At 44.0% G+C, this 142,884-nt stretch overlaps 2 protein-coding genes across 9 annotated transcripts in view; one reads left to right on the forward strand and one right to left on the reverse strand.

The window, feature by feature from the left end:
- Positions 1 to 4,551, forward strand: part of cd247 (CD247 molecule) — a 75,618-nt gene extending 71,067 nt beyond the window's left edge. The window contains exons 6-8 of the mRNA XM_002936232.4: positions 449 to 502; positions 3,604 to 3,645; positions 3,876 to 4,551. Coding sequence (XP_002936278.1) covers positions 449 to 502; positions 3,604 to 3,645; positions 3,876 to 3,944 — 165 coding nt within the window. The 3' untranslated portion in view covers positions 3,945 to 4,551. The remainder of the gene's footprint in view (positions 1 to 448; positions 503 to 3,603; positions 3,646 to 3,875) is intronic.
- A 10,668-nt stretch (positions 4,552 to 15,219) lies between these two features.
- Positions 15,220 to 100,740, reverse strand: pou2f1 (POU class 2 homeobox 1). Of its 8 annotated transcripts, none has more exons than XM_012956954.3 (18): positions 100,595 to 100,739; positions 55,009 to 55,085; positions 54,770 to 54,872; positions 46,484 to 46,546; positions 45,859 to 45,956; positions 42,058 to 42,111; positions 34,711 to 34,830; positions 31,442 to 31,621; positions 30,739 to 30,865; positions 29,732 to 29,826; positions 27,991 to 28,164; positions 27,006 to 27,147; positions 26,443 to 26,594; positions 23,264 to 23,443; positions 20,733 to 20,841; positions 18,939 to 19,281; positions 18,599 to 18,687; positions 15,220 to 17,920 (listed from the first exon to the last, which is right to left on the reverse strand). In XM_012956954.3, the coding sequence occupies exons 3-18, from the start codon at positions 54,816 to 54,818 to the stop codon at positions 17,616 to 17,618; spliced, it is 2,280 nt and encodes a 759-aa protein (XP_012812408.1). In that variant the 5' UTR covers positions 54,819 to 54,872; positions 55,009 to 55,085; positions 100,595 to 100,739; the 3' UTR covers positions 15,220 to 17,615.
- Positions 100,741 to 142,884: the final 42,144 nt, after the last annotated feature.

Here is a 142,884-nt window from a genome sequence, read left to right on the forward strand (position 1 = left end):
AATCCCTATGTGCCATAGTTTTATGGTATATCTCTGTACAGGCTATGAGCAAACTTAGGGGGCTGTTCCTGCTGAATTGTGCTTAGTACAGGGGAATCCCTATGTGCCATAGTTTTATGGTATCTCTCTGTACAGGCTATGGGCAAACTTAGGGGGCTGTTCCTGCTGAATTGTGCTTAGTACAGGGGAATCCCTATGTGCCATAGTTTTATGGTATCTCTCTGTACAGGCTATGAGCAAACTTAGGGGGCTGTTCCTGCTGAATTGTGCTTAGTACAGGGGAATCGCTATGTGCCATAGTTTTATGGTATATCTCTGTACAGGCTATGAGCAAACTTAGGGGGCTGTTCCTGCTGAATTGTGCTTAGTACAGGGGAATCCCTGTAATAAATACAGATACCCTGTGTCATTGTATGAACTGAGCCTAAAGTCTTTGCCCCTCCCCCAGGGTCTCCAGAGGGATAAGATGAGTGACCCCTACAGCGACATCAGAACAAAGCAGGTAAGTCGTGGGCACCATTTTGAGGCTGTCAGTGGGGTTTCCAGCAATCACAACCCATAGAATACCAATTTGATTGTGATTGGTTGCTGTAAGTTACTACACGGGAGTAATGTGGTGCTCTATAAGTAATATAGTAGGAGTTAAATGCCTGTGCCCCGGGGGTGTTTGTGGGGCAACAAGCTTGTTGGTTTATTGCCTAATGTTCCAACCTCTTCGTAACGTTGTAATCACTGTTTTACAAGGTGAAAACACAAAAAAGTATTGATGAGCATAATATAAACATGGCAGGAGTATCAGAGCATAGATGGAATTGGTACCTGCCCCAAAGAGCTTACAGTCTAAAAGAGCAGGGGTTTTCCAGGTTGAGGCCCAATCACCTGTTGTGTCACCCCGCTATAGTTCCAGGGGTACCCAGGGCACAAATTAGCACTCACCCCAAATCCCCCCCTAACTGGCCTTCAGGCTGGGCCCCCTTAGCCCATAACAAGGTTACAGATATATAGAAACATTGGGGTAACAGTCACCCTGCTATAGTTCCAGGGGTACCCAGGGCACAAATAAGCACTCACCCCAAATCCCCCCCTAACTGGCCTTCAGGCTGGACCCCCTTAGCCCATAACAAGGTTACAGATATATAGAAACATTGGGGTAACAGTCACTCCGCTATAGTTCCAGGGGTACCCAGGGCACAAATAAGCACTCACCCCAAATCCCCCCCTAACTGGCCTTCAGGCTGGGCCCCCTTAGCCCATAACAAGGTTACAGATATATAGAAACATTGGGGTAACAGTCACCCCGCTATAGTTCCAGGGGTACCCAGGGCACAAATAAGCACTCACCCCAAATCCCCACTAACTGGCCTTCAGGCTGGGCCCCCTTAGCCCATAACAAGGTTACAGATATATAGAAATATTGGGGTAACAGTCACCCTGCTATAGTTCCAGGGGTACCCAGGGCACAAATAAGCACTCACCCCAAATCCCCCCCTAACTGGCCTTCAGGCTGGGCCCCCTTAGCCCATAACAAGGTTACAGATATATAGAAACATTGGGGTAACAGTCACCCCGCTATAGTTCCAGGGGTACCATAACATAACGCTGCCTGTACCCCAGAAGGCCTGAGTGTCGGGGAGTCGGTTCGGCTGCTGAGGGAACAAGCCGTAGAGCAGATGATTCTGCCCCAGGGGACGGGGTATTTATTCTGATAGTGTCTGATCCTTCTCTCATCTGAAATAAAAATGGAGCAGGAGAGACTTTCCCGGACGAGTTGTTTATATCGCGGTGACACCGAGACAGAGAGCAAAGACTTTTATTGCAATGTACGACTGTCTGGGGAAGGGACGGAGCCGGGAATAATGGAGGAAAGAAAGTGACAAGTTTAAAAAATAATAATGTTTTTCTCCTCTCCAACCCCTCCCTGGTGAGAAATGGCTCCGAAACCAGACAGTGGGTAGAATGGAGCCGCAGATTAAAGGCAAAATAATGGGAAAGTTTTATTACTCTGTCCAACCATAAACAGCTTTAACCGGAGTTTAACACTTATATGAGAACTGTCTGTGCCGGAGGCAAGGGAACGAGTAGGTATAGTAGGGAGAGATGGTGCCTATAGTAGCAGTGGGGGGATAATAGCCTCTGGGAAGGGACTGGGGCTGTGGGATAGCAGGTATAGTAGGGAGAGATGGTGCCTATAGTAGCAGTGGGGGGATAATAGCCTCTGGGAAGGGACTGGGGCTGTGGGATAGCAGGTATAGTAGGGAGATATGGTGCCTATAGTAGCAGTGGGGGATAATAGCCTCTGGGAAGGACTGGGGCTGTGGGATAGCAGGTATAGTAGGGAGAATGGTGCCTATAGTAGCAGTGGGGGGATAATAGCCTCTGGGAAGGGACTGGGGCTGTGGGATAGCAGGTATAGTAGGGAGAGATGTGCCTATAGTAGCAGTGGGGATAATAGCCTCTGGGAAGGGACTGGGGCTGTGGGATAGCAGGTATAGTAGGGAGAGATGGTGCCTATAGTAGCAGTGGGGGGATAATAGCCTCTGGGAAGGGACTGGGGCTGTGGGATAGCAGGTATAGTAGGGAGAGATGGTGCTATAGTAGCAGTGGGGGGATAATAGCCTCTGGGAAGGGACTGGGGCTGTGGGATAGCAGGTATAGTAGGGAGAGATGGTGCCTATAGTAGCAGTGGGGGGATAATAGCCTCTGGAAGGGACTGGGGCTGGGATAGCAGGTATAGTAGGGAGAGATGGTGCCTATAGTAGCAGTGGGGGATAATAGCCTCTGGGAAGGGACTGGGGCTGTGGGATAGCAGGTATAGTAGGGAGAGATGGTGCCTATAGTAGCAGGGGGGGATAATAGCCTCTGGGAAGGGACTGGGGCTGTGGGATAGCAGGTATAGTAGGGAGAGATGGTGCCTATAGTAGCAGTGGGGGATAATAGCCTCTGGGAAGGGACTGGGGCTGTGGATAGCAGGTATAGTAGGGAGAGATGGTGCCTATAGTAGCAGTGGGGGATAATAGCCTCTGGGAAGGGACTGGGGCTGTGGGATAGCAGGTATAGTAGGGAGAGATGGTGCCTATAGTAGCAGTGGGGGATAATAGCCTCTGGGAAGGGACTGGGGCTGTGGGATAGCAGGTATAGTAGGGAGAGATGGTGCCTATAGTAGCAGTGGGGGGGATAATAGCCTCTGGGAAGGGACTGGGGCTGTGGGATAGCAGGTATAGTAGGGAGAGATGGTGCCTATAGTAGCCTCACACATATTGCACTTGTAACTACAGGGGCCTGTGTCTCCCAACTCACAATATTACGGGTGACCTGTAACACCGCGCTTTGCCAGTACATAGTGGGCACCTCCCTACCCGCCCATATGAGGTTGTGCCATACTCATTAATAATACTGCAGAAGGCGGATCTATTTGAATGGGGGAGTGGCCTGGAAATATTAGGGAGTGGCCAGAGTACAACATATTCTACTGTATAACATTCATTGGCAGAAGTCTATTATAAAGTTCCTTTTTCTCTGTTTATTCTATAATACAAAGCAATGTTTCCCTGGGGGTTTGGGGAGAGAATTGAATGAATCGCTGATATTCTGTTCTTATTTCAGCCCCAGAAGCGACAGGGGAAGAAAAACGACCCCGTGTACCAGGTAAGATGTGACTGAGGCAGCGGAACCCACTGATCCAAATCCTCCCCCGGTGGTTCTGTCCCGGGAGGGGGGAATCTCAGTGCTGAATGCAGATACTTATTACTACTGATACCTGCTGCAGCCTACACTGGTCCTTATGCAGCCATGCAGCCTATTACAGCAGCCGCAGATGATTTGGGGGTCCCCGGGCCCCTCAGAACCACAAACTGATTTCCTTTCTTTCCCCCCAGGGATTGAGCTCGGGCTCTCGGGACACGTATGACGCCCTCCATATGCAGCCGCTCCCCCCCCTGCCCTGAGCAGCACGACCAACCACAAAATGGCCCCCCAGAGGATTCCAGCCAATCCCTGAAATGCACTCACTCAACTGCTTGTTTTTTTTTTTTTTTTTTCCATCTAATTAAAGGGAAAGTGTATCCTCAGCCATTTTCATCTCCCTTAGGGACAAGGCTAGAACTTTTAACCCAATGAGCATTATCACAAGATGATGTATAAATATATAGATATAAATATATATAATATTGCCTAAGCTGTTTCACTATAGAAGGCTGGGGATGAGTGATTCGTTGCACAATCTACTTCCTGTTAAAAATAAAATGGTTTTCCCCAGCCTTCTGTAATGCAGCACTAGCAAATTATATATATATATATATATATATGTCCCAGTGTCAAAATGTACATTGTTATATACTTATTCTCAGGATTGCAGGCTTAGCTTACTGGCACTGGTGCTTTAATAAGGATTTTCAGAAAAGGGGGCTTTTTGTAATTTTGATCTCTTACCCTTAAGTCTACGAAGAAATCATTTAACCATGAAATAAACCCAATAGGGCTGTTCTGCCCCCAATAAGGGGTAATTATATCTTAGTTGGGATCAAGTACAGGTACTGTTTTATTATTACAGAGAAAAGGGAATCATTTAACCATTAAATAAACCCAATAGGGCTGTTCTGCCCCCAATAAGGGGTAATTATATCTTAGTTGGGATCAAGTACAGGTACTGTTTTATTATTACAGAGAAAGGGAATCATTTAACCATGAAATAAACCCAATAGGGCTGTTCTGCCCCAATAAGGGGTAATTATATCTTAGTTGGGATCAAGTACAGGTACTGTTTTATTATTACAGAGAAAAGGGAATCATTTAACCATTAAATAAACCCAATAGGGCTGTTCTGCCCCCAATAAGGGGTAATTATATCTTAGTTGGGATCAAGTACAGGTACTGTTTTATTATTACAGAGAAAAGGGAATCATTTAACCATTAAATAATCCCAATAGGGCTGTTCTGCCCCAATAAGGGGTAATTATATCTTAGTTGGGATCAAGTACAGGTACTGTTTTATTATTACAGAGAAAAGGGAATCATTTAACCATGAAATAAACCCAATAGGGCTGTTCTGCCCCAATAAGGGGTAATTATATCTTAGTTGGGATCAAGTACAGGTACTGTTTTATTATTACAGAGAAAAGGGAATCATTTAACCATGAAATAAACCCAATAGGGCTGTTCTGCCCCCAATAAGGGGTAATTATACCTTAGTTGGGATCAAGTACAGGTACTGTTTTATTATTACAGAAAAAAGGGAATCATTTAACCATGAAATAAACCCAATAGGGCTGTTCTGCCCCAATAAGGGGTAATTATATCTTTCTGGATAATGGATCCCATACCTGTACTTTGCAAATCCTCTGCCTCCCATCTCCTCTGGGAGCACTGCAAGGGGTAATACATAGAACAATTGGATGGAATTCCTGATATCAAACACCCCATTCTAGCATTGCTATTTACGCTGCCACTTGTCCATGCAATGAAATGCTTTCTGCTCTGTAGCGTGCCGGGGGAGGCGGGACACCTGTGCTTCACTTGGATTGGCAGATGCACCCTCCCCTCAAGCTGTCAGTCTGAGCAGCAGCAGCAGAGGAAGCCCCTCCCCCTAGGCACATTACAGAGCAGAAAGCACACTCTGCATGCACAATGGGCACATTTCTGGGAAAGGGGAATGCCAAGACCACATCTCGGTGCTGCCATCAGTTAAACATTTCTTTAAAGACTTCAGAAGTGGGAGAGGGGCTCGCGGGCATGGTTTCCTCTCTTTATAACGTACTGTATATATTTATATATCTGTTTGTAAAGGCTTTCCTGCTTTAGAGCTGAATGCTGCCATTTCTATAGACTTTACTGTGCAGATATCAGGGGAATAAGGGGATCTTTGTTTAATTAAATCCAGGACACGGGAGTCACATTCAATGTAAAAAAAAATAAATAAAAAAATTATATATATATATATTGGGGCACTATATTGACATTCATATCTATAGATAATACATTTCCTAACATGACCAGACAAAGCTACGGATATTAGGAGACCCAACGTTTCAGTCATGCTTGATGGCCTTCCTCAGGAAGATCGTCTGAAGATCATCTGTCTCTAACAAGGCTACTCATTGGGTAATGTTCCTTCTGGCCCAGATCTCTGTACCGGCTGCTCTTGTTCTGGTCAAAACCCTGGCTTTATTAGGAAGAACTGAAAGGAGGGCTTTGGGGGGAAAGGTGGGTAATTATGTAACATTGGTAATTAGAGATGAAGATTCTGCCCCGTAATAGCACCACATGGTAAATCCGGCCAGGGAAGGAGGGGAATGTGCCGGGAAGTGAAATTTCCAAGACTAAACTGGTTTCTGTGTGTAAAGCAATAAAATATTTGACTATAAGTGTGTGAGTCTGTATCAATGATCCCTATGGACAGATGTTACCACAAGAGGTTAATTTAGGTACTTACTGTTATACTAAATAACCTTCCAGCCTGCATAACTGGGTCAGTATAGTCCCTGCCCCAATTCCACCATTGCTCTGCCAGGCCACACCCCCAGCACATGACTTTACAGTAAGCCCTTGTACGCCCATCATAAAAGAAAATCTACTTTCCAATATACAGTAATCCATTGTAATTGGTAGTGTTATGTGCAATTGTATTTAATATCTACATTTATTTATTCCTCCTCTGTTCTCTGGTTCTGACTCCTGAAGCAATGTAACAGAAGTCAGCTGAATGACAGACCCAGAGGAGAATGGACTTCTGCCAAATTGACGTTATCTCCCAGGGCAGCTGGTACGGTGCGGAGAGATTAGCGAATTGCTTATGTGGTTCCAATATTTAAAAAGGGATCCCGCTCTCAGACTAAAAACTATAGGCCTGTTAGTCTGACATCAGTGGTAGAAAAGCCTTTAGGGTGTGTAATAAGGGATAAGATACTGGAATACATTGCGTTATAATACTATGCGTTTGTACCGCCATGGTTTTATGTGCCAGACTAATCTAATTGCCTTCTATGAGAAGGTGAGCAGAAACCTAGACTCTAGGAGAGCAGTGGATGTGGTCTACTTCGACTTTGCTGAAGTGTTTGATACAGTTCCACACAAAGTTCCCAATTAAATTAAGGAATATTGGCCTGGAGCATAAAATTTGTACTTGGACAGAAAACGGGCTGAAGGATAAATTACACAGAGTGGGGGGAAATGGAACATTTTCAAATTGGACCAGTGTGGTTAGTGGGTACCGCAGGGGTCAGTCCTTGGTCCTTTGCTTTTTAACTTGTTTATTAATGACCTTAAAGAAGTAAGCTTTATTATACCTAAGTAAACAGCCCTAGAAGCTCTATTTGTTCGAGATAGCAGCTGCCATTTTAGCTTGGTCTGACTTCACTTCCGTGCCTGCTTCTCTGTGCTCTCAGATCAGATTACAGCAGAAAGGGGAGGGGGGAGGAGGAGAAGGGAGGGGGAGAGAGGAGAAAACTGAGCAGACTTGTGTCATGCCCTGATGGATTTTACAAAGAGAACTAAGTCTGATATAGGTGGTCATGTATACAGAATATAAGGTTAGAAATGTGGTGTTTCTTTTCACCGAGGACTAGGCAGTTCCACTGCCTTCACCCCCCCCCCCCACCATCCCCCACAAGAGCCCCCACCACTTTGACCCCCTCCCCCCTAAATGAAAATCACCTGTGGTTTGTCGGGGGATCACAGGAGCGCCCTGGGGGGTTGGGGTCTGGGCCCAACAGGTTTTTTCCCCATGGCCCAATCAGATGATGATCCCTATTGATAATTCTTTTCTTTTTCCCCAGTAACTGTTGTGTAATTCTGGTGGAACTGGATGAGATTATCTCCCAGGTAGTCACAATGGCAGGGAAAGGAAAGCCCAAGAGATTAAACCACTTTAAAGGAATCCAATGAATCTCATACAAAGTTAAAACACTTGAAAAATGGTTTAATGATGTTTACAACAGAAATGAACTGTACAGTTACAGTAAGTTTAATATATAAAAAAATTACAGCAGACGAATGCATCTACACAAAATCTACCATTGATCCTGATTCACGGCAGTCTACGTATTCCTTCCGTGTTCCTGGCCACGGGGAGGCGACCAATCACGGGCAGGTCTTAAAGCAACAGTCGCCCGGTTTTCCCAAAGAGTAAAAAAAAAAAATATATAATATTTCTTACTTTTTAACACAAAAAATAATCAGAAGTAACTCATCGAATGAATCTCAGGGAACAAAATATTCCGCAAAATATGATTGGAAGCTGCCTAGAACCCTAGAACGTCTCGGATATTTTCCCTATTTATTACGGGGACTTTAAAAAGAAAACTTTTTTTTTTTTTACTCTTGGAAAACATCGATTTCCGTCGCTCCGGAACCCCCGAGACCCTACGATGGATTCTGCGAGAAAGTGACCGGGAACGGATACTCGGATGACTTGTTTCTGAATATTATGTACAGGTTTTTTCGAACTTTTTGTGTTTTATTTTTTTTCGGTTTTATTTTTTTCTCAATATGAACATCTAGGCAGTGAAAACTGTTATGTTAATACATACACAGACACACCCAAAACATACAAAAATACTATTGTTTCAAACTACCAAGAAGTAAGACGGGTCAGTTAATCTCCATGCTATGACTTTAAGAGCATTACACTGAAACAAACATGAATTTCAACAACGATTTTTTTGTTTGTTTTTTGTTTTTGTTTTTTTAATATCCCAGAAATATACCAAAATATACATCTAAGCTTTGGAATTACTGAGGTTAGACTAATGCAAGTGCTGGGTAATAGTACTTCATACACGAGTCTAAAGGTTTCTGCAGGAAAGAAATTCTCTTTGGTATTTTGCATCAGGCTAATATTAAATATTTGGATTTTGCTTTGGGATAGAGCTTGTATGACCAAACACCCCCCCCCCCCCCGCCCCCACGTAAATCAACTGAGGATTAAAAACTTCCGTGTAAAAAGTTCCTTCATTTGCAATCCCCCCCGCCCCACAAAAGTTTTTAAAAAGTCACAGCCGAGCACGACACAAGTTGAAGAGAATGCGATGCATAGTTGCACGTGGTGCCAAGAACTCTGAACGCAAAAGGAAAAGCAGTGAGAATATATATATATATATACTGTATATACACATATGCACTCACACACATATATATTCGTTTATTCCTGTTCAGTTACCCCAACAGGGACGGCTTATTCCATGTAAGTGTAGAAAATGAATTTCTAATCACAGAAACAAAACAAAATGAAGGAAGTGCACCTCGGGGGTGTGTTTATCATCACCCCGCCCCTAGGGGGCAGACCTGACAGGTTGGATAAGCCGTCGATGCAATGACGACGCATTTCAAGCAGGGGGTGTCTTAAGGCCCAGGGTCTGCTTTCGGTTCTTCAGGTTGATGGTGGATTCTCGCTCCTATTTTTTGGTTTTCAGCAATTTACTTATTGTTTAACACCCCCATCCGACACTGTCAGGCCTGAAGAACCCCCATTAGAGCCGGTAATGCACCGTATCTCCGTGTACAGGGCACTCTGCGGAGACAGTATATGGAAAAGCCTCCCCAACGGTGGTTACGTCCAACTTGCATGGTCTTTTCTTGCCCCCCCAAAAGGGAAAAACATTGGAAAAGAGCAAGTTTGGACCAAATATACCCCCACAACCACGTGTCCTTCTCCCACTAGAGCAGATATATTCCCCTGGTGTTCCGAGGATTACCCCTCGAGGAATACCAGGGGGGCAACTGCCGGAGATCCTTGTACTCCATCCTCATTTTTCTCTACTGCCCTTAACACAGATTTGCCCGGGACCGAAGATCTCCTACTCTCCTAAAAAGTTTTTTGGTTGTTTGTTTTGAGTTTTACAATCATAGAGAAATCTTTGGTTTTGGCTGGAAATTTTTTTTTTTTTTTAAAAAGTAACAAAAAACGAGACAAAAGAAACCGACCCCGGCTTTTAGCAGCAGCACTGTGACGCAGCAAAGAGAGAGAACGTGGGGGGGGGGATAAGGGACCGCTACATTCAGAGATACAGTGGTTGGGGGGCGACATTGGACTCCGAGCTGCCGGCTGTTATAAGATTGTCAAATAAAAACTCTTGCATTTTCCGTACCGTTTGGCCGCGCTGCTTGGTCTCTCAGCCGTAGCCAAACGGGGTAGGAATCGAGCCAGCTCCTCGGTTGTTAAGGAAATACTTTGGTTAAGAACAAGGAGTGGAGGTGTTAGTATTACGTACATAAATGCAGAGCTCTTTACTCGTCTTTATGGCAAATGGCGCCCATAGCCAGCACTGACCCCCGCAGCTCGGAGCAGCGGAAGTCTACAATACGTAGAAGCTACAATATATGCAACGTCTACAGGCTTTGGAATCAACCGCGATGAACCCAAGTTACCGGTCACGTCATGCCACTGGCCAAAGAGTACCTGGGGCAGAAATGGCAACGCTGTATGGTTATAGAGAAAGTTAAAGCAAGTTTACTCGGTTAAGAGTTTGAAAATGAGGTATACAACAGCTCCTGTACCTGCGGAGGGATACGACCCCGCGTCTAGTCACTTAGGCTTTGCCATGAAAAGAAGGAAAGAGAAATTCTACAGCATCAGTTTGCCTATATTCCATCAAAATGGAGGATCACAGAAGGCCATTGGAACTATTCCCTTTTTGTACGCAAGGGGGGATGAAGTTTATCTTTTTCATTTATACACTTTCAAAGAGTAGGAAAGAGAATATTGGTGTCAAATCGTTACTATATTGCTCAATAATAGCCCGCGGCTGGTTTCAAATGTCCACCGTCAATGGCGGACAGAGCTCACCCAATAGCGGAGAAGCCACAGACTGGAGAAGCCAAGTCAACGAGTCTTTAGGGGCAGGTAATGAGAATTTTCCTTTTCCTTCTTCTGATTTAAGCTTTATCTGATGCTTACAAGGCTTTGCCGCTCTTTGCACCACAACAATATATGAATTCATACCATTTCCAAAGCTTCTGAGAAGAAAAACCAAGGGAAAGTAACATTCCTACGCCGCCACGAGCCGGATGAGATCTCTTTAGAGTTCCCTCCGCACAAAGTTGACCCAACTGGTCTTCCCAGGAAGGTCGCGCCGCCACCGAGCGTAAAGGCCGTCGGAAGGCAAATCTTATTCACTTCCGCCCAGAACTACTTTGATTCTGCAGCAAACGAACGTCGATTCCCTGTCAAGGTAGCCCTACGTTAAAGATTTGGTCTTAAGCATTTCTACTTTTCAAGAGCTACATACAGCACACTTACAGTAGAACAAACATAAATCGATACAAACAAGAATTATATATCTTTGGAAACGCATTTCCTGAAGGACAGACACGCTGAAGTTACAGAATACCTCCCTTTCGCTGCCGAGACTTATTTTTTTTCAGTGTATTAAAGCAGCCTCTGAAGGCCGGAAACCATTTGAAACCACCTAAAACACCAACCAGTGGTATTTTATCTTTTTTTCCATATATAAAAAGGAGTTTCAAATAATATTTTACCCCCACGCGCCCTATTCGCAAGTCTTCGTTCTCTTGAAACTTGGATATAACTGGCCATAAGTGCATCCAGACATCAGTGATCCAGAGGGGAAACCAAGGCCGTTCCTTGGCACCACTACCTTCAAAAACAACCAACCTTTAGAGAAGCAGAAGCCCAAGAGGGTGGGAAAGTGGCTTCTCACAGTATTTGGATTCTTGGCAGGAGAAAACACAGGTGCAAAAAGGAGCAACTTCCCTTCGCCGTTTGGTTTATACGGACATTTTTGGTCTAGGCAGGCATAGTAGCAGTACGACTTCGTCCCTTGAAGGCTCATCATCCTAAACTGATCTACGAAAGCTACATTCTAAGCGAGCACAACAGGGGGCAGACACAACCTGCTTCCCAGTTTAACCATGGAAGTATTTACAGGCATCGGCAATAGTCATTACACCTCACTAAACATCAACGTTTCCATTTCCAGGCATGGAAGAAAAGGTAGAACGGGCTCTGTATTCTGCTTATTACCCCCTGACCTATCCGACATCAGACTGAAGAAATCACTAATGCTTTCCGTGACAAGATAATAGCGCTTTACTCAGACCCTACGGCCCAGATAAAAATAAATGGTATCAGATCCGATACATTCCATATAAGAAATGGGACGAGACAAGGATGCCCCCTATCTCCCTTATTATATGTACTTTGCATGGAACACAAACTGAAGAAGCTGAAAGGGCACTGAACCTCTATCTGTAACACATAAACATGAACTTTGGCAAGAATTTTCTAGAAGCAAAATCTTCACTCTCTTTCCTCCTCCCCCCCCCCCAAGTGTTTTTTTTTTCTTCCAATTTCCAAAATGACAATTTAGAAACAAAGAGAAAAGAAAAAGATAATACAAAAGCACAAAACATGCCAAAAAACCCAAACACTTTGTACTTCTACATAAAAATTCTGTCCACAATGTTTCAAAAACGAACTTCAACCCGAGGCGAGGTATTTAAACAAGGTGACCAGAAAGTCATCTGGACCATTCGTTATGCTACGGAGCTGCCAGGAACGAGTGGAGTCGGAACGTGTTGGCAAGGAGATCATTATCGTAGGTACTTCCAAGCCAGGTCTTTAGAGTTCATGCTGACAAAGGGATTAGGTTAAAACTCTCCGGAATAAAAAAACATTGACTCGACAGAATTAAGTCAGTGGAGAAATTATATAAATTAAAATTTAAAAATACAGATTTATAAAAAAAAAAAAACGCCTTGTTTGGTGGGTAAAATTTCATTTGATTCATATAATGGCCCAGCAAGCTCGCAATGTACCAAACAGGCCAATCGGGGTGGGGGGGTTCCCATATTGGGCTACAGGAGATCTGGTTTATTGTGGATATGGAGGGGACAGAAGGTCTCCATGAGAGCAAATCATGGCGGGTTTGGGGGCTTCACCTTCAGTTGGAAATGCACACAGAGACTACACCACGTGCACCGTTGGAATAATTATGTTGTGGCCCTTTGATAATGGTTGATAATAGGGTTTATTAGACTGACCCTGTACAAAAAGTCCTCAATGTATTACACCATGAACTATAAAGACTGTTGGAAGTGTAGGGGAAATTAAAGCTAATAAGTTGTGTGAATCTTTACTGGGTTTATAGCCAACTGTAATTATTATAGTGGCTCTTTCTGTAGGAAAACACTGCAGTGTATATTCAGCCAAGCCTCACACCGTGGTTCCACCAATCACCATGTATGGTCAGCCAAGCCTCACACCGTGGTTCCACCAATCACCATGTATGGTCAGCCAAGCCAAGATACTGCGGTACCACCAATCACCATGTATGTTCAGCCAAGCCACACACTGTGATACCACCAATCACCATGTATATTCAGCCAAGCCACACACTGTGGTACCACCAATCACCATGTATATTCAGCCAAGCCACACACTGTGGTACCACCAATCACCATGTATGTTCAGCCAAGCCACACACTGTGATACCACCAATCACCATGTATATTCAGCCAAGCCACACACTGTGGTACCACCAATCACCATGTATGTTCAGCCAAGCCTCACACTGTGATACCACCAATCACCATGTATATTCAGCCAAGCCTCACACCGTGGTTCCACCAATCACCATGTATGTTCAGCCAAGCCTCACACCGTGGTTCCACCAATCACCATGTATGTTCAGCCAAGCCTCACACCGTGGTTCCACCAATCACCATGTATGTTCAGCCAAGCCTCACACCGTGGTTCCACCAATCACCATGTATGTTCAGCCAAGCCACACACTGTGGTACCACCAATCATCATGTATGTTCAGCCAAGCCAAGATACTGCGGTACCACCAATCACCATGTATGTTCAGCCAAACCACACAATGTGGTTCCACCAATCACCATGTATGTTCAGCCAAGCCACACACTGTTGTACCACCAATCACCATGTATGTTCAGCCAAGCCACACACTGTGGTACCACCAATCACCATGTATGTTCAGCCAAGCCTCACACTGTTGTACCACCAATCACCATGTATGTTCAGCCAAGCCACACACTGTGGTACCACCAATCACCATGTATGTTCAGCCAAGCCAATTAGGACCAGCCCAGGATTATGCTAAAACCAAAATGAATATTCCCAGAGGGCCTTTGGCATATTTAAGAGAGATAACCTTTACTATGGCAAGATTCCTTCCTGTGTGCATATGAACACTTTCCTCTTGGGCAGCGGTTCTCAACCTGTGGGTCGGGGCCTCTTTGGGGGTCGAATGACCCTTTCACAGGGGTCGCCTAAGATCATTGGAAAACACATATTTCCGATGGACTTAGGAATAATTTTATGGTTGGGGGTCACCACAACGTGAGCAACTGTATTAAAGGGTTGCGGCATTAGGAAGGTTGAGAACCACTGCTCTAGGGATACACACAATCCACTATTTAGGGATTCGGCTGAACCCGGAACCTTCATGAAAGATGCGGCCAAATACCGAATCCTAATTTGCATATGCAAATAAGGTAGTGGAACGGTTAAAGAGAACCAAGCGCTTCCACTTTTGTGGAAGGGTATGGTTCAGCCAGGAACATTGATTCGGTCGAATTCATACGACAAAGGCTGAATCTGGAACCGAACTCTGGATTTGGTGCCTCCCTACCTCCTTCTCAGCTTGTGGAGTCCAACTCTATATACCTAAGGTAACAAGCACAGCCCTCTCTCTAGATCTTCTCCCTTGCCAACATCTCTCTAAACAAAAAAACAACCTTCCCTACAGTTTATACAAGAACTCCAAATATAAAACATAAAACCACGATCCTCACCAGGTTAAAGAGCTACGTTCTGTCCAGTCTTCTATAGGAGATAAAAGAGGGAAAATTCTAATTCTAGAAGAGATTCCAAATGATTAGTATATTTTGTGGGAGTGTCACCAACAACCTACGCAACTTTAATCCAGCAAACCATCAAAAATGTATCAATATCCTCATCGATGATGTCCACCGTGCAGCCAATAACTGCCCAATATCCGAAGGCCCTAATCTAGGTCCTTACGGTCGATCAACGAAACGGGGGGGGGGGGGGGGGGGGGGGGGGGGTGTATTCCTATGAGTTTGTTTGAAGGGGAAGCAAAAACAAAAATACTAAGTTGGCTGATCTCAGAAATGAAATGACTCCTATACCATCGTATTTACACAAAGGGAGAAGAAAAAACATCAAGTTAGAGTTTGCCCCAAAAAAGTAACACGTTTAAGGAAAAACAAAAAAAAAAAAAGTAAATCAAGCAGCAAGTTTTATATAACATTAATACCCCCAACCAAATGAAAAATAAAAAAATAATAAAGAAATTGTCAGTAGCATCTATTTAGTCACTCACTGCGCCTGAACTGCACACAAACTAGTCCATTAGTACAGCAGCTTGCTAGAAATTGACTTTGGTTCAAGCTTGGTTAACCTTCCTCTGCGCTGGTGGAGGACCAGCATGATGACCGCCCAACTGGTTTTACACCAGCAGCACAGGGGGGGTTCATATATTTATATATATTTATATATATCAAGAAAAAACAAAAAGAAATTTAAAAATGAAACAAAAACAAAACTCCATGTACAAGGTGACCGAGACGGGTTAGTTTTACCGGTTGCAGTTCACTACGATAAGTAGGGTTAGACGACGTCGGAGAGAACGTTGGGTTTAGAAGTCCAGAAACGAGGAGAAGTTTCCGCCATGAGTTTAGGAGAACCCAATTCAGTGCACCGTAATCCTATTGTCCAGCGGGAGTGTCGGAACATCCCCTTCCTTGGATCAACATTCGAGAACAAAGGTCCAAAAAAACAAAGAAAAAAACTCAGCCTCCGTTTAGCCGGCAGAAACGTTCCCCACTGGGAGATGAAGGTGAACTGCATTGCAGTGATCCAGTCTGGGGTTTGCTTTCAACCAATCACTAGGTTATTTTTTGGTTTCGTATAGAAAAGGTGAAGTAGAAGAAATGTTGCAGACCACTTTCAATTCCTTGTACCAGCTCAGAGGGATTTAGCATCCAGACATGGGCCTGGCTCCTCCCGGGTTGCAAACTTATTGCCGTTTCTGCTGACCTATAAAATCATCGTTTTTAATAAATCAGACCGGAAACACAAAACTGTATGATGTGTGCAAAGGAGCTGGTTCGTCCCCATCATGGAGATATAGCAGATGGAGGTTGAAGATCACAAAAACATCACATTTTAGTATAAAGGACTTCCTGGTCAACTACTGAGCCCACTCACTGACCTTGTGATAACACTCAAACTCTACTGATATGAAGTGGTCAATAGGACAATTAGAACACAATCACCTCGACCACTGACCATTAGTTCATCAAGGTGGGCCACCAGCTATCCTAATTTGTGGTTTTGGGTCATTTTGGATTTTAATCCAAGATAAAATCAAAGAAGGGCCAGGCATGGACCAAATGTTGGCTCGTTCATTTCAAAATGAGCCAACTTGGGTGCTTCATGCATGTCCAGGTATTGGAAGTCCCAAAAACTCTTCTGAGACAGAAGAGAATACAGGTAACTTGGGTATGGTGAGCATCTTCCAAACAAATTATTACCCCTTATTACTCAGTGCCAACGTTTATACAGCACTTCATAAAACCCATACATTTTAGTCTACTTGGAGAAGTTAACCCAATGCTTTTTGGAGGATGCTGGGAGATGTAGTTGATATGCAAGCGGTTAAACCTATCAGTGACTCAAGTCCTTGTTTTTCTCTGATGACTTTGCACACATCATTTGCAGCATGGGCCACCCAGTCCAACGACTGCCCACTAACAGTAGAGGTTCCTCTGCTTAACTACAGGTTGGCCAATGCACCAACTGCCCAAGTAGAGACGCCTTTGCCACCTCGTCCTGCCAGTGGGTGTCTGTGCAGTCTCTTGGCTCAACCTTCAGTGTAAGGTGCTAGAAATAATTAAAAAGCTACAAGCAACAACTCCCAGAACCTAAGGAAAAGGCAGAGATCGATGGGGCGGGTTCTCTGGGACAGAAGTCCAGCTCGGCACCATGAAGTCTAAACCTGTGGGAGGGAAACAAATGGGCCCGGGAAGTAGGAAGAGAAAAGAAACCAGTAATAACAGGCCTGCCTTTAGTTGTACCAGTTACCAAGGAACCCCCGACACTTTGATATGACTATAAACACCTTGCAATGACATAAAAAGGTCTGTACAACAGACCCGTACAAAAAACCATAATAATAAAAAAAGGAAAATAAAAAAAGTCGCACAAATCGTATTCCCCTTCTTATGTCTGATTTCCGATAACCAACCTTGCGCGTCCGCGTGACTGCTGGAAATGAGAAGTAGTCCTTTGACTTTTTATTTTTTTTTCCTTTTGTTTTTGTTTTTTTTTTTCCATTTTGATTTTTTTTTTTTACATTTTTGGTTAGAAAGCTCTCCGATCAGTTGTCATCCCGAAAAGAGAAAGTTTATTATAAAATTAGGCAAAGTGTCCGTCCGTTATTTGTTCACGTGTTTACGTTTTCCTTCCCGCCGCCCCAGTTTCGCTTGCAACGCTTCCGAGAGGCGGGCAAATCCGATTGTGTGTTTTTTTTATTATTGTAGTTGATCGCTACCAGTAAGCGACAATGCTACCATGGTCTGGTTTGCATGCCCATGTCCCGCCCCCCCACCAAAACTCATTGTGCCTTGGAGGCTGATGTTGTGGTGGAAGCAGCTCCGCTGGCAGAGGCCACGGTAAATAGTGTGTTCTGGACGGAATCGACCGAAGAGGTGGTGGCATGAAGGCTTGTGATGGGGCCAGTAACCCCAGTGGAGGCTGCAGAGACCAAGCTAACGGGGTTGCTGGTGAGTAGAGAAAGGTTCTGAGGATTGAGGAATAAAGGGGCAGTCACAATGTTAGGGGTCCCTCCAGCGTTGGCAAAGACCAAGTTCCCAGTAGCATCCAGTGATGTTATTGGAAGAGATCCACTAGATGCAAGAGCTAGAGAGAAACAAGCAGAAAACAGGGTCATCCTTTGCAAAACGATGGGGGGGATCAGATAGGATCTGTGCCACTGTGACAGAATGCTCTGTTATACAGATAGCTAGAATCTCAGCCATAAAGCAGGGCAGGACTGCTGCTTACAATGGGGGGGATCAGATAGGATCTGTGCCACTGTGACAGAATGCTCTGTTATACAGATAGCTAGAATCTCAGCCATAAAGCAGGGCAGAACTGCTGCTTACAATGGGGGGATCAGATAGGATCTGTGCCACTGTGACAGAATGCTCTGTTATACAGATAGCTAGAATCTCAGCCATAAAGCAGGGCAGGACTGCTGCTTACAATGGGGGGATCAGATAGGATCTGTGCCACTGTGACAGAATGCTCTGTTATACAGATAGCTAGAATCTCAGCCATAAAGCAGGGCAGGACTGCTGCTTACAATAGGGGGATCAGATAGGATCTGTGCCACTGTGACAGAATGCTCTGTTATACAGATAGCTAGAATCTCAGCCATAAAGCAGGGCAGGACTGCTGCTTACAATGGGGGGGATCAGATAGGATCTGTGCCACTGTGACAGAATGCTCTGTTATACAGATAGCTAGAATCTCAGCCATAAAGCAAACAACTAACATTACACATTCAGACACAGACAGGAGAACTGCACAACCTACCTTGAATTGTTGCCAGTGTACTGTTACTCATGAGAGCAGGGCTAAGGGCACTCCCCAGGGCACCTGGATTGAGGCTAAATAAGGCACCTCTGGGAAATAAAAAGAGAGACCAATAGAGTTAGAATGTTACTGTACACAATACAGCCTATAGCTAGAGATGGAGCAAACTTTATCTTTAGGGGGCCCACTATGCCGCTCTACTTATATTGTTTACACTGTTCCCTTATGGAGGCTGTACTGTGAGATTGCTCCATCTGTAGCTCAGGTATCACCTAAATAGAAAAAGCAACGTTGCCCTAGGCATCATGAGGGCTGTGGTTGCCTTCTGTGGAACACTTACCCAGCGGCAAACTGTGAGGGCGCCATAAGCCCTGGGTTCAGTCCTGCCGCAGCAGCCATGGCAGCAAGACTTGCACTGGTAGGCAACTGTGCTGCGCCCTGTAGTGCTGTAGCCGCCGTGTGGATTCCGGATGCAGTCACCATGACTTGGCCAGTGCTTAATGGAGAGGTCAATGGAGTGGATGTGGTGTGCGTCGTGCTCGTCCCGCTGGCTGTGGACGCTTCCGATGTTGCCGCAGTAGCCGAGGGGGAAGGACTTAGAGATGGAGACGTCAGGACAGAGGATACAGGGGGCGCCGTTGAGATCACAGTTGCTGTGTTGGCCGAGGAAGTTCCTGTTGTGCCTAAATAGATACACAGGGCTTTGATTAAAATGCTCAACCTGTGCTTTATGCTACTCACTCCTACGGTCCCCCCCCCCAGTTACCCATAATGCCAGAACGCTAGGTAACGGTATGAAATGAAATACAGCAATATGTTACTGTACATTGGGATTTGTAAAGGGGTCCCCAACAACCAGATTGTTTGGCTGGGGTGTTTGTTGGCCTTTAGTAAGAACACTTACATACACAACAAGGATACCATGCTGCACTCCATTCCCCAGAGCAGAGTGTTTTTTATTTCAATGAATGAAATAAACATTGAAATTAAAAAAAAAAAGCTTACTGGCTTAAAAGGTAAACTAGGGGCTTTGATTGGCCGCCCCAACTATGCTGCAGCAGTGTGCCGAGTGTGTATGAGGCTGTCTGTAGGGTACAGAGCGGTGCTGGCTGTGCGGGTACGATAGGGAAACAGCTGAGCTAAGGAATACCTGCTCTTTATATGATACACAGCAATCCAGCGGCAGTAAATCCCCCCCGTGCCGCACAGCAAACAACATTCCCTTTGCAGCTGCACAACGTGGGAAAGAAATTGGATGCATTTCAAGTTAAAACCAGGCTTGCCTTGCTATGTGATAAGGATTTCTATAAATTATGGATCAGTGATGAAAAACGCGCACACTATCCCCGCTACGGTGGTCTCTTGGGACAGAGGAGTCTCCAATTACAAACACAATCTACAATACTGATCTATGGGGGGCATTTACACCTCCACTTATTTTATTGTGAATCTAAATTGTCCTTTATTTAGACCATTAGCTCTTTTGCCCAACTAATTATTTTTAGCTGTTTCTGGAATATTAGGAGTTTTAGACTGCTATTATCCTGGCTTCTGCTTTAAACCCAGTGGGTGAGCTGTAGCCTATAGGATAAACCCATGTAAATGGGATTTTTTTTTAAGAGTTTGGAATTCATTCCCAGAATTCCTTTTGTTTGCTTTTGTCTGTATGAGGCAGTCTCCTCAACCTTATTTATTTGTTTGTAGACTGCTAATACCAATCTTTTGGCTCAACACCTATTTCTGAAAGTCAGTAACCATAAGAGACAGCTAGATCTGTGCTAAAACCCTAATGTTAGCAGTTAGTGATGTGCGGGTCGACCATAGCCGCCCCCTCCTAAACCCACGCCCGAACTGGCCTGCAGCTCCCTCTCTATTAATAGGCCTAAGCCAGCCCAGACTATGATGTCACTGAGAGGGCGGGGCCAGGAAGGCAAGTGCCTATAAATAACAGAAGCTGGAAGCAAGGCTCATTTAAGTCCGTGCAGATAGAAGACTTGGTTCTGAAACTCACCTGCACATCACTTTTAGCAGTCTAAAACTGCTAATATCCGCCTATCTGTGCTCCAGTCTTGAGATCTACTAACAAGCCACTGAAGACCTACCTACTGTGCACCTCGGCTCAAAAGGATCTTACCTGGGACAGGAAAGCTGGTTATAGCAGCAGCACTTGTAAGCGGGAGCACTGGGTTTACAGTCAGTGTGGTTGCTGTACTACTGGTCACTAGGCTCGGGGTAGTGGCCACCTTCAAACGAAAGATCAGATGGTCAGCACAAGGGCCAGCAGACACAAAAACATAAATTCAACAAACATACAACACATTGCTGCCCACCTGGTCCATATATGTTGTATTATGGGGGTAATTTATAAACACTGGGCAAATTTGCACCTGGGCAGTTACCCATGGCAATCAAACAGATGTTTGATTTCATAGTTCTACTTGCAGCGGGCTCAAAAAAATCACTGATTGGTTGCTATGGGTTACTGCCCAGGAGCAATTGTGCCCTGTGTTTATAAATAAGCCCCAGTGTACCCAATAAACAACACTGTCCTGAAACTACTTTCCATCTCAAATCATCCATCCATACATACAGTTTGGTTACTTCCCTATGGGACCAAACTGTAAAGGACATCCTTATAAACGGTGCTTAGTGATGTCATCAGTTATAATCGAAGTTTAGTGATGTCATTTCTGTCACATGACTCACTGAAACCTGTATATTATATTTAATAAAGTCCCCTCTGTTGTAAAATATGAGGATATTAGAAGTCACCTCGGACCTGTATATACCCTTTATATGGTCATGGAACTCCTCTGTGTCTTATAATATCCCTATATGTTACAATAGGGGGTACTTTATTCACTATATATTATAAGGAACTCCTCGGGGGCTTATAATATCCCTATATGTTACAATAGGGGCACTTTATTCACTATATATTATAAGGAACTCCTCGGGGGCTTATAATATCCCTATATGTTACAATAGGGGCACTTTATTCACTATATATTATAAGGAACTCCTCGGGGGCTTATAATATCCCTATATGTTACAATAGGGGCACTTTATTCACTATATATTATAAGGAACTCCTCGGGGGCTTATAATATCCCTATATGTTACAATAGGGGGCACTTTATTCACTATATATTATAAGCCCCCGAGGAGTTCCTTATAATATATAGTGAATAAAGTGCCCCCTATTGTAACATATAGGGATATTATAAGCCCCCGAGGAGTTCCTTATAATATATAGTGAATCAAGTGCCCCCTATTGTAACATATAGGGATATTATAAGCCCCCGAGGAGTTCCTTATAATATATAGTGAATAAAGTGCTCCCTATTGTAACATATAGGGATATTATAAGGAACTCCTCAGTGACTTATAATATCCCTATGTTACAATAGGGGGTACTTTATTCCCTATATGAAAAACAGGGAATAACTAGTTCCCAGGGTAATACACTTTGCTGGGTAAATGATCTGGAAAGACAAAATCAGCACCCACCCCACCCACATGTTTCCTTACCAGCGGATTTGCACTGGAGAACAGTGATTTAATGGGAGAACTGCTGGATCCACCGCTGCTCGGGGGGTTTATCCGTTTCTCTTTCAATAGGGGGTACTTTATTCACTATATATTATAAGGAACTCCTCGGGGGCTTATAATATTCCTATATGTTACAATAGGGGGCACTTTATTCACTATATATTATAAGGAACTCCTCGGGGGCTTATAATATCCCTATATGTTACAATAGGGGGTACTTTATTCACTATATATTAAAAGGAACTCCTCGGGGGCTTATAATATCCCTATATGTTACAATAGGGGGCACTTTATTCACTATATATTATAAGGAACTCCTCGGGGGCTTATAATATTCCTATATGTTACAATAGGGGGCACTTTATTCACTATATATTATAAGGAACTCCTCGGGGGCTTATAATATCCCTATATGTTACAATAGGGGGCACTTTATTCACTATATATTATAAGGAACTCCTCGGGGGCTTATAATATTCCTATATGTTACAATAGGGGGCACTTTATTCACTATATATTATAAGGAACTCCTCGGGGGCTTATAATATCCCTATATGTTACAATAGGGGGTACTTTATTCACTATATATTAAAAGGAACTCCTCGGGGGCTTATAATATCCCTATATGTTACAATAGGGGGCACTTTATTCACTATATATTATAAGGAACTCCTCGGGGGCTTATAATATCCCTATATGTTACAATAGGGGGTACTTTATTCACTATATATTAAAAGGAACTCCTCGGGGGCTTATAATATCCCTATATGTTACAATAGGGGGCACTTTATTCACTATATATTATAAGGAACTCCTCGGTGACTTAGAATATCCCTATATGTTACAATAGGGGGCACTTTATTCACTATATATTATAAGGAACTGCTCGGGGGCTTATAATATCCCTATATGTTACAATAGGGGGCACTTTATTCACTATATATTATAAGGAACTCCTCGGGGGCTTATAATATCCCTATATGTTACAATAGGGGGCACTTTATTCCCTATATGAAAAACAGGGAATAACTAGTTCCCAGGGTAATACACTTTGCTGGGTAAATGATCTGGAAAGACAAAACCAGCACCCACCCCACCCACATGTTTCCTTACCAGCGGATTTGCACTGGAGAACAGTGATTTAATGGGAGAACTGCTGGATCCACCGCTGCTCGGGGGGTTTATCCGTTTCTCTTTCTGGCGCCGGTTGCAGAACCAGACACGGATCACTTCTTTCTCCATGTTCAGCTGGTCTGCGATCATGGTGATCTCCTCCGAGGTAGGCTTTTGGTTCTGCCAACAATGGGTCAGTGTGAATATCGCTACTGGTAAGGTCTCCATTACTGCATTTATTATTTTAACAGCTGTAAAAGGATATTATACAGGTATGGGACCCGTTATCCAGAAAGCACTGAATTATGGGAAGGCCATCTCCCATAGATTCCATTTTAATCAAATTCTTTAAAATTTTAAAAATTATTTCCTTTTTCTCTGTAATAATAAAACAGTTGGGATCAAGTACAGGTACTGTTTTATTATTACAGAGAAAAGGGAATCATTTAACCATTAAATAAACCCAATAGGGCTGTTCTGCCCCCAATAAGGGGTAATTATATCTTAGTTGGGATCAAACACAGGTACTAAGATATAATTACCCCTTATTGGGGGCAGAACAGCCCTATTGGGTTTAATGGTTAAATGATTCCCTTTTCTCTGTAATAATAAAACAGTACCTGTACTTGATCCCAACTAAGATATAATTACCCCTTATTGGGGCAGAACAGCCCTATTGGGTTTATTTAATGGTTAAATGATTCCCTTTTCTCTGTAATAATAAAACAGTACCTGTACTTGATCCCAACTAAGATATAATTACCCCTTATTGGGGCAGAACAGCCCTATTGGGTTTATTTAATGGTTAAATGATTCCCTTTTCTCTGTAATAATAAAACAGTACCTGTACTTGATCCCAACTAAGATATAATTACCCCTTATTGGGGCAGAACAGCCCTATTGGGTTTATTTCATGGTTAAATGATTCCCTTTTCTCTGTTATAATAAAACTTTATAACTGGAGGAGGACAATGAATCTAACAGAGAATACTAACAGCAATGTTGACCCACTGTCTTCAAGTTATTTTAGGCAAACTTCCCCTTTAAACACAAAATGGCAGTATTATTAGCGCTGAGCGAGGGCCAGACAATTGGGGAGTCAGTGGCTGCACTAATTTAAGTAAATGAAAGTGAATGGGTTCGGCATTACTTTCATATGGAAATGAGTGACAAATGGATGTTAAACCGGAGACAGATTAATAAGGATTGGATGCGCTCAGCCTGGAACATGGAAAAATAACATTTGCTTTGTGGGAGAGACAGAGGAGAGGAATAATGGAGGGCAGAATTTATAAAATAAATGTATAAAATGAGATATATGAACGGAGTAACACAATAACTGCCCCAGGCTTAATAACCCATAGCAACCAATAAAGTGCTTGCTTTCAAACAGCACAATGGCAAATACCCCATCTGAACAGGGTGAACCCCCATGTGTAGTAAAAAGCACTAAACTTTGCCCGGTAGCAGTAACCCATAGCAACCAATAAGATTTTTTCTTTTAAAAAGGTGACTAGCAAATTCTACCTGCTGATTGGTTGCTATGGGTTATTGCTTTTTATTGCATAACCCCATTTGAGTATGTTACATTTAATCACATTTGGTTGCTGTTGCTAGAAGCTGGTAGTTGGTCCAATTAATGCTGTAATCTTTAGTAGTACTAGCTGCTGTGGCCCTGTTGATGTTCTCATGCTTTGATTGGCTACAGGTTGGTCTAGAACACTGTTCTAATGCACCGATTGGCTACAGCTGAGAACATTCTAGTGATCTGGTTTCAGGCAGCATTCATTGGACAAAATACTTGCTGGGATCTGGGCAATGAAGTGTATTTACTACAGGATTCCCTGCACCAGAAATAATTAAAGAACATTCCCCTCAGCTGTTCAGCCCAGTTACGCCACGGTTGGCAAAAAAAAATGAACAGCTTTACTAGATAGTCTTTATATCACAGATATGTCTAAGCTCTATGTCTTTTTTTTTTTTTATTATATTTTTTTTATTGGTTTGAAAATACAGGTATGAAGCCTGTTATCTACAATGCTCAGGGCCTGGGGATTTCCAGATAAGGGGTCTTTCCGTAATTTGGATCTCCTTACCTTAAGTCAACTGAAAATCATTTAAACGTTAATCAAACCCAATAGGACTGTTTTTACTCCAGTAAGTATAAATTAGATTATTTATAAAAATTAGAATTATTTTGTTATAATGGAATCTATGGGAGATGGCCTTCCCATAATTCCGAACTTTCTGGATAACAGTTTTCCACATAACATGTCCCATACCTGTACAAATCAGTGGTGAAGCAAAACAATGCCATGTCATGCATACAGTCCTGTGTTACAGTATATATAATAATCATAATAAAAATAATAACAGTAATAGTAAAAATGACAATAGCAATACTACTACTAATAATAATAAAAGCAATAAGTATGGGTAATAGCGATAGTAATAGTAAAGGTGGCCATACATGAGCAGATCCGCTCGCTTGGCGATGTCGCCAAGCGAGCGGATCTTCCCCCGATATCCCCACCTACGGGTGGGCGATATCGGGGACCATTTAGGTAAAAAAAATAATAATCCGATCGTTTGGCCCTGGGGCCAGACGATCGGATTATGTGAGCGGCAATGGGGCAGTCGGATCGGGGACCGCATCAACGAGCCGATGCGGTCCCCGATCCGACCAGATTTTCTAACCTGGCCGATCGAGATCTGGCCAATTTCAGGCCAGATATCGGTCGGCCAGGCCGCTCTGCTCTCCCCATACACGGGCCGATTAGCTGCCGAATCGGTCCAAGGGACCGATATCGGCAGCTATAGTCGGCCCGTGTATGGCCACCTTTAGGGTAATAGCGATAGTAATAGTAAGGGTAATAGCGATAGTAAGGATAATAGCAATAGCAATAGGAAGGATAATAGCGATAGCAATAGTAATGGATAATAGTGATAGTAATAGTAAAGGATAATAGCAAGTTACCAGAGTTACCAGAATTCCCAGTGATATAAAAATAAAATGATTATTGCTTAGTGTTGAACCCTTTCCTTCTGTGTTCCTGTTGCACTAAAGTGTAGCTATTATGAGAGCAACCCCTAACAAAGCATTTAGTAACTCAGTGGTTATGGGGAGGGAATCACACAATGCCGGGCTGAATGGAGGATGAAGGGCTAGGAGCACTGACCTCCAGGAAACTCTTCTCTAAGGCCACTCGTATGTTGGTCTCTATGCTGGTGCGTTTCTTCCTCCTGCGATTCAGCCCTTCCATCCCATGTCCTGGCGAGTTCAGAACACTTTGGTTGCTCAGGGAAGAGTCAGACGTTATGTTTTCTAAAACTCACAAAGGAAAAAAAGAAAGGCCAGAGTGTGATCAGGCAGTACATGGTTTAAAGGGGAAGTACAACTGTTAAACTATGGAGCAGATTGTCTTGATTCAGAACCAACTCCATACAGGGGGGGCCCGCACTCCATACGGGGGGGGGGGGGGGGCCTCGCACTCCAGTAGAGGTGCACAAACATGGTCGCACTGGGGGGCAAATTATATAGTTTCTCTGCCATTGTCTGGTTGGGAGATGTGCATTTCCTAGCAACACATACCTAGAAAATGTATCTTGTATGGGGTTTAGTTTTTGGGGTTTGTGCATCCCTGCAGTTTGTAGTTTAAATGGTCATCTGGTTGTTAGGTTCCCTCCTACCCTAGCAACCAGACAGGTCGGAGCATGTGTAACCCTCGGAATTTACACTCACCGGCGTCATTGAGCCACTTTTCCAGAAGAGGCTTTAACTTGCACATATTTTTAAAGCTAAGGTTCAAGGCTTCGAAGCGGGAGATAGTAGTTTGGCTGAAGTCATTGCCATAGAGTTTGCCCATAGCAAGCCCCACATCACCCTAGGGAGAGAAAGAGAGGTAAGTTACACAAAGGTGTATCGAGAATCTTAACACAAACAGATAAACATTGGGGAACAAAGCTCCCTCACATCTAGAGCCTGCCAGTGCTATGATGGCTGTAACATAACAGGAGGGGGCTATGGAACATAAGCCAGACAATGGCAGCTTGGACAAGGCTGAATCTGCAACTGATCCAATAAAAACCTCATAAAAGCATAAAAAGTATCTATTCACATTAGACAAATGGGGAAAAAAGGATAGGGATCCTTTAAACTCATGTATAAATCAAAATGAAATTGGACGCAAACTACAAAAGGCAAATGCATTATAATCGGATTATTATTTCAGCCATAATTAAACATTTTCTGTACCCCGGCAGATGTATGACTATGCAGATCCACACAGGGACATTTGCACGGATGCTTCGTATGTAAAGCAGTTTTACCACTTGGTGGTGCTGAGTTAACGAGGAAAGCGGCCGTTTCCAGCCCCGGCATTAAACCCTTTCCAGGCTGCGAGCGGACGAGACATTTATCTTGAATTCGCACCACTTCCAATCACTGAAATTGCGTAATTAGGACTGGAAAGGTTACATACTGCAGAGCGCCTTTTAAGTGTATTAACCTTTACACCTACAGTGCTGCATCTGGGGGCAGAGAACGCGCTTGGCGCGCTGGTAAGAGCAAAGCCCCTGCTGAGAAAAATACAGAGGCTGTTAAAGTGGGGGGCGCCATATATGCGCCTGAGTTACCCTATGACATTCTGCCAGACGGGGGGGGGGGGGGGGGGGGGTTTGTTCAGCCGGGGGCATTTTCCCCACCGTTGTCCCATTTCGTCAGTCACCTGAGTGAATCCGAGTTTGATGCGTCTTTGTTTAAACGTCTTGGCAAACTGCTCAAGCTCCTCAAGGTCGCTGGGCTCCTCCAGGCTTGGGGTGTCGATTCGCTTTGGTGTTGTCTGGCTCTGTGGAAGTTGCTGTACAGGGGTCGCAGCTATTGTGCGCGTGGGGGTTGCTGGCTGTGAGGGCGAAAATAGTGTATGAGCGATGAGCAGGCAAAAACAGTTCTGATTGCCATGATTATTGACCCTAGCAACCAGGAAGCAGAAGTAAATTGAATACACAAGGTCAGTTTGGCTCAACAGAGGTAATGGTTCTGTCAGCTGTGGGGGGGTATCACAGAAACCTCATACAGGTATAGGACCCGTTATCCAGAATGCTCGTGACCAAGGGTATTCCGGATTTGGGGTCTTTCCGTAATTTGGATCTACTACCCTAAGTCTACTAAAAAAATTTATAAAACATTAATTAAACCTAATAGGATTATTTTGCATCCAGTAATGATTATTTATATCTTAGTTGGGATCAATTACAGGTACTGTTTTATTATTACAGAGAAAAGGGAATCATTTAACCATTAAATAAACCCAATAGGGCTGTTCTGCCCCAATAAGGGGTAATTATATCTTAGTTGGGATCAAGTACAGGTACTGTTTTATTATTACAGAGAAAAGGGAATCATTTAACCATGAAATAAACCCAATAGGGCTGTTCTGCCCCAATAAGGGGTAATTATATATTAGTTGGGATCAAGTACAGGCTTTCTGTAATTCTGAGCTTTCTGGATATCCGGTTTCTGGATAACGAATCCCATACCTGTACATAACAGCTTTTTGTTCAGCAGCTCTCCAGTTTGGTATCTCAGCAACTATATGGTTGCTAGGGCCTTATTTTCCCTAGCAATCAGGCAGTGGTTTCAATAAGAGACTGAGATAAGTGTTGTAGAAAGACTGAATAGGTAGATAAGTAATTAAAAAAAAAAAAAAAACTATAACAATAAAACTGTAGCCTCACAGAGCAATCGTTTTTTTTCTGGCCGGGGTCAGTGACCCCTATTTGAAAGCTGGAAAGTGGCAGAAGAGGAACGCAAATAATTTAAAAACTATAAAGAATAAATAATGAAGACCAACTGCAAAATTGATAGGAATTGGCCATTCTATAACATACTAAAAGTTATAAACACGTAGCCTAGCAACTGATGGTGCATGTGTATACCTAGGGCACACTATTTCTCATAAGAGTCCAGAGACTAATGACCAATAAGCACCGTTCCCTTAGGGGCAGGTCTAATGTGTCTCCTCCATGAAATCAGCATTGTTTGTATTTAGCTTTATATAATAAAGTCAGCTCTGTGGGTTACCGACACGCCACTTATGCCAAGCAACAAATAGGTTTATAGGAGTTAGCCTGCTATAAGCATTCTAAATACAATTAATTTCTATTAATAAGCTTCTCAGGATGTGACTCTCCCCTAAAACCAATATGTAGCCAAGATGGCAGCAGAGACTGAAACTCCGAACTGGAACAGGGGTCATTAAGAAATTCCGCTAGAGGTGGAACCGGCAGGAGGCACTTTCAGTTGGTTACATTAATTGGTAAGATGTTCCATTCTATCATAGCGAGCTGAAGATGCCTTAATGAGCCCTGCACAGCATTCTGGGCCTCCGTCAAACAGAACATCCGCTATGGAGACATAGCACATTACTTCCGATGGAAAGATGAAGGGGCATGGTGAGGGGAGCTGACCTGTGAGGTGAGGGTGATGCTTGGCTGAGACTGCAGGAGGTTGGCTTGGCTTTGCTGAGGTAGTTGAGTTAAGAGATTCTGCGCCTGCAGGAGGCCTAGGAGGGAAAGAGAAACAAAGTGAAAGCCAATTTCTACAACCGATCAGCCCCTCCATTCTGTCTGCACAGCGAAGCTCCGTGGGAAATCCAACTTGCCTTCAGGCACACAAATCATTTGAGAAAGGAGATAACCAAATGGAAACCCAAATACAACTGGTTTGGGTCTGTTTTGTACCAAATGGAAGCCAGTCTAGCTATAGAACTTAAAAAGCAATGACACATACAACTGGTTTGGGTCCGTTTTGTACCATTAATCAGCAGGTTCCTGTTGGTTGGGAAGCAACCAACCAGTCAGTAGTTGGCTTCTTCTGCTCCAGTACAGTTAAAAAAAGTTGTTTCCTGTGGGTTTCAAAACCAACAGAAAGCAAACAACTTTGTTATTCTAACTGTATTGGACCAGAAGAAGCCAACTACTGACTGGTTTGTTGCTTCCCAATCAACAGAAACCAGTGGATTAATGGTACAAAACGGACCCAACGCAGTTGTATTTGGGTCATTGCTTTTGAAGTTTTATAGCTAGACAGGCTTCCATTTGGTTCTCTCCTTTCTCAAATGATTTGTGTGCCTGAAGGCAAGTTGGATTTCCCATGGAGCTTCCTGGTTTCTCTGGGTTCCCAGCCTACAGACAACCGAACACACCAAACAACTTTATCATTCTAACTGTATTGGACCAGAAGATAGCAACCAGTCAGCTTTTGCTGGTCCAGTAGAGTCAGCAACATATTAACCAAACCGCTTTCACTTGTTCTTTATGGTTGTTTATGTCAATACAAGACAAGAAGGTTGCCCATATCTAGTACTGGTACAATGCCCAAAGAGATAGCTCTAGCTCCTCTGGCTCTAGTCCACCACATTTAAAAATAAGAATGTAGTAGTTCTCCTTAGGAAGGTTCCAGGGCTTCCACTTACCTTGCTGCCCCTGCGGCGTCTGTGAGATGATGAATTGCGCTGGCGGCAGGTTGGTGGTTGGATGCACCAACACAAATTGCTGCAAGTTAAGATTTTGTTGCTGAAGCTGCTGCAGCTGCTGTAGATCCTGTGAATACAAAAACAGCCATACATTGACTCAAAGGTGAATTTGGCATGGAAATAAAGGGCAACTGCTGCTGAGCAACTTATACAAACTGTTCAGAAGTTATACTGCCAGGCTCACCAACAGCCTACCAGGAAGCACAAGAATGAAATGTAATATTAAAATGTTAGTTTTAGAAAACTGGAAAGAAAATAAGACAATTTAGACCAAAGGTCCCCAACCTTTTATACCTGTGAGCAACATCCAAAAGAAAAAAGTGTTGGGGAGCAACACAAGCATGAAAAAAAGCTCCAGAGGTGCCAAAATAAGAGCTATGATTGGCCACTTGGTAGGACTGGCAACCTACATGAGGCTCTGTTTGTCAGTACACCTGGTTTTTATGCAACCAAAACTTGTCCAAAATCCACAAATTCAAAAATAAGCACCTGGTTTGAGGCCTCTGGGAGCAACATCCAAGGGGTTGGTCAGCAACCTGTTGTCCCCGAGCCACTGGTTGGGGATCACTGATTTAGACCAATAAAGATTGTGGGGAAGTGCATCATACAAACAAAGGATCCCCACACTTCTCTGGTTCCATACCTGTGCAATCTGTATTGGTTGAGACAGGGGAATCTGTGTCATTGGAGTGGCGGCAGAGGCGGAGATGGTGGCACCGGCGGCGCTGTGTTGCTGGCTGGCAGAATGCTGCACCGCGGCTGCGAGTAGTTGGGCCTGGGCCTGCTGTAGTAGCAGCTGCTGTTGGGCCGGCGTCAGTGTGAGCTGCAATACACAAAGAGCATAAGGATGAGAGGCCGGCGGCCCATGGGGGGTATGAGAGGCAAAGGTTATGTATATAATCAGATTTTATGCACAGCAGGTGTAGGGATAACATTGAGCCAAGTGCTGCATCTGGCACACAACTTTTATTTCTTCATTTAATAAAAGCACCACCAAGAGGTAGCTGTGGCATATCCCAACATGAACAAGTGTCTCACAATGTACAGAACTCACCACACTTATATATTTATTGCAGAAAAGGAAGCTACTCCCGGCTACGTATTGCAAGGCTACTGTGCAGTCCATACAGACCTAGACATTGGCATTCTGAGGCACCTTGCAATTGGTTTTCATTTTTTGAGTATTCATCATTTAGCTTTTTGTTCAGGAACTCTCCAGTTTGGAATTTCAGTAGCTTTCTGGTTGCTAGGGTCCTGTTTACCTTGGCAACAAAGCAGTGCTTTGAATGAGAGACTGGAATATGAATAATAGAGGGACTGAATAAAAAGATGGAGAATAAAATGTAGTTCACACACCAATAGCTTTTCGGCTGCCGGGGTCAATGACCCCCACTTAAAAGCTGCAAAGATGTAGAAGATGAAGGCAAATAATGCAAAAACGAAAACAGTGAAGACCAACTGTAAAGTTGCAAGGAATAGGACATTCTATAACATACTGAAGGTGAACCACCCCTTTAAATCTGCTTGTTTTGCAACCAGTAGGCCTTTAGTCAATCTGACTATCCACATGGGGGCCATATCTGGCTGATGATATTATTATTGTTTGACTCTTTGGCCACATTGGGGGACTCTATTGGATCACATTGGGGAATGGGCATGCAGGGGACATCCAGGGGCCTCATGAAGTCCTAATCCAACAGGATTTGAAATCCAGTCCAGTCACAACTAGATAAGAAGTCGGCCATTGTTTTGGCATCAGTTTGGTCAGCTGGCCCAGATATCAGCCAGTGAACATTCAGCTCAGTACCTAATTTACATTATTGCATAACAAGGGGTAAAAGCACTCCTGGTTTTGCAGAACTACAACTCCCAGCAACCTACTCCTGCACAAGGGGGGGAAGCTGTGCTGCTGTCCATTTCCAGCATACAGAGTCCATTGCATTTCCTTCCGGCTTTCGAGAACGCAGGCGGCTATTAGATACAGAGTCTGCCGTGCAGGAATCTCGCAGCAAGGAAAAGTATATGGATAAATGCAAAGGCGCTCCCAACCCAGTCATTATTCTGAATAAGAAATAGGAACACGCGATGGCGCGACTCACCGGGCTATTCAAGCTCCTTCCTCTGTACGGTCTAAAGAGACAAGTGTGCTGCTCAAGTGCATGGAAAATATGTATAATTCTACATTACTCATAAAAGTCAAAATAGAGAAAATAGCATGGTTGGGCGCTCAGGTTGTTAGCCTCTTGCTGGCGTGCGTGGGGAAGGAAATTCATGGGAGTAGATTATAGGGAATGCCGGCTGTGCCAGTTTCAGAGAATATTAAAAGCGGTGGCCGCCGCCAGGCAGGGAGCACTAACCAATTGGGACATAAAGTACTACCAGTCCTACTAATAAAGCTCTCATTAACTGCTGGTTCTGGACTGACAGATCTGCCATTAGACAGAGAAGCATCGTTCCCAAGGAGTCCTGCAGTGGGTCAGGTACCTGAGGGCTGCGGGTAGGATTTTCAGTATAGATGGGGGTCGGCAGGTCATAGCCGGGTTGTGGGTTTTATCCATATATTTCTTACCCTACGTTATCTATATTAAACTTTTTTGAAACATTTTTTTCTACCCCTGCCCACTTCTGATGTCCTTGCTTCTGGTTAAACGTTGTTCAGCGGGTCACAAGTTGGGTTGCGGATAAGGCAGTTGTGGGTCGGGTCAGGTAGCAGGTCAAAGATGTGGGTTGCAGGCCTGGGTCTCAAAAATTGCTTCCACACAGGACTCTATACAAGGTATTGCAGCAGCAGTATTAATAGCTTTGTCATTTGCAGTACCCATTCTGACCTGTTGTGGGTAGGACAATGTTTTCCATAGACTACAGCAGAACAGTGTCCCAAACTGCATTTTCAGCAGCTCATAGTTTAAAGGAGAAGGAAAGTCATCTTCCAATTGATTCGCCACATTAGTGCCACCTAGAACACTATATTTATTCAGCAGCATACTATATCAGAGTAAAGAGCCCTAAAAACTCCCTCCGTTTGTTTTAAATAGCAGCTGCCATTTTAGCTTGGTCTTGGTTAGAAGCTCAAATCACACATTCCTAAGGGAGGGGGGAGTGAGTTCTTATGCGTTCTTATTGGAGGTGAGAGCAGGAGAAGGGAGAGGGAGAGAACTGAGCAGACTCAAGCCCCAAACCTGAATGAGCCCTAAAAGAGAGTAAATCGGACGTTCACAAAAAAAAAAGGAGACTAGAAATCCTGTGTTTCTTCTGATAGAGGACTCTTATGCTTATGGCTGTATTTACACAGACCTTTCTGATAAAGCTTACTTAGTTTTTACCTTTCCTTCTCCTTTAATGTACCAAGAATCCACTGCCCAAGAGTAGAAATGTTTGACCAGGGCCAACATTTGGAATATAATAGAGGAGAGGAACACATCGACGCTTAACTGTAGTCCTTATGCAACAGAATTTTCTAACCTGCCCAATAGATATCCCTCTAATTTCCAGACAGATAGTGAGTTGGCTGCTGGCGGGGCCCTTTATATGGACCAATAAGCACCTAACTTGGTATGGTTGAGCAAAGTTGGCAGCTTTTATTAACCAATGCGAGGCCGAGCTTTAGATTTGGGGCAAAAAGACCCCAACCCTGAGCCAATAACCATGCCCAGCCTTACAATGGTTAAGCAGCAGCAGCAGCAGAGCTTTCAAATGCCATTTAAAATTTCCCAGCGCCAGATTGGGACCTGGCACATTTCACATATTTGGCACGTTCTCTCCTGAACAGATGAGTTAAAAATCTGGCGGAGTAATGAAGAGACGGCACCCAGAGAATATGTACATTAATATTCCACTTATTCACGGGAAACGCAGCAAAATGCTCCAGTGAGTAGCAGGGGCCCTACTACGCGGGCAACGCGGGACTCTTACCCCAGTGATTGGTCCGCCAGCTACCATGAGCTGAGTCTGGGGGATGGCTGCCTGCAGTGAGGGCTGCTGGGAAGGCTGCACCGCTTGCGTCGGCTCCCCAGGCTCTTCTTTAAATTTAGTCTACAAACAAATACATAGATGTTTTAGTACTGAGGGAAAATGAAAATGGCAACTCAAATATGAAATTGGAAAAAAAAAAAAAAAAAGTCCATACTGCAGTGTCTGAAAAAATAAAATATGGCAGCTCCTACCCATAATGATACAGAGAGGGAACACAATACGCTGTACCATCATACTGTACTGTCTATGGGAAGTGAAATAGCTCTTCCAACGCACAGATATATCCGAGATATATAATAAATGAAAGAATTTTACATTAAATTATCTTTAAAAACTTTTTTCAAAGGCCTATTTTAAATATGGTCAAAAGGATATGTATAGAAACAATGGTGAAAAGGATATAGGACACCCCAAATCTCCCCCTAACTGGCCTTCAGGCTGGGCCCCCTTAGCCCATAACAAGGTTACAGATATATAGAAACATTGGGGTAACAGTCACCCCGCTATAGTTCCAGGGGTACCCAGGGCACAAATAAGCACTCACCCCAAATCCCCCCCTAACTGGCCTTCAGGCTGGGCCCCCTTAGCCCATAACAAGGTTACAGATATATAGAAACATTGGGGTAACAGTCACCCTGCTATAGTTCCAGGGGTACCCAGGGCACAAATAACCACTCACCCCAAATCCCCCCCTAACTGGCCTTCAGGCTGGGCCCCCTTAGCCCATAACAAGGTTACAGATATATAGAAACATTGGGCTAACAGTCACCCCGCTATAGTTCCAGGGGTACCCAGGGCACAAATAAGCACCCACCCCAAATCCCCCCCTAACTGGCCTTCAGGCTGGGCCCCCTTAGCCCATAACAAGGTTACAGATATATAGAAACATTGGGGTAACAGTCACCCCGCTATAGTTCCAGGGGTGCCCAGGGCACAAATAAGCACTCACCCCAAATCCCCCCCTAACTGGCCTTCAGGCTGGGCCCCCTTAGCCCATAACAAGGTTACAGATATATAGAAACATTGGGGTAACAGTCACCCTGCTATAGTTCCAGGGGTACCCAGGGCACAAATAAGCACTCACCCCAAATCCCCCCTAACTGGCCTTCAGGCTGGGCCCCCTTAGCCCATAACAAGGCTACAGATATATAGAAACATTGGGGTAACAGTCACCCCGCTATAGTTCCAGGGGTACCCAGGGCACAAATAAGCACTCACCCCAAATCCCCCCCTAACTGGCCTTCAGGCTGGGCCCCCTTAGCCCATAACAAGGTTACAGATATATAGAAACATTGGGGTAACAGTCACCCCGCTATAGTTCCAGGGGTACCCAGGGCACAAATAAGCACTCACCCCAAATCCCCCCCTAACTGGCCTTCAGGCTGGGCCCCCTTAGCCCATAACAAGGTTACAGATATATAGAAACATTGGGGTAACAGTCACCCTGCTATAGTTCCAGGGGTACCCAGGGCACAAATAAGCACCCACCCCAAATCCCCCCCTAACTGGCCTTCAGGCTGGGCCCCCTTAGCCCATAACAAGGTTACAGATATATAGAAACACTGGGGTAACAGTCACCCCGCTATAGTTCCAGGGGTACCCAGGGCACAAATAAGCACTCACCCCAAATCCCCCCCTAACTGGCCTTCAGGCTGGGCCCCCTTAGCCCATAACAAGGTTACAGATATATAGAAACATTGGGGTAACAGTCACCCCGCTATAGTTCCAGGGGTACCCAGGGCACAAATAAGCACTCACCCCAAATCTCCCCCTAACTGGCCTTCAGGCTGGGCCCCCTTAGCCCATAACAAGGTTACAGATATATAGAAACATTGGGGTAACAGTCACCCTGCTATAGTTCCAGGGGTACCCAGGGCACAAATAAGCATTCACCCCAAATCCCCCCTAACTGGCCTTCAGGCTGGGCCCCCTTAGCCCATAACAAGGCTACAGATATATAGAAACATTGGGGTAACAGTCACCCCGCTATAGTTCTAGGGGTACCCAGGGCACAAATAAGCACTCACGCCAAATCCCCCCCTAACTGGCCTTCAGGCTGGGCCCCCTTAGCCCATAACAAGGTTACAGATATATAGAAACATTGGGGTAACAGTCACCCTGCTATAGTTCCAGGGGTACCCAGGGCACAAATAAGCATTCACCCCAAATCCCCCCTAACTGGCCTTCAGGCTGGGCCCCCTTAGCCCATAACAAGGCTACAGATATATAGAAACATTGGGGTAACAGTCACCCCGCTATAGTTCTAGGGGTACCCAGGGCACAAATAAGCACTCACCCCAAATCCCCCCTAACTGGCCTTCAGGCTGGGCCCCCTTAGCTTGAGGCCAATGTTATTAATAAGGAAAAAAGCAAAAATATAGGAAGGTCACTTTTTCCCCCAGAAACTTCCAACCCTAATTTGGTTCCCATATTGTACTTGGAGCAGTGGCAGCGATCGCCAAACTCACAGGCAGATAGACACACCTCAGTGTAATTATATCTATATATCTATATATAACACCCAAATGGAATTTAGGAATGTTTTTTTGATTGCTGCCTGATTAACCCTGCGATAGCCAAAGCTGGGCATGTGGAATTGCAGAGCCTATAGACCAAGTGAGGGGAGAAAAAATAAATAAATAAAAGGCAAAACCTGCAGTCATTTGGGTAGAGGAGAGAGAGGAGAGAGGAGAGAGAGGAGAGAGGAGAGAGCTAGCTCTTTATGGTAATTAAACCGGTTCGGCAGAGCATTTGAATTCTGCATTAATTTGCATATTTTCCCACCACCTGTTTCAGGGACTGCGGGCTAATTAACATAAAGCGCTGATTAATTCTGCCAGTCACTCGGAGATAATTACAGTGCAGGACTGTAAACACTCGGCTCCGGAGATACAGCCTGTTTGCCAACATCTCTCTTGGGGAGAGGAAAGTTTTGCCATGGCAACGAAAGGCAATTTTCTGGCTTTTCTTAGTCCAAACAGAAGGTCGCTATAGCTGCACAATAACTATTCTGACCCCTTCTAAGCTTTGTACCTATCAGCGGTGATGGCGGAGACGGGGGGGACCCAAGACCCACTGCCGTTTGTGAAAGGCTCCGCTTAAGGTCCGTCAGAAAGTTCCCCTCCACCAATCAAAAGCTTCATCAAGGCATTAAAATGAAGTAACGTGCTTTAAAGGGCAAATAAACCTTTGTCGGCGGATGAAAATATTATAAGGCAAGTGCCTGCTATAACTTTCAGCATAGCCGCAGAAGGCACAATGCCCTCAGTTTGCCATAGGCTGTACCAAGGTACCATGAAACCATGTCGGCCATTTCCTTCTGCCCAGGGGACCGTGTTATTGTCTTGGTCCCTACAGCGAAACAGAGTTTTAGTCAAATAGCAGGGACGATAGATCCTGGAAAAGATTGGGGCAATGAACTATAAAAGTCTGCCAACCAGGAAAAGCAAAACAAGAATTACAGGATTGCCGTGTAAATCTTACAGAACCCTGGAAAGGCTTGGTGACGAAGAGGCAGGTCCAACATATGTAGCCTTTATACCATAGGTAAATATAGCAGAAACCTGCTGATGCTCAAAACAAAGGGGTGAATGAATTTGCCATTGAAATAAGCACGTAGGAGGGGCCCAAATACCCCAAGAAGAGCAAGATGGAGTAGTAAAGATACTGGGTACCCAACCCCTTTTTACCCATGGACCACATTCAAGCTGGGGAGCAACACAAGCATAAAAATTATACCTGGGGGCACAAAATAAGGGCTGTGATTGGTTATGTGGTAGCCCCTTATTGCCTCCAAGCCTTCTCTGAAGCCACTGGGAGCAACATCCAAGGGGTTGGTAAGAAACATGTTGCTCCCGAGCCACTGCTTGGGGATCACTGATCTAAAGCTCGATAAGAAGGCATCTCAATGAGGTACAAAATGGCTGTGATAGTATCACTGAAGAGTATTGTAATGGCAGGCCAAGCCCCATTGGCTGATCCCAAGACCACTTCTTGTGAGAGGTTTATAAAAAAGAATTTTGTTGCCTAATTTGATGGCCGTAAAGTAAAAAGGTGTTTTTATAGAGGTCAAAGACCAGGCAATGTTTCCAGCCTTCTCTTGCCCTTTGTCAAGCCTTGAGAAGGGGCAAGAGAAGGCCCAAAACATTGCCTGGTCTTTGAACACAAAAACTTTTCACTTGGAGAAAACAACAATATGCTGCAGCACTTCCTTTTGCAGAGCCTTTGAGCCGCTTGATCACCCATCCAAAAAGGATATTAAATGGGGGTTGCTGCACTCTTGAAAATTAAAAATATGAGTTAACTGAAAGACTTAGACGAGTCATGTATTCTGACTAGTCTACACTTGACCAGGGGCTACTTAACAAGTCCAATTGTAAAAGAAACAACGTCCATTGCTATTTGAGATGGTATTTTCCAGTACAACAGGTTGCCTTTTGGGCTACATGGGGCCCCAGCTACTTTCCAGCAGATAATAGGCTGATGGATCAGCTGGTATTAGATTTCATTTGTGAGGACTGATTGCTAACCCAAAGAAGTGCTCAGTGGTTTACAAAGAAGTAAATCGGGGTAAAATACTGGAAAACTGTTGATAAAATCCCAAATTACTCAACCATAGTGACCTCATCAATGGTAAACTGTCCATTATGGATAAGTGGAATCCAGTCTCTGTTTCTAAAACCTGACCTATCAACGAAGACTTCAAAAGCTGTAGAATAAAAGCCCTTTTCAAAGTAAACACGCAACCCAAATTCTATTTTTAATTAAAAGATCCATCCATGTAAAAAAGGTGTCCCAAAAATCTGAGCTGTTAATTACATATTGCCTGCCCTGCCCCTGGGCCTCGGGCATAGAAGTAGGGCAGTTACTTTCACTTTCCATTTAGCACTTCCCAAATGCCACTGCCCTCCTTGCCGTCTATAATTGAGTAGCCTGTGCATTTCATCACGTTCCCCATTCGATGATGCCCTGACTTGCATGAACTGCCAAGCGGCTATAAGTGTTAAGGTGGCCATACACGGGCTGATTCTAGCTGCCAATACAGCAGCTTATCTGCCCGTGTATGGGCACCACTGACAGGCCTCCCCCAACTGACATCTGGCCAGAATTTTGGCAGATCTTGATCAGGCAGGTTTGATTTTTCAATTGGGTTGGGGAAAACATCAGCTCATTGATGTGGCCCCTGATCCAATGGCGCTTATGCCTGCCATTTTAATGCGATCGTTTGGCCCTTGAGTAGGTGGGCATATCGGGAGAAGATCCGCTCGCCAAAGGAGTGGATTTTACAGTGTATGGCCACCTTTAAGGTCCCCATACACGGGCCGATAGTAGCTGCCGATATGGGTCCCTTAGACCGTTTCGGCAGCTAATCGGCCCGTGTATGGGCACTTCCGACGGGCCTGCCCGACCAATATCTGGCCTGAAATCGCCCAGATCTCAAACGGCAGGTTAGAAAATCTAGTCGGATCGGGGACCACATCGGATCGTTGATGCGGTCCTCGGATCAACTTTGCCTATGCCCTGGGGCCAAACGATCGAATTACCCTGGATTCTCCCGATATCCCCCACCTACGGGTGGGCGATATCGGGAGAAGATCTGCTCGATTGGTGACATCGCCAAGCGAGCGGATCTTATGGTGTATGGGGACCTTTACACATCTAGGTTAAATCAGAAGAAGGTAGGGGAGATTTGTAAAACAATTTCCATTCCATTAGGCTATTTGGTATGCTCTCTGGCTTCCCCATCTGGGGGGCGGTTGCCATTGGATTTGTACAGTACGCACGTTGTGTAATATGGAAATATTTTGTGGGATACCCCTAAAGCTTGGCTGAAGAGCTAGCCTCGGTTGCTGTACATGAATATTTAATTCATGTATTTAATAATAGGGGAATTCTCCCAGCGAGAGTCTTTGGCCACGGAATAAAGGAAATGATCCCATAAAACAACAATTCATGTAGCCTAAAGCCAAACCGAGGCGCTTTCATTCAGCCCATCTGATAAACTGCCTGCCACTGTCTCTCTGCAGCTGCCGGCTGTGCACGGCCATGTACCCCTGCCTAACTGCCAGTTATTATTTGCATACACATGAACATGCCCAATGAACAACATAGCAGGCACTGATAGAACATGTCTAGAACGTGGGCTAATGGATCTTAAAACAAAAGAGAAATGAGTAAATGTAAGTGGTGATTCCCAGGGCCAGATGGATAGAGCCTTTGTTCCTACCCAGTACCTGAACCTGCTGGAACACGTTACCTGTCACAGGATATAAATGAAAAGGGTGCGGAACAAGCTGAAGCCGAGATTCACCGAACCGTCTAGAAACTGTAACCTATTTCCTGGCTACCAATTCCCTTTCTCATACAAGCACCGGTGAAACAGCACATCTTGCCCGTCATATTATCAAAGGCACATTTATTCACATACAGTTAAGATATATATTTTTTCAACCCTTAAATAATAACAAAAAAAATATCACAGAGTGGCTTAATCTATGGCAATGTGCATAGGAAAGGCTACTGCCTGGCAAGGTCAGATCATTTCAAGAAAAACAGCTTTTCAATAAAAATTACTTTTTAAATGTACATAATTTTGCTCATAACAAGGTTACAGATATATAGAAACATTGGGGTAACAGTCACCCCGCTATAGTTCCAGGGGTACCCAGGGCACAAATAAGCACCCACCCCAAATCCCCCCCTAACTGGCCTTCAGGCTGGGCCCCCTTAGCCCATAACAAGGTTACAGATATATAGAAACATTGGGGTAACAGTCACCCCGCTATAGTTCCAGGGGTACCCAGGGCACAAATAAGCACTCACCCCAAATCTCCCCCTAACTGGCCTTCAGGCTGGGCCCCCTTAGCCTAGAACAAGGTTATAGATTTATAGAAACATTGGGGTAACAGTCACCCTGCTATAGTTCCAGGGGTACCCAGGGCACAAATAAGCACTCACCCCAAATCCCCCCCTAACTGGCCTTCAGGCTGGGCCCCCTTAGCCCATAACAAGGTTACAGATATATAGAAACATTGGGGTAACAGTCACCCCGCTATAGTTCCAGGGGACCCCCCCCCCCCAGACTGACACTGGCATGGCTGCACTCTTGGAAGCAGACAGAGAAGGACCTACAGGCAGCATTAAGGTAGGAGAGGTAGGGGTTGAGGTAGTTATATTTGCATACAGTGTAGGTAGGTAGGCAAGCTCACACAAGGAATATAATATGGAGACATGGTACATATAGATACCACAATACGGTGCTAATAACTAAGCAGAGACAGTTCTTACCTGTACATTTAAGGACTGTGCAGCAGCCTGTAAACTTGTGCCAGCGAGCTGGACCTGTAACATAGCAGAAAACAAAGCCAGTGAGTTACAAACCCATAGAAATGCTCTGTACAAACAGGCATTGCTTCACCAATAATAATGGGTGAGTACATAGCCTGTACAGAGAGATCCCATAAAACTATGGCACATAGGGATTCCCCTGTACTAAGCACAATTCAGCAGGAACAGCCCCCTAAGTTTGCTCATAGCCTGTACAGAGAGATCCCATAAAACTATGGCACATAGGGATTCCCCTGTACTAAGCACAATTCAGCAGGAACAGCCCCCTAAGTTTGCTCATAGCCTGTACAGAGAGATCCCATAAAACTATGGCACATAGGGATTCCCCTGTACTAAGCACAATTCAGCAGGAACAGCCCCCTAAGTCTGCTCATAGCCTGTACAGAGAGATACCATAAAACTTTGGCACATAGGGATTCCCCTGTACTAAGCACAATTCAGCAGGAACAGCCCCCTAAGTTTGCTCATAGCCTATACAGAGAGATCCCATAAAACTATGGCACATAGGGATTCCCCTGTACTAAGCACAATTCAGCAGGAACAGCCCCCTAAGTTTGCTCATAGCCTGTACAGAGAGATACCATAAAACTATGGCACATAGGGATTCCCCTGTACTAAGCACAATTCAGCAGGAACAGCCCCCTAAGTTTGCTCATAGCCTGTACAGAGAGATACCAGTATAGGAATTCCCCCATACCAAGTACAACTGAGCAAAGAAAAGGCTCACGTTGGGGAAAAGCCTTGCACTGTCTCTGCCTTTTCATTGTACGGATGTCAATAATGACAGTTGACCTTAAATTAAGAACCTGACCACTCTGTAGGAAAATAAATGAATTCCCAGAAGCTTATCGGTTATTTGCTGAGCAAAACAAACATCCTCACATGGCTGCCTCTCGCTACCAGCAACTTATTTCAATGAACAGGAATTTCTGAAGCAAAGCTGCAGACAAATACAAATTATATATATATATATAAATATATGTATATGTAATGATTGTTTGAAAGGAATGCCATCATTGCCCTGCCAACCTTGCCATGCAAAGAATGTGCCCAAGGAAAGCAGCCTGGCACAGCCCGGTCACGTGACCATTTATCTAGACTCCTGGATTCACATCTAAGCAACTGGGTTGGCAAACAGATCTAAGGCAAACATTAAAGTCAGGGTCGGCAACCATGGGGGTATAAACAAAGGGGGCTACTGCAAAAATTAAAATATTATACAAGCCTTATCTCACTGAAATAAACTGTAGAATTTCTGAAATAATGAAGTTACTGTTTCCCTCTCTGCATCTGTCTCTCTTCATTCACTCTGCAGACAGGAGTCCGGAGTCTGACTCTGATTCACTGTCTTAATACAGCCTTTATAGAGGGTGTTTCTTTTGCCAAGAAAATGTAATAGGGTGAAGACACACAGAGCTACTTAGTAGCAGCTACTTGTCACGGCTACTAAATGCCAGAAAATCCCCTGCCATAGAAAATACTGAGAATTTCCCCAGCTAAAAAACACGTAGAGACAATTATCAGTAAATGATCAGCATTGTCTCTTTCTGTAGCTGTGACAAGTAGCTGCTACTAGTAGCTCTGTGTGTCTTCACCCTTAGAGCCTACTCTTTCATAATCACCAGAAATCCTGTCTCTCTACATGCTGGATGGGTGCCAGAGTCAGCAACTTTTTTAGATTTGTTTCTGCTGGAATTGGTAAACTCTAATTACAGATGCACCGAATCTAGGATTCGGCCTTTCTCAGCAGGATTCAGATTTGGACAAACCCTTATGTGACTTTTTGTCACAAACACATCCGGCATGTAGAGAGACATTATCGGTTCAGTATCCGTCCGAATCTTTCACAAAGGATTCGGGGTTCGGCCAGATGGTTTTGGTGCATCCCTAACTCTAATACATCTGCTAGGAACAGAAGCCACCCCCCAAAGGCTCTATTGGTCCTGTCAATCAACATCAGACTCTGGAACCTTCAAAAAGGAGCCATTGAGCCAATAGCCTAGTAAAACACTCATAACAGAAACTAAATTTTAATTGCAGAAGCGCTCCGAGGACTATGAGCAAGTTTCCTGTACACAATTCATGTATTGGGTTTGGACTCCCATTATACCCCTTACCCTACTAAAAGTTAACTTTTCATACTAAAAAGGTGAAATACTCTTTAAACAGAGTATGTTGGTTATAGAACATTTCAACTGGTCTTTTCTTTTACTTATTTGCCTTCTGACTCTTTCCAATTTTTACATAAGGGTCACCGACCCCAGCAGCCAAAAAAACTATTGCTCTGTGACCTACAATTTAATTGTTATCTTTGCTTTCTATTACTTATTCTTCTATTCAGGCCCTCTTCTCTCCATACAACAGTCTCTCGTTTAAACCACTCCCTGGTTGCTAAAGTAATTTAGACCCTAGCAACTAGATACCTGCTGAAATTCCAAAGTGGAGAGCTGCTGAACAAAGTTAAATAAATAAAAAAATGAAGACCAATTGAAAACGGTCCCAGAATATTATGCTCTATATCATAATAAAAGTTAATTATAAGGTGAACAACCCCTTTAATTTCCATCCAAGCGATTCCGATGCCAACACCCCCTCTCTCCCTGTTGCCATGGCAGTGCATTACCCTCTCTGCTAGTTACTAATTTAGCCCAAGTTTTTCCCCACGTGCCTTTATGTACCAAACACAGTTTATCTCCAGTTTCCAGGGATATAACCCAGACGGGTGCTGCACAGTTGTTGGTATAAACATTCCAAGAATTTTTAGAGCTCAGCAACCTGCAGGGAAGGTGTCACTAATGTGGCTTAAAAGCATCTGGGCGGCATCTTCCGGGCACAGCGGGCGTTTTTAAAATCAGTAAAGTAACGACAAGAGTGTAAGCCATTACCCCCGCTAAACTTCCTAGCCAATCAACACGCACGGCGCGGGGCTCAGGAACTAATTAGAAGCTAATTAAATACCTCAACAACAATCGGCAAATCTAAAGGAGGCCATACTCAGGAAGATTTAAGCTGCCATCTTGGGCCCTTCAGACCAACTGGCCTCAACCCAACAGATATCTGGTCAAAAATCCTCCAGATGTCGATCGGACAGGCTTAATTATTCTTTCAGACTGGAGATTTGCTCATTTGGTGACCTTGCCAAACAAGTGAGTCTTACCGTGTATGGCCACCCATAGTGGCATCCTACATCTTGCCAACAGATTAGAAATAGTAAGGGCTTAAGGGGCAAATGAAAATCTCACCAAACTCTCCAGCTAAGCACACACAACATTTTAATTGGCTAAATAACCAATGACCAACGTACTTGGCCAATCAGAAAGCCAAGGCTGTTCCCACCATACGAGGAATACTGTAAAAACCCAATAAAACCTTTTCAGTCATCTCGGTTACCAGCGCTATCTGGCCTGATGCCCAGTATAGGAACCTCTACCAGCAGGTTCTGCCCCACTTTGGGCCCCAGAACACTCAGCAATTAAACATGGCTAGTTTGAAGAACAAACGGACCAATAATGTACACACAAGGTGAAGTATCACAGGTACCCCATAACCTACAATACAGCAACTCCCACCGATACTTACAGGTGGGAGTTGCTGTACTGTAGGTTGTATGTAGGTATAAATGTAAATATATAGACAATAACAGCTCTGCACACAATAAGTCATACCCTCATACTATACCATAATGCCCAACTTAGAATGGAAACCCAATCACCCAATACCCAATAAATACCCACATCTTACCTGGTGGAGATGTCCGAGCAAAGCCTGTGCCTGGGCTGATGTGATGGCTCCGATGGGCACCGCTTGTTTCTGAAAGTCCAGGCCATTCGTTTGGGTGCCTTAAAAAGTAGAACCAAACAGATCAATTAGGCGACTTACTCATTCGCTGTAACGATGCCCCCTGCAGCCCACCAGCTATAACTGAATCACAAGTTCAAGCAGGGCCGATAGGAGTCATAGTCACAGACAGCTGGAGGGTGGGAGGCTTGACAGTTTCTATGCCAACCCGTTAGCTTATTCATATTGCTCAGCACTGTACCAACTGATTTACAAAATAAACCAAAATGATGTTGCCTACTGATCTGATATACGTTTGATCCAATTAAAAAAACACCTTGATCACTGCTTTAATCCCCACGTTGCTTCCCATTCAATTGGTTGGGAGAAACTGGCATCACAAGCAACACCTGGGTGCTCGACTATAAACGATCCGATTGGCTCTGGGCAGGTTTTGCACTGTTGATATTCTGATACTTGGCTATAAGTTGATTTGTCCTCTGCCCAATTAACTTACAAATGGCCCCCGGGGGTACAAACGTGAGTAGGGGAAGGTCACCCCTGTGTTAAAGAGCCGGTAGCCTCTCACCTGTGTTTCCATCCCCGCTCTCTGATGATTTACTGGTTTCTGACGGATTGTTCATTCTTGCATCTGCACAAAAGATAAAAACACGAGGAGTGTCCGGTCATTAAATATAGAAATCATTTCAAAGTAAATTAAATCGGTTTAAGAATTTTCCTTTTTTGAAAGACTATACGTTGCTTTACGTTGTACTGAAATGTTGCCAAATAAATACATCCAAAATGGAAATATTGTATCAGAAAACTCTTTAGTCCCTATTTCGTGGCTACAGGGGGAGGTGTTGTCCTGGTCCTTATGTGATTGTTGTTACTTCCTCTTTGGCATAAAACAGCAATGCCATCTTGCTTTATGGCAGGGATTTGGATTTAGACACTTAAGGTGGCCATACTTAAGCTGCAAATTGGGCCCTTCAGACTGCTAACCTGCCCGTGTATGGGGCCCTCCGACATATACCTGGCCAAAAATTGGGCAGATGTCAGACAGGCTTGATTTTTCATTGGATCGGGGACCACGTTGGCTCATTGATGCAGTCCTCTCTGCGACTATCCCCATCGTTGCAATGCGATTGTTTGGCCCTAGTGCCACAGTGGGCATATTGGGGGAAAGATTTGCTTGTATGGTGACCGTGTATGGGCACTTTTACGGTCAGAATGAGTCTCTCATAAGATAAATACAATGGTGTTTCAACTATCTAGGAGGAGACAGGGGCACTTTGGGGCATTTTCCAGGCTGATCTGATCGCTTGGTGGCTAGGTTAATCAATCTAGATATTGTATGAGAATTTCAGGAACAGCCCAATATGCTCCTTGCCAAGCAGGATATCGAATGTGGCTGCTAGATCTAGACCAGCGTTTTTCAACCACTGTTCCGCGGCACACTAGTGTGCCGCGAGATGTTGCCTGGTGTGCCGTAGGCAGGGCACCAATGTACTAGGGGGGCACTGCTCTTGGCACCAATGTACTAGGGGGGCACTGCTGCTGGGCACCAATGTACTAGGGGGGCACTGCTGCTGGGCACCAATGTACTAGGGGGGCACTGCTCTTGGCACCAATGTACTAGGGGGGCACTGCTGCTGGGCACCAATGTACTAGGGGGGCACTGCTGCTGGGCACAGAGTTAAAAAATTTAACTTTTTCTAATGGTGGTGTGCCTCGTCATTTTTTTCATGAAACAAGTGTGCCTTTGCCCAAAAAAGATTGAAAAACACTGATCTAGACAATGAGCCTGGAGTGGCCAAGTCGGCAACTTAAGTCAGACCGTGCATTCCAAGCTCAAGTTTCATGAAGAACACATTAAAGGGGAACTAACTCACGAATAAGCTTTTAACCACTAGCCCCCGCCCCTTTCTAAACCACATCAACCTGTGTAAATGTGAACTGTTCCCCAGTACCCGGCGGGTAAGCGCAGAACTGAGCAATGGGTTTGGTGGCTGCCAATGCTGGCAGTGCCACGTCTGGTCCCTCTGCTTCAATCGCCAATAAGAAGCATGGCTACTAGAAACCCTGGCGATTCCTGCTGTAAAGTCCAGGACTGAAAAATAATGAAAAGGATGTGGGGGTTTAGTTTCCCTTTAACATTGAGTAATAATGTAAAGCGAAAACAGCTGCTTTTCCGGAACTCAGCCAACAGAGAAATCTCAAAATGACTGCAGAAAGTAGCAGGTGTGCGAGGCCCGAGCGCTGGCTCTCAGGGGAATTGTGCCCCCCAGTCAGTGATGGCAGCTCCGTGCCTACAGGAAACCCCGAGCAGTAAGAGAGAAGGCCCCACTTTACACACAAATAATAACGGCATTCACTGCATCTCCTCACACTGATCAAATATTTATAACCCATTAGTAATGCACTCACTGCCTTTGCTCTGTTACATGAGAGCTGCACCCCAAGAACAGCACAGGAATCATAACCAAAAGTTACTATAAGGCTGAACTACAACTCCCACGTATATTCCTGCAGAGTGACGGGATTTGCCCCAATAGTATAGGCAATAATATAAACCAATTTTTATGGTGCTTTCACTCCTTATCCCCTCCCTCGGCAAAATCGTTCCCAATTCTATTAACGTTCTACGAATCGTTCCCACACCTTGCGTCTCAACCCTTTCTCCTTGTAGATTGTAAGCTCTGTTGGGCAGGGCTCTTTACCTCCTGAATCATTTACTGATTGCTTTATATGTTACTCTGTATGTCCAATGTATGAAACCCACTTATTGTGCAGCGCTGCGGGATATGTTGGCGCTTTATAAATAAATGGTAATACACTGGCACAGTTGTATGGTATCTGTACAGGCAATTTTCAGGGGCTGTTCCTGCTGAATTATGTTTATTTTGGGGGATACCTATCCTACCAACATTACTAGTTTAATAGTACCTATTGCTGTTCAGGCTTAAGGTGGCCATACACATTGCGAAACGCTCATTTGACAAAGTCCCCAAACGAGTGGATCGTCTCCTGATATGGGCAATAGGGCTAGCTAATACAATCGTTTGGCCCCAGGGCCCAATGGACTTGGACCGGCAGCTGAAACCTGCCTGAGTATTGGCCACCTTAACTAAGAAGAAACTAAGGATATACCCCATTTAGGACGATTTATAATGCTGTTTTGGCAAGTCATGTTCCTTATTTAACAGGAAAGTTATGGGAGTTGATAAGATACAATGGCTCCGTATGCAAGGCTGAAACTGTAAGCTAAGCCAATAACATTTAGATACAGAGGAGGGGTTGAGTCATAAGAAATGACTGTGCGAGTAAATGCTGGGGGTATGGGACCCCATAGCTTATGTATAATCCAGATTTGTTTCTACAAAAACCACTTACATTACCAGTTCTACATAACCAGTTACAAACTACTACTACTGTTTCTACACCAGTCAACCAGCTGGCTACCATGTTTTCACCTCTGGGCAAAAATATAATTTCCATAATCAGTTTGCACTATTGCCATGGTTACAGCCGTTTATCATTTGACCCGTGGCCACACCCTACTTTTTAGACCCACCCAAAAATAATCTGTATGTTCCATAGATAGATCAGATATATGGGGTTTACAATGCTCAAGCCAAAGCCTGTTGTGAGGTTGTTGGAACCAATGGGAGCTGGGCCCAAATTGCTGCATGCCTATCTCAGCTTATGTCGCCCAGAACCTGTAAGAGCACATACACCTGCCCCTGTGAGCTTGCACTCATTTATGGACTTTCTCCATTAAGGCTGCTCCTTAAGGGTGAAGACACACAGAGCTACTAGTAGCAGCTACTTGTGGTGGCTACTAAAACAGACAATGCTGATCATTTACTGATAATTGTCTCTACGTGTGTTTTAGCAGAGGCAATTCTCAGTATTGTCTATGGCAGGGGATTTTCTGGTGTTTAGTAGCCGTGACAAGTAGCTGCTACTAAGTAGCTCTGTGTGTCCTCCCCCTATCACATATTCTTTACAAAAGAAACACCCCCTATAAAGGCTGTATTAAGACCTAACTGTCAATCAGAGTCAGACTCCGGACTCCTGTCTGCACAGCGAATAAGGCAGGGGATTTTCTGGCTTTGAGTAGTGCTGACAAGTAGCTGCTCCTAAGTAGCTCCGTGTGTCTTCACCCTAAAACCTAAATTTGTCCAACTCCCCCTAATCTCATAACAAGGATATAGATATGAGAAAACATCGCCTTTATAAACCATTTAACCTACTGATGGCAGCCAACAGGTAAACCCCCTCAATTTCACCCTAAATGACCTTCAAGCATTCCACAGAATATAGATATTGTCCCCTATGGGGACCATTATTTGCCCTAATGCTGGGGTCCCTGAGTCACTAACGGGGCCACCCCCACAGGTAGGATTCAATGCAGACAGAAAAAGTTTAATTAAACCATCCATACCGGTTATAAATGTATTTAAAAATCTGAGTTGTCAATCATATATTGCCTGCCCCGCCTCTATGCCGAAGGCATAGAGGCGGGGCTGGCAATATATGATTGACAGCTCAGATTTTTAATAATTATTTTAACTTCCCATTTGGTGCTTCCTATACATCACCTAGATGGCAAATGCTTAAGATTTTGGGGTGATCCAAAGCTTTGCCTTAATAACAGTGCACACAAAATGGCGCCGGCCATTGACTACTGACTACCAATTCCAAGACTGGAGGGGAAATAAATTCACTAACTGAAACAGTGTAAGTAAACTTTATTTTGCTCTACGAACCTGATTTGGAATTACTTTTTAGGGTGACGGGTCCCCTTTAATCAATACAATATACTAATGTCCTGTACACAGGTACAAAGCGGCTAAACTTCAAGCGCGACTATAACGGCACATTAAATAATAACAAAGATAAAAGAGAGAAGTCAAACTATCCTCCTCCATCGAAATCCTAATTAAGTCGCATATCTCCACTGACGATCAAGAGGGGGGGAGACATAATAACCAACACCCCCCCCCCCACACCTGCTAAAAGAATTCATTAGTCGTAACACAGCAGCGCAGGCAGCGTGACAGAATCAAGCAGGGAGCTAAGTGGCGGCGGGATGGAGCTGCACTGCCTGTGACCGACTGCCGCCTCTACATATGCCTATTCGTTTATGCATTAGTCATCCAACCCCCCCCCCCCTATTTCCATATTAAAACGGTTTATAAGAGCCCGGGCGGTACCCACCTAGTGCATAGTCGCTGCAGTCCAACATGATGGCATGCCGAATGAGATATTAAGCATCCGGAGAAAGGGAGGAATAAAAAAAAGAAGGATATCCCTAATGAGACGACAGGAGGCTGGGGGGGGGGGGGGCATTAGAGCGACGGTTCCATAGCGATGGGGAAGAGGAGAGAGAAAAACTTGCTGGAGTTTGTAGTCTCTCCCCGCGAGCGCGATCTGACATTGTCAAGGCAACTGAAGCGTGAAAAAGTTCCCCCCCTTTTTTTTTTTCGCAATAAAATAGAAACAAAGATTGCAGCTGGCAGTTTCCATAATGAAGCTTAATCAGTATGCGGCTGATTAGGGCCTTATGCAAATGTTCCCTCGTTAGTGCGGCAAGCCGGCACTTTGAAGTCCGCGGAGCAATTCATTCGGCGGCTACACTGAAAAGCGCTCCGTGCATAATTTAAAGCGCCGGCATAAATATTTATCAGCTCATTTGCATATTAATTGGTTAGCGCAAACATTCCGAGCCGGAGAGGCGCGTACGAAGGAAAGGGGGGGGGGGGGCATTATACCCAAAAAAAAACCATCTCTCGAGTGCCAGAATAATAATTAAGGGAACAAAATGAAATTGCTTCTACAGAGTTGGCTTCCCTGACCCGACTGGGAGATGGGCCCCGGCACGGCGAGGGAGAGGGCAGGGACGCCGGCGCGGGAGAGACGGGGTTAAAGTGGGAAATAATGATGTCAATTTTACAATTACAATAAATTAAAAATGAACAGTCTGGTGGAGCTAGGCCTGAAACAACAGGCGTTTTGGGTGCAGTTACCTGGTTGCTAGCACTCTGCTTACCCTAACCAGGGCTGCCATCAGAAATCACGGGGCCCCTCACAAGCAAATTTTCTGGGCCCCCCTCCTCCCACGCCTTGCCCCCCAATGCTCCCTCCCGTTAGTACAAAGGACACACAGACATAGGTCGCCAGGGCCTCCTAAAACATTGGTAGCCAGGGCCCCCCTGCATCCTCCAGCTCCCCCCCAGAGTCCTTCCCAGCATCCTCCGGCATCCCAACTCCCACCAGAATCCTCCAGCTCCCCCCCAGCAACTTCCTGTGGCTCCCTGCTGCATCTGCACAGCTCACCCCCATCGTCCTCCAGCGGCTCCCCCAGCATCCTCCAGCTCCCGCCCCCCTCAGCGACTTCCTCCAGTTCCCCCCAGCGACTTCCTCCAGCTCCCCTCAGCTTCCCCCCATCCCAGTGACTACCTCCGACACCCCTGCGGCTTCCTCCGGCATCCTCCAGCTCCCCCACCAGCGACTGCCACCATCTGCATCCTCTAGATATGTGCCTACAGACGCACGGGCGCAACCAATCAAATTTCGCGCTGCCCACCAATGGCAGGGCCCGTAGTTCTTTAAAGGGGGCCCGAGCACGGCCAGGCCCCCTTTAAAGCGACATCGTCCGGGCCAACTGTCCCCCCCTGATGGCGGCCCTGACCCTAACAACCAAGCAAGGGTTAAAATGACAGACTGAAAGAATACAATATAAAGTAGTTTCTATATTCTGAACATTACTGAAGGGAAAGGCCCTCCCGTCTATGGTCAAACCACAACTCCCAGCCTTGCCCGATACTCAAAGGCACGTTAAAGGGAAGTAAAACCAAAAAATGACATTTTGGCTAATTATAGAAAATGCAATAGCAAGCAACTCTTTAAAACCAGTAGAACTGTACATCAAAGTTACTCGTAATAGTAATTTTCATTCAAAGCGGTGTTCATTCCTTTGCACTGCTGGTTCTGCCTCTTGCAACAAAGTAGCAGCATTCACCCTAGAGAAAAGGTTAAATTGGCAACTCAGCGCTACACTGCTGCAAAAGTCAGAGCCACCAGGGCAGAGAAAGGGACATATAGTGATTCCAATAGCAATTTACATTTACACACAACTTTAAATCCACTGACATTTTGCAGTTCATTTATATTTCTTACATAATTTTATTTTTGGGTTTATATCCCCTTTTTTGAAGAGTAAAGGGCAGATATCAGTAATTATGGCACCTAGACCAAATATAATGAGTCAGACTACATTTCCATTATATCCTAATAAACCTCAGGTTTGACATACAAACCACCACCTGGTTGCTAGGGTCAACTGCACCCTAGTAACCAGATAAGATTCAGAACCAATCAATAATTATGTAACAATTCTGTCTATATCATATTACATCTATGTTAACCTGAAGGCTAATAGTACAGGGTTTGGGGCCCCCACTATGGACGTGCTTTAGACCAATAGTAAAAAGGCAGAAGGCAGGGAAGCCGAATAGAAAAGACAATTAGATAAAAATAAGAAAATCAAGGTTGAGTGGTGGCAACGTGGCATATACGGCTAAGGAAATGGATACCGTCTCCCTGCCGTTAAAGGGGAACTCTACCAAAAACAGTTTTTGCATAAAAAAAAAAAAAGGGAAAAGCATTTTCCCATCTACATTATTTTAATATAAATAATAATTCCTTTTTTTCTTTCTGCATTCGCTCCTGGAAACAATGTAGCATTAGTCATTCGGCTTCTGTTACAAGGATTCAGGACTCAGAACCAGCAATTCTACATAAGCATTTTTGATGGGGGGGGGGGGCACAGAAATCCACTAACTGCACAGCTACCTAACTACAGGCAGATTTGGGTGGCCAAGTTTCCAGTTTATATCTATCACACAAAATTAAAATGATAATTCTGAACATAATCATTTTATTGGTCTTGGTTATTCAGAAAAGAACCCTTTTTTTCTTTTAACCTTTTAGCTGACCTGAAGTGGAGACCTGCCCCAATATCTTAATAAACACAATATATCTACAGTTTGGCTTTACATTGTGATCTAAATAAACTGATTGCTTTAGGATTTTATAAATCTGGCAATTTTAAAAGGGAAAGAATAACCTCACATATTCATACAGGGAAGACAATACCCTACCAAACTGAGGGGCTAGTCTACCTGAGGGGGTCCAAACACACTCAAGCTGTTATTGAGCCAAGGGGGCCCAGCCTGAAGGCCAGTTAGGGGGGGATTTGGGGTGAGTGCTTATTTGTGCCCTGGGTACCCCTGGAACTATAGTGGGGTAACTGTTACCCCAATGTTTCTATATATCTGTAACCTTGTTATGGGCTAAGGGGGCCCAGCCTGAAGGCCAGTTAGGGGGGGATTTGGGGTGAGTGCTTATTTGTGCCCTGGGTACCCCTGGAACTATAGCGGGGTGACTGTTACCCCAATGTTTCTATATATCTGTAACCTTGTTATGGGCTAAGGGGGCCCAGCCTGAAGGCCAGTTGGGGGGGGGGGGGGGGGATTTGGGGTGAGTGCTTATTTGTGCCCTGGGTACCCCTGGACCTATAGCAGGGTGACTGTTACCCCAATGTTTCTATATATCTGTAACCTTGTTATGGGCTAAGGGGGTCCACCCTGAAGGCCAGTTAGGGGGGGGATTTGGGGTGAGTGCTTATTTGTGCCCTGGTGTTAAGCTAAGAATAAACAAACATTTTGTACAATAAAAAGCTCATCTTGTTGAAGTGATTAAGAACATTGCAGATCAGAACATATATACCAGGCATAGTAAACATCTACACTTTGGCTTCCCAAGGGCTGATGGAAGTCTATTTGGCTAAATGAAGAGTCCTCACCTGACAGCCAGGCATGGTTTGGAATCTTGGAAGAAGAATGCAATTTCATGGTGTATAAAGACGACTGCTCTTCCCAGAGTGTTCTACTTATTTCAGGCTCTTCCTATAGACAGAGATAACTAAAATCATACACTTACAGGCGGTAATTTGGTTTTATTTGGCAGGAAAGTTTCGTATTCCCCTGGGCTTCACGTAACACCAAGCCTCCCCAACTTTCCCAAATTAAGTGTGGCACCTACCGGTAAAAAATAAACGCTGGATAGACTTAGAAAATGATTTGGTGACACCAAACCTGCTCCTTTTTACATCTGCGTCCCTAAAAAAGACAGAATTAAAATAAAAACACTATAGGCGGGTTCATGAAATGAAATATTTACAAGTCTGGGAGAAAATGTCAAGTACAAATTAACAATTAAAAAAAGAAAAATTGTCTTTATTTTTAGTGTTCATCCCTCCAAAATTTAAAACATTTCCTAAAAACCTTTTTGTAAAATATTTTAAACCCCTAAAAAATCTGATATATTGAGGCATCTCACCAACGAAGATAAGAAATTATACTGAATTATTAAAATTACACTACAAAAGAAATGTATTCTTCCTTGCATCTTTACAAGCTGTTCTAATGCCAAGCCAAAATAGAAAACATAGGTAAGACATGTAGAGGCACAAGATGTACCCCCTACTGTAAATGATAAGGATATTAGCAGTCACTGAGGGTTCTGTGCCCATATAAAGACACAAGGCTGCAGGCTGAGTTATACAGGGAACTCTGAGTATCACTCATGTATTATAAGGGATAATGTACCCCCTACTGTAAATGATAAGGATATTAGCAGTCACTGAGGGGTTCTGTGCCCCCCATATAAAGGCACAAGGCTGCAGGCTGAGTTATACAGGGAACTCTGAGTATCACTCATGTATTATAAGGGATAATGTACCCCCTACTGTAAATGATAAGGATATTCAAAGCTGCTGAGGAGTTCTGTGACCCAGTTAAATATGACATCATCTACTGATCATTATCAGGCTTTACTAATTACCAGGGTGTTGTAAGAGCTGTACTTGGCCATATTTTGGACAGGCCACTAATATAATGTGAACTTGTCCTTTTCTCTAATGCAAGAGTTCCATTGAACCCAAACCAAACAGGTCGGCGTAATTGCACCATCAGTGACTGATGGAGCGAATACGCGGCGCCGGAGCTGGTGTATGAATACGGCACCTGCGGTTTGACAAACATGTACCCGATGTAAGTTATCCTGGTCCCCCGGGGCAGGGTACGGCACAGTATAAAAGGGGCTAATTAGCTCAATATTGAGAAGTTACCATTAAGTCGCTAAAAGGCCAAGTGAAACCAGCAGAAATAATAACGTAATTATGCAATCAAACGCAAGCTTATAATAGGGTTTCGCTCTCGCCACCCGCAGAGCTGAGGCGGAAAATAAAATGCTGCCAGTCCCGCCTTCCACTCTCCCCCCTGACGAGCCGGCCAGGTTATGCAGATCGCTAATCAGCCATGGCTATAATTATATTACATCTTGGTACAATCGTCGGGAACATTTAAAGCCTGGCAGAAGTCGTCCTGTTGTTGGAGGCAATTAAGCGTCACGTTTTGTGGCGAATAACTTATGAAAATGACCTGTAAAATAGGCAGGCATTCCTCTGTACTAAATACAATCCAGTGGGAACAGCCTCCTGAGCCTGCACAGACAGATAGGCATTTGCTGTACTAAGTAGAGTTCTGCGGGATAAAAAGTATATTTGGTTTATTTGAAGCCAGGAGCAATGTTAATCCTAAAACTGCTATAATTCCGTGCCCTAACAGTGTCTGCACTCTCTGATACTCCGGGCGCATTGGGTCCTGCTGTGCTTTCAACCTGACTCCTCAAAGCCTCTCCAGCTGCACCTCAAAAGAACCTGGAGCAATCGGTGCAAAAACCCCATAATCCCCCATATCTAATGGCACAGAGAGCTTACGCTCTATTCCGTGTCTGGGCACAGGGGGAGCTGGGTTTATGTGCGCAGCGCTCTAACCTGCTGGCTTTGATTTCCCCTGCAAGAGAGCAAGCTGTGATCTTGATTGCATTATCCAACTGGGGATATATTTTATAATGTTTCCACCAATTGCTTTAAGCTCTGTGGGCAGCGCGGTATCATAAGAGCTGGGATTCTGAGGATCAACTGAGTGATGTTCCGGAATATATTGTGCTGCTAAAATGCATGATTAGATCAAATAACCCAGCGATCCTGCACCTCCAGCTCATACAGACGCTGTATAGAACATTCACAGAACAGCCCGTGCCTGTACATTTCCATTTATACATAGGGGTGGAAGCTGCCATGCTGTTTGGGGTCACTATGTCTAACAGGGGGCTGCAGGAATAACAATGAAAGCAAACACATGATTGGTTGCCATAGGTTACTGCCCAGAGCTTATAAATGATCCCCAGAGTGTACTGTGGGCAATGCTATACTCCTTTAGGGTACGTGTTCTTATCAGCAACTGGATCGGCAAACACACAGATCTATGGGTGATATCGGGCTAATTAATGGTTTGGCCCTAGGAGTGGTCGGGAGTGAGGACCACATTAATGAGCCGGTGCGGTCCCCAATCTGAAGGGGAAAATCAAACCTGCCTGATTGACACTTAGCTAATTTTTGGCCAGATATCAGTCAGGTAGGCCCATTAGGGGGTCCCATACACAGGCAGATAAGCTGCCAAATCCGTCTAAAGGACTCAAATCGGCAGCTTAAATCTGCCTGTGTATGGCCTCCTTAATGGAGGAGAGGTAAAAATTAAGAAAGCCCTGAGTCCTCTCTAAAAAGAAACACAGGATTTCTTGTCTTCTTTTTTGTAAACATGTTCTTGAGTTTCTGACTTCCTCTCAGAAAAATCCTTCACTCCCAGGGCCAGAGTCTGCACAGCTCTCTCCTGCTCCCCCCTCCCATAAGAACTCATAAAACTTACTCCCCCCACCCTTAGGAATGTGTAATCTTACCTACAACGGCTACAGCTGCAAGAAGGAAGCTACTTAAAATGGCCGCGGCAATCTTAAACAAACAGAGGGAGCTTCTAGGGCTCTTTACTCCAGCTATGGTAAAGCTTTCGGCAAAATAAATATAGCTTTCTAGGTGGCACTAATGTGGCGAATCTGTTGTAAAATGCAAAAATGCCTTTCCTTCTCCTTTGAGAAAGCAAATCAGATGCCACTCCCTATGTAAACTGCAGCGGCCTGACCAATGCAAACTGCCCCTTCTGTGGTTAGAGTGAAGACACACAGAGCTACTATTGCCTATGGCAGGGTATTTTCTGGCATTCAGATGCCATGAGTAGCTGCTACTAAGCAGCTCTGTGTGTCTTTGTACTTACCGTACAGCAGTGCTGTCCAACTGGCGGCCCGCGGGCCGACCCCCCTCCTGTCTGGCTGCTTTGATGGCTTACCTTTGAGTAAGCATTCAATAGTATCAGTACTGAGATTAACTGCCCCCCTGCATGGTTCTCACCTCAGATTCAGGCTGTAATCCCTCTGTATTGTTTAAAAATGTAATGTAAATGTTTTTCACACCTTTTAATACCTGCATTGTTCACCCCCTGCAGTGTTCACACCTCAGGCTCAGACTGTAATCACTCCCATTGTTCACTTCTTCACACCTCAGACTTAGGTACTGTAGGCAGAGTATGGCACATACAGCCAGCATAGGGCAGGTAGAGTATGGCACCCACAGGCAGCATAGGTCAGGGAGGGTATGGCACACACAGGAAGGGTAGGGCAGGCAGAGTATGGCACACACAGGCAGGGTAGGGCAGGCAGAGTATGGCACACAGAGGCAGCATAGGGAAAGCAGAGTATGGCACACACAGGCAGGGTAGGGCAGGCAGAGTATGGCACACAGAGGCAGCATAGGGAAGGCAGAGTATGGCACACAGAGGCAGTGTAGGACAGGCAGAGTATGGCACACACAGACAGCTTAGAACAGGCAGAGTGCTTCCTGTGTGTGCTATACTCTGCTTGCCCTATGCTGCTTGTGGGAGGTGAACCTGGCAGGGGGTTTGTTGTGGGAGTTTGTTAGCAGTTGGAAATAGTACCGTGTGTAATTATGTACCGGGGGTTGCTCTGCTATCCACAGGGGAGGAGGAGGCATATGGAATTTAAGGGTATATCTTAATATGACATAATTCTTTCACATATGAATGATGGTTGATATCCCCACAGTAAGGACCAAGCATTTGGGATTTTGCTGTGCTACCACCATTGTGATAAAATAGGTGTGGTTTGAAGTGGGTGTGGTTTCAAAAAGGGGAGTGGTCAAAACTGGCTTCCATTAGCGGCCCTCCACCATGTATGCTAGAGAAATTCCGGCCCTCGGCACCGTAGAAGTTGGACAGCACTGCCGTACAGCAATGTTTGGAAATGGTCTGTCTCTTTAAATGATTAGGACAAGGAGTGTAGGAATGAGTTACACACAGAGAAGTGCTGGAATGGAATTATTTTGACTTTCCAGTAAAGGCTCCGTTCCACCTGTTGCCTGCTGCCTAAGGCAATCCTACTGCACAAGGCTGGGTCACTTCCATCTCTGATCGTACAAGGTAGGGATGGATATCTACTAGGTTCTGCCTCGGGCTCATCTTATATCCAACATGTAAGCCTCCGGCATCCTCGGTCTGCGCGTCTTCCATGGGAGCAGCAGGGAGGCCCAAGTACAAGTACGACGAGTGTTTTACCTGAACTTTACTATATTTTGGAACAAAAATACAAAGAAATAAAAAGGAGCAGCCTCAGGTGTTCCCAAATCATCTGGGGAGAAACTGCAGAGAGAAACCACTAATCTCCTTTATCTACACAATACTGCGAGCTGGACCCGTGGTATTTACAGACAATGTATTATAATCCTAGCGACTTAAAGCAGATTTCAGCAATGTGTACCCTCCCTCCATATTGTAAGTTTTTTTTCCCCTGACAATTACACCTCGCAAGCTGGTAACGGAGTTACTACTCCCAACAAGGGTTGGTCTGAGAGTTGTAGTTTCCCTATATCGGATATAGGGCTGTCCGGGTCAAAACTGCCCGGTTTTCCAAATTAGCAAGGGGCAGGACTCACTAAGATTGACACACCAATCAGCCAAATGACAACTGCCACGTCATAGGCCGCCTCATGACATCAAATGACCCGCTCCTTCCCTCATAACATCACAGGCCACCGCCCCCTGCCCAGAGAAAAGATGGCGGCAAAGGTGGCAACCCTGAGGCAGAGGCTTCCCTAGAAAGGTCACTCAGGGACTCCACATGTGATAGGAAGCAAAAGCAACCAGACAGTGGTTTGAATGAGAGACTGGTACAGGTATAGGACCAGTTATCCAGAATGCTCGGGACCAAGGGTATTCCGGATAAGGGGTCTTTCCGTAATTTGGATCTCCATACCTTAAGTCTACTAAAAAAATCAATAAAACATTAAACCCAATAGGATTGTTTTGCATCCAATAAGGGGTAATTATATCTTAGTTGGGATCAAGTACAGGTACTGTTTTATTATTACAGAGAAAAGGGAATCATTTAACCATGAAATAAACCCAATAGGGCTGTTCTGCCCCCAATAAGGGGTAATTATATCTTAGTTGGGATCAAGTACAGGTACTGTTTTATTATTACAGAGAAAAGGGAATCATTTAACCATTAAATAAACCCAATAGGGCTGTTCTGCCCCAATAAGGGGTAATTATATCTTAGTTGGGATCAAGTACAGGTACTGTTTTATTATTACAGAGAAAAGGGAATCATTTAACCATTAAATAAACCCAATAGGGCTGTTCTGCCCCCAATAAGCGGTAATTATATCTTAGTTGGGATCAAGTAAAGGTACTGTTTTATTATTACAGAGAAAAGGGAATCATTTAACCATTAAATAAACCCAATAGGACTGTTCTGCCCCAATAAGGGGTAATTATATCTTAGTTGGGATCAAGTACAGGTACTGTTTTATTATTACAGAGAAAAGGGAATCATTTAACCATGAAATAAACCCAATAGGGCTGTTCAGCCCCCAATAAGGGGTAATTATATCTTAGTTGGGATCAAGTACAGGTACTGTTTTATTATTACAGAGAAAAGGGAATCATTTAACCATTAAATAAACCCAATAGGGCTGTTCTGCCCCAATAAGGGGTAATTATATCTTAGTTGGGATCAAGTACAGGTACTGTTTTATTATTACAGAGAAAAGGAAAAGGAAATCAGTTTTAAAATTCTAAATTATTTGATTAAAATGGAGTCTATGGGAGACGGGCTTTCGGTAATTCAGAGCTTTCTGGATAATGGGTTTCCGGATAAGGGATCCCATACCTGAATAATAAGGAATAAAAAGTAATAATCACAATAAAACTGGAGCCTCACAGAGCAATAGCTGTTGGTTGCCGGGGTCAGTGACCCCCATTTCAAAGCTGCAAAGAGTTAAAAAAGGGGGCAAATAATTCAAAAACTATAAAAAATAAATAAATAACGAAGACCAGAACCAGCCCCTTTAAATGCATTGCAGCCTTTCAGCACAAGATGGAACAAGTCTAAGCCTCGCAAATGGCCATTTCACATAATGAGCAATCTAATGGCTTCAGCCAAGTCAGTGTGACAGTGGCCTAAGCCTTTCCTCGGGACGCTAGCCCTTTAATACGGGCGGCTAACCGAGCCCTCATTAGCAGTAGCGACACCTCAGAGCGCTAATGGCAATGGCACGCGGAACTGGTGTGTGTGTGGTCCTAACGAGCCATAATGGGATATGACAAGCACCGTGCCTTCCTGCCCCCTCCTTTGTCCCACAGGCCATTGTTCCCCGCCATCACCCTGCGCTGCTTTTTGTTCCTTATGGAGCCAAACACATTCAGCTGGTAACTTCCTAAAGTAAAGAACATTAACAGGAAAAAGTTTGTGTGGGACGGCGGCAATGCAAATCCTACTGCATATTCCCACCTCTATAGAGAATATGCGGCTGTGCATTCAGTAACAGCTGGAAATCTCTCCGTAATGTGAAACGACCAAGCTACACACGACCAACCTCTTTTCTTAAACTTTACAATTAGTTTTTGAATTATTTGCCACCTTCTTCTGACTCTTTGCAGCTTTCAAATGGGGGTCACTGACCCCGGCAGCCAAAAACCTATTGCTCTGTGAGGCTCCAGTTTTATTGTTATTGTTACTTTTTATTCCTTATCTTTCTATTCAGTCCCTCTCCTATTCATATTCCAGCCTCTCATTCAATCCACTGCCTGGTTGCTAAGGTACTTTGGACTCTAGCAACCAAATAGCTGCTGAAATTCTGGAGAGCTGCTAAAAAGCTAAATAATTGAAAAAAACAAAAACACAAATAAGAAATGAAGACCAATTGCAAATACTCAGAATAGCACTCTCTACATCATACTAAAAGTTAAGTTGAGGTGAACAACCCCTTTAAAGTTGCCATACTGAGGCCAACAACTGCTCTTGGCCAAGGCAAAGAAGAGCAAGAAAGCAAGTTGCAGAATAGCTCCATCCAAATGGACAGAAGCCAAAATTACTTGAAACATCATTTCAAATTAAAAAAAGGTTTAATCTAAAACTGGGCTTGTGTTTTATACAACAAAGCCTGCTCCCTTAAGGTGGCCAACTGGTACAACAGCCCAACTGATTGGTCCAAACAGTGAACGGATGGATCGCATACAAAGGGACACACATGTATTGTCACTTGGGCTGCCCACTTCCAACGACTGATGGAGCTAAGGGTTAAGACACACAGAGCTACTAGTAGCAGCTACTTGTGATGGCTACTAAAATAGCCATGAAAAAGTAGCTGCTACTAGTAGCTGTGTGTGTCCTCACCCTAAGGGCAACTAATCTCCCCGCAATGCCACCCCACCGGCTAGAATGTACATTCTAGCCGGTGGGATGGCATTGCGGGGATATTAGTTGCCCGCGACAAGGGAGATTTGTAGCACGGCGACTAATGTCCCCATCTGTTCCAGCCCTAAAAGAGAAGTGGAGCCGCAGTTATTCTTCCCTTCTATTTGGCCAACTGATGGAAACTTTCCTGAAGAGATAAAGGTGCCCATACACCTTCAGATCTGCTCGCTTGGCGATGTTGCCAAGAAAGCAGATCTTCTGTCGATATCCCCCACCATCGGGAGAATCCGGGCTAATTTGATTGTTTGGCCCTGGGGCCAAACGATCGAATTATAACAATGGGCATAGGCAAAGTCGTTCCGGGGGGCGAATCAACGAGCCGATGCAGTCCCCGATCCGACTAGGTTTTTTAACCTGCCCCATGGTAGTGCCTATACACGGGCCGATTAGCTGCCAAATCAGTCACCAAGGCACCAATATCGGCAGCTAGAATCGGCCCATATATGGGGACCTTAATCCTCAATCTGATCAGTTTACAGAATTATCTGTCAAAGTAGAACCAACCCAGTGATACATAACTAGATATTCAAGCGGTATTGGTTGGAAATGATTTTGCCACATAAATATTTTTAAAAAATCTTCGTTATAGTAAGACCAAGCTTATCCTGAAACAGTTGTTTAAAATTACGTTTTGTCCATCAACACTGATCATTCGGTGCCCACTAACCTTACCATAATTTGATGTATTTGCACTAAAATTGTTAGTTACAGAGAGAAAAATCTTAACCAGTATGGCCATCTTAACTAGTCTCAATGTACACAGTTGGGCTGGACCTGTTGGTGCATTATCCAGTGTAGGATAATAGGCTCAAGCCCTTCTGTGCTGCCTGCGCTCGGGCCAAATTCAATATGCAGAAGGGTATGAGCTTGAAAGGTAGTTTCACAGCGTAACTGCCATTTTTATATAGCTGTAATTGGGTAAAAGGAATCAACAGATTTCCCCACTTGGCCATAGAGAAGAAATTCTTCCATCACATTTCAGGCAGAGGAGGGGGGGTTAAGTGGCCCCATTATCCTTGTATGCAATCTGGCAGCATAAAATTGCTACAATCTACAGGACAAGTCCAGGAGAGGGAAAATGAAGAGTTTGCCAATGAAATGACCGAGAAGTGGATATATTAGCCATGCTACAGAGAGATATATGGGAAGCTTTTATGGCACTCAATCAGGCAAGGGGTGCAGGATGAATTATAGGGTGGGCGACACTGAACAAGAAAGGTGCTATTGGGGATGAATTAGGGCCGGTAATGGCTAGCTGCCCTGCTGACACGTTCTGTTTAAGGTGTCAGTCACCGGGGAAATTGCCACAAGACCACTTGATACCGGTGAGTGAACCGGGGGCACGGGGGTCATGTGCGGAGAGATGGTGGCGGAGGGGCATCTGCATATAGATGGTATTTCAAGCCAGATGGACCTTATGTGAGCTCAGGAAAGAGAGAATAATGCGAGTGTGCAACAGAATAACCGATTCAGCTGTAGTACATAAAGGGGATATAAACCCACAGTTTTGCATAATGAAAGAAGATCGCAAAAAATAGAACAGACAGCAAATGTAATCTGATTAACCACACAAGGAACTGCCCAAGTAATCTGTGTACTAAACACAATTCAGCAGGAACAGCAACAGTTTGCCCATAGCCTGTACAGAGAGATACCATAAAACTATGGCACATAGGGATTCCCCTGTACTAAGCACAATTCAGCAGGAACAGCCCCCTATGTGCCATAGTTTTATGGTATCTCTCTGTACAGGCTATGAGCAAACTTAGGGATTCCCCTGTACTAAGCACAATTCAGCAGGAACAGCCCCCTAAGTTTGCTCATAGCCTGTACAGAGAGATACCATGAAACTATGGCACATAGGGATTCCCCTGTACTAAGCACAATTCAGCAGGAACAGCCCCCTACGTTTGCTCATAGCCTGTACAGTGAGATACCATGGGTGACTGCCAAGATAGGTATAAAGTAAGCACAAATCAGCAGGAACAGCCATGGGTGCTTGCCAACATAGGTATATAGAAAGCACAATTCAGCAGTAATTACTGAGATTTCTGGGAGATAATTTAAAGGTTATTCCTTTTTGAGCATTAATGCTGACCATGGAAGAAATGGAGAGAAATGGCATTAAAGGTGACAAATGTTTTTCAGTTGCAATAACTCAAGGAGGCCGAACACGGGCAGATTTCAGCAGCCTATACGGGCCGTGTATGGGCACCCCCGACAGGGTTACCCGACCGACATCTGTCCAGATCTCGATTGGGCAGTTTTGATTTTTCGTAGTATCAGGGACCACATCGGTGTGAAAGTGCCTGTGCCGGCCACTGGCCTGGGGCCAAACGTTCATTCTAACACAGGGGTCCCCAACCGCCGGGCCGCGGACCAGTTCCGGGCCGTGGACAGCAGGGCAGTGGGCCGCAGCGCACCCCCCCTCCCCAGCGCGTCGCATGTATTGCGCGGCGCGCCCCGCCCCCCTCGGTCCGTGGGAAAAAAAATTTGCCTCCTACCGGGCCGTGCTGCTGAAAAGGTTGGGAAGCCCTGTTCTAATACACAAGATGGATTCATAAATAAGAGCCTGTTAAGGACCGGCAGTGCCTATGCGTTCCCTCCTGTAAATACAGCTCCATCCCAATCTGTTGCTCACATAACTCCATGTAATACATTTGCAGGGAACAATTCCCTTTCCCAGATTAGCCGTCCCACTCAGGGCATTAGGATAATTACAATACATCCAACCTGAAAACAGATTTCATAGCGAAACAGCTCATGTGGCACCAACTCTGAGGCCTCGGGTATATAATAACCAAGGCAACTTTAGCCTGTCCATTTTCCAGGACTATAACTCCCTACATCCCCTCATTTCAAATCCACCTCTCAGGCACTTCCTCTACAGACCCCCCTGCCCTCACTTAATGGGAGGTAAAACCTCCAACTTACCCCTGCCAATAGTGCCAGTATCTGTTTATAACCCTGGAGAAGGGGATACCATTGCTAGTATTGGCTATGGACTATGTACCTGTACTTGATCCCAACTAAGATATAATTACCCCTTATTGGGGCAGAACAGCCCTATTGGGTTTATTTCATGGTTAAATGATTCCCTTATCTCTGTAATAATAAAACAGTACCTGTACTTGATCCCAACTAAGATATAATTACCCCTTATTGGGGGCAGAACAGCCCTATTGGGTTTATTTAATGGTTAAATGATTCCCTTTTCTCTGTAATAATAAAACAGTACCTGTACTTGATCCCAACTAAGATATAATTACCCCTTATTGGGGGCAGAACAGCCCTTTTGGGTTTATTTAATGGTTAAATGATTCCCTTTTCTCTGTAATAATAAAACAGTACCTGTACTTGATCCCAACTAAGATATAATTACCCCTTATTGGGGCAGAACAGCCCTATTGGGTTTATTTAATGGTTAAATGATTCCCTTTTCTCTATAATAATAAAACAGTACCTGTACTTGATCCCAACTAAGATATAATTACCCCTTATTGGGGGCAGAACAGCCCTTTTGGGTTTATTTAATGGTTAAATGATTCCCTTTTCTCTGTAATAATAAAACAGTACCTGTACTTGATCCCAACTAAGATATAATTACCCCTTATTGGGGGCAGAACAGCTCTTTTGGGTTTATTTAATGGTTAAATGATTCCCTTTTCTCTGTAATAATAAAACAGTACCTGTACTTGATCCCAACTAAGATATAATTACCCCTTATTGGAGGCAAAACAATCCTATTGGGTTTATTTAATGTTTCAATTCTTTTTTTTAGTAGACTTAAGGTATGAAGATCCAAATTACAGAAAAAGCCCTTATCCAGAAAACCCCAGGTCCCGAGCATTCTGGATAACAGGTTCCATACCTGTATATGGGGGCCTTCTAGATCAAGCAGTTTTACAGTATGGGCAGACTCCCTGCACAGGAATGCACCATTACCACCTGGGGGTATTATCAGAGTATGAGGGCATAGCTTATTTCCATGTTAGACCAGCCAATCACAATCAGGCCAAGCAGCTCAGTTGAAAAAAAAACAGAAATTACAGGTTTGCCTTCAGAACCTTGACTTGGGCCGGGCACATTGGCCACTAATCTCCATATATTTTATGGAGGGAAGCACCAAATCCAGGACTTTATTTGGGATTTAGCCAATCTTCTGACCTTCTAATTTTGAATAAACCCGAGTGCCCAGACTGAATACCAACACACACTGCCCTGACTGACAGCACAACTTCTTAGAAAATGCAATTTAGTACATTAAAACCCGTATTTAGCATTTTCCCGGAATTGACCACTTTTTTGGCAGCCCGATACAGCAGCATTTTTTACCCTTTGCCGGAATTTACACCGTTTTGCTACTGCCCCTGAGAAACGTGAAATCAGGGCTCTACTGTATAAAAATTGGGGTTCGGCCCTGTATCAGGGAGGTTTGGGCATCTGACAATCTATAAATGATGTCTCTGGCGCATCCCTAGTGACAAGGACATATCCTGCACTTTATGTGGCTATTAAACCTCATTGCTGAAACATAAGGGGTCAGGCAATATTTAGGGGTCACTGCTCGACACATTGGTTTCCTGGGAAAGGCTGTACATGGAACACGTGTTTTACTCAGTTTTACAGGTCTCTGCGCTCTAATCCAGTCTCTGAACTGACAGGTTGAGTAATGTGCAAGGAAGTCCCAGCATATGATACCATGTTCCCATCTGATAAACTGACAGGCTGTGATCATCATTATCATCATCATCATCGTGTGATCAGTGACACTGACAGGCCTTTTAGCATAAAATCCTGATCTCAGCCTACAGTAATGCACTGTGCGTTTATTCACGGGGCCCACTCAGCCCAGCAGTCAGACTCCTGACAGGCAGCTGGATTTGTGTATGGAAACTTGTCAACATTAATATGAGAGGTTCTCAGACATTTTGGGTTCAATCCCAAAATAGATCTACATTTATCCCCCCACCTCTCCGCCCAGATTCCAGGGCACAAATAAGCACTCACCCCAAGTCCCCCCTAACTGGCCTTCAGGCTGGGCCCCCTTAGCCCATAACAAGGTTACAGATATATAGAAACATTGGGGTAACAGTCACCCCGCTATAGTTCCAGGGGTACCCAGGGCACAAATAAGCACTCACCCCAAATCCCCCCCTAACTGGCCTTCAGGCTGGGCCCCCTTAGCCCATAACAAGGTTACAGATATATAGAAACATTGGGGTAACAGTCACCCCGCTATAGTTCCAGGGGTACCCAGGGCACAAATAAGCACTCACCCCAAATCCCCCCCTAACTGGCCTTCAGGCTGGGCCCCCTTAGCCCATAACAAGGTTACAGATATATAGAAACATTGGGGTAACAGTCACCCCGCTATAGTTCCAGGGGTACCCAGGGCACAAATAAGCACCCCAAATCCCCCCCTAACTGGCCTTCAGGCTGGGCCCCCTTAGCCCATAACAAGGTTACAGATATATAGAAACATTGGGGTAACAGTCACCCTGCTATAGTTCCAGGGGTACCCAGGGCACAAATAAGCACTCACCCCAAATCCCCCCCTAACTGGCCTTCAGGCGGGGCCCCCTTAGCCCATAACAAGGTTACAGATATATAGAAACATTGGGGTAACAGTCACCCTGCTATAGTTCCAGGGGTACCCAGGGCACAAATAAGCACTCACCCCAAATCCCCCCCTAACTGGCCTTCAGGCGGGGCCCCCTTAGCCCATAACAAGGTTACAGATATATAGAAACATTGGGGTAACAGTCATGTGAAATCTTGCCTCAGCTAATCACCTTGGACCACATTTAGTCCCACATCTTTTGGAATCTGCTATTTTTCAGATGTTTTTGCTCTCCTTAAAAATAGATGATTTCATCATACAATAAAAACACCAGACATTCCAGATAACAGGTTTCATAGTTATACATGGGGTTTCCGGACACATTCCATGCAGCTAAACGGATAAACTCACAAATTTAACAGAAATGGAAAAATAACCATTACAGATTATTAAAGTTCTTATACTTTTTTTTATAAAACAATTTGTTCCATACTAACAGACACTGCACGGAGGGTTTAAGAGAGAGGGATAGGCAACTCTATCGCGCTTACATCTCTATACTATAAACAAAGACAGACGTTCCCGTCCCTACACGCTCTAATTAGAGAAATAGATCAGCCCGGCTCTCTCCCTACCAAGGAAACATGCAAAACACTAACAATCCTCTGGCAAAACGAGGGGGAGAAGGAACGGCAGGGCACATAGGGGGAATTAATACAAACGTTAAAGTTTGTCCTGCTAATTGGAAGTCAGTAGCGCCATTGGCTTCCTGCAGGCATTCACCATAGGAAACTGCAACTAAATAAAGAGCCCCCCCAGAAATGAGAGCAAAGGAGTGATTTGGGGGCCACAGCTGGAATGGCCCGGGGACCGGCAGTGTACAAACCTACACAGGGTAATGACAAAATGCTGCAAATTAAAAACGAATGCATTTCCCAACACAGCGATGAGCAATCTCCATAGGGTTTATAAACATTCAGGCAAAAATAATGGATTTCTTTGCCCCGATTTCCCTGCCGGGTTTGAAGAGTAAATGAAAGTTTCCCACTTTGTATTTAATGGTACAGTCCAGCGTATCGCCCCGATTTCCACGCATTTGAAACAGAATAATTACATAGGGTAACTGAGACAATAATGCAATTTCATTATTATTGTTACTTTTTATTCCTATCTTTCTATAAAGACACCATCCTATTCTTATTCCAGTCTCTCGTTTAAACCACACCCTGGTTGCTAAGGTTAACAAGACCCTAGCAACCAGCAAGCTGCTGAAATCCCAAACAGGAAACCTGCTGAACAACTGAAAAAGCACAATAAAATAAATTAAATCAATTGCAAATTGTCTCGGTTAATTTACAGGTAAATAAGCCCTTTAAACAATCTACAGATCTATCCCTCCCTAAGGGGTACACATGCTGAAGAAAGCTGTGGGCGGGATGTGTGGACCAATGTGCCCCCCTCTATTGACTGGGATTTTGGGGGGGGCTCACACAGCCATATGGACTATAAGGGTATGGCTGCACTGCAATAGGATACAAACTTGCAGCTATAAAGTAACTCTTTGCCGATTCTGAAAGTCAAACATAACCCGTTTTTTTTTTTTTTGACAATCCCATGGAAAACAATTCCGAGCACTTCAAACCGACCCTCAAAAGCCGTTTGTGCTACAGAGAACAAAACCGGTCGCAGCACCGACAGCGCCTGGCTCCAAAGAGCACTTTGAAGTGAGAGCCGCGAGTGCCAACGGCAGCCCAGAGGGACCACATCACAAAGAATCCTGCCATTTGCCTTCACTCAGAGGACAAGATGTGAAATGATTCTAAACCTCCGCTCATCTGAATGTCAGCATCAATACGGTGCCCAGACGCCCGGCTACGGCCTGTACAGCGAGCTATGGCACATAATACCCTGCTCACGTACACGAGCGTAAGCACACGCGCCAAAATCATACCGACATTAATCATTCCTATCAGCCCCTGCCCCAATCTAACGTCCCTATCACACACTATATATCATTACAAACATACAGAGAAGGAATGTTCTGGGCACACAATAAGCTGTACCCCCATACTGTACTGTCTAAGGGAAACACTATGGCACCCCCTACCCATATGTATAAATACAAATATACAGAGAAGGAATGTTCTGGGCACACAATAAGCTGTACCCCCATACTGTACTGTCTAAGGGAAACACTATGGCACCTCCCTCCCATATGTATAAATACAAATATACAGAGAAGGAATGTTCTGGGCACACAGTAAGCTGTACCCCCATACTGTACTGTCTAAGGGAAACACTATGGCACCCCCTACCCATATGTATAAATACAAACATACAGAGAAGGAATGTTCTGGGCACACAATAAGCTGTACCCCCATACTGTACTGTCTAAGGGAAACACTATGGCACCTCCCTCCCATATGTATAAATACAAATATACAGAGAAGGAATGTTCTGGGCACACAGTAAGCTGTACCCCCATACTGTACTGTCTAAGGGAAACACTATGGCACCCCCTACCCATATGTATAAATACAAACATACAGAGAAGGAATGTTCTGGGCACACAATAAGCTGTACCCCCATACTGTACTGTCTAAGGGAAACACTATGGCACCCCCTACCCATATGTATAAATACAAATATACAGAGAAGGAATGTTCTGGGCACACAATAAGCTGTACCCCATACTGTACTGTCTAAGGGAAACACTATGGCACCTCCCTCCCATATGTATAAATACAAATATACAGAGAAGGAATGTTCTGGGCACACAATAAGCTGTACCCCATACTGTACTGTCTAAGGGAAACACTATGGCACCTCCTACCCATATGTATAAATACAAATATACAGAGAAGGAATGTTCTGGGCACACAATAAGCTGTACCCCCATACTGTACTGTCTAAGGGAAACACTATGGCACCCCCTACCCATAAGTATAAATACAAATATACAGAGAAGGAATGTTCTGGGCACACAATAAGCTGTACCCCCATACTGTACTGTCTAAGGGAAACACTATGCACCCAAGATGAAATATTCAAATGCGAGAAAAATATTAAGACTAAAAGAAAATGAGATGCTCTGTATTTTCAGTTACAAGTTGACCCCATTTCCCCATGTTACATAGGACAATGTTATAGGACAAGGACATATTGCTTTACATTTACAGCCTGCAGTAACATGAACAGATAAGTTTGTGAAGGATATATCTATATCTATAGAGAATATATATATATATATATATATATATATATATAGTATACAGGGAGGAGCACACCCTATACAAGTCCAAATGCCCTTGGTGCAGGTCAAAAAACAAAAATATAGTAGAAAGAGTGCCGCACACACAGGGACTTGATACAAAAGAAAAAGTGGTTTTATTGAAAAAATTCCAACGTTTCGAGCACAATCTGTGCTCTTCCTCAGGGACATATATATATATTTGAATATTTGTTCATATTTCAAGCAACCGGGGGGAAACCATATGCAATTGTCCAGGTGGAATGTATATGCCCAGGCTAAACTGCTATTCCCCATAAAGCTAAAAATTCCATATATGCTGTAACCGCACAAGGGAACACAAACTGCTGGGGCCTGGTACCAAGAGACTTTAAAGGAGAAGTAAAGTCTATTTTACCCCCCCCCCCGTGCACGGATACTACTCTCTTCCCATCAGGCCCACAAGTATCCCAGCGACTTCCTACTACAAATCAGAGCAATGAATGTACTCTGCCATTGCCATGGCCACCCAGCAAATTGACCAGTGATTTGCCGACATGCCCCGGTGACCTGCTCATATAAAAGAATGGGCTCATTTAAATTCACGGGGTCCAATTACAGGCTGCACACACTGCGGTCATAGTGACATCGGCAGCACATTCCACTGACGGGAAGTTAGAGGGGTGCCGGCTTTGGGTAGGACTGTGCCAATGCACCAAGAGGCCCTGAAGAAGTTACGTGAGGGCAGAATTATATTTTAATTACTTAGGTAATTAGCTGAACACTGATCTGACGTACATTTCGAGCTTAGCTTTCTTCTGAGTACAAGGCAATGGCCTGGAATAATTGCTATAATTTTACATCATGGGTTCACAATGGCATTTGACGTTGGTATCAGTGTAGAGCAGTGATCCCCAACCAGTGGCTCGGGGGCAAAATGTTGCTCCCCAACCCCTTGGGTGTTGCTCCCAGCGGCCTCACAGTAGGTGCCATTTTTATATTTCTGGCTTGGAGACAAGTTTTGGAAGCCCAGAGACACAGTTTTACCCCAAGCAGAGCCTCCTGCAGGCCAGCAGTCACATGGGGCTACCAAATAGCCAATCACAGCCCTTATTTGGCACCCCCAAAGAATTGTTCTCATGCTTGTGCGGCTCCCAAACTGCCCAGGCTGAGACACAAAAGTTTATTTTATTAACGCAAGAAGCATAAACTCTTCCTTTTTCAGTTCTATTTAACAGGAGCAAAACAACCGAGCAGCACAACATCAAAAGAAGCTTGCTGCTTAAGTCATTTAGGCTTTTGCCATTTTGCTCAGACAGCTGCAGGGGCGCTTAGGTTACACCAGTGATCCCCAACCAGTGGTTAGTGAGCAACATGTTGCTCTCCAACCCCATGGATGTTGCTCCCAGGGGCCTCAAAGTAGGTGCCCATTTTTGAATTTCTGGCTTTGGGGCAAGTTTTGGTTGCATAAAACCTAGTGTAAAGCCAAACAGAGCCTTTTATAGGCTACCAGTCCACATAGGGGCTAGAAAATAGCCAATTATAGTTCTTATTTGCATCCCCAGGAACATTTTCCATACCTGTGTTGCTCCCCAAAACTTTTTCCATTTGAATGTGGCTCAGGGGTATAAAAGGTTGGGGATCCCTGGGTTACACCTTCATGGTTTTCTCAGTGTGTGAGAGGAAATTACAAAGAGTACCCAATAGAAAATGTACTAACTGTAGCAATTCTACACTGTTAGATGTAAGAATTCAGGTCCCCATGTCTTTCCTCGGGGAAGTCAAGTTTCATGGCCCAAAAGAATTAAATTTATAATCAATTATGCACTTCATTTGTTATGGACTATTGTAACATCACACTTTACTGAAGACGGCCATACACGCTAAGATCCGCTCGCTTGGCGAGGTCACCAAATCGGCAGATCTTCTCCTGATACTGCATCCTGAAAACGATATCAGGCTAATTCGGCCGATTTGCCCTGGGGTCAAACGATCGAATTAGAATGACGGGTATAGGCGTCCGTCATTTCGGGGACCACATCAACAAGTCTATGCGCTCCCCAATCCGACTGATTTTTAAACCTGCCCAATTTGAGGCCAGATGTCAGTCGGGCAGGCCCATCTATAGTGCCCATACACAGCTGATAAGCTGCCGAATTGGTCTAAAGGTCCCCATACAAGTCGAGATCGCCAAGCGAGCGGATCTTCACCCGATATCCCCACCTACGGGTGGGCGATATCGGGGAGCGTGTAGGTAAAAAACGATCTAATTATATTGGCAGCAATGGGGCAGTCGGTTAGGGGATCGCATCAATGAGCCGATGCGGTACCCGATCCGACTGAATTTGCTAACCTGCCCAATCGATATCTGGCCAGAGATTGGTCAGGCGGACCCTTGTTTCTGCCCCTTCAGGGGCCGATAAGCTGCCGAATCGGCAGCTACTATCAGCCCGTGTATGGGACCAATATCGGCAGCTATATTTAATTATATCTTTAAGGGGAGACGCACCATAAACACCAAAAGGACTCAAATTTGGGTCCCGACCCATAGATTAAGAATCACTGTCCTATACTGTATCCTTGAACGTAATTTAAAAATGTGCCAAAAGCAACCAATGTGCAAAACAACTGTCTGGTTAATTTTCAAACCAACCGCACTGGGCATAACCCCACCAAACTAGAGATTAGCCATCATTTTAGACCAAAAAATGTTCCCGGTGTAACTTGCTTCCCTGCATATGTGGTTAAATTGTATAATTATTGGCCATACTGACCAGATATTTAAAAAAGTCAGCCTGTGCTCTCCCAATACACGTATAGGACCCGTTATCCAGAATGCTTGGGACCAAGGTTAATCCGGATAAGGGGTCTTTCCGTAACTTGGATCTTCATACCTTAAGTCTACTAAAAAAATCATTAAAACATTAATTAAACCAAATAGGATTATTTTGCATCCAGTAAGGATTAATTATATCTTAGTTGGGATCAAATACAGGTACTGTTTTATTATTACAGAGAAAAGGGAATCATTTAACCATTAAATAAACCCAATAGGGCTGTTCTGCCCCCAATAAGGGGTAATTATATCTTAGTTGGGATCAAGTACAGGTACTGTTTTATTATTACAGAGAAAAGGGAATCATTTAACCATTAAATAAACCCAATAGGACTGTTCTGCCCCAATAAGGGGTAATTATATCTTAGTTGGGATCAAGTACAGGTACTGTTTTATTATTACAGAGAAAAGGGAATCATTTAACCATTAAATAAACACAATAGGGCTGTTCTGCCCCCAATAAGGATTAACTATATATTAGTTGGGATCAAGTACAAAGCACTGCTTTATTTTTACAGAGAAAAAGGAAATCAATTTTAAAAATCTGAATTATTTGATTAAAATGAAGTCTATGGGAGACGACCTTTCCGTAATTCGGAGCTTTCTGGATATCGGGTTTCCGGATAAGGCATCCCATACCTGTATATAAATATCTATTGAAGTACAGCATGGCAGAAAATATATTATATATCCATGGCAACATTCAGCAAATTGTGCCCCGTAGAAACTTTTTCTGGGGAGATTTTTGGAGTTTCCAAACCAAGAGTTGTAAGAACTCTAATCCCTAGAGCTTCATTTTGCCCCACCATCTGCAGGGGATGAAGGGGCTTCTAAAAAAAAAAGTAATTTCTTTCAGCAGCGACTTCAGCTTGTGGCCCCGGTCCCTTGCACGGGCTAAGAAGTAAGCACAAAGGAAGGAGCTTGCAGTGATCTCTGCACAAATGGCTCTATGCATGAAAAGGCCTGGACATTCTGCTGGGGGGGGTGTAACGAGGGGCTACTGTATTTACCATATGTGCGGGGTACGGGCATAACAATGGGAGCCATGTAGGCAGTGCCGATGGTCAGAGGAGAACAAGGCAGCCTAATAGGAAGTCTTTGTTCTTCAAAAGGGTCTCCTCTCCTCTTTTGTGCTTCACTTAATTCGTGGCATCTGAGCTGCCCTTGAACTTGACAGGCACGGAGAAAAAGAATGGGGGATGGTAGCGAAGGCGAATAAAAAGAAAAAAAAAAAAGACCTTCAAACGAATTTCATTAGTAAAAAGAAGAAGAAAAAAAATTGGAAAGGGGAAAAAAAAAAAGTGAAAGGAGAGCAAAAAAAAAAAAATCTCTTTGAAAGCCTGGGGAAATGCGTTGGGTTTGCCTCGGAGCCAAACGAAGCTGAAGAATTTTTGAGAAACGCGGGGTGGCAAATTGTTTCGGGATTTTGTGCTGGAAATGTTGGATTCTGTATGGGGCATTTAAACTAATATTATTGTTCCAAAGTTCTTTGCACAAACGTGGTAATGTGAGAATGTAAATTCCATTCAAGCTGCAGAATCGGAATAATAACCCATAAATAAAAAAAATTACAAAAATCACTTCTATCAAGTTGATCAAAAGGCACTATGAAGTTACAAGCCCACTTGGGTAGCCAAACTTGTCCCATTTGGCAACAAGTAGAGCTTCCATTATATGGCTACCTGGCCCTACACCGAGAATCAACTAGCCAATCTGTCCGTCCTCAGCATGTCAGCCATGTCTGCAGCTCCAGGGAATTACTCACACCTATCAAATGCGGAGAGGAATAAATCAGAGCTGAACAAGTGTCTTCTTTCAGCCTCAGCTGCTATATTGCTAGAAATATTGGAGTGCTAAAAGCAAAACACCACGTTCAGTTTATGTTCTGCACTGGTACAGCTGGGGTGTTTGCTACAGAAACCCTACTATAGTTTATATAAATACCCCGCTGTGTAGCCCCGGGGGCAGCCATTCCTGCACCGGTACAGCTGGGGTGTTTGCTACAGAAACCCTACTATAGTTTATATAAATACCCCGCTGTGTAGCCCCGGGGGCAGCCATTCCTGCACCGGTACAGCTGGGGTGTTTGCTACAGAAACCCTACTATAGTTTATATAAATACCCCGCTGTGTAGCCCCGGGGGCAGCCATTCCTGCACCGGTACAGCTGGGGTGTTTGCTACAGAAACCCTACTATAGTTTATATAAATACCCCGCTGTGTAGCCCCGGGGGCAGCCATTCCTGCACCGGTACAGCTGGGGTGTTTGCTACAGAAACCCTACTATAGTTTATATAAATACCCTGCTCCTTAGCGTATCAGAGAGCAGGGGAGCGCACCCTGCAACTCCCATTTACCATTCTGAAGTTACAATGTGTCCTGGAGGGACAAAGTCTGTAAGGAAGGAAAATAAAAGGGCCTTTGTTAGGTCGGTTCCATTAAAGAGTTTGTTTGCCTTTGAGTTAACTTTTAGTATGATGTAAAGAGTAAAATTCTGAAACAATTTACAATTGGTCTTTATTTTGTATTTATAGTCTTAATTATTTCATGTTTTTTTTCAGCGGCTCTCCAGTTTGAATTTCAGCGGCAATCTGGTTGCTAGGGTACACATTATCTTAGCAACCAGGAAGTCATTTGAATGAAAGACTGATATATGGATAGAAGAGGACATGAATAGAAAATTTAGTAATAAAAAGTAACAAAAACAAAATTGGAGCCTCACAAAGCAACAGTTTTTTGTGGGTGTTGGAGTCGGTGACCCCCATTTGAAAGCATGAAAGCCACCACCCATCAATCTCATCCCAATTAGCGCCACTGACCATTTCCATATAAACCCAATTAGCTCTATGAATAAACAAGTTTGATGGAGAGCAAATCTCACATCTGCAGAGGCTCTTAAATAGGCCGAATGCCCCGAGGCATATATATCGTTATGGTTTGTTTGTAGTAGTTGTAATGAATTAGGGATCAATCAACTGATATGGGCTCAGTCATCTGATATGGGCTCAGTCAGGGGCCTGCCTGCTGGTGGGTTGTGTGCGCTCATCCAGATACATTTGGGAGAACTGATCTTGATGGACTTGAGGATGTTTGTCAGCCTATTATAATCAGACTATCCGTCCTTTGGGCCGGTGATCACATTAGAAGCTTCCGCAGACCATCCACAGCATGATCCCCAGATCATTGGTTTTAGCTTGGATAGATACCGACTGGGCTGGTTGGAAAGTCCTATCCGGTAAGGCAGTATGAGGCAGGCTAGCTGGAGTTTGGACTATCTAGCCAAGCCATAAGCAGATATTGGTTGGGCCCCATACATGTCCATTGGCAGGGAGTACAGGTATGGGATCCCTTATCCAAAAACCCGTTATCCAGAAAGTTTCGAAATTACGGAAAGGCCATCTCCCATAGACTCCATTATAAGAAAATAATTTATTAAAACAGTACCTGTACTTGATCCCAACTAAGATATAATTACCCCTTATTGGGGCAGAACAGCCCTATTGGGTTTATTTCATGGTTAAATGATTCCCTTTTCTCTGTAATAATAAAACAGTACCTGTACTTGATCCCAACTAAGATATAATTACCCCTTATTGGGGGCAGAACAGCCCTATTGGGTTTATTTCATGGTTAAATGATTCCCTTTTCTCTGTAATAATAAAACAGTACCTGTACTTGATCCCAACTAAGATATAATTACCCCTTATTGGGGCAGAACAGTCCTATTGGGTTTATTTAATGGTTAAATGATTCCCTTTTCTCTGTAATAATAAAACAGTACCTGTACTTGATCCCAACTAAGATATAATTACCCCTTATTGGGGCAGAACAGCCCTATTGGGTTTATTTCATGGTTAAATGATTCCCTTTTCTCTGTAATAATAAAACAGTACCTGTACTTGATCCCAACTAAGATATAATTACCCCTTATTGGGGGCAGAACAGCCCTATTGGGTTTATTTCATGGTTAAATGATTCCCTTTTCTCTGTAATAATAAAACAGTACCTGTACTTGATCCCAACTAAGATATAATTACCCCTTATTGGGGCAGAACAGTCCTATTGGGTTTATTTAATGGTTAAATGATTCCCTTTTCTCTGTAATAATAAAACAGTACCTGTACTTGATCCCAACTAAGATATAATTACCCCTTATTGGGGCAGAACAGCCCTATTGGGTTTATTTAATGGTTAAATGATTCCCTTTTCTCTGTAATAATAAAACAGTACCTGTACTTGATCCCAACTAAGATATAATTACCCCTTATTGGGGCAGAACAGCCCTATTGGGTTTATTTAATGGTTAAATGATTCCCTTTTCTCTGTAATAATAAAACAGTACCTGTACTTGATCCCAACTAAGATATAATTACCCCTTATTGGGGCAGAACAGCCCTATTGGGTTTATTTCATGGTTAAATGATTCCCTTTTCTCTGTAATAATAAAACAGTACCTGTACTTGATCCCAACTAAGATATAATTACCCCTTATTGGGGCAGAACAGTCCTATTGGGTTTATTTAATGGTTAAATGATTCCCTTTTCTCTGTAATAATAAAACAGTACCTGTACTTGATCCCAACTAAGATATAATTACCCCTTATTGGGGGCAGAACAGCCCTATTGGGTTTATTTAATGGTTAAATGATTCCCTTTTCTCTGTAATAATAAAACAGTACCTGTACTTGATCCCAAAAATTGCAAAAATAATATTCTGCGTTTCTAGGTGAGTAAAATAAAGATCCTATTGATTATCGCTTGATTATTAGGTAAAGCCCTGCATGCATTCTACTTTTGGCCACTGGAGGCACTGTGTTAATTGAATTATATGGACGAGATGTTTAATACGTTGAGTCAAAATCCTTGTCATAAAACTAAATACAAAAATAGTTGACAAGATATAATCCTTTCCAGACTGTTTACTAAATATTTTACAGAGAAATAAAAAGGAAATGCCACTTAATAGGGAGTTATGTTCCCTTGTAAATATCCCTGCTGTCTCATTAACCAATTCCTTAACAGCAATTAACAGGCAAAACAAAAATTATCATTGTCTCCCAAAAATCCAATTAAAGGGGTACTGCGTGCTTGTTTTGGATGCCGGTTTACAATGGAAACTGATCAGCCAAACAAACAACAAGAAAGGATAATAAGTAGTGGCTAAACGCCTGCTCGGCCGCGATTCCCCAGTACAAAGCGGGTGCCGCGGCGGGGAGGAGAGGCTCGGATGCCTTAGCAGGTTGTGGGGATGTGATCAAAAGGCGGATTTAATGGCCACTGACAATCTGCATCCCTTCATTAGAAAAGCTTTCTGTCCCCTGAGCCGATGAATTGTGAAGGCAAAGAGAAGGCTGAGCCCCCCCCCCCCCCCTTATTAAGGCACGTTAGCTCACTGGGCCATTATTCCAAGGCTCCCAAAGTTTTTCACCCACTTCCAGAAAAATAAAATACAGTATCTGTCAGAAACAGTGCCTGGGCATCAAGACCCGGGGGCCCTGTACTAATCAGTAGGTGGTTTACCCAAAACCCTGACTAATGATGTCTCTAGGGATGCACCGAACCCCGGGTTCAATTCGGGCCAAATCTAGCTTTTTTATGAAGGATTAAGTTTCGGCAGAATCCACGGTCCCAGCCTAACTGAATTAGCATACATTTGCATATGCTAATTAGCATTTGGAAAGGGTTAAATGGTGGGGGGGGGGGGATTTTCTAACCCTTCCCGATCCTAATTACTATATGCTAATTAGGATTCGGTAGAATCCATCAGGGTGTGTTCGGCTGAACCCAAAAAAGACATCCCTAGAGGTCTCATTGTAGGAAATGGCACCAGTAGTGGTGGGTTTTACTCTATTCTCTAGTTAGAGACCTGCATGGGTCCGGTTGGGCAGACCCGTACCCGACCTGCACCCTGCTATACCCGCTTCCCAGATCCACAGCCTGACCCTACCCGCTATGGGTTAACTTGCCTTCCAACACTATGACCCGTAAAAACCAGAAATGATGTCACCGTGGGTTTCAGTGACGTCACTCCAGAGGAGGATCAACCAACACTGGTCAGGGAATCAGGGACTTCCCCCCCAAAACCCAACTTTGCAGGTATTCCGCTGGTACCCGACCCGATGCAGGATGCTATCACTAGTTAAAAAGTACCAGTGGGGGTGTCTCACTCTGATGCCATAAAACCCAGTGCTGGGGCGGTAGGTTCAATTCCAGACAGGACACAATCTGCAAGGACTGTGTATGTTTTCCCAGTGTCTTTATGGGTTTCCTCTGGATACTTCAAGTTCTGCCCACACTCCACAAACACTCCCTTTTGGAGCACTCGCCCAGCACCTGATCTGGAAACTGGCACTTATATTGTAGTGTCACCCACTGTGACCTACAGCACTTATATTTGCCTATTTGAGTCTGTAAGTTACCCTCCCATATAGATTGTAAGCTCTACGGGGCAGGGACCTCCATCATCTTGTGTTTTTGACTCTTATTGCAACTGTATCTTGTATTTATTGTTATACTTTGAATTTATCTATTATCTTAATAACCCCGTTTGTATTAATGTATTCTACTGTACAGCGCTGCGTACATAAGTAGCACTTTATAAATAAAGATATACATACATAGGCTCCTAATAAAACTACCCCAGTGTTTGTGACAGAGAGGGGCCCTGGGATTGGAAGCCCCACTGGGGCAGCTCTGTAAAGCTCATAATATATCAGCACTAAATAAAGGACAACAATAAAAAAATAAAGTGTATTGCTGAATTTGATAACATTGGGGGCAATGAGGGGTTGGGGGGGGGTGATGTACAGTGGAATAAAACTTGCCCCATTTATGCCCTCACCTTTGTTGCACAGTCAGGGCCCACCCTATGGTATGACTGCCGTTGAACAAATGAAATGGAGCACAGGAGTGGGTGCTGGTTGTACAGCCGGAGCCATAAAAGTAAGTAAATAAGCGCAGGGAGAGCAAACATTCCTTATGGTACAAGAGCAGCGGCTGGGCCCGAGCAGGAAGCTCTCTGCGGAACAATGCGCTATTATGTACCGAGTGGGACCCCGGGAAAAGCAAACAAGGGCACTTTGCATGTTTTACTGATGAATGTTAACGAGCCACCATGGAAGGCGTCATTTGCATAGGAACGAAGGGCCCCCTCTCTGTAGAAACCAATGCTCGGGAACAAAAGGGCATTAATACTGAGGACAGCTGCAAATATACATCTGAAATTAAAACACTTTTCTTTTTAATAACCAGGTAGTCGGGTAACTTTCTATTGGCCAAAATCCAGTCACTAGAGCTGGGCAGGTGGGATTAACAACAAGCATGGAGGGGCTCTATGTGAACAGGGCACCTAATGTGAATTGCAAATATCAAACCTATATTTTCCACATTCCTGCAGGCAAGGAAATGACAATACAGCGGAACTAATAAGTCCTGCATGGAAGCAAGGAATCCAAGGCACAAGGTGGGTGAGTTCAAGAAAATGAGATTCATATACAGGTATGGGATCCGTTATCCAGACAGCTCCAAATTATGGAAAGCCCATCTCCCATAGAATCCATTTTATTCAAATGGTTCAAAATTTTAAAACCAATTTGCTAATAAAACTGTACCTTGTAATTGATCCTAACTAAGATATAATGAATCCTTTGTGGATGCAAAACAATCCTATTGGAGTTTAATGTTTTCTTTAGCAGACTTAAGGTAAGGAGATCCAAATTACAGAAAGACCCCTTTATCCGGAATAGCTTTGGTCCCAAGCATTCTGGATAATGGGTCCTATACCTGTATAATTATTAGCAATAATCTGGGAACTGATAATGAATTGAGAGCCAGTTACTGAGCCCAGTGCCAGCACAGGCGGCCATACCCAGCTGGGGGGCCCAAGATATATATAACGCACACTAATTGCGCGCCAGTTATGTGTTCCCAGATTGTTTTAAAGGAAATGCACTGCTTTACTGCAGACTTTCTAATTATACACCATAAAAGGGGCATTTTACTGACCAGTTCTGTATTTTGGACACAATAGGGGTTTTGTACTAATGTGGGTGAGAGCAAAGTGAGGGCGCTTCCATGTCTGCGAGATGCTCAGATTAAAATATAATCGCTGGGAAAGCAAAAAAGCCAATCAGGAAGGTTATGCTTTTTATATATTTAATACATTGAGTTATTGGGTCACTTTCATCTACTAAAAAAGAAGTATGGCAGCCCCCTCTATATTCTCAGTACAAATACCCCTGCAAATAGCCTTGTTAAGCTGTACTGGGATTGTTCTGGTTAAACTGGGCAAATCTGCACCTAGGTCATTTTGTGCAAGAAACCCCTTTAAGTATCCTGCAGCCCCATACATTATATAACCCCAGACCTGCAAGGGAATCCTAATACCCTAACACAGTAACATATAAACATTCATATAAATCCCAACAGCAACAATGGACAAATAACATTTCCTGCACAAAGGAAAGAACGGTTTGGCCCTATTTTAGCCAGAATTACCATTCCCAGACCTGGGGACAAATCAGCAGACAATATGTGTGACCTGATTTAGAGATATTGCCTTTAATCATTCCGCAGCCACAGGGGCCCTGCCGGCAGCATCACAGTCAACTCCCCTGGCACCGATCCACACAGCATCCAACAGGTCTGCCTACATGCACAGCCCACCCCCACACTGGCACTCACACTATTATTATTATTAGGGAGAGAGTGGTGGGCAATAGGGACAGAAAATTCTTATTCTTCCCCTTAGCTCATAACAAGGTTACAGATATATAGAAACATTGGGGAAACAGTCACCCTGCTATAGTTCCAGGGGTACCCAGGGCACAAATAAGCACTCACCCCAAATCCCCCCCTAACTGGCCTTCAGGCTGCGCCCCCTTAGCCCATAACAAGGTTACAGATATATAGAAACATTGGGGTAACAGTCACCCTGCTATAGTTCCAGGGGTACCCAGGGCACAAATAAGCACTCACCCCAAATCCCCCCCTAACTGGCCTTCAGGCTGGGCCCCCTTAGCCCATAACAAGGTTACAGATATATAGAAACATTGGGGAAACAGTCACCCTGCTATAGTTCCAGGGGTACCCAGGGCACAAATAAGCACTCACCCCAAATCCCCCCCTAACTGGCCTTCAGGCTGGGCCCCCTTAGCCCATAACAAGGTTACAGATATATAGAAACATTGGGGTAACAGTCACCCCGCTATAGTTCCAGGGGTACCCAGGGCACAAATAAGCACTCAACCCCAAATCCCCCCTAACTGGCCTTCAGGCTGGGCCCCCTCACCCCAATGTTTCTATATATCTGTAACCTTGTTATGGGCTAAGGGAGCCCAGCCTGAAGGCCAGTTAGGGGGGGATTTGGGGTGAGTGCTTATTTGTACCCTGGGTACCCCTGGAACTATAGCAGGGTGACTGTTACCCCAATGTTTCTATATATCTGTAACCTTGTTATGGGCTAACAGTCACCCTGCTATAGTTCCAGGGGTACCCAGGACACAAATAAGCACTCACCCCAAATCCCCCCCTAACTGGCCTTCAGGCTGGGCCCCCTTAGCCCATAACAAGGTTACAGATATATAGAAACATTGGGGTAACAGTCACCCCGCTATAGTTCCAGGGGTGCCCAGGGCATAACACATAAGAAATGCATTACAAGAGCAGGGATTTAGCAAGTCCCTTATCAAGTAACACCATGTGGTCAGCTGCTTTATGTACCTCGATGCAGACTTACAAGCCAAGCAGATAAACACATTCCTCACATTCTTGATTTCCATTCTAACGTGTTCTCATTGTCTTTAAACTGTACCATCATGGGGCTACAGAGCAACGCCGGGCTCTGCCCACGCCAGAATGCATTTGCATATTTACATGTATTACAATGGCCTGTGTTTATCATGGGCAGGACAGCTGCGAGCTGAATGGCGGGATTACAGGAGAGAATAACTACAGGGCCTGGCCCCCATGCACCCACACCCCAGTATGTGAAATTCTTACAGGTTAAAAAAATATAATAGGAAGAGATGGTGCCTATAGTAGCAGTGGGGGGATAATAGCCTCTGGGAAGGGACTGGGGCTGTGGGATAGCAGGTATAGTAGGGAGAGATGGTGCCTATAGTAGCAGTGGGGGGATAATAGCCTCTGGGAAGGGACTGGGGCTGTGGGATAGCAGGTATAGTAGGGAGAGATGGTGCCTATAGTAGCAGTGGGATAATAGCCTCTGGGAAGGGACTGGGGCTGTGGGATAGCAGGTATAGTAGGGAGAGATGGTGCCTATAGTAGCAGTGGGGGGATAATAGCCTCTGGGAAGGGACTGGGGCTGTGGGATAGGAGGTATAGTAGGGAGAGATGGTGCCTATAGTAGCAGTGGGGGGATAATAGCCTCTGGGAAGGGACTGGGGCTGTGGGATAGCAGGTATAGTAGGGAGAGATGGTGCCTATAGTAGCAGTGGGGGGATAATAGCCTCTGGGAAGGGACTGGGGCTGTGGGATAGCAGGTATAGTAGGGAGAGATGGTGCCTATAGTAGCAGTGGGATAATAGCCTCTGGGAAGGGATTGGGGCTGTGGGATAGCAGGTATAGTAGAGAGAGATGGTGCCTATAGTAGCAGTGGGGGATAATAGCCTCTGGGAAGGGACTGGGGCTGTGGGATAGCAGGTATAGTAGGGAGAGATGGTGCCTATAGTAGCAGTGGGGGGATAATAGCCTCTGGGAAGGGACTGGGGCTGTGGGATAGCAGGTATAGTAGGGAGAGATGGTGCCTATAGTAGCAGTGGGGGGATAATAGCCTCTGGGAAGGGACTGGGGCTGTGGGATAGCAGGTATAGTAGGGAGAGATGGTGCCTATAGTAGCAGTGGGGGGATAATAGCCTCTGGGAAGGGACTGGGGCTGTGGGATAGCAGGTATAGTAGGGAGAGATGGTGCCTATAGTAGCAGTGGGAGGATAATAGCCTCTAGGAAGGGACTGGGGCTGTGGGATAGCAGGTATAGTAGGGAGAGATGGTGCCTATAGTAGCAGTGGGGGGATAATAGCCTCTGGGAAGGGACTGGGGCTGTGGGATAGCAGGTATAGTAGGGAAAGATGGTGCCTATAGTAGCAGTGGGGGGATAATAGCCTCTGGGAAGGGACTGGGGCTGTGGGATAGCAGGTATAGTAGGGAGAAATGGTGCCTATAGTAGCAGTGGGGGGATAATAGCCTCTGGGAAGGGACTGGGGCTGTGGGATAGCAGGTATTGTAGGGAGAGATGGTGCCTATAGTAGCAGTGGGGGGATAATAGCCTCTGGGAAGGGACTGGGGCTGTGGGATAGCAAGTATAGTAGGGAGAGATGGTGCCTATAGTAGCAGTGGGGGGGATAATAGCCTCTGGGAAGGGACTGGGGCTGTGGGATAGCAGGTATAGTAGGGAGAGATGGTGCCTATAGTAGCAGTGGGAGGATAATAGCCTCTAGGAAGGGACTGGGGCTGTGGGATAGCAGGTATAGTAGGGAGAGATGGTGCCTATAGTAGCAGTGGGGGGATAATAGCCTCTGGGAAGGGACTGGGGCTGTGGGATAGCAGGTATAGTAGGGAGAGATGATGCCTATAGTAGCAGTGGGGGGATAACCTCTGGGAAGGGACTGGGGCTGTGGGATAGCAGGTATAGTAGAGAGAGATGGTGCCTATAGTAGCAGTGGGATAATAGCCTCTGGGAAGGGACTGGGGCTGTGGGATAGCAGGTATAGTAGGGAGAGATGGTGCCTATAGTAGCAGTGGGGGGATAATAGCCTCTGGGAAGGGACTGGGGCTGTGGGATAGCAGGTATAGTAGGGAAAGATGGTGCCTATAGTAGCAGTGGGGGGATAATAGCCTCTGGGAAGGGACTGGGGCTGTGGGATAGCAGGTATAGTAGGGAGAAATGGTGCCTATAGTAGCAGTGGGGGGATAATAGCCTCTGGGAAGGGACTGGGGCTGTGGGATAGCAGGTATTGTAGGGAGAGATGGTGCCTATAGTAGCAGTGGGGGGATAATAGCCTCTGGGAAGGGACTGGGGCTGTGGGATAGCAAGTATAGTAGGGAGAGATGGTGCCTATAGTAGCAGTGGGGGGATAATAGCCTCTGGGAAGGGACTGGGGCTGTGGGATAGCAGGTATAGTAGGGAGAGATGGTGCCTATAGTAGCAGTGGGGGGATAATAGCCTCTGGGAAGGGACTGGGGCTGTGGGATAGCAGGTATAGTAGGGAGAGATGGTGCCTATAGTAGCAGTGGGGGGCTCTTAGGGTTAAATGGCCAGGTTAGCAGGGCAAGATGGCCATGGTAACACTATATTACTACTGTACAGTCAGAGGCCTTTTTAGTTGAATTTACATTTATAGGAGATACAGTTCCCATACAGTCCCCCACAGAGTGTTTGGCCCCGGGCCCTACAACCATAAGACGTTCCCCCGATCACACAAACCAACTACCCACGCAGCACGATCCCAGCTCTGCGCTGAGCCTAAAGGTACCATAGGCACAAACGACAGCAGTTACGGTTAAAAAAAAGTGCTGTTTGCGATGTTGGCAGAAGACGTTTATTCCTTGCAAATCGATTGGTTTAACACTAAGAGCAGCAAATGAAGCAGCCTATGGGGGAATATAAAGTATAAAGTCCAATCGCAGCAGGTGTGAGTGAATGTTGCGGGCTCCTCTGAGTGCGCCCAAGCGGTCCCAGCAGTGATCCGATAAGGACCCAGGGATTAAAAGCTGCATGTCTGATCTCTCTACAAGCTTCATTTTGCCTCGTTATGGACCATCTGAGAGCAGAAAATTGCTGGAAAGGGTTCTGAGCAGAGAGATTCAGCGGCGGCACGCTCACTTATGGATGAGCTTAGAGAAATCAGTAGCAAGTGGGAACACGCTGAGTATAAAGCCGGGTCAGCAAATGCATTATATACACAATCTCAACTATCCACCACCTGAGAATTCCTGACAAAATATTTATAAATAATCTTATTATTCTGATTTAGCCTTAATAGGATACGGTCATTGCACGATAATGCAGTTATTTTTGTATTTTGTATTCAGATTTATGTATTTAAGTAGCTCAGTCCAAGCTCTCGTCTCTTCCACGTTAAACAAAAACCTCCCCAGGCTACGGTGTAATAATATTCATACATAATATAATAATATATGTAAACATGCCCTTTTCAGATAAAGGGTACGTGATCTTGCTTCATCTTGTGAGACGACTGCACTAATCAGGAATCGCTGCCATAAAGCAAGGAAGTGCTGCTGCTTGTTGTCAGCAAGAAAACATAACCAAGAGAGGGGGGGGGGGTTATTAAACCTTTCCCTGCCAACATAATAGAATGTTTCCTTGGGTTTGCCTACCTGTTCTAAATATGTCCCCCATTTTGTACCTAAGATTTGAAACATCCCATAATACCTTCTATTCACCGTGATGAGCTACAATTACAGAATGGGTGCTAGGTAAAGGTGGCCATATACAGGCAGATTTCAGCTGCCAATTCGGGTTCTCCAGACCTATTTGGCAGCTATGGGGCCCCTTAATAGGCCTACCCAACCAAGATCTGGATTAATTTTTTTGTTAGCTGTAATATTGGTCTGTATTGCTGCATTGTGCCCAAGTCTGGGGATATCACTCCAACTTGCAGCGCAGCAGTAAAGTGTGCCTGAGTCTGAGCTTTCAGCCAGCGCTACACATTGGAACTGCTTTCAACTAACCTATTGTTTCTCCTACTCCCATGTAACTGGAGGAGTCCCAAGCCGGACTTGGATTTCTGACTATTGAGTGCTATTCTGATACCTACTGGGAGCTGCTATCTTGCTCCCTTCCCATTGTTCTGCAGATTGACTGCTGGGGGGAAGGGGGGGGGGGGGATATCACTCCAACTTGCAGCGCAGCAGTAAAGTGTGAGTGAAGTTTATCAGAGCACAGGTCACATGGCTGTGGCACCCTGGGAAATGAAGAATATGGCTAGCCCCATGGGGGCTAGGATTTTGCTGGAGAAGCTCTATTAATGTAACATGTTTTCCCATGACAGTATTCCTATAATTTCTGCCTTTAGCCCAATGCCTTTCACAAAATCCCACTCCTAATTGTGCACAGTTGTGTTAAATGTCCCCAACACTAGTGCGAAACCAAAACACAAGGAACCTGCACAAACCTCACAGGAAACTATAAGTACATGTATTTCCCTGCTGTGGGACTATTAAGGGAAATCAAATCAGTTTTACTTCTTCTCCAATAAAATAAATAAAGTCACAGAGCAGCATTTGGGTGCTGGGCGCTACCATACATATTCAGTAAGTGCATATCCTCGGCCTTCCCACTGCACTCCGGCATCCCTTCTCATGGGGGGATATGAAATATTCATCACAGTACCGGTTACTAGTGACTTATTCCTCTCAAATTCAATTTTAACTTTAACCTTTGTGCCCTTAACAATGTCGGCCCTACGTGCACCCCTGCCGAGTGTAGGCGCCCAGAGCTCTGTCACTTCCCATCAGGCTCCATCTGACCCCGCTGGCCTCTAGTTCATGGGATACAATCTGGTTACAATATGGGATACATTAATACTTACTGAAATACATAAATGTATAAATGGTGAATAATGGTCCCCTCTGCTGTACAATAAGGATATTATAAACTCCCTCAGGCTTTCCATGACCATATAACGGCACAAGGCCGCAACCCAAGTGTTTGTCTACAGGTCATGGAACGCCATGGTGACTTCTAATATCTTCAGATTTTACAACAGGTATGGGACCCGTTATCCAGAATGCTCGGGACCTGGGGTTTTCTGGATAAGGGGTCTTTCCATAATTTGGATCTCCTACCTTAAGTTTGCTAAAAAAAAAAAAATTTATTTAAACCAACTAGGATTGGTTTGGCTCCAATAAGAGGTAATTATATCTTAGTTGGGATCATGTACAGGTACTGTTTTATTATTACAGAGAAAAGGGAATCATTTAACCATGAAATAAACCCAATAGGGCTGTTCTGCCCCAATAAGGGGTAATTATATCTTAGTTGGGATCAAGTACAGGTACTGTTTTATTATTACAGAGAAAAGGGAATCATTTAACCATTAAATAAACCCAATAGGGCTGTTCTGCCCCCAATAAGGGGTAATTATATCTTAGTTGGGATCAAGTACAGGTACTGTTTTATTATTACAGACAAAAAGTAAAGAATTTTTAAAAATTTGAATTATTTGATTAAAATGGAGTCTATGGGAGATGGCCTTTCTGTATTTCAGAACTTTCTGGATAATGGCTTTCCTGATAAGGGGTCCAATACCTGTAAATTTTCAGTGATATAATTCACATCACTGAGCACTAATTATAACCAACGACCAAGCACTGTTTATAAAACTAGAACCCTTTCTGCTCCACACTAATTTACTCTGCCCCCTACATTATTGCCCAAGGGTTAACAAAATAAATATAAAAACATGGCAGCTCTGACCTATCTGTACAAAGAGAAGAGAATTTTAGGACATACAATTAGCTATACACTCTATATAGTGCCCCAAGCCAAACTGAATATATAGTTCACTAAATGAATACACTAAGTATGAGCCAAATACATCAGCAGGGTTTATTTCCCCTTTAATGCCACATTACTAGCAATTACAGATAAAGTCAAGTCCAAAATGCCACACGTACATTATGACATTTCGGAACTGACATTTGCTAAGGCTAGGCAGAGATACAGAGAACTCAAAATTTCAGACGAAACCGGCAAACCCAGAACCTAATTGGCTGAATGACAAACATCAGAACATTGTGACCCGGAGAAAGGTCTTGTTTCCATGTAACACGCATATGTAAATGGCTGCATGTTCTAATGTTACACGGGGCCTGGCAGTCTCACCGCGCCATCTGTGGCCTCTCTGTCACTATCGCATCCCACTGGGGGCCACGCAGAGAGTTCTCCACTAACACAGACAGCTTTTTCTGGTATCTGGTATTGTAGATTGTAAGCTCTTTTGGGCAGGGCTCCCTTCACCTCTTGTATCGGTTATTGGTTGCTTTATATGTTACTCTGTATGTCCAATGTATGAAACCCACTTATTGTACAGCGCTGCGGGAAATGTTGGCGCTTTATAAATAAATGTTAATAATAATAATCTCTCTCCCCTGCAGGAATACTGGGGCGCCCCTAATCATTCACACTACAGTGTGCCCCCCCTTATGGCACAAAAAAGCACTGGCACTCAAAGCTGCAAAAATGGGACAAGCCCTATAGAAATCTTTATTGCGGAGGTGCAACGTTTCGGGGCACAATAACCCCTTTATCAAGCTTGATAAAGGGTTTATTGTGCCCCGAAACGTTGCACCTCCGCAATAAAGATTTCTATAGGGCTTGTCCCATTTTTGCAGCTCTGAGTGCCAGTGCTTTTTTGTGGCTATTGGAATTTGGGAGGGTGCCGATCCCTCCAAGCAGTGTGCACCGAGCGTCAATTTTTTTGGAGAGCTAAGGGTGTGCGGGTAGGATCTCCTGTTCTTCCCCCCCTTATGGCAGCCACAACAGAATACAGACTGTGGAACACCCACCTAATGGGCAAAGATGGGCTCATCCAAAACCTTTAATGGACAAGGGTAACCAATAAAAGCACAGCAGCTCCGGCCCATATGTAAAATACAAGGAAACGGAGGATAAATGTTCAGTGTAAACAATAAGCTTTACCTTCATACTGTGCTAAGGGAAAATGTTTATAGTTGCTTATTATTTGCACAGAACATCAGTTCTAAGTGAGCGACAGCTGCCATATTGCTTGCCTCAAAGCAGGGAAACCAGAACTCTGCCTGGCTGAAATAGCAATAGACCCATTAGTGCTCATAAATATGAAAAACAGGCACAAACAACTGCTTAAATAACAGCGCTGCGTGTCAGTCAATAGCTATTGAATGGAGCATCAATCATGAAAGACTGGACATTTGTTCTAAACAAAACGCACAGTAAGGATTTATTGGCTGCAGGTTATATTTACAGTATGGCAGCTGGCATCTCATAGGGCACCAAGCTGGGCAGTTTGCCTATTTCTGGTCAATTAGGTGGGGTGCAGGACCCCCACATAAGATCATTTTGACCTATCAAATTCCTACAGTCACTTACAAGTGAAAACCTGATTGATTGATTGATTGATGGCCCCAAAGGCTTAAGCGTTATCCTGAATATAATTCCAACATATTATAGAGCGGTTAATGATGATCTAACGACGCTAATAAAATGCACACAAAACACACAACAAATTTCACAAGATGACAGTGCAAGTTTTTGGGCTTTAGAGGGGCCCCATATGGGGAGAGCATACAAACGACACAGACAGGGTCCTAGTGGGAATCAAACCAAAGATCCAGGCACCAGGAGCCAGCAATATTAACCCTTGTGCTACCAAGTACGGGACTAGGGGTCAATGAAAGAGATCTAGTGATCAGAATATCAGTACAATCTGCCCATCTGGCTCATTATGATTGGCCAACACACAAACAGGGGAGAAATCAGCTGCTGATTCTGGTACCTAGGAGCGACTCTGCAGCTTATGGGGCTCTCCGACAGGCCTCCCTGATCGATACCTGGCCAAAAATTGTCGGACAGGCTTGATTTTTCTGTGAATAAGGGACCGCATTGGCTCATTGATGTGGCCCTCGCTCCGACTTTTCCTATTCCCACCCGAGGTGGGCATATCGGCAATAAGGTTTGGCGACTTGGCCAAAGAAATAAATCTTACGGTGTATGGCCATTTTAACAGTTTACTTGCCGGCTGCCTGCACTGCTGGCCAATGGCTAACCAAACAGATGTCTCTACAGTTCACACAGCAACAAAAGGATTTCTGTAAGGGTAACAAATCCCCCCCTTTTCACAAACAAGGGCAAACAATAGGTAACTGGCATCTGTATTACTTACTGGGATATAAATAAACACACACATACTCTTACTATGAACACCGAGTCTGACTCTTGCTCATTAGAGATTGAACAAAACTGTATTTTTAGCCAGTAGCCTCAACATTGTTCCATTAAAATATGAAGCTCTTGCCCAGTAGCACAGAGTGTTTTCATTGCCCCAGACCTCTCCAAGACCGGAGTGCTGTTATTCTCTTTAGAACTTGCCTGAAGTGCTGCTGGAAATCTCTATTCTGGTTTGACAAAGGGGCAAAAACCAATCCCATAAAATCTCGTGCCCAGTCAAGTTAAGCAACTAGTTAGAACTCATTCATACTGAGAGCTTCTGTGCATTTGAACCATCAATTAGCCGTCATTATTCTCTGCTGCTGTTTACATTACTGGGTGAAGCAATCACAGGCAGCTGCTGCGCGCTGCAACTTCCTTGCTGCTTCCCACCCCCTTGATCCCAGCAGGGCGACAATAAAACCCTGCTTTGGCTTTTTCATTGGAAAAAGATTAATTAAATCTTGCCGTCACCATGTTTGCCTGCCATACCCCAGTTTTGTCCCTACAAACTTCTGCCTATAAGAACCCATTGCAAATCAGTCCAAGAGGCACCCCACTAACAGCCGACTAACACTGATCCCCGCTCAAGCAAGGAAACCTACCTTCCTGGTCCTGCAAACAACTGGACAATGGGCAAATTTTCAAACCTGCCCGATCAATTTTTTGACCAAAGTCTGATGAAAAATCGCTAGATGTACGATCGTTCGGTGCCCGCTAACCTTGCGATAATTTGACAGATTTGTCAGATATAGATTGTAAGCTCTACGGGGCAGGGACCTCCATTCTCTTGTGTCTTTGACTCAACTTATTGCAACTGTACCATGTATAATATGTATTTATCTATTATTATTATCTTAATAACCCCGTTTGTATCAATGTATTCTACTGTACAGCGCTGCATACGTAAGTAGAGCTTTATAAATAAAGATATACATACATCTTACTAAAATTGGTCATTAGAAAGAAAAATCTTAACTGTATGGCCAGCTTAAATCAAGTCTGCCCTGTGTTTAGCCAGACACTGGTCTAAACCGTATCCACGCAGGTTTACCAATCCCTGCTCCCCCCCCCCCCCAACAACATATCCATCAGAATGTTTGTTGTAGAGAGTTGTAATTCTGCAGTGTGTAACTGGGAAACAGTGACTCTTGGTTTGACCCAATGAAACCTCCTTGGGTCTCTCAGCAAGTCCCAGTCACCAAAATGGAGATTGTAAGCTCTTTGGCTCAGGGAATAATTCCTATATTTTATATGTTTTAGCCAAACTGGTGCAGAGTGTAGTTTGTGATTAGTTATTAGATAGCGGGGGAATACTGGGCTGGCTGTATAATATATATATATATATAAAACACAACTGTATCCATCAGAATGTTTCTGAGAGTTGTAGTTCTGCAGTGTTACTGGGAAAGAGTGGCTCTTGGGTTGACCCAATGAAACCTACTTGGGTCTCTCAGCAAGTCCCAGTCACCAAAACTGATTGTAAGCTCTTTGGCTCAGGGAATAATTCCTATATTTTACACTGATGCAGAGTGTGTAGTTTGTGATTATTAGTTTATTAGATAGGGGGCTGAATATAATATATATAACCCCCCTGGATGTGCGAGTTGCTGCAAGGATCAGGCAGGACACTGCAGGGGGTGGGGCCCGAAGGCGCAACGTTGTTACAAATGGATACATTGTGGCGCCGCACTGACTCTCCGTATCCGCTCCGAGTCGCTGACAATGGCAGAAGCAGCGGCAGCTGTGAGTGCGACAGAAGCACATGGGGCCCGGGCAGGGCTGGGAGCAGGAGGCTGCGCCCAATTACTAAACATGAGAGGGGGGGGAGGCGCAGCGCTATTTCAATAATCTTCCCCTCCCCTCCCGCTCCTCCTGCTTATTCTAATGAGGCCGAATGGGAGATGGAAACTGCAGCGACAGGCAGCGACTACCTGCTACTGATCGGCTCTTGTTCAACTACAATGTCGGTTTAAGGTTAGGGCAGAAAGGGCCCCTGTCTTGGGCCCTCAGCACTACAAGGGCCACAGGTACAAGTACTGGGGAAATATACCTCTTTTTTTAGTAAACGAATAAGGGTGTCCGTTCTGCTGCCCTCCCAGCACATACTAAGGGGGTATGAGAGTTGCAGTCCTACAGCAGCACCACTACACCCCCAAATAGCGACTCCAGCCTTAGTGCATTGCCATCTCCCCCTCCTTACAGCCCCCCCCCCCCCCTCCTCTGATAGTGGGTTTAGGGAATGGCAGTTCAGCTACAGTCTGCAACCAGGTAGATCAAACTGAATCAGTTTTGTTGCAAAAATAATAAACCCCTATACTCTTCCAACTACTGCACCCAAACCCTACCCACAGGTGTATATATACCCGCTTCTGTGCCAGGGGCACCCAGACTAAGGCGGCCCTTCCCTATGACAGAGAATAAAATGTGCTGTAATAGTGTTGTCCCCTGTTGACTGTGAAATCAGGGTATGACATTGCTGGTTCTATTGCCAGCTTAGGGTGCAGACACACTGAGCTACTTAGTAGCAGCTACTATACTCCAGAAAATCCCCTGCCATAGACAATACTGAGAATTGCCTCTGCTAAAACTCAGGTAGAGACAATTATCAGTAAATGATCAGCATTGTCTGTTTTAGTAGCCATGACAAGTAGCGGCTACTTGTCTTCACCCTTAGGGTGAAGACACACAGCACTACTAGTAGCAGCTACCTTTCCACGGCTACTAAACACCAGAAAATCCCCTGCCATAGACAATACTGAGAATTGCCTCTGCTAAAACACATGTAGAGACTTATCAGTAAACAAATCGGCCACGACAAGTAGCTGCTAATAGTAGGGTGAAGACACACAGAGCTACTAGTAGCAGCTACTTTTTAATAGCTACTAAACTCCAGAAAATCCCCATAGACAAGACTGAGAATTGACTGCTAAAACCCACCGAGACAATTATCAGCAAATAACCAGCATTGTCTATATTTGAAGCCACAACAAGTAGCTGCTCCGTGTGTCTTCACCCTCCAGTAAGTATTAATTTGGAAGCGAGTTTAAACATTGTATTAAGGTCAACACAAAAATCAATGGCTGTGACATTATTAATATCAAGAAATCATCCCACAATGCAGAAACAACACAAAGAGAATACAGAAGATTATGAATAATAAGGGGCACCAGTAGGTGAATTTGTAGCCAACGTTCGTGCCCATAGCTGGGCCAGTTCTCTTGCTTCCCTATCAGTCGTATGAGGGCTAGAGAGCTTGGGCAGACACAAACCATTGCTAATACACAGATATAACCATACCAAGCAATGACATTCGGAAACCTCCTAAACCCAAAGCGTTTCACTTCATTTTGGAATTCAGAGCATGCCCCAATGTACAATGTCATTTTTATTTCTGAAATATGAAATTAATTGAATTTCTCCGATTCTAGGGGACTTCAGATAAATGAAATTAATCATTTTCCATGTCTTGCAAGTCCCAGAAACCTCAGAGGATGCCACTTAATACCTGCCCTCCTCTTGTGCCAATTCCTGGCTGTTTTTTTATGTGGATAAGTGCCACCTCTGTGGCTAGTAATAATCAAATCCTCCTAGTCTTTTTGTGACTTTCCATTAATTACATCTTGCAATAGTTCTGCCACTTTATGTCCTCAAAACTAGATACGCTGCCTAATTAGCAATTACATGAGATACGCTGCAGGCTGCACTAGTACTCAGTGCAGCCATGCAGAATGCCTATCAGTTACTAATCGGCCATTCATCGCAGGGACTTGGTGCAAGCCCATTTACGGTGAAGCCACACAAAGCTACTTAGTAGCACGGCTACTGAACACCCTGTCATAGATGATACTGAGAATTCTGCTAAAACACACACTGACAATTATCATTAAATGATATTGTCTATGGAAGGATTTTCTGGCGTTTAGTAGCCACAACAAGTAGCTGCTACTAGCAGCTGCATGTGTCTTCACCCTTAGGGCGAAGACACACTGAGCTTCTAGTAGCAGCTACATTGTCATGGCTACTAAACGCCAGAAAATCCTTCCATAGACAATACTGAGAATTGCCTCTGCTAAACACACATGTAGAGACAATTATCAGTACATAATCAGCATTGTCTATCTTAGTAGCTGTGACAAGTAGCTGCTACTAGTAGCTCGGTGTGTCTTCACCCTTACTAGTTGCAGCTACTTTTCACGGCTACTAAAACAGACACTGCTGATCATTTACGGATAATTGTCTCTACATGTGTTTAGCAGAGGCAATTCTCATTGTCTACGGCAGGGGATTTTCTGGCGTTTAGGGTAAAGACACACGGAGTTACTTAGTAGCAGCTACTTGTCACGGCTACTAAACACCAGAAAATCCCCTGCCACAGACAATTCTGAGAATTGCCCCTGCTAAACACATGTAGAGACAGTTATCAGTAAATGATCAGCATTGTCTATGTTAGTAGCTGTAACAAGTAGCTGCTACTTACTAGTAGCTCTGTGTGTCTTCACCCTTAGTAGCCGTGACAGGTAGCTGCTACTAAGTAGCTCCATGTGTCTTCACTCTTAAAAGGTGAATATGGCAATTATGCATTACACAAAATAAATCCAGACTCCCATTAATACAACAAGTAATACTTCTTATACACACACATTCCCAGGGATACTGACTCTAGTATCAAGTTTTCCGCATAACATTTCTGCAGATTAGTGGGAACCCACGGTGACTTTAATTACTGTCCGTTGGACCTTCCCCCCCAACCAAAGCAAAAAAGGCAACCTATTATTTTCTTAATAAGATACGTCATCTGAGGTTCCTGCAAGTGACCTGGGTGACATTTATTATCGTTAGACATAGGCAAGTGACAGGGCGATTTCGGGTGGCTTTGATATATAGCGATTACTAATGCCCATGGTGATTATGCTACGGCCTGCAGCCTATTGTGAGCCTCCCTAGCAGGCAAATTAAATCCTTACTCTGTGGGGGTTCAGGTGGGCTCCGCTGGCCATTTATAAATATATACAGGCAGAAATAAATGATGCGCTGCTCTGCAGAGCCGGCCCGGATTAGTCACCAGAAACCCTTTGAACGCGCAATCCAGTAACAAGTCAGCATATATAATCTTGTGTATATAACCAGCAGCATCTCGAGAGGATCAATAGAATGGCAACTTCAGATAATAAGAGGCAGGATACAGAATGGCAAAGATGTCCTGCGCCTCGTTAGAGCTGTCACTTCCCAGGGGCGCAAGGCATGCTGGGAATTGGATTGTTAGCTTCAGCACTAAGCTTATGCAGCACATTTACACCAACCTCTACCCAGAATGTTTGCAAAATATACAACATATTTCTATACAATTATGTCCCATTAAAAGCATTAAAAATAAATGTAAACTGTACAACAAGTACAGGTATGGAATCCCTTATCCGGAAACCCCTTATCCAGAAATTTCTGAATTACGGAAAGGCCATCTTCCATAGACTCCATTCTAAGCAAATAATTCTGAAAATCTATCTAAAAATGATTTACTTTCTCTCTGTAATAATAAAACAGTACCTGTACTTGATCCCAACTAATATATAATTACCCCTTATTGGGGGCAGAACAGCCCTATTGGGTTTATTTCATGGTTAAATGATTCCCTTTTCTCTGTAATAATAAAACAGTACCTGTACTTGATCCCAACTAAGATATAATTACCCCTTATTGGGGGCATAACAGCCCTATTGGGTTTATTTAATGGTTAAATGATTCCCTTTTCTCTGTAATAATAAAACAGTACCTGTACTTGATCCCAACTAAGATATAATTACCCCTTATTGGGGGCAGAACAGCCCTATTGGGTTTATTTAATGGTTAAATGATTCCCTTTTCTCTGTAATAATAAAACAGTACCTGTACTTGATCCCAACTAAGATATAATTACCCCTTATTGGGGCAGAACAGCCCTATTGGGTTTATTTAATGGTTAAATGATTCCCTTTTCTCTGTAATAATAAAACAGTACCTGTACTTGATCCCAACTAAGATATAATTACCCCTTATTGGGGGCAGAACAGCCCTATTGGGTTTATTTCATGTTTAAATGATTCCCTTTTCACTGTAACAATAAACAAAACCCCAGGTTCCAAGCATTCTGGATAACAGGTCCCATACCTGTATCGATAACACAAGGTTGAACCATAATTCCCAGCACCGGGCTTTGTGCTGCCGTTTGGTAAGGCTGTAGTTCAGCAAGGGCAATTGGGCAAATCAGCAAAGTTTGCCGAGTCTGAAGGGTCAATTACCTACACCCCTGCTTATTTATATTTATAATAACGCTACATAATGGTAACATGTAAGAACCAAGGCAAGAGCTTACAATGCAGGGAGTATAAGTCAGTCAAACTATTCCCCTTCCAACTGCAGAATTGCAGTTCTGCAGTAAATGTTGCTTATTCCTTATCTAGAGGGGACAGAATCACAAGACCCCCTGATATTAAACAGCCACCATCACTTTGCCCCCCACCCCTCTTCAGCATTTATACAGCACTATTAGCAATAATCTGCCTTCCCAGCACTTTCCTTCACAAAAGCCTCTACGAAGGAACCCAGTTCTTTTGTATTCATATAAAAAATAAATGAATAACATCCAAGAAAGTGGTATAAGTTGGCCTTTGACCCTATCACGCTTCCTGCAGAAATACATCTCTTTGTCCGTGTGTTTCCAAACGACAATGAGTATCTATTAAAGACGTCGCGTTTGCGGAGCCGGGAGAAGCTTGGGAGCACCTAGGCCCTGGCATATTTTTCTTACTGCTTTTTTTTTTTCCTTTTTTTTTTTTTTTTTGCGCCCTTACAGGTTCCTACATGTTCTCTCTCCCGAATGTCATCCATGCGGCTCAGCTTTGTTGTAGTCAACTGCCTGCTGGAAGTGGGAACGCCCCACAGGAGTGGGAAGGATTAAATAAAAACACACACACACACAGGGACACTTTAGGTGATTTCACAATTAAAACTAGTGAAATCTATCAACTCTCCTTCCCCAGCGCCGAGGCCCTTACACCCCCTTAAATCAACCCCCTCCAGGGGGGGGGGTTCGAGCAATCCCATCAAACACAAGCGAATCCCAGAAGCTTTGGGGTTTTCCAGGAGGCTCCTGGTCCCTTTAAAATGTATGCTAAACCCGGAGCGTGGAAATGAATATGTAAAATAAGAAAATACCAGGGGGAGGAAATCAGGTCTCGGGGAAAAAAAACCAAACTGATTCAGATTCAGATTTGTATGGCTCTCCGGTGAGCCATTGTACCTGCACTTTATGCTGAAAGCATTATAATAAATATATACATTTCATACCCATTTCCGAGTCCCCTACTCATAAGCGAAGTTAAGCACTTATACACCTTAGTAAGCAGGGGCCGGCCCCCTATTAACTCTTTCAGAAACCTGCTTAGTCTGTTTAACCCCTTGTCTTACGGCAGAAATAGATCAAACTCCAAGAAATCATTCTAATAAGAGTCTCCCTGATACTTTATAACTAACGAGCGGACCAAAACAATTTGGTTCCTAGGTTACGTAAGATATTGGCGCCCAATAAAAAAAAAAAAAAATAGATACAGCAACGGCACACAAAGGGTTAAAAATGCAGCCTCTCTTCTATTAATGATATTAATACTTACTAAAAAACCCTATAGCAGAGTGCGTTACATTTAAAGTCCCCTACCTGGGGTTGCCCCAACCTGCGGCCTCTGCGTGTCAATCAACTACAACTCCCAGCATCCCCTAACAACCGTTAGCTGTAGTGCAAAATAGTAGGTGGCGGGGCACAGGTTGGCAATGCTTTCTGACCTCAGTTGATGTTGTAAATAGTTACAAAATCCCAGGTGGAATATTTAGGAGGAATATTTAGAAATGTCCCCCTATTTATAAAAAAAAAAAAAAATAAATGACATAAGATGAAAAAAAATGTGCTGCTGTGGTTGTACTGCACTCTGGCATAGGTTGGTGCCTTGATGAGAGGAATAATAAGGATATATAATGGCAGCAAACAATAAGAGGAGGGGTATTTACCCATATATATATATGAATATGTAGCATTGCTCTCAGTGTGCAGGGCTGTGTGTGTGGGTAAGGGGGGGGGGGGGCAGGAAATCTATTTGCCCTGATCCTCCCCCTGTATGTGAGGGTTATTGTGTGAGTGCCTTATTCCTGCTTTCTCCCCCAATTCCAGGCTTATTCCCTGCACCCCGTCTTCCCCCCCCCCCCCCCCGGTAATTAGAATAATCCGGAGTACTAATACATTATGCTAAAGCCGGCGGCGTGTGTATGAATATGAATATGTAAAGCGCGGTAATGATTACCTGCTGCCGCCGCCGCCGCCGCTGCTGAACTCTCATCTTGACTCGCTGCTCCTCCGTCCGCCATCTTGAATATTTTAACCAAAATCGCCCGGCCGATAAGCCCTCCTCCTCCCCTTAGGTCAAACCCACCTCATCACTTCGGATTTTTTTTTTTTTTTTTTCTTTTCAACGTGCTTTATTCAGAGGCGAAACAAAGAAGCACTAACCCCTCCCAGCTGCTTGCGTTTGATTGGTGGATAAGTGGCGGACAAGACGGCGACGTTCTCAATAGCAAAAAAGCACCTGTAGATGCCTGGGTTAAAGAATAAAAAAAAAAAGTAGGCGGGATTTGTGACTGGAACTGAAGTTCTCTGGAAGGCGTGTTTACGTCAGCGCCAACGGTTTTTTTCAGGCGGGGCCAGGTTGACAAATTGGGCTACTAATGTAATGCCCAGGCGGGTTTCCAAAGTACAAACCCACCAAGGTACAGATTTGGGCTGTTTTTTGGAGCCTTGGCGGGTTTGTAGTTTGGAAACTAGCCAAAGTTTTTCCCCCTAGTGTGCCTGTCCCATTGCATGCTGGGTAATGTAGTTTGTATCTAACAATTAGCCTACAGCTAGGGTTACTATAAAACTACAATACCCAGCATGCAATTAGACAGTATAGACAGAGGCTCCCATTTCTATTCTATTCAGGCTCAACCTGTCTGTTCATCAACCTGCTCCCTGCTCTATAGGGTATGAAATTGTACCATTACTTTCTACTGGGATGGGGGCTGTTATTTGTTACTTTCTGCAGTTGATCCTTAAGGTATAATTCTCTGGATCTCTTGGGACTGCTGAGAGTTGTAGTACAACGCACCCATATGTATATCACGTCTGGGGTTAATGCAACATTCTGAATCCATTTCTGTAGTGACTTCCCAGCTGGACTGGGCACAGAGGGAATAATCAGCCATCCCAGTCTCTGGAAGGCGTGTTTATGCCAACGGTTTTTTTCAGGTGGGATCAGGGTTGCCAGGTTGGCAGGTTTTCCACCAAATTCAGCTACTAATTTAAAGCCCAGGCCGGTTTCCAAAGTACAAACCCACCAAGGTACAGATTTGGGCTGTTTTTTGGAGCCTTGGCGGGTTTGTAGTTTGGAAACTAGCCAAAGTTTTTCCCCTAGTGTGCCTGTCCCATTGCATGCTGGGTAATGTAGTTTGTATCTAACAAGTAGCCTACAGCTAGGATTAATATAAAACTACAATACCCAGCATGCAATTAGACAGTATAGACAGAGGCTCCCATTTCTATTCTATTCAGGCTCAACCTGTCTGTTATACACCCTGCTCCCTGCTCTATAGGTTATGAAATTGTACCATTACTTTCTACTGGGATGTGGGGCAGTTCTACCAGCTGCTCCCTGCTCTATAGGGTATGTGATTGTACTGTTACTTTCTACTGGGATGTGGGGCAGTTCTACCCCCTGCTCTATAGGGTATGTGATTGTACCGTTACTTTCTACTGGGATGTGGGGCAGTTCTACCCCCTGCTCCCTGCTCTATAGGGTATGTGATTGTACTGTTACTTTCTACTGGGATGTGGGGCAGTTCTACCCCCTGCTCCCTGCTCTATAGGGTATGTGATTGTACTGTTACTTTCTACTGGGATGTGGGGCAGTTCTACCCCCTGCTCCCTGCTCTATAGGGTATGTGATTGTACTGTTACTTTCTACTGGGATGTGGGGGCAGTTCTACACCCTGCTCCCTGCTCTATAGGGTATGTGATTGTACTGTTACTTTCTACTGGGATGTGGGGCAGTTCTACCCCCTGCTCCCTGCTCTATAGGGAATGTGATTGTACCGTTACTTTCTACTGGGATGTGGGGCAGTTCTACCCCCTGCTCCCTGCTCTATAGGGTATGTGATTGTACCGTTACTTTCTACTGGGATGTGGGGCAGTTCTACCCCCTGCTCTATAGGGTATGTGATTGTACCGTTACTTTCTACTGGGATGTGGGGCAGTTCTACCCCCTGCTCCCTGCTCTATAGGGTATGTGATTGTACCGTTACTTTCTACTGGGATGTGTGGCAATTCTACCCCCTGCTCTATAGGGTATGTGATTGTACTGTTACTTTCTACTGGGATGTGGGGCAGTTCTACCCCCTGCTCCCTGCTCTATAGGGTATGTGATTGTACTGTTACTTTCTACTGGGATGTGGGGCAGTTCTACCCCCTGCTCCCTGCTCTATAGGGTATGTGATTGTACTGTTACTTTCTACTGGGATGTGGGGCAGTTCTACCCCCTGCTCCCTGCTCTATAGGGTATGTGATTGTACTGTTACTTTCTACTGGGATGTGGGGCAGTTCTACCCCCTGCTCCCTGCTCTATAGGGTATGTGATTGTACCGTTACTTTCTACTGGGATGTGGGGCAGTTCTACCCCCTGCTCCCTGCTCTATAGGGTATGTGATTGTACTGTTACTTTCTACTGGGATGTGGGGCAGTTCTACCCCCTGCTCCCTGCTCTATAGGGTATGTGATTGTACTGTTACTTTCTACTGGGATGTGGGGCAGTTCTGCTCCCTGCTCTATAGGGTATGAGATGGGGGCTGCCATTTGTTACTTTCTGCAGTTGATCCTTAAGCTATAACTCTCAGGATTTCTTGGGGCTGCTGAGAGTTGTAGTTCAACGCACCCATATGTATATCATATCTGGGGTTAATGCAACATTCTGAATCCATTTCTGTAGTGACTTCCCAGCTGGACTGGGCACAGAGGGAATTATCAGCCATCCCAGTAACTGGAGAGGGGGCACAGGGCATGGGTAGTGATTATACGCTTTAAAAAGGCAGGTTTTCCCATATGTACTTTTATTTTTTTTAGAATTTTTTTTCTTTGTGCATATTGGGCTATTTTTTGGCTACTTTCGAAGTGACTTTTGGCTAGTTTGGAAGAATAAATCTGGCAACTCTGAGCGGGACTGAGAAACGCGCCATCGCAGTAGGGGAGGGAGATTTGTTTTTTCCTCAGGAGTGGGCAGCTGGAGAGAGTTGGCAACACCCCGAAGTTGTCATTTTTAGGTGATAATGACAGTTTTAAGATGATATAAGTGTACAACGCTCTATGCTGGTATATGTTACGAGATCTATATAATTACACATATATAATACAGAAGAGCTGCGAATAGCCACTAAATTATATCCTTGTAAACTCCGCTTAGTGATGTCATCAGTTATAAATGGTGCTCAGTGATGCAATTTCTGTCAGGACTCACTGAAACTTGAGTTTTATACAAAAAAAATGAGCCCAGTGTTAAAATATATGATGATATTAGATGTGACTTCAGAGTTAAGCAAGTTCTATAAAGTGCTTGCCCTTTAGCCTTTTTTATAGTCATTTAACTCTTATAGCTAATAGCCTCTTATTTTACAACCGTGGGTACATTATTCCCTATATATTTTATTATACTACAATACATTTGTTATATATATATATTGATTCATGATGCTTTAGTCCATGTGTGTAGGTATAAATAAATGGTGTAGGAATAATGCTTTCTAAACTATATATAGTGTGACTAGTAATATTAATATAATAATATTTTCTTTTCCATATTTGTATATCGTACACACTAATATTATTAGTGGCATAAGAAATAATAATAATAATGCTGTAATATATTTCTAGGTGACAAGAACAAGTAGTGTAGAGTGGGCATTTGTAATGGGCCCACAACATTGGACGGTCTTCTTATGGGAAACAAGGTACCGGTAGAAAGGCCATGCAGTGTTACAAGTGGCCATACATGGGCAGATTTCAGCTGCCGATATCAGTCCTTTAGACCGATTCAGCAACTTATCTACCCGTGTATGGGCCTCCCTGACCGACATCTGGCCTGAAATTGGCCAGATCTCAATCAGGCAGGTTTAATTTTTCCATCAATTCGGGGATTAAATGGTCAGGGGAAAAAAAATTGTTAATTAGGATTCAGTTCGAGATTCGGCCGAATCTTTCAGGGTGGGTTTGTGGGTTCGGCCGAACCCAAAAAAGTGGGTTTGGTGAATCCCTAAAATATATAAATATAGCCTATAATTAAGAGTCAACCAGACGTGAAACGGGTAAGGCTTTGTGCAATGCGTGTTTTTACTACTTTTTTGCTGGCCTCTTTGTGGGTCTCCAGAGCCCAACACCTCTTCTTCGTTATCTCAAATCCATACATACACTGATATGCCCGGCAGTTTGATATCTGATCATTCTGCTTTATAAGAGCACATTAGCAAGCACAGATTACTTCAGCTGACCTTAAGCTAGCCGCACAAGGGCCTACAATGGCTGCCAACTTGACTCATCTCACAAAGCCTTATGCGTTTTATTTCTGGTTGACACTTAATCCTAGGCTATATTTATGTACATATATATTTAATAAAGATTTTTCCAACTACTGCTTTTTTGCTGTTTTGCTGCTTTTTCTGTTTGCGGAATTTCAAAGTGCCCAACACCTCTTCTTTGTATAGTGTATATGGTTAGTCGTCTCCCCTGAGCTGAGGGCTTACTGGAGCAGGTCATTGAGTCAAGTTCAGCCCCAACATACTGTATATAAAGCGCTATAGACACCAAAGCCTAATCGTAGGTCTTCCTAAACCTGTTCCTGTGTGTACACAATACTATTCTGAATTTGTGGTGTTTCAGTTTGGCTTGTTATCTTTCTTATTCTTAAATACTGCCTACCCTGACCTGTGCCTGGACTCCGATATGACCACAAACTTTGCATAACTCTTTGTACCTAATTTCTGACTTTACCAACCTTGCATATTTTGTCCTTGCCTGTTTCCTGTACCTTCCTTGCCATCCTGTTCTATTGCCTGTCTTGCCCATCCTGCCTGTTCCCTGGTATTTCCTTCCTCGTCGGAGCTCACTTCGCAAGTGGACCCAACACTAGAGAGAACTTCTTTCATATAGAGCTTAAATATTAAATTCACTTAGTCCGTCTATTATTAACATTCAGATTTTTGTGGTTTTATCTCTTTCTAAAACCAAGACTAAATTTATTTCCACGAATGGCAGTCGCTTACTCAAAAATCTAAATTGAAAAAGCACAAATGAAAAAAAAGTCACAAAAAAATGCATCTTTTAGCTTGTCATGCGAAAACAGCTTTTTCATATACAGATACGGGATCCGTTATCCGGAAAGCTCCAACTTACGGAAAGCCTGTCTCCCATAGACTCCATTTTAATCAAATAATTCAGATTTTTAAAATTGATTCCCTTTTTCTCTGTAAAAATAAAACTGTGCTTTGCATTTGATCCCAATGAAGATACTATATAATCAATCCTAAAGGGATGCAAAACAATCCTATTGGGTTTAATTAATGTTTTATTGATTTCTTAGTAGACTTAAGGTATGAAGATCCAAATTACAGAAAGACCCTTTATCCGGAATACCCTTGGTCCCGAGCATTCTGGATAACAGGTCCTATACCTGTAGTCGAACAAAGCCATAGCAACTCCCCCCCAAAAAAATGCTAAAACCACAAAGCAAAGAAAGATCTTCCAGTTGTAAAAGGGACTTCTGCCATTGACTTCTACATAATCAAGTTTTAGCTGATGTATTTTGCATTCAGAATTGTTGCAGTTTTGTCACATAAATCGTGAAAAAAAACCTTTTCTTTACCGTGATGAAATCAAGTTTTTTGCCGAAACAGAAAATATGGAGCATTAGTAAAAGCCCCTTTAGTGTCGGTATCTAACAGATTTTCCCTTCATTGGAAAATTACTTTTTAAAAGTAGGTTAAATAATAGGTCAAAATTAAGATTTTTTTTTTCTTGTTTAACAACTTTAAATTATTAACTGATTAACACATCTTCCCAGAATGCAGTGTCAATAATGTTATAACCAGCTCAATGTAAATAATAATATTCTCCCATAAGAATGTTCTGGGCATGCTTCCACGTGAGAAGTAATAACTGCTTGTATCCTAGCAGAGTATATCCGGACACCTCTTATGAGCTACTTAAGAGGATGAAAAGAAATGAGTATTCCAGGGTGCATTCTGGAAATGAGTAGAAGTTCTCAATACCTCAACCAATGTTACCGTTGGGATTTGCTTATTGGCATATTCCGAGATGAATATTCACTCTCAAGAAAACCTTTACCTTGTACAGTGTTTCTGGAGTATTTTTGCTTCAGTTCCAGCACTGTAAATGTTTATTTGAAAATGGTGTGGAAAAGCAGCGTCTTCCTATCTGTGCGAGGCTTGCTATAAATTACTGTAGGCAGTGGGTGCTCGCTTGTTGCAAATTGCAGTTTTCCCTTCTTGCAAATAAGAGCAACACAGCACTAGAGAGGTAAATGTGAAATGGGTCTACAGTGAGGACTTACCAAAATTGGGCTTGGTGGTCTTTCTCTTCTTCGTCACATGTACACACCACCCTGCAATGATAGTACAAATTTATACTCAGCTGCATGGACTTCGGGTCACAACGGTGGCATTAGGGAGGCCACAACACACAAACCCACAAAAATATGAGCAACACAGGACTAGAGAGATAGATAAGCTAGTGAGATGGGTCTACTTTGAGGACTTACCAAAATGGGACTTGGTAGTCTTTCTCTTCTTCATCACATTTACGCACCACTCTGCAATGATAGTTGCACAATGATATACTCAGCTGCATGGACTTAGGGTCACAACGGTGGCATTAGGGAGGCCACAACACACAAACCCAAAAGAATATGAGCAACACAGCACTAGAGAGATAGATGAGCTAGTGAGATGGGTCTACATTGTGGACTTACCAAAATGGGGCTTGGTAGTCTTTCTCCTCTTCATCACATGTACATGCCACTCTACAATGATAGTTGCACAATATTATACTCAGCTGCATGGACTGTGGGTCAAAACAGTGGCATTAAGGAGCCTACAAAAATATGAGCAACACAGCACTAGAGATATACAGTAGATAAGCTAGTGAGTTGGGTCTACAGTGAAGACTTACCAAAATGGGCCTTGGTAGTCTTTTCCTCTTCATCACATGTACATGCCACTCTACAATGATAGTTGCACAATATTATACTCAGCTGCATGGACTGTGGGTCAAAACAGTGGCATTAAGGAGCCTACAAAAATATGAGCAACACAGCACTAGAGATATACAGTAGATAAGCTAGTGAGTTGGGTCTACAGTGAAGACTTACCAAAATGGGCCTTGGTAGTCTTTTCCTCTTCATTACATGTACACACCACTCTGCAATGATAGTTGCACAATGTTATATTCAGCTGCATGGACTTCGGGTCACAGTGGTGGCATTAGGGAGGCCACAACACACAAACCCACTAGAATATGAGTATCACCTAGAGAGATATGTGAGATGGGTCAACAGTGAGGGCTTACCAAAATGGGACTTGGTAGTCTTCTCCTCTTCATCACATGTACACACCACTCTATAATGATAGTTGCACAATATTATGCTCAGCTACATGGACTTTGGGTCACAACGGTGGCATTAGGAAGGCCACAACACACAAACCCACAAAAATATGAGCAACACAGCACTAGAGAGATAGATAAGCTAGTTAGTTGGGTCTACATTGAGGACTTACCAAAATGGGGCTTGGTAGTCTTTCTCCTCTTCATCACATGTACACACCACTTTGCAATGATAGTTGCACAATATTATACTCAGCTGCATGGACTGTGGGTCACAACGGTGGCATTAAGGAGCCCACAAAAATATGAGCAACACAGCACTAGAGATATACAGTAGATAAGCTAGTGAGATGGGTCTACAGTGAAGACTTACCAAAATGGGGCTTGGTAGTCTTCTCCTCTTCATTACATGTATACACCACTCTGCAATGATAGTTGCACAATGTTATATTCAGCTGCATGGACTTCGGGTCACAGTGGTGGCATTAGGGAGGCTACAACACACAAACCCACAAGAATATGCGCAACACAGCACTAGAGATATAGATAAGCTAGTGAGATGGGTCTACATTGAGGACTTACCAAAATGGGGCTTGGTAGTTTTTCTCCTCTTCATCACATGTACACACCACTCTGCAATGATAGTTGCACAATGTTATACTCAGCTGCATGCACTGCGGGTCACAACAGTGGCATTAGGGAGGCCACAACACACAAACCCTCAATAATATAAGCAAAACAGCAATAGATAGATAGATAAGCTAGTGAGATGGGTCTACAGTGAGGACTTACCAAAATGGGGCTTGGTAGACTTCTCTTCATCACATGTACACACCACTCTACAATGATAGTTGCACAATGTTATATTCAGCTGCATGGACTTCGGGTCACAGTGGTGGCATTAGGGAGGCCACAACACACAAACCCACTAGAATATGAGTATCACCTAGAGAGATATGTGAGATGGGTCAACAGTGATGGGTCAACTTCTCTTCATCACATGTACACACCACTCTACAATGATAGTTGCACAATGTTATACTCAGCTGCATGGACTGCGGGTCACAACAGTGGCATTAGGGAGCCCACAAACCTGCAAAAATATGAGCAACACAGCACTAGACAGATAGATTAGCTAGTGAGATGGGTCTACATTGAGGACTTACCAAAATGGGACTTGGTAGTCTTTCTTCCCTTTATCACATGTACACACCACTCTTCAATGATAGTTGCACAAAGTTATGGACTGTTGGACACAACGGGGGCATTAGGGAGGCCACAACACACAAACCCACAAGAATATGCGCAACACAGCACTAGAATGGTAGATGAGCTAGTGAGATAGGTCTACATTGAGGACTTACCAAAATGGGATTTGGTAGTCTTTCTCCTCTTCATCACATATACACACACCACTCTGTGATAGTTGCACAATGTTATATTCAGCTGCATGGACTTCGTGTCACAACGATGGCATTAGGGAGGCCACAACACACAAACCCACAGAATATGAGCAACACAGCACTAGAGAGATAGATAAGCTAGTGAGATGGGTCTACTTTGAGGACTTACCAAAATGGGACTTGGTAGTCTTTCTCCTCTTCATCACATGTACACACCACTCTGCAATGATAGTTGCACACCGTTATAGTCAGCTGCATGGACTGTGGTTCACAACGGTGGTATTAGGAAGGTCACAACACACAAATCCACAAGAATATGAGCAACACAGCACTAGAGAGATAGATAAGCTTGTGAGATGGGTCTACAGTGAGGACTTACCAAAATAGGACTTGGTAGTCTTTCTCCTTTTTATCACATCACACCACTCTACAATGGTAGTTGCACAATGTTATGATAGTGGCATTAGGGAGCCCACAAACCCACAAAAACATGAGCAACACAGCACTAGAGAGATAGATAAGCTAGTGTGATGGGTCTACAGTAAGGATTTACTAAAAAATCTTCTCTTTACCACATGTACACACCACCTACAATGATGTTTGCACAACGATGTTTGCAGAATACTCTGTTCTCATAACCTGTTATTAGGATAATCCTTAACTTTCAGCCCAAGGCTTTCAACGCTGCTCTTTACAATTTTGAACTTGGCCGACGTACATTTTTTTTCTTCTTGCTCTCTGGTTGCTTCTCATACTCCTCGCAGTTTCTCCTACCCAATGGCGCAGCCCTTCCTAGGGATAATACGACATTGCCATGACAAAGACAATATATAGCAGATAAAACAGTCGGTTTGTAGGAACTTGACAAAGCTAAGTGGTTACATTTCTGGAATCTGACCCATTTAGACCTGGTTTTAATTTCTGGTGATGGTTTCTATGACAACACCTTGTGTAAGTCTCTTCTATGCCCTTACCATCTGCACAGGATCGAGCGCTTGTTGGCCTGAAATGCTGAACTATTACTGTCTGAAAGCTTTGGTTTCCGTTTACTACAAAATAATAAAAGACTTATTCATCAAAAACTGCACAGTTGCTGTAAAAAAAAGTCACTCATAATCACTACTAATATCGATCCAAACATAATTCAGATCTCCTAACTGAAGTCTGCTAAAAACATTATTTAAACAGTAATTAAACCCAATAAGGCTGTTCTGCCCCCAATAAGGGGTAATTATATCTTAGTTGGGATCAAGTACAGGTACTGTTTTATTATTACAGAGAAAAGGGAATCATTTAACCATGAAATAAACCCAATAGGGCTGTTCTGCCCCAATAAGGGGTAATTATATCTTAGTTGGGATCAAGTACAGGTACTGTTTTATTATTACAGAGAAAAGGGAATCATTTAACCATTAAATAAACCCAATACGATTGTTCTGCCCCAATAAGGGGTAATTATGTTTTAGTTTAGGTTTTTTCCTGGCCATGTCTGATCCTGAGAGCAGGAATTCAGATACATCGAAATAAAGACAAACAATAAACGTGGCCGTACATGGGCAAATTTAGACTGCTGATTCGAGTCCTTTAGACCCCTGACAGCCCTATCCAACCAATATCTAGCCAAAAATCGACCAGGTGTCGATAGGGCAGCTTAGATTTTTTAGTCAGATCAGGGACCACATTGGCCTCGCTTCACCGCTCCTATCTCTGTTGTTGCCAAGCACTATATCAGCACTTTGATGAGGTACTAACCAGCCGGGCACCTCGGGCAAACAATATGGCCAACATTTCTATGATTTGGTCGTCCATGTAAATACCAAATTTTAATGCTACTCATTTTGCAACATCAGAAGCTGAGCGGTTTTAAATCTGTTTGGCCTGCTTTACTCTACTAAACCCCTACAAAGTTCTTCCAATTCCTGGTCCCGTTCATTTGTAGCCGGTGTGTATCGTATTGTGTACATGGAATATTGATCAAAGTATCGGTTTGAGATTATAGGCTTGTATTCTGTTTGAGTGTGTCATATAACATAAAAGAATCCATAGAGTTACAAAGAAAATCCCATAACCTACGTGCATTTATCCCACAGGTAGTCTAGCCCCTAATATCGCCAGTGCCTAGTTTATAATTGATTAAAGCTCATTGTGGTTTATAAATACAAGAACGCAGTGGTGCGATCTATTTCTCTCTCTATTTTCATATAACATACTTGTTATTCAGGGTTGACAGCCTATCATTAGCATGTCAAAAGGTCCCTAAAAACACTAGGGGATAATTGGACTGTTCGACATTTCACAGATGGTTATATTATGTGTTATACATTGCGTCCAACCTGCCACTCATTACAGACCCATTGATTAATTTCCCTAAATTAAATTTGTCTCGATCTGTAATAAACTCTCTTCGAGCGACGGAGGTGGTTGGGGGGAAACACGGTTGAATTAGGTACATGATTATCCCTTGTATTTATAATAACAAGGATTGAAGTTCCAGCCGGCAGCGGGAAAGGACGATTATGGCAGAAAGATTCTGGTAGAAAATAATAGCATTTAGGGAACTTGTTTCAATTACATTTGCACTTACACAGAGCGGTGTTTTCAAATAGATAACAAAAAGGTATGTTTTTCTAGGATAATATCCCCTGATATGAACATTCATCATACATGTTAATGGCAAGACAATTGTGTGTTACTATTCAAATGTTTTTTTTTAGGGACGACCTGTTATCCAAAATGCTCGGGACCAAGGGAATTCCGTATAAGGGGTCTTTTGGTAATTTGGATCTCCATACCTTAAGTCTACTAAAAAATCAATAAAACACTAATTAAACCCTATGGGATTGTTTTGTATCCAATAAAGATTATTTATATCTTAGTTGGGATCAAGTACAGGTACTGTTTTATTATTACAGAGAAAAGGGAATCATTTAACCATGAAATAAACCCAATAGGGCTGTTCTGCCCCCAATAAGGGGTAATTATATCTTAGTTGGGATCAAGTACAGGTACTGTTTTATTATTACAGAGAAAAGGGAATCATTTAACCATTAAATAAACCCAATAGGGCTGTTCTGCCCCAATAAGGGGTAATTATATCTTAGTTGGGATCAAGTACAGGTACTGTTTTATTATTGCAGAGAAAAGGGAATCATTTAACCATTAAATAAACCCAATAGGGCTGTTCTGCCCCCAATAAGGGGTAATTATATCTTAGTTGGGATCAAGTACAGGTACTGTTTTATTATTACAGAGAAAAGGGAATCATTTAACCATGAAATAAACCCAATAGGGCTGTTCTGCCCCCAATAAGGGGTAATTATATCTTAGTTGGGATCAAGTACAGGTACTGTTTTATTATTACAGAGAAAAGGGAATCATTTAACCATGAAATAAACCCAATAGGGCTGTTCTGCCCCCAATAAGGGGTAATTATATCTTAGTTGGGATCAAGTACAGGTACTGTTTTATTATTACAGAGAAAAGGGAATCATTTAACCATGAAATAAACCCAATAGGGCTGTTCTGCCCCAATAAGGGGTAATTATATCTTAGTTGGGATCAAGTACAGGTACTGTTTTATTATTACAGAGAAAAGGGAATCATTTAACCATGAAATAAACCCAATAGGGCTGTTCTGCCCCCAATAAGGGGTAATTATATCTTAGTTGGGATCAAGTACAGGTACTGTTTTATTATTACAGAGAAAAGGGAATCAGTTTTAAAATTCAGAATTATTTGATTAAATGGAGTTTATTGGACACGGGCATTCCGTAATTTGGAGCTTTCCGGATAATGGGTTTCCAGATAAGAGATCCTATACCTGTAAAAAGCCAGGAGCATTGAAAAATAAAGCCAACAACATGGGGCCCATTCATTAAAGCACGATTGGCCACAAATGACAAAAACTTGTATTTTTTCGAAAAAAAAATTCTGCGTTTTGCGTTAATTTGCATGAAAAAGTCATATTTTTTCTCAAAGACTACGACCATTTGGGAATTCATTCAAGCTTCGGTATCGTGACTATCTTTTGGCCAGGTTGGATATGTAGAGAATCATTGAGCCCTATGAGAGGCTTCCAAAATCATACACTGAAGGTTCAAAGTCAGAAAGGTTTTCACACTGTTAACGATCATTCGGATACGAACATTTCGGGACTATTGGATCGCAAACATGATATTTTCGTACGACCAAGAAAAGAATTTTCGCACATCAGAAATTATCGTGATTACTCCAAATTTCTTCCAATCGCGCTTTTAATTGGCGAAAATTCGTGCTTTAATGAATGGGCCCCATGTGTTTCTTTTGGAGTCTTTTAATCTGAATCTTTTATGAAAAAAAAACCTCTAACCAAATAGTCGGATTTGTGTATTTTCACAGAAATAAAGTCAGCGCCAACGAGATTCACATTGTTCCATTTATTTTTAATGAAGCTAAACAGCGCAATGTTGTAAAATAAATACATTTCCTTCAGACTATTGACTTCTACAGAACCTCGCCAGCTTTTACTTGCTGGGTGACTTTTTGTGGTTTATTTCTTTAATAAATCCCGACTGTCCCAGGTGTCAGAAAATTTGTGTTTTTTTGCCACATCCAGAGTAAACACCATTAAATTTATGGGCATGGTTCCCTTTGGTTCTAATTTGCAATAATAAACACCAATGCCTGTATCTGAACCATTCTAGCTTATTTTATTTTTGAGCTTAAATAAATGGGTTCTTCACCTTTAAATTAACTTTTAGTATGATGTACTATTCTGCGGCAATTTGCAATTGGTCTTCATTTTTTATTTGCGGTTTTTGAATTATATAGCTTTTGTTCAGCAGCTTTCAAGTTTAGAAATTCATCAGCTATCTGGTTGCTAGTGTCCAATTTAACCTAGCAACCAGACAGTGATTTGAAAGAGACACAGGAATATGAATAGACAAGGGCATAAATTGAAAGATAAGCAATAAAAAGTAACAAAAACAATAAAACTGGAGCCTCACAGAGCAATAGATTTTGGCTGCCAGGGTCAGTGACCCCCATTTTAAATCTGCAAAGAGGCAGGAGATGAAGGAAAATAATAAAAAAATGGTAAAAAAGAAGACCAATTGAAAAGTTTCTAAGAATAGGCTATTCTATAACATACTGATCTAGATCTACTGTGAGATATGTTATGTGGAATTCTTCTTTTTAAGATGCAGGAAAGCTGTGCTTTCATACTGACCAGACTAATATGTTTCATTCTTAGCATCAAATGATTTGACGAGACATCTTGGGTGTAAATAATTCTCTCCTAGGAAGCAAGGTGGGTGAGTGTAACTCTTGTGTTTGTTTCCTTATTTGTAAGTGAATTATAATACATTAACAGATGCGACATATGGTTTACGTCGCAACATATACAGCGAGTTTGGAAATAATCCAGTCCCTTGCATAATTATTACATTTTGTTGCTTTAAAGCTTACATTTATGACATCTTCCATTAAAAAAATACTATATTTTCATTACATATTTATTTGACGCCAGCTTCAACTGAATTAGGATGTGTGTTTACTAGAGAACTAGCGAAATGCTGAAAATGTGCTTTATCTTACAGACTGGTCAGTTTCCCTGTCACTTTACAGAATAAGTACAGGTATTGGATACTTGATCCGGAGACCCATTATCCAGAATGCTCAGGACCTGGGCTTTTTCGATAATGTGTCTTTCTGTTATTTTCTGTTTCTGTTTATATCTTCAAGTCTACTAAAAAGTCGGCTAAACATCAACTAAACCCAATTGGATGGTTTTGCCTCCAATGAGGATTAATTATATCTTAGTTGGGATCAAGTACAGGTACTGTTTTATTATTACAGAGAAAAGGGAATCATTTAACCATTAAATAAACCCAATAGGGCTGTTCTGCCCCCAATAAGGGGTAATTATATCTTAGTTGGGATCAAGTACAGGTACTGTTTTATTATTACAGAGAAAAAGGAATCATTTAAACATTAAATAAACCCAATAGGACTGTTCTGCCCCCAATAAGGGGTAATTATATCTTAGTTGGGATCAAGTACAGGTACTGTTTTATTATTACAGAGAAAAAGGAATAATTTAACCATTAAATAAACCCAATAGGGCTGTTCTGCCCCAATAAGGGGTAATTATATCTTAGTTGGGATCAAGTACAGGTACTGTTTTATTATTACAGAGAAAAGGGAATCATTTAACCATTAAATAAACCCAATAGGGCTGTTCTGCCCCCAATAAGGGGTAATTATATCTTAGTTGGGATCAAGTACAGGTACTGTTTTATTATTACAGAGAAAAAGGAATCATTTAACCATTAAATAAACCCAATAGGACTGTTCTGCCCCAATAAGGGGTAATTATATCTTAGTTGGGATCAAGTACAGGTACTGTTTTATTATTACAGAGAAAAGGGAATCATTTAACCATTAAATAAACCCAATAGGGCTGTTCTGCCCCAATAAGGGGTAATTATATCTTAGTTGGGATCAAGTACAGGTACTGTTTTATTATTACAGGAGAAAGGGAAATTGTTTTTCAAAATGTGACTTATTTGATTAAAATGGAATCTATGGGAGATGCCTGTAATTTCGAGCTTTCTGGTTTCTGAATAATGGGTCCTATACTGTACCTTGTACTTTATCTTAACTAAAGCTGGCCATACATACACCAATATTATTGTATGAAACAAGGTTTTGTACGATATTCGGTGTGTGTATGGCGGAATGACGAGACTACCAATATTGTAAAAGCCTTGGATATCGTCACATCAATCGGGCGGGACAAAAGCTGCGTTTATGGCTGAATCTTAACATAGGAGTAGAATCCCTATTGTTTCTACCTCCATGTCTGATGATTCAGCCCTGAACGTCAATGGAGGGTACAAATGATCGCAGGAAAGATCATAATTACATTATTATGTAATTATTATTAATTACATGTACGGCCACCTTAACCTGCACAAATCCATGTTGTGGCAGAACAGTTCTATTAGGTTTATTTCATGTTTAAATGAAACAGCTAGATAAGATATGGAGATCCAGATTACATAAAGATCCCTTATCTGTATTGGTATGTAAACTAGGAATGCTCTGTATATTTAGCATCAGAGTTTGATGTACTTTTTTTTTAACATTTTTTGACCAGCATTGTGTGACTTTGTCCTGCTCAAAATATATTCCTCTTGCCCATATCCCTCATTTCAGGCTTACTTCTTTAAATATTTCTTTATTATTGGGGTTTGTCTCGTTAAGTATTTTCTTTAAAAATGCATTGTGAAGAATTCACACAGCTGTCTCTGTTTATAGTTTGGCCACTATTATTGGTCAGATAACAAACGTGAAAGAAAGACAAAAATGAAGATCAAAGAGTGGTCTGGGGTATTCACGGACGACGTTGGATATTAAAGCTGATGTTGGAGCCGGGATGTCCAGCTTATGTTTGAGCCGGGATGTCCAGCTTAGGCTTGTTAGGCTTTGTTGTCCTTATTCGCCCTTGATTCCCTTGTATGACATTGTTTTATTTTAATCTGACCCCTAATATGATATAGAACATGATGATCAGACTATTGCACATTCCAAATTGGGCTGTGTGGTTCCCACAAAAATGACTGAAGGCCCCAAGTAATAACTGCATAATACCATTCAGGGGCTGCCTAGAAAGCAAAGACAAATGGAGGAACCCTATAAGGGAAACCCCAAAGAGGCCAACAATACATTGTGGGGGTACAGAAGTACAAAATTTGACATAAAAGCAGAACTTATTATGAGACTGATTGATCAATACATTCAATTTAGCTGTTTATTTGGGTATGTCCAGTAAGTTGTCCTTGAACCCATGCATTCCTAGTTTTAAAACTCTACTATTCCCCCAAACAACCAATCACTTTTTAGCTTTGCTCAATAAACCTTGCTAGTTCAATCCTATTTATGATTAAAACTGCATAGCAAAACAGCTAAAGGCTAGAAATAGTAGAACAGTATAATATGTGAAGGAAAAAAAAAACTTGAAACTTGCCCCTAGGGCCTTACACCAGTATAACTTGCTTTAATAAACTGTTCACAAGGTTTAAAGTAGGTATTACTTCCAGTGTTGAGGTGGCCATGCACGCTAAGATCCGCTCGCTTGGTGAGGTTTTGTTTTTTTGGCCCTGGGGACAAATAATCGAATTAGAACGACGGGTAAAGGCATCCATCGGTTTTGGGACCACATCAATGAGCCAACGCGGCCCCCGATCCAACTAAATTTTAAACCTGCCCGATCAATATCTGGTCGATTTCAGGTCGTTCATGCCCATACACCGGCCGATAAGCTGCCGAATCAGCCTAAGAGACCAATATCGGCAGCTGGAATCAGCCCGTGTAGGGCCTTATTAAGTCACTGTCAAACCAAATGTTTTCTCCCCGTCCAGAGAAAACATGAATATATCCTGTGTCTTTTACCAGTAGCAGGAATGATACCCACCTATCAATACACACATAGCGGATTTCAGCTGAAAACTTGCCGGTGGTTATCTGGCAACAGAAAAAGCGCTTTGTTTGATATTAGTTCTTTTGTGTTCCACCAACACGTGCAAATAAATCAGTTGTTGCTTAGGGGCAGATTTCTAAAAAAAAAGATATTAATAACTTTAAAACTCACCCACGTTCTATTCATTCCTATGGGATTTATCGATGGATGAAAGTTCACCAATTGATAAATAAAAAAGTCAGTGACATTTGGGAAAATATGTACAGGTACTTGGTATATTAGATTTTCTTAAAACCATGACTGATGCACTGCTATGTTTGTGTATCTGTACTTCTTTCATGAAGAAAGGCCCAGACCAAAGACTGGATAGATAGAACTTCAGATAGAAGAGTAAAAGATGTGGCTATAAACAGCAAGCCTATTCTGGGCTATAGAATTTAACAAACAGTGCGCATGGTCAAGAGCAGGCGGAGGGAGAGGGTACAGCTCCGCCGGCCCCATGAAATCTTGTTTTGTAAGGGGTTTGGTCACATTGCGAAAGTTACACAAATTACGTACGTTATGTATAAAGTTTTGCTAAAACTTACACTATTTACGTAACTACCACAAAAACTGCCTAGATGTCTACGTAACTTTCCTGGCAATTTATGGAACTTCCATATCAAGCAATGACAGTGCAGAGCAGAGGTAGGTAGGTGGGAAGGGGTTAAACTTAGGGCCACTGACCCCCAATAAACTGAATGACTAATTAGCACATTCATCAATGGAACTCTTTATATGAATGGCTTATTATAGAGGAACATCAGCTGTTTATATTGCGCACACAAGGGGTGTGGCCAAAATGTTGGTACTTTGCGCTTGTGTTCATGGGGGGCCCCATATAAATAACTTGTGCAGGGCCCCTAAGTTTCTGGTGGCGGCCCTGGTCAGGAGCACAAGTGGTCAGAGAAAAGCAGACAAGTTTGGAGACAACGCATATACGTATATAAGAGAATCAAGCAAAGATGCTGGGAGGTTTAGCAGGACGAGGAAGCAAAGACTTGGGAGTGTGTATGAAGAAAAGAACCCTTTATAAAGAGACAAACAAATGAGTAAAAGTATCAGAATAGTCTCCTTTGGGATTGATTTATTATTGTTAATAAATGTTACTCAGTGCTTTTGTTCCCGAACACAAAAACGCAGCCTGAAAAGAAGAAAAGTGCATGGGTGCCGAGGCACGGGCGCCAGTTAATCGTTTCAGAATGTCGAGACTGCGAATGTACGAAGCTTTTTATAGCCCAGAAAAATGATAACTTTCTAAGAACTGACAAGAATGTTTAGATCACAATAAAGGAACAGAAGCGAGAATAGAATGGAACAAAATAGCCCCGGCATCAAGGTCAATGGAACGGGTGATCCAAATGGATCAAGTAAAGGGACTCATGCAGCAGCAGCGAGAGATGCTGAAAAGGAAGTAAATGGTAAGCGGCTAACTGTTATATACAGGCGGGCAACTGTTATATACGGGCGGCCAACTAGCTTTAATATTGCATATTTCTACCAAGAAGCAAGAGAGGGTGCAAATTAAAGTGGGGCGTTACTAAATTGAAGGGTGTAAGGCAGTTTCTAAATTGAATCAGTGTAAAAGGACTATTCCTAGAGGGGGTTAAAAGGGACATAGTGGCCAGTGGACTGAAAATGAGTCTTATTGTGTGTGACCGCCTAAAGGTCCCCATACACATGAAGATTCGCTCGCTTGGCAAGGTCGCCAAGCGAGCGTATCTTCACCTGATATCCCCACCTATCGATATCGGGGAACGTGTAGGCTAGTTCAAATTATAACAAAGGGTATAGGCAAAGTCAGTTTGGGGACCGCATCAACGAGCCAATTTGGTCCCCCCGATCCGACTAGATTTTTTAACCTGCCTGATCGATATCTGCCCGATTTCAGGCCAGATATCGGCCGGGCAGGCCCGTCGGTAGTGCCCATACACGGGCCGATAAGCTGCTGAATCGGTCTAAGGGACCCATATCGGCAGCTACAATCGGCCTGTGTATGGGGACCTTAAGGCGTCGTCTTCCAGCCATTGATATTTCCCCCATTATACATCTCATGTAACCTCTTGCTTACTGTGAATCGTTTAACGATCCATCAAACACTCATCCCATTCTTTTACTTCGAAATGACTTGATTCTAGGGGCCATTCATCAATGTACACATCCGAATCACAAAATACGATCATTTCTGATGATCAAAAATGTCACGAAAATTCTTTTCGTTGATGTACGAAAATTTCATATTTACGACCTGAAAGTCACTAAATTTTCGTATCCCAACGATCGTAAACGGTGCAAAACTCTTTCTGACTTTGAAGCTTTCAATGGCACTCTGCCGCTCCAACCTGGCCAAAAGAAAGCCAAGATAACGAAGCTTGAATGAATTCTGAAACTTTAATAGTCGTTACGACAAATACGATTTTGTCACACAAATTGAATTTAACGACAATATCGCAAAGTTCTAAAAGTTAAACAAAACATCAATTGCAATATATTCAAGCTGCCCAGCTGCGTCACAGTCACCCCCAGTCTGGCCAGCCTTACACTCACTAACTGACTAATTAGTGATATATTATCCCTGCATGTGAGATAACTTGCCAATCCATCATCATAGCACGATAAGTCTTTGCAGTAACAATACTATGGGAAAAGTGCCTGTGATATACAGCAAATCTGCACGCACAGTTCAAATGGAACCTTAATAAATCATCTTAATAGGAACATAAACAGCACAGGATAAATAACATAACTGCGTGGTTTGCTATAAAAATGCATTTTATAGACATAACTTAGTATTTTATCCCGCACAACGCAGTTCGTATTACTTTATTATTAGAAAAGCCAGCTCTATGATCACGGTGACGATCATAAGTGAAATTGATGGGGTTTTATATTATTCATTGCTGGCAGAAGGTGATCTTTGTATTATTGCATATCATACATAGATTCTATACATTGTGAGTACAAATTGATGGTTTGTTAGTGCCATACTTGTATGTAGTTGCTCGATACAACCAAAATGGCCGACTTTAGTAACTATATAAAATGTATAGACACACACCAGAAGTCAGACCTGCTAACAGACCACATTTTCTACAACCAGACTGTTCCCACCATCAAATCAGAGGATAAATCAAGTTAAATCATCCAAGGACAGGCAGAAGACGATTAGTAAGGCAATGGTCTTTGTAGCCAGCCATTTACCACCCACCAAATACCCGCACTGTTTGCAGATACCAATACCTTCTGTAGAACTCTGCATTGGGCCCAACTGCTGGGTTTCTCAAAATAAGATAAGTGAAATCAGCCAAGAATATAGCCACCTGTGCGGTCATAGCCCTGGCCATTGACGTTGCCACCCCTCTTAAACATCACCGGCCCATGTGGCCCCTGCCTGGGCTTCCCTGCTTCCAAAGGTGGCAACCCCTACAAAAATATGTTTTAGCATTTATTTTTCTAAAAAGGAAATTCAACTGAGTTACCAGGGTTGGCTATTCGCTGCCCTGGTAAAGTGCCACCTGAGACAAGGTGGCACTTTACCACCTTGATAATCTTGATAATGTATGTATATCTTTATTTATAAAGCCCTACTTATGTACCCAGCGCTGTACAGTAGAATACATTAATACAAACGGGTTATTAAGATAATAATAGATAAATACAAAGTATAACAATAAATACAAATAAATACAAGATACAGTTGCAATAAGTTAAGAGTCAAAGACACAAGAGGAAGGAGGTCCCTGCCCCGTAGAGCTTACAATCTATATTACTGATATTCCAGAGGAAACAGTATGGCAAACCCCATTCGTATTATTTGCTACAAATATACAGGTAAATAATGTCCCCTGTAAGGAATGACCTGTGCCCATACATTTTACCAAATATAGAAAACTAAAATTACTATCTGTTTATAAATATTAATTAGGGTACATTTTTTTCTTTACAAAACATTAACTGTAGGTCTGTGGAAGATTTGCAAGATACTTACAAGTCCAAATTTCAGACTTTTAAACGTACATTAGCAAAAAATTCGGATGAATTTCTGATGTGCGTTAATTGCACGAAAATTCGTATCATGGTCGTACTGAAATATCGTGGTACTTTCTGACTTTGATCCTTCAGTGCATGATTTTGGAAGCCTCCCATAGGGCTCAATGGCACTCTGCAGCTCCAACCCGGCCCAAGGAAAGCCTCCCATAGGGCTCAATGGCACTCTGCAGCTCCAACCCGGACCAAGGAAAGTCTCCCATAGGGCTCAATGGCACCCTGCAGCTCCAACCTGGCCCAAGGAAAGTCTCCCATAGGGCTCAATGGCACTCTGCAGCTCCAACCCGGCCCAAGGAAAGTCTCCCATAGGGCTCAATGGCACTCTGCAGCTCCAACCCGGCCCAAGGGAAGTCTCCCATAGGGCTCAATGGCACTCTGCAGCTCCAACCCGGCCCAAGGGAAGTCTCCCATAGGGCTCAATGGCACTCTGCAGCTCCAACCCGGCCCAAGGAAAGTCTCCCATAGGGCTCAATGGCACTCTGCAGCTCCAACCTGGCCCAAGGAAAGTCTCCCATAGGGCTCAATGGCACTCTGCAGCTCCAACCCGGCCCAAGGAAAGTCTCCCATAGGGCTCAATGGCACTCTGCAGCTCCAACCCGGCCCAAGGAAAGTCTCCCATAGGGCTCAATGGCACTCTGCAGCTCCAACCCGGCCCAAGGAAAGTCTCCATAGGGCTCAATGGCACTCTGCAGCTCCAACCCGGCCCAAGGAAAGTCTCCCATAGGGCTCAATGGCACTCTGCAGCTCCAACCCGGCCCAAGGAAAGTCTCCCATAGGGCTCAATGGCACTCTGCAGTTCCAACCCGGCCCAAGGAAAGTCTCCCATAGGGCTCAATGGCACTCTGCAGCTCCAACCCGGCCCAAGGAAAGTCTCCCATAGGGCTCAATGGCACTCTGCAGCTCCAACCCGGCCCAAGGAAAGTCTCCCATAGGGCTCAATGGCACTCTGCAGCTCCAACCCGGCCCAAGGAAAGTCTCCCATAGGGCTCAATGGCACTCTGCAGCTCCAACCTGGCCCAAGGAAAGTCTCCCATAGGGCTCAATGGCACTCTGCAGCTCCAACCCGGCCCAAGGAAAGTCTCCCATAGGGCTCAATGGCACTCTGCAGCTCCAACCCGGCCCAAGGAAAGCCTCCCATAGGGCTCAATGGCACTCTGCAGCTCCAACCCGGCCCAAGGAAAGCCTCCCATAGGGCTCAATGGCACTCTGCAGCTCCAACCCGGCCCAAGGAAAGTCTCCCATAGGACTCAATGGCACTCTGCAGCTCCAACCCGGCCCAAGGAAAGTCTCCCATAGGGCTCAATGGCACTCTGCAGCTCCAACCCGGCCCAAGGAAAGTCTCCCATAGGGCTCAATGGCACTCTGCAGCTCCAACCTGGCCCAAGGAAAGTCTCCCATAGGGCTCAATGGCACTCTGCAGCTCCAACCCGGCCCAAGGAAAGTCTCCCATTGGGCTCAATGGCACTCTGCAGCTCCAACCCGGCCCAAGGAAAGTTACCCATAGGGCTCAATGGCACTCTGCAGCTCCAACCTGGCCCAAGGAAAGTCTCCCATAGGGCTCAATGGCACTCTGTAGCTCCAACCCGGCCCAAGGAAAGTCTCCCATAGGGCTCAATGGCACTCTGCAGCTCCAACCCGGCCAAAGGAAAGTCTCCCATAGGGCTCAATGGCACTCTGCAGCTCCAACCCGGCCCAAGGAAAGTCTCCCATAGGGCTCAATGGCACTCTGCAGCTCCAACCCGGCCCAAGGAAAGTCTCCCATAGGACTCAATGGCGCTCTGCAGCTCCAACCCGGCCCAAGGAAAGTCTCCCATAGGACTCAATGGCACTCTGCAGCTCCAACCCGGCCCAAGGAAAGTCTCCCATAGGACTCAATGGCACTCTGCAGCTCCAACCCGGCCCAAGGAAAGTCTCCCATAGGGCTCAATGGCACTCTGCAGCTCCAACCCGGCCCAAGGAAAGTCTCCCATAGGACTCAATGGCGCTCTGCAGCTCCAACCCGGCCCAAGGAAAGTCTCCCATAGGGCTCAATGGCACTCTGCAGCTCCAACCCGGCCCAAGGAAAGTCTCCCATAGGGCTCAATGGCACTCTGCAGCTCCAACCTGGCCCAAGGAAAGTCTCCCATAGGGCTCAATGGCACTCTGCAGCTCCAACCTGGCCCAAGGAAAGTCACCATAACCAAGCTTGAATGAATCAAAAACTTTCCTACTCGGCGCAACAAATTTGATTTTGTCGCACAAATTGTCATTAAGCATGAAAAAGTTGCGGAAATTAATGAAAAAATCGCAGGAAATAGGCAGTTTTAAAAATACGAATTTTAAGCATTTGGACTCGGCTTCTTACTTTCATGAATGAGCCCCTAGGAGTGACATCACAATTCGTCAACAAAGCAGCCCCGTTGGGGTGGCACATTCCGAATAGGAAGATGTACATTTTGACAGAATGGGGACAACCTGTTTATCATCCCGCTGTGCTTACACTTCTGAGGCAGCAGTGACTGTCCCTTGGGTGCCTCATATCTGAGATGGAAGACGGGGACACAAGTTGCCTCTCTCATTGACAGGACCTTTCCCAGGAGACTGAGTCTGTTAGTCCCCTGCTTCATTCACAGGGCTTGTTGTTCCTCTGCCTGATACCTGCCATTGCTTGTCCTCGTGCCAGTTAATATCCGATTGTTTATTAAAAGCATTTGCATAGGTAAGGAGACAATGTAATAGTCCCAAATCCACTATTAAATGTTACGTAGCGCTCACTTGTGATGGGATGTAACAATATGCAAGCCACTTATACCCTTAATGGGACTGCACTAGGCAAATCCATAATGGAGAAGGACCTTGGAGTCCTTGTAGATAATAAACTTGGCTGTAGCAAGCAATGCCAGGCAGCAGCTGCAAGGGCAAACAGGGTTTTGATCTCTATTATATGGGGTATAGATTCACTGGAGGGGGGGGTTATTCTGCCCCTTTACAGAGCGCTGGTAAGGCCCCATCTAGAATATGCTGTTCAGTTTTGGTCTCCAGTGCTCAAACGGGACATGATTGAGCTAGAGAGGGTCCAGAGAAGGGCAACTAAGCTGGTAAAGGGTATGGAAAGTCTCAGTTATGGGGAAAGACTGGCCCAGTTGGGTCTGTTTATACTGGAGAAGAGGCGCTTAAGAGGTGACATGATAACTATGTATAAATATATAAGGGGATCATATAATAACCTCTCTAATGTTTTATTTACCAGTAGGTCCTTCCAACGGGCACGAGGGCACCCACTCCGTTTAGAAGAAGGGAGGTTCCATTTAAACATTCGGAAAGGATTTTTTACAGTGAGAGCTGTGAAGTTGTGGGATTCCCTCCCCGAATCAGTCGTGCTGGCTGATACATTATATAACTTTAAGAAGGGGCTGGGGCTGTTTAGCAAGTGAGGGAAGTCAGGAAGGAATTTTTTCCCCTCTGTGGCAAATTAGAGAGGCTTCAGATGGGGTTTTTTGCCTTCCTCTGGGTCAACTAGCAGTTAGGCAGGTTATATATAGGCATTATGGTTGAACGTGATGGACGTATGTCTTTTTTCAACCCAACTTACTATGTACTATGAATACTATGAATACAGTGGTATGGGAGATAGCTCTCAGTACAAGTGAGGGAATACAGGGGTAGGGGAGATAGCTCTCAGTACAAGTGAGGGAATACAGGGGTAGGGGAGATAGCTCTCAGTACAAGTGAGGGAATACAGGGGTAGGGGAGATAGCTCTCAGTACAAGTGAGGGAATACAGGGGTATGGGAGATAGCTCTCAGTACAAGTGAGGGAATACAGGGGTAGGGGAGATAGCTCTCAGTACAAGTGAGGGAATACAGGGGTAGGGGAGATAGCTCTCAGTACAAGTGAGGGAATACAGGGGTAGGGGAGATAGCTCTCAGTACAAGTGAGGGAATACAGGGGTAGGGGAGATAGCTCTCAGTACAAGTGAGGGAATACAGGGGTATGGGAGATAGCTCTCAGTACAAGTGAGGGAATACAGGGGTAGGGGAGATAGCTCTCAGTACAAGTGAGGGAATACAGGGGTAGGGGAGATAGCTCTCAGTACAAGTGAGGGAATACAGGGGTAGGGGAGATAGCTCTTAGTACAAGTGAGGGAGTACAGGGGTAGGGGGGATAGCTCTCAGTACAAGTGAGGGAATACAGGGGTAGGGGAGATAGCTCTCAGTACAAGTGAGGGAATACAGGGGTAGGGGAGATAGCTCTCAGTACAAGTGAGGGAATACAGGGGTAGGGGAGATAGCTCTTAGTACAAGTGAGGGAGTACAGGGGTAGGGGGGATAGCTCTCAGTACAAGTGAGGGAATACAGGGGTAGGGGAGATAGCTCTCAGTACAAGTGAGGGAATACAGGGGTAGGGGAGATAGCTCTCAGTACAAGTGAGGGAATACAGGGGTAGGGGAGATAGCTCTCAGTACAAGTGAGGGAATACAGGGGTAGGGGGGATAGCTCTCAGTACAAGTGAGGGAATACATGGGTAGGGGAGATAGCTCTCAGTACAAGTGAGGGAATACAGGGGTAGGGGAGATAGCTCTCAGTACAAGTGAGGGAATACAGGGGTAGGGGAGATAGCTCTTAGTACAAGTGAGGGAGTACAGGGGTAGGGGGGATAGCTCTCAGTACAAGTGAGGGAATACAGGGGTAGGGGAGATAGCTCTCAGTACAAGTGAGGGAATACAGGGGTAGGGGAGATAGCTCTCAGTACAAGTGAGGGAATACAGGGGTAGGGGAGATAGCTCTCAGTACAAGTGAGGGAATACAGGGGTATGGGAGATAGCTCTCAGTACAAGTGAGGGAATACAGGGGTAGGGGAGATAGCTCTCAGTACAAGTGAGGGAATACAGGGGTAGGGGAGATAGCTCTCAGTACAAGTGAGGGAATACAGGGGTAGGGGAGATAGCTCTCAGTACAAGTGAGGGAATACAGGGGTAGGGGAGATAGCTCTCAGTACAAGTGAGGGAATACAGGGGTATGGGAGATAGCTCTCAGTACAAGTGAGGGAATACAGGGGTAGGGGAGATAGCTCTCAGTACAAGTGAGGGAATACAGGGGTAGGGGAGATAGCTCTCAGTACAAGTGAGGGAATACAGGGGTAGGGGAGATAGCTCTTAGTACAAGTGAGGGAGTACAGGGGTAGGGGGGATAGCTCTCAGTACAAGTGAGGGAATACAGGGGTAGGGGAGATAGCTCTCAGTACAAGTGAGGGAATACAGGGGTAGGGGAGATAGCTCTCAGTACAAGTGAGGGAATACAGGGGTAGGGGAGATAGCTCTTAGTACAAGTGAGGGAGTACAGGGGTAGGGGGGATAGCTCTCAGTACAAGTGAGGGAATACAGGGGTAGGGGAGATAGCTCTCAGTACAAGTGAGGGAATACAGGGGTAGGGGAGATAGCTCTCAGTACAAGTGAGGGAATACAGGGGTAGGGGAGATAGCTCTCAGTACAAGTGAGGGAATACAGGGGTAGGGGGGATAGCTCTCAGTACAAGTGAGGGAATACAGGGGTAGGGGGGATAGCTCTCAGTACAAGTGAGGGAATACATGGGTAGGGGAGATAGCTCTCAGTACAAGTGAGGGAATACAGGGGTAGGGGAGATAGCTCTCAGTACAAGTGAGGGAATACAGGGGTAGGGGAGATAGCTCTTAGTACAAGTGAGGGAGTACAGGGGTAGGGGGGATAGCTCTCAGTACAAGTGAGGGAATACAGGGGTAGGGGAGATAGCTCTCAGTACAAGTGAGGGAATACAGGGGTAGGGGAGATAGCTCTCAGTACAAGTGAGGGAATACAGGGGTAGGGGGGATAGCTCTCAGTACAAGTGAGGGAATACAGGGGTATGGGAGATAGCTCTCAGTACAAGTGAGGGAATACAGGGGTATGGGAGATAGCTCTCAGTACAAGTGAGGGAATACAGGGGTAGGGGAGATAGCTCTCAGTACAAGTGAGGGAATACAGGGGTATGGGGGATAGCTCTCAGTACAAGTGAGGGAATACAGGGGTAGGGGGGATAGCTCTCAGTACAAGTGAGGGAATACAGGGGTAGGGGGGATAGCTCTTAGTACAAGTGAGGGAATACAGGGGTAGGGGAGATAGCTCTCAGTACAAGTGAGGGAATACAGGGGTATGGGAGATAGCTCTCAGTACAAGTGAGGGAATACAGGGGTAGGGGAGATAGCTCTCAGTACAAGTGAGGGAATACAGGGGTATGGGGGATAGCTCTCAGTACAAGTGAGGGAATACAGGGGTAGGGGAGATAGCTCTTAGTACAAGTTGATCCAGGGACTGGTCCGATCTTGGAGTCAGGAAGGAATTGTTTCCCCCCTGGGGCAAATTAGAGAGGCTTCAGATGGGGTTTTTGCCTTCCTCTGGGTCAACTAGCAGTTAAGGTGGCCATACACGGGCCGACTATAGCTGCCGATATCGGTCCCTTGGACCGATTCGGCAGCTAATCGGCCCGTGTATGGGGAGAGCAGAGCGGCCTGGCCGACCGATATCTGGCCTGGTTAGAAAATCTGGTCGGATCGGGGACCGCATCGGCTCGTTGATGCGGTCCCCGATCCGACTGCCCCATTGCCGCCCACATAATCCGATCGTCTGGCCCCAGGGCCAAACAATCGGATTATTATTTTTTTTACCTAAATGGTCCCCGATATCGCCCACCCGTAGGTGGGGATATCGGGGGAAGATCCGCTCGCTTGGCGACATCGCCAAGCGAGCGGATCTGCTCGTGTATCGCCACCTTTAGGCAGGTTATATATAGGCATTATGGCTGAACTTGATGGACATGTGTCTTTTTTCAACCTAACCTACTATGTACTATGTTACCATGGCTTTGGCCTCTTTGTTCGAATCTTTAATCAAATATGGACAGATATCACTAGAATGGAGTCTAGCTATGGGGCGTCCAAGGCTTCCTACCTTTCTATTTACTCAGCTACAGAATTAAATATAGTCCTTTATTTCACTCTCAATATTCTCCTAATGCAATGAACAAAATACCTCTGCCAGCCGTAAAAAAATCTATTTTATAGAAAACAATCGCACTGTTTGCCGGTACTCACACAAGTGATTGCTGAGTCCCTGGAATAAGCAGTGGGATGCCCAGAAGCCCCTCAGCCCTGCGAGCAGCGGAGCCAATTAGGGTGTCTGGGAGGTTTCCAGCTGTGACTTTCCTTTGGGTATTTGCTGCACTTACTCAGGGACCACAAAGAGCTGTATTTCAGCAACAGTCTCTGAACTCCTTGGCACATTTCGAATGTGAACGCTCTCGCAATTTATGCTGGGTATTACACACAGGCCTAACAGTGCACAGGGTGCAGGTTCTATGGTTTCCCAATCCCCATGGGTTTGACCTTAAAGCTGCCATTCAGCAGCATGGCCCCAGGAACCCTCCCTGCTTTCTTGTGGCCCCTTCCTACTCAAGAGTTTGTCCCAGTTGACCTAACAAAATAATTCTCTACGCTCGACTGCTTGATAAGACTCTACACCCTACCACTTAATAAGGGTGGTGCCTCAATATGCTAAATGGCTAATATTCAAAGCACTTTTCCCTAAATAAGGGGTACATAATACTGTGAAAGAGAATAACTGAATAACCAGCCATAACAGTATCTAGCTCTCTGCCCTAGGGGCAGGGTCGGACTGGGGGGTGCAGGGCCCACCGAGGCTGCCGCCCCAGGGGCCCTGCACGTTCCCCCGCCCGGCCGTGTCCCCCGCACCCCTAACCCCCCCAGGGGCCCTCGCTGAGGCTCCTTAACCCCCGGCGGGGCCCCCGCTAAACCTTCCTTACCCCCCACAGTGGCCCCCGCTGAGCCTCCCTTACCCCCCACAGTGGCCCCCGCTAAGCCTCCCTTACCCCCCACAGTGGCCCCTGCTGAGCCTCCCTTACCCCCCACAGTGGCCCCCGCTGAGCCTCCCTTACCCCCCACAGTGGCCCCCGCTAAGCCTCCCTTACCCCCCACAGTGGCCCCTTCCGAGCCTCCCTAACCCCCTGCAGGGGGTTTGAGAGATTTATCAAACTGGAATATTGATAAATCTCTCCCTAAAGCTGGCCATAGACTCAATGATCCGCTCATCTGGCGAGGTCGCCAAGTGAGCGGATCTTCTCCTGATATCCCCACCTACGGGTGGGCGATATCGGGGGAATTTAGGCTAATTCGGTCGTTTGGCCCTGGGGGCGCAGTCGGTTTGGGGACCATATCAACAAGTCGATGCGGTCCCTGATCCGACTGAATCTTTTAACCTGCCCCATTGATATCTGCCCGATTTCAGGCCAGATATTGGTCGGGCAGGCCCCTAGTTCCTGGCCCTACATGGGCCAATAAGCTGCTGAATCGGTCTAAGGGACCAATATCGGCAGCTACAATTGGCTCGTGTATGGCCGCTTTTAGAGTTGAGTCAATAATATTTGCACATATTGGTAGTATTGGCAGTTGACCCATATCATTTACAGTATGTAGGAGGCATATGGGCCAGTGTATACGTCCTCACAATAGACAACATTTAATTATGAGTAATTAGGTGTTGCCATTCATTAAGAGGTGTTTACAGTGTTGATATGAAAACAAAGGTTTATTTTGGCTTGTGTCAGATACAGTTCTATTTTCTCTTTATAGGTGTGTCCCAATCTATTGGTAATGAAACAGCCAGGGTGCCCACGTGTACGCAAGGAAAGCTGTCCCTCGGTGGAAGGATTCCGGCGCCACTTCGCTGCAACACGTTTGGAAAGGAGGTTTCTGAGAGTAAGGGACACAATCATGTTTATCTTGTGACTCATTCCTTAATTTATTTCATAAAAATATAATGAAGGATAAGTACACAGATTAAACCGAACCTCGCTCGGCAAAATAAATAAGCAAACTGGCAAAGAGACGGCTGCAATTACACCCATCATAATCATCTCGGAATATCAGCCATGTTACATAAACAGCCGCCTGCTTAAATGCAGCCCCGTTCTCTACATAATATGTTTTTTAGCAATAGTTTTCTTTTCCCAAAGGAGAGCTCTCACTGTGAGCAAGAGATATTATCATTTAGCGAAGATTTATGGAAAAAAAAATCATTATGGGATCCGTCACAGAGTGGGGCGCAAACATGCAGTTAGTTCATAGCACAAACAGAAGGTATTAGGGTTATAATGGAAAACCTTTATCAGCCAGTGGGGGCGGGAACAAAAAGGGGATGGACAGGGAGGTAAAAAGGGGCGGGGCTACGATGCGATGGCAGCAACAGGGCAGGTTATAAAGTGACCCGGTAAGGGAAAAAAAAGGTAAGTTCGGGTTTGATAGTGGGCAGGACAGGGGCTTATCTAGGGGTTACAGGTATGGGACCTGCTATCCAGAATGCTAGGGACCTAGGATTTTCTGGATACGGCATCTTTCCATAATTTGGATCTCTTAAGTCTGCTAAATATCATTTAAATTTTGAATAAACCTAACAGGCTTGTTTTGCCCCCAATAAGGGGTAATTATATCTTAGTTGGGATCAAGTACAGGTACTGTTTTATTATTACAGAGAAAAGGGAATCATTTAACCATTAAATAAACCCAATAGGGCTGTTCTGCCCCCAATAAGGGGTAATTATATCTTAGTTGGGATCAAGTACAGGTACTGTTTTATTATTACAGAGAAAAGGGAATCATTTAACCATGAAATAAACCCAATAGGGCTGTTCTGCCCCAATAAGGGGTAATTATATCTTAGTTGGGATCAAGTACAGGTACTGTTTTATTATTACAGAGAAAAGGGAATCATTTAACCATGAAATAAACCCAATAGGGCTGTTCTGCCCCAATAAGGGGTAATTATATCTTAGTTGGGATCAAGTACAGGTACTGTTTTATTATTACAGAGAAAAGGGAATCATTTTAAAAAAGTAGAATTATTTGCTTATAATGGAGTCTATAGGAGATGGCCTTTCCGTAATTCGGAACTTTCCAGTTAAGGGATCCCATACCTGTATTACACATTCACTGGCAACTACATTACCAGTAAATCTGTAAAACCGGCTCGGGCCTTGGCAGGTGTTTTACTACCTAGGCCAGTAAAATACCAGCCAGGTGGCAACCCTAGCAAGGGATCCCCTCTCCCAAAAAGTTTGTCATCTACTATTAGAACACAGCTCTCTCAAAATACTTATAAGATAGTCAAGGTGTTAGATTTCCAACATATATTTACGGTATTTTAATTTGAAATTGAGTTAATTGTGTTTTATATTAAAGGGACACTGCCATGATTTTTATGGGGCACTTTTTATCTCTAAATGACACTGTTACACAGCAAATAATTCCCTCTGCCATTTAACCTTTTATTCTTGAACCAACAAATGTATTTGTAGCTGTAATATTGGTGTGTAGGCGCCATCTCAGTGCCTTGTGCCTGAGTCTGAGCTTTCAGCCAGCGCTACACATTAGAACTGCTTTCAGCTAACCTATTGTTTCTCCTACTCCCATGTAACTGGAGGAGTCCCAAGCCGGACTTGGATTTCTTACTATTGAGTGCTATTCTGATACCTACTGGGAGTTGCTATCTTGCTCCCTTCCCATTGTTCTGCTGATCGGCTGCTGGGGGTGAGGGGGGGGTATCACTCCAACTTGCAGCGCAGCAGTAAAGTGTGAGTGAAGTGTATCAGAGCACAGGTCACATGGCTGTGGCACCCTGGGAAATGAAGAATATGGCTAGCCCCATGGGAAAAACAGATTACAATGCAGGATTCTGCTGGAGAAGCTCTATTATTAACTGATGGGTTTGGAAAAAACATTTTCCCATGAAAGTATAAACGTGCATGGAACATTTACCATATATACTTATTTTATTGACCTTTCTTAATGTGCATTTTAAAACCATTACAAATCCATGACAAAGTGACTGCTCAGATAATATTGCTTGATAGACAATACAGTTGTGACCCACATCTACTCGTCTCCTTTCAGGCTCCCCCTCTCAGCATGAGAAGTGCTGCTTTATACGTTATACGAGTCTGAAGGTCGCTGTATTATTCATCTGATGGCAACTCCCACCCCAGATACAGGGCTTTTTGTGGCATTTATTGGAATAAATATGTTAACTCTCCTTTATTCATTCTTGCCTCCTTTGTATTGAGACTGTTATCATGGCATTTACTTTGCTATAATAAAAGCATGTGTTTCAGAGGTTTCTATTGATGAGTTATCTCTGCTTAATCCTCCACCAATATGCAATATGTTGCAGCTTTGGAAATAAAAAGGGAATCATTTAACCATTAAATAAACCCAATAGGATTGTTCTGCCCCAATAAGGGGTAATTATATCTTAGTTGGGATCAAGTACAGGTACTGTTTTATTATTACAGAGAAAAGGGAATCATTTAACCATTAAATAAACCCAATAGGGCTGTTTTGCCCCCAATAAGGGGTAATTATATCTTAGTTGGGATCAAGTAAGGTACTGTTTTATTATTACAGAGAAAAGGGAATCATTTAACCATGAAATAAACCCAATAGGGCTGTTCTGCCCCAATAAGGGGTAATTATATCTTAGTTGGAATCAAGTACAGGTACTGTTTTATTATTACAGAGAAAAGGGAATCATTTAACCATTAAATAAACCCAATAGGGCTGTTCTGCCCCCAATAAGGGGTAATTATATCTTAGTTGGGATCAAGTACAGGTACTGTTTTATTATTACAGAGAAAAGGGAATCATTTAACCATGAAATAAACCCAACAGGGCTGTTCTGCCCCCAACAAATAAAATTTGTTATAGAGCCCCACACAACATAGAAACCCCTATATATCACTGTAATCTGTTCCTTCTAAAAGTAGGAATAAATCCCATTTTATATGCTGAAATCCAGCTGCAAAACAGTTCTACTCTTTCTGCATCATTTGAGATCCTGGCGGGATCCTGGCGGAGGAGGGATAGATTTTTCATGGGGAGGCCAGCAGTAGAAAGCAGGACAGTGTTTTGGCAATTTGTTCATTTTTAGGAGATAGAATTAGTAAAGTAGCTGCTAATCTGAGAAGCCAGCGCTGAGCAGAAGCTGCTCCCACAATCCTTGCTTATCTCTCACAATGCAGCAGTGTATATACATTGATCGCTTCTGTACATCACTAACATTGGTTCAACCTAAAGTCACGTTTAACTCAAAAATGTCTTTTTTCTTCCAGGCACAAACCCTGCTGTTTCTCCCTGTGTGATTGCTTTCCCCTGCTCTCCCTGTGACTGGGCACCCCAAATGTTACCCATCGGCCCCAATGGAGAAACGACAAGCAAGGTATTTTCACTATGAGCTTTAGTTAATCCACGACTTTCTTTGTGATTCCTCCAAATCTTAAAGGGATTCTGTCATGATTTTTATGATGTACTTTTTAGATCTAAATTACACTGTTTACATAGCAAATAATTCCCATTTAACATTAACTGATTCTTATAGAAATATTTGGGTGCCAAGAAGTTGCAAACAGGCTGCATAATTCGGCATAGGAGGCATTTACTTAGTGCCCAACTTTGCAACTTGCACTTAGTGGTTGTATTTTTTGTAGCTTTGACTTTGGTCAATAATGTATGTATGTATGTATGTATATCTTTATTTATAAAGTGCTACTTATGTACGCAGCGCTGTACAGTAGGATACATTAATACAAACAGGGGGTTAAAGATAATAATAGATAAATACACAGTATAACAATAAATACAAGATACAGTTGCAATAAGTTAAGAGTCAAAGACACAAGAGGATGGAGATCCCTGCCCCATAGAGCTTACAATCTATATGGGAGGGTAACTTAAGGTCGCAATATACAGGCCGATTCTAGCTGCAGATATGGGTCCCTTAGACCAATTCGGCAGCTAATCGGCCCGTGTATGGGGACTACTGACTGGCCTGAAATCGGCCAGATCTCGATCAGGCAGGTTAGAAAATCTAGTCGGATCAGGGACCGCATCGGCTCATTGATGCGGTCCCTGAACCGACTGCCCCATTGCCACCAATATAATTCAATCGTTTTGCCCCAGGGCCTAACAATCGAATTAGCCTACACGTTCCCTGATATCGCCCACCCGTATGTTGGGATATCGGGTGAAGATCCGCTTGCTTGGCGATCTTGCCAAGTGAGCGAATCTTAACGTGTATGGGGGTCTTCACAGACACAAATAGGCAAATATAAGGGCTTTAGGCCACAGTGGGTGACACTACAATATAAGTGCTAGTTTCCAGATCAGGTGCTGGATGAGTGCTCCAAAAGGTCTTTAAGTTTAGTTTTAAAAAGACTGAGGGAGGATTCTCTCCGGAGGAAGTCAGGGAGGGCATTCCCAATGTGAGGGGCAGCAGGGCAGAAAGGGTTAAGGCAGGAAACAGCAGTAGTAGTGGGGGGCACAACCAAGTGGTTGCTTTGCAAGGAACGAAGGAGTCGGCCAGGAACGTACGGAGACACAAGGGAAGAGATGTAGTGAGGGGCAGAGGAATGGGGGGCTTTGAAGGTTAAGAGAAGGAATTTGTAAGAAATTCTTTGTTTAATAGGAGCCACAATAAGGACTTTAGCAGGGGAAGGGCCTGAACTCTCCTGGATGAGAGGAGGAGAATTCTGGCAACAGTATTTAATATAGACTGTAGGGGGGAGAGATGGGAGTTAGGGAGGCCGGTTAGTAGCAGGTTACAGTAGTCTAGGTGGGATAGGAAGAGAGCAGGCATGAGCAGCCTAGCTGTTGCAGTAGAAAGAAAGGGACGGATTTTGGCAATATTGCGTAAGAAAAAGTGACAGGTTTTGACAGTGGGGTTAAATCAGAGAAGGAGAGACTGGAGTCAAATATCCCCCCCAAACAACGTGCCGAGTCGACAGGGTTGATGAGTCTGCCATCAATAGAGATAGAAAATGGGGGATAGGACCAGGCTTAGGTGAAAAGATCATTAGTTCAGTTTTTGTTAGGTTCAGTTTGAGGTGGCGTTGGTTCATCCAGTTAGAGATAGCCAGGGGGCAGTTAGAGATTTGAAAGAGTCGAAAAATAAATTTGGATATCATCTGCATACAGATGATATTTAAATAATAATAATATAAGTTTAATAATAATAATAATTAATAAACAGAGTTGTGGCCGAGCAGCTGGAGCAGATTGAAACCAAGTGGAGCTGCACGGAGGCTCATTTACACCTTGCCGGAAGCCGGGGAAACAAAGGAAAGAGATACAGTCAAATCACAGTGACGGCTACAATAATATATAGCATTTTATATTCCAGTGATTTAAATGCTGTTTCAGTAACAGCTGTAAATGTTTCTACAATATCATTAAATGCAGGATTTGATTTTTTTGTTCTACTTAATTTGAAGAAAACTGATTTTACACATTAAAGTCACTTTAGGATAGAGTGAAAGTCGTTTGCAAATGGATGTATAGCGCATATAGATAGGTGTGATTTATCCACGTGCGTAATCTGCTTGTTTCCACGCCGCTCGCTAAATGGGATAAGTAGCTTTATGGTTTACAAGAGGGATAAAAGGAGCATTTTCTTGTTCTCCGGTGATGAATAGAACGCGTCTAATGTGTAAAGCGCATGCAAATGACAGGCATTTAGTAATAGGAACTTTTCATTGATATGGAAATGCGCGGCGCCCCTCCGCCTTGTGTAGGAAGGGATTGTATAGCAGCGAGATGGGCGTTTTTGGTTATAAATATACCCCTATTTCCAACCCATTACCATTACCTTGGAGAAGCCCAAGCCCCCAATGTTATTCCATATGGGAACCCCCTGGGGTTTCCTGGGAGGAAAACAAGCGCAGGTTATTACTGGCAATAATTCTTTTTTGTGCTTTGCTATAAGCGTTGTAGGTATCTGGGCTGTTTAGGCCGGTGCTATTGCTGTCGGTATCTGGGCTGTTTAGGCCGGTGCTATTGCTGTCGGTATCTTGGCTGTATTTAGGCCGGTGCTATTGCTGTCGGTATCTGGGCTGTATTTAGGCTGGTGCTATTGCTGTCGGTATCTGGGCTGTATTTAGGCCGGTGCTATTGCTGTCGGTATCTGGGCTGTATTTAGGCCGGTGCTATTGCTGTCGGTATCTTGGCTGTATTTAGGCCGGTGCTATTGCTGTCGGTATCTGGGCTGTATTTAGGCCGGTGCTATTGCTGTCGGTATCTGGGCTGTATTTAGGCCGGTGCTATTGCTGTCGGTATCTGGGCTGTATTTAGGCCGGTGCTATTGCTGTCGGTATCTGGCTGTATTTAGGCGGTGCTATTGCTGTCGGTATCTGGGCTGTATTTAGGCCGGTGCTATTGCTGTCGGTATCTGGGCTGTTTAGGCGGTGCTATTGCTGTCGGTATCTGGGCTGTATTTAGGCCGGTGCTATTGCTGTCGGTATCTGGGCTGTATTTAGGCCGTGCTATTGCTGTCGGTATCTGGGCTGTATTTAGGCCGGTGCTATTGCTGTCGGTATCTGGGCTGTATTTAGGCCGGTGCTATTGCTGTCGGTATCTGGGCTGTATTTTCTGGGCTGTATTTAGGCCGGTGCTATTGCTGTCGGTATCTGGGCTGTATTTAGGCCGGTGCTATTGCTGTCGGTATCTGGGCTGTATGCTATTTGCTGTGGGCTGTATTGCTGTCGGTATCTGGGCTGTATTTTAGGTATCTGGGCTGTATTTAGGCGGTGCTATTGCTGTCGGTATCTGGGCTGTATTTGCTATTGCTATCAGTATCTGGGCTGTATGCTATTGCTGTCGGTATCTGGGCTGTATTTAGGGCTATTGCTGTCGGTATCTGGGCTGTATTTAGGCCGGCGCTATTGCTGTCGGTATCTGGGCTGTATTTAGGCCGGTGCTATTGCTGTCGGTATCTGGGCTGTATTTAGGCCGGCGCTATTTGCTCGTAGGCGGCGCTATTGCTGTCGGTATCTGGGCTGTATTTAGGCTGGTGCTATTGCTGTCGGTATCTGGGCTGTATTTAGGGCCGGTGCTATTGCTGTCGGTATCTGGGCTGTATTTAGGCTGGTGCTATTGCTGTCGGTATCTGGGCTGTATTTAGGCCGGTGCTATTGCTGTCGGTATCTGGGCTGTATTTAGGCCGGTGCTATTGCTGGTCGGTATCTGGGCTGTATTTAGGCCGGTGCTATTGCTGTCGGTATCTGGGCTGTTTAGGCCGGTGCTATTGCTGTCGGTATCTGGGCTGTATTTAGGCCGGTGCTATTGCTGTCGGTATCTGGGCTGTATTTAGGCCGGCGCTATTGCTGTCGGTATCTGGGCTGTATTTAGGCCGGTGCTATTGCTGTCGGTATCTGGGCTGTATTTAGGCTGGTGCTATTGCTGTCGGTATCTGGGCTGTATTTAGGCTGGTGCTATTGCTGTCGGTATCTGGGCTGTATTTAGGCCGGTGCTATTGCTGTCGGTATCTGGGCTGTATTTAGGCCGGTGCTATTGCTGTCGGTATCTGGGCTTGTATTTAGGCTGGTGCTATTTGCTGTCGGTATCTGGGCTGTATTTAGGCCGGCGCTATTGCTGTCGGTATCTGGGCTGTATTTAGGCTGGTGCTATTGCTGTCGGTATCTGGGCTGTATTTAGGCCGGCGCTATTGCTGTCGGTATCTGGGCTGTATTTAGGCCGGTGCTATTGCTGTCGGTATCTGGGCTGTTTAGGCCGGTGCTATTGCTGTCGGTATCTGGGCTGTATTTAGGCCGGTGCTATTGCTGTCGGTATCTGGGCTGTATTTAGGCCGGCGCTATTGCTGTCGGTATCTGGGCTGTATTTAGGCCGGTGCTATTGCTGTTGGTATCTGGGCTGTATTTAGGCTGGTGCTATTGCTGTCGGTATCTGGGCTGTATTTAGGCCGGCGCTATTGCTGTCGGTATCTGGGCTGTATTTAGGCCGGCGCTATTGCTGTCGGTATCTGGGCTGTATTTAGGCCGGCGCTATTGCTGTCGGTATCTGGGCTGTATTTAGGCCGGTGCTATTGCTGTCGGTATCTGGGCTGTATTTTGGCCCGGTGGTACCAGGTACCTGACTCCTGCCTGCCACTTTTCCCATAAGTGCATTCACAGGACCTCAGATCGTGGAAGAGAAGCCTCCTATTCTCCGCTCCACCATAGGATTTAGGCATAAGTATCCAGGGGCAGAGAGGGCCACTCAAGGGCTTCCTACCTACCCTCAGGTGTCTGGTGGGTATCTTTTAATGCGTTTTATAAGCTTAAGACAGTATAATTTTTTCAGACTAAGTGGATGTGGCGTAATACAATGAGGGGGATGACCTGCTGAAATCATATTAAAGAATCTCCCCAAACTGGAATATATATATCAGTAAATATTGCCCTTTTACATCCTTTCCCTTGAGCCGCCATTTAGTGATGGGCTGTGTGCTCCCTCAGGGATCAGCTGACAGGAAGTGATGCAGCTCTAACTGTAACAGGAAGTAGTGTGGGAGCAAAAGGCAGAACTTATGAACAGTTTCAATATGTGTTCATGAAAAATATCTTAATGCAAACATTTGCACCGGAATAATATTTATAGAGGGATCTCTGTTGTGGGGAAGATGCTAAAAATACTCTCTAATGTATTAGAAAGAGAATCGTAGCTACTGTAGAACTGCTGCATAACTCCCACTGGGTCATTTTATCCTATGGGACAGTCCCAAATTGTAGGGGGAATGTAGGGCGTGATTGGGAATGGCAGCTTTATGTTTGGGTCTCAAATTTTGGAAGGTACAGGTATAGGATCCCTTATCTGGAAACCCATTATCCAGAAAGCTCCAAATTACGGAAAGTCCGTCTCCCATAGACTCCATTTTAATCAAATAATATAGAATTTTAGAACTGATTTCCTTTTTCCCTGTAATAGCCCTATTGGGTTTATTTCATGGTTAAATGATTCCCTTTACTCTGTAATAATAAAACAGTACCTGTACTTGATCCCAACTAAGATATAATTACCCCTTATTGGGGGCAGAACAGCCCTATTGGGTTTATTTCATGGTTAAATGATTCCCTTTTCTCTGTAATAATAAAACAATACCTGTACTTGATCCCAACTAAGATATAATTACCCCTTATTGGGGCAGAACAGCCCTATTGGGTTTATTTAATGGTTAAATGATTCCCTTTTCTCTGTAATAATAAAACAGTACCTGTACTTGATCCCAACTAAGATATAATTACCCCTTATTGGGGCAGAACAGCCCTATTGGGTTTATTTAATGGTTAAATGATTCCCTTTTCTCTGTAATAATAAAACAGTACCTGTACTTGATCCCAACTAAGATATAATTACCCCTTATTGGGGCAGAACAGCCCTATTGGGTTTATTTAATGGTTAAATGATTCCCTTTTCTCTGTAATAATAAAACAGTACCTGTACTTGATCCCAACTAAGATATAATTACCCCTTATTGGGGGCAGAACAGTCCTATTAGGTTTAATTATTGTTTAAATACAGACTTTTTAGTAGACTTTAGGTAGGAGGTCCGAATTATGGAAAGTCCCCTTATTTGGAAAACCCCAGGTCCGGAGCATTCTGGATAATGGGTCCCATACCTGTACAGGTCCTTTTCAAAAAATTAGCATATTGTGATAAAGTTCATTATTTTCTGTAATGTACTGATAAACATTAGACTTTCATATATTTTAGATTCATTACACACAACTGAAGTAGTTCAAGCCTTTTCTTGTTTTAATATTGATGATTGTGGCATACAGCTCATGAAAACCCAAAATTCCTATCTCAAAAAATTAGCATATCATGAAAAGGTTCTCTAAACGAGCTATTAACCTAATCATCTGAATCAACAAATTAACTCTAAAAACCTGCAAAAGATTCCTGAGGCTTTTAAAAACTCCCAGCCTGGTTCATTACTCAAAACCGCAATCATGGGTAAGACTGCCGACCTGACTGCTGTCCAGAAGGCCATCATTGACACCCTCAAGCAAGAGGGTAAGACACAAAAAGAAATTTCTGAACAAATAGGCTGTTCCCAGAGTGCTGTATCAAGGCACCTCAGTGGGAAGTCTGTGGGAAGGAAAAAGTGTGGCAGAAAACGCTGCACAACGAGAAGAGGTGACTGGGCCCTGAGGAAGATTGTGGAGAAGGACCGATTCCTGACCTTGGGGGACCTGCGGAAGCAGTGGACTGAGTCTGGAGTAGAAACATCCAGAGCCACCGTGTACAGGCGCGTGCAGGAAATGGGCTACAGGTGCTGCATTCCCCAGGTCAAGCCACTTTTGAACCAGAAACAGTGGCAGAAGCGCCTGACCTGGGCTACAGAGAAGCAGCACTGGACTGTTGCTCAGTGGTCCAAAGTATGTCATTCGGAAATCAAGGTGCCAGAGTCTGGAGGAAGACTGGGGAGAGGGAAATGCCAAAATGCCTGAAGTCCAGTGTCAAGTACCCACAGTCAGTGATGGTCTGGGGTGCCATGTCAGCTGCTGGTGTTGGTCCACTGTGTTTTATCAAGGGCAGGGTCAATGCAGCTAGCTATCAGGAGATTTTGGAGCACTTCATGCTTCCATCTGCTGAAAAGCTTTATGGAGATGAAGATTTCATTTTTCAGCACAACCTGGCACCTGCTCACAGTGCCAAAACCACTGGTAAATGGTTTACTGACCATGGTATTACTGTGCTCAATTGGCCTGCCAACTCTCCTGACCTGAACCCCATAGAGAATCTGTGGGATATTGTGAAGAGAAAGTTGAGAGACACAAGAGCCAACACTCTGGATGAGCTTAAGGCCGCTATTGAAGCATCCTGGGCCTCCACAACACCTGAGCAGTGCCACAGGCTGATTGCCTCCATGCCACGCCACATTGAAGCAGTCATTTCTGCAAAAGGATTCCCGACCAAGTAGTGAGTGCATAACTGAACATAATTATTTGAAGGTTGACTTTTTTTGTATTAAAAACACTTTTCTTTTATTGGGCGGATGAAATATGCTAATTTTTTGAGATAGGAATTTTGGGTTTTCATGAGCTGTATGCCACAATCATCAATATTAAAACAAGAAAAGGCTTGAACTACTTCAGTTGTGTGTAATGAATCTAAAATATATGAAAGTCTAATGTTTATCAGTACATTACAGAAAATAATGAACTTTATCACAATATGCTAATTTTTTGAAAAGGACCTGTATATATATTTTTTCTTTTAATTCTAATCTGTATAGTGTTGTTAAGTTAATAAAGTACTTTCCATTACAGAGAAGAAAACGTGCAAATGCTACAAAGGGCTCTTTTTGGGCCAAAGTCACCTTTTATAGACAGAAGCAGCGAAACCCTCATGAAAATGTTTAATAACTGCACCGTGAGTCATGTAAATGAGGAGGCAAAGGTAAGCCGGGGAGATTACAAATTCCTTGTGGCTGAGGTCATTTTAAATGAGTTTGTTCATCTGTAAATATAAAATCGCTCCTATAAAAAGCTCTTATTAAGTGAGCAGACTTGCCTTTAGCACCGGCACCACAAGCCATTCTGTCAGCTGGGGCCACAGCAATAACTGTATGAAATATAAACAGATAGCGTCATGTAAATAAAGGCACAGCCTACAAATAATATTGTATTTTCCATAGATTATTTATACAGGTATGGGACCTGTTATCCAGAATGCTCGGGACCTAGGGTTTTCTGGATCTTTCTGAAATTTAGATCTCCATAACCAAAAATTCATTTAAACATTAAATAAACCCAATAGGGCTGTTCTGCCCCAATAAGGGGTAATTATATCTTAGTTGGGATCAAGTACAGGTACTGTTTTATTATTACAGAGAAAAGGGAATCATTTAACCATGAAATAAACCCAATAGGGCTGTTCTGCCCCCAATAAGGGGTAATTATATCTTAGGTGGGATCAAGTACAGGTACTGTTTTATTATTACAGAGAAAAGGGAATAATTTAACCATTAAATAAACCCAATAGGGCTGTTCTGCCCCAATAAGGGGTAATTATATCTTAGTTGGGATCAAGTACAGGTACTGTTTTATTATTACAGAGA

The sequence above is a fragment of the Xenopus tropicalis genome, chromosome 2, assembly GCF_000004195.4.
Source record: "Xenopus tropicalis strain Nigerian chromosome 2, UCB_Xtro_10.0, whole genome shotgun sequence".
NCBI lineage: Eukaryota > Metazoa > Chordata > Amphibia > Anura > Pipidae > Xenopus > Xenopus tropicalis.

Excerpts from the sequence above, each read along its gene's own strand:
- pou2f1 (XM_031895972.1), bottom strand. The coding sequence starts at position 100,658 with ATGGCGGACGGAGGAGCAGCGAGTCAAGATGAGAGTTCAGCAGCGGCG. Across the intron at positions 30,866-31,441 it reads AACCAATACAGATTGCACAG|GATCTACAGCAGCTGCAGCA; the intron begins GTATGGAACCAG and ends TTGTATTCACAG. Across the intron at positions 18,688-18,938 it reads CCCTCACAGTTTGCCGCTGG|AGGTGCCTTATTTAGCCTCA; the intron begins GTAAGTGTTCCA and ends TTTATTTCCCAG.